General features: G+C 48.6%; 8 protein-coding genes and 2 long non-coding RNA genes across 13 annotated transcripts; 2 read left to right on the forward strand and 8 right to left on the reverse strand.

Annotated features, from left to right (window-relative positions):
* Positions 1-30,194: 30,194 nt before the first annotated feature.
* Hoxb1 (homeobox B1) lies at positions 30,195-31,507 on the reverse strand. The gene is made up of 2 exons (XM_021178094.2): positions 30,943-31,507; positions 30,195-30,523 (listed from the first exon to the last, which is right to left on the reverse strand). The coding sequence occupies exons 1-2, from the start codon at positions 31,505-31,507 to the stop codon at positions 30,195-30,197; spliced, it is 894 nt and encodes a 297-aa protein (XP_021033753.1).
* Positions 31,508-43,502: 11,995 nt separating this feature from the next.
* Positions 43,503-45,674, reverse strand: Hoxb2 (homeobox B2). The gene is made up of 2 exons (XM_021177301.2): positions 45,290-45,674; positions 43,503-44,536 (listed from the first exon to the last, which is right to left on the reverse strand). Exons 1-2 carry the CDS (start codon positions 45,672-45,674, stop codon positions 43,857-43,859), a joined length of 1,065 nt encoding a protein of 354 aa, XP_021032960.1. The 3' UTR covers positions 43,503-43,856.
* A 1,697-nt stretch (positions 45,675-47,371) lies between these two features.
* On the forward strand, positions 47,372-51,838 carry LOC115032331 (uncharacterized). Its single transcript, XR_015044969.1, has 4 exons — positions 47,372-47,463; positions 49,075-49,162; positions 50,569-50,641; positions 50,770-51,838. It is a non-coding gene; the product is annotated as an uncharacterized LOC115032331 (long non-coding RNA).
* On the reverse strand, positions 51,069-104,541 carry Hoxb3 (homeobox B3). The gene is made up of 5 exons (XM_029483438.2): positions 104,452-104,541; positions 74,069-74,252; positions 56,356-56,443; positions 52,771-53,367; positions 51,069-51,928 (listed from the first exon to the last, which is right to left on the reverse strand). The coding sequence occupies exons 4-5, from the start codon at positions 53,216-53,218 to the stop codon at positions 51,069-51,071; spliced, it is 1,308 nt and encodes a 435-aa protein (XP_029339298.1). The 5' UTR covers positions 53,219-53,367; positions 56,356-56,443; positions 74,069-74,252; positions 104,452-104,541.
* Hoxb4 (homeobox B4) lies at positions 77,117-78,865 on the reverse strand. The gene is made up of 2 exons (XM_021175663.3): positions 78,241-78,865; positions 77,117-77,427 (listed from the first exon to the last, which is right to left on the reverse strand). The coding sequence occupies exons 1-2, from the start codon at positions 78,692-78,694 to the stop codon at positions 77,129-77,131; spliced, it is 753 nt and encodes a 250-aa protein (XP_021031322.1). The 5' UTR covers positions 78,695-78,865; the 3' UTR covers positions 77,117-77,128.
* On the forward strand, positions 90,525-106,340 carry LOC110304354 (uncharacterized). Of its 2 annotated transcripts, XR_003838004.1 has the most exons (4): positions 90,525-90,747; positions 100,540-100,639; positions 103,911-104,089; positions 106,182-106,340. It is a non-coding gene; the product is annotated as an uncharacterized LOC110304354 (long non-coding RNA). The 2 variants fall into 2 exon arrangements; XR_002379069.3 differs by lacking the exon at positions 100,540-100,639.
* Hoxb5 (homeobox B5) lies at positions 91,623-93,863 on the reverse strand. The gene is made up of 2 exons (XM_021175662.3): positions 93,302-93,863; positions 91,623-92,603 (listed from the first exon to the last, which is right to left on the reverse strand). Exons 1-2 carry the CDS (start codon positions 93,861-93,863, stop codon positions 92,356-92,358), a joined length of 810 nt encoding a protein of 269 aa, XP_021031321.1. The 3' UTR covers positions 91,623-92,355.
* Hoxb6 (homeobox B6) lies at positions 95,925-104,628 on the reverse strand. The gene is made up of 3 exons (XM_029483439.2): positions 104,452-104,628; positions 97,877-98,369; positions 95,925-96,816 (listed from the first exon to the last, which is right to left on the reverse strand). The coding sequence occupies exons 1-3, from the start codon at positions 104,626-104,628 to the stop codon at positions 96,557-96,559; spliced, it is 930 nt and encodes a 309-aa protein (XP_029339299.1). The 3' UTR covers positions 95,925-96,556.
* Positions 106,341-107,281: 941 nt separating the features above from the next.
* Hoxb7 (homeobox B7) lies at positions 107,282-110,793 on the reverse strand. 2 transcript variants are annotated; one of them, XM_029484180.1, is made up of 4 exons: positions 110,294-110,793; positions 109,510-109,541; positions 108,891-108,948; positions 107,282-108,070 (listed from the first exon to the last, which is right to left on the reverse strand). In XM_029484180.1, exons 1-4 carry the CDS (start codon positions 110,691-110,693, stop codon positions 107,811-107,813), a joined length of 750 nt encoding a protein of 249 aa, XP_029340040.1. In that variant the 5' UTR covers positions 110,694-110,793; the 3' UTR covers positions 107,282-107,810. The 2 variants fall into 2 exon arrangements, with proteins under 2 accessions (XP_029340040.1, XP_021032978.1); XM_021177319.2 differs by lacking the exons at positions 108,891-108,948; positions 109,510-109,541.
* Positions 110,794-112,345: 1,552 nt separating this feature from the next.
* Hoxb8 (homeobox B8) lies at positions 112,346-115,016 on the reverse strand. 2 transcript variants are annotated; one of them, XM_029484181.2, is made up of 2 exons: positions 114,022-115,016; positions 112,346-113,246 (listed from the first exon to the last, which is right to left on the reverse strand). In XM_029484181.2, the coding sequence occupies exons 1-2, from the start codon at positions 114,443-114,445 to the stop codon at positions 112,942-112,944; spliced, it is 729 nt and encodes a 242-aa protein (XP_029340041.1). In that variant the 5' UTR covers positions 114,446-115,016; the 3' UTR covers positions 112,346-112,941. The 2 variants fall into 2 exon arrangements, with proteins under 2 accessions (XP_029340041.1, XP_021031358.1); XM_021175699.3 differs by having other exon boundaries at positions 112,346-113,249.
* Between the last annotated feature and the right edge of the window lie 4,461 nt (positions 115,017-119,477).

Below are 119,477 nucleotides of genomic sequence, written 5' to 3' on the forward strand. Positions count from 1 at the left end.
AGATAAGTTATTTTGGTCACCAACTTCCAAAACTCTGTAAACAGAGAAAGAGCAGAAAGTCTAGCTGGCCAAATACCTGGAATTCAAGGCCAACTTGGCCTCTTCTGTCAACCCTCAAGCAGCCCGTTGCCCCTCCCAGTCCTGCTGCCCCAGCCCCTCACAGTCCCTCTGCCCCTGCTCCACCCAGCTTGGTTGCCCCTGGCAACTGAAATGGGGGCGGGCAGCTCCAAGAAAGGTCGGGAGAAAGGTATGTGAAGCCTGTAAGTGGTTCTCCCCAGCTCCTCAGAAAGCTGCTTATCGGGGACTGAAACACTGGCCCAAGCTTGCCATGACAGCAGGAGCTGCCTGAGAAGAGAGGCTGAGATAAATGAAGTATCCTTCATCCCCATCAGCGCGGGCCAGACAGAAACCAGGTGCAAGGCAGCGAGCCTTCATCTTCTGTAAACAATCTTCCACCGCCCACTGCAGCAGCTTGAGGTTGAGATGGGGATTAGAGGAACAGCTTCTGCAGGCCTGGGGCCTCTCAGCTGGACAGAGAGTTAAAGGGCACTCGAGAGATAGCTTGCTGCTGGGAGGGATGCTTGAGGAAACACAGCCATTTGTCAACAGGGGGTTCGCTTGACCTGGCAGGAGAGAATCTGATATCTAAACAGTTGCCTGTGTCTCTGAAGCACTCTGAAAGTTCTCCGGCTAAATATTTGATCCCACATCAGATAACAGCCCAAGGCTCTTCCCACTGGCTTGAGAAACCTGGCCCTAGAGAGGACTGGATTTGGCTAAAAACAGACAGGGCTTGGGGTAGATGTATCCTTGCCCAGTTAGGGGCAAACACAGGGCCTCTGCTGTAAATTCATGAAGAGAAATGGAGTCTAACTCCCTCTCAGAGGAGATCCTCCCCTCCTGATTCTGCACCTGCTCTCGACCCACGACCCTTTTCTCTAACAGAAGTTTCTCTTGCAAGAACTGAAAAGAAAATAACCATGACCTCTGTGCTCAGATGGAAGAGAGATGCCAATTTCATCAACCTGAAGTTACAAAACAAAGCTAAGTGCTTGAATCCCCTCAGGGAGGTGGGGGCAGATGGGCCTGGCATCAGGAAAGAGCTTTTCTGTTTACAAATCTTAGCTTTCCAGCAATGTTGACCACGGTGTCTCTAGTTCCAAGTTCTTCCGGGGATTAGAGAATGAACATACATTTCAAAATAGTATTGCCTCCGAGAGATGGATAAATGTCCTTCCCATTAAGTTGGAAGACAGCAGACACTAAGAGGAGCTCTTGGGCCCCAGGTTCAAACCTCAGCTCTGATATTCACTAAGGGTATGGTAGAATGTATGAGTTCCCCTCTCCTTATCTTCAGGGAAAGGACAATAGGGCCAAGGTGCAGAGTGGTTCTAAGTAGTAAATGCTCAGATGTGTGAAGATGGCGCTTGTTAGAATCCTTGACATAGTAAACACTCAGTGAGCAAGAGACACGAGAGTAATGAGTTACCAGGACTGGCGAGATGGCTCCGTGGTTGCAGGTTCAAGTCACAGCACCCATATGGTGACTCAAAACCATCTGTAACTCTAGTTCCCAGGGATCCAGTGTCCTTTTCTGACCTCCAGGTGCACTGCATGCACATGCACAGGTATATTTAGGCAAAACAGTTGTACATATAAAATAAAAATAGTTCTTAATGAGAAAGAGAGTAATCAGATCTTGACCATTAAGATAAAGCTCAGTGGGCTAGAGAGATAACTGAGTGGTTAAGAGCTCTTATTGCTCCTGCAGAGGAACTGGGTTCAATTCCCAGCATCCATGTCGTGGTTCAAAATCAACTTCAACTCCTGTTATAGGGGATCTGATGCTCTGTTTAGACTTCCACTGGCACCAAGCACCACGCATGGTGCACAGAAATGCATGTGGGCAAAATATGCACATTTAAAATAAAATAAAATAAATGTATAAATAAATAAATAGGTAGGTAGATAGATAGAAGGACTTTGGAATTTTGGGCTAGAAAACCCATTGGGTATTAAGAGCTCTGTGGGATGTTGTGTGGGAGCTTGGAAGATAATGTTGAGAACAATGCAAACAATGAAGGCCTGGCTTGTGAAGAGGGAAGGGTAAAGACTCTTATAGATAGATAGATAGATAGATAGATAGATAGATAGATAGACAGACAGATAAGGGTTTGGGGTATGTTCAGTTGGTAAAGTACTTACTTGACTGGTTCAATTCCCAATACCAAACCTTGAACACAGGCTTTATGTAAGAAACTTTGAAAGCTGACTAAATCACTCAGCAGACAAAGGTGCCCACTGCCAAGCCTGACCATCTGAGTTTGATCCCTGGAACCCACGGGATGGAAGTTGAGTACCAACCTCCCTATCTATGGGTGCATATGTACTGGCTGGGTTTGTGTGTCAACCTGACACAAGCTAGAGTTGTCACAGAGAAAGGAGCCTCCCTTGAGAGGACTGTTTCCATGAGTTGCAGCTGTAAGGCATTTTCTCAATTAGTGATCAAAAAGGGGGAGGGCCCATTGTGGGTGGTGCCATCCCTGGGCTGGTAGTCTTTGGGTCTATTAGAAAGCAAGCTGAGTAAGCCAGGGGGAAAAAAATCCAGTAAGCAGCATGTAAAAATCCAGTAAGCTCCATGGCCTCTGCATCAGCTTCTGCTTCCAGGTTCCTGCCCTGTGTGAGTTCAGGTCCTGACTTCCTTTGGTGATGAACAGCAATGTGGATGTGCAAGCTGAATAAACCCTCTCCTTCCCAACTTGCTTCTTGGTCATGATGTTTTGTGCAGGGATACAAACCCTGGCAAGACAAATTGGTACTAAGACAAATTGTACTATGACAGCCTGACCATGTTTTTGTGAAGACTATGGAAGGACCTTGGAACTTTGGGCTATAAAAGCCATTGGGTGTTAAGAGCTCTTACACCATTGGGTGTTGTGTAGGAGCTTGGAAGATAATGTTGAGGACAGTCCAAAAGATGGAGGCCTGGCTTGTGAAATTTCAGAGAGAAGATTAAAGACTCTTATCAGGGCCAATGCTATTTTGACTGTGAGGATTCTGTGGTTTTGATTAGCTGAGGCTGAAGAATCAGCTGTGATTAACAAGATACCAGAACAACTAAAGCAAAACCTTTGTGTTACTGAGACTATTGATGCTGGTTAGCTGGAGCTAAGAAATTACCAGTGATAAGGAAGAGACCAGCATCACCAAGGTGAAACCATCTGGGAAGTGTTTCCTGAGAGCACAGAGTAGCTTTGTTCCAGAGGCAGCCACAGTCATGCTGGCAGCCAGACTTGGTAATATATGAGTCACCCAGGTGGTACTGGTTTTGAAACATGAAGAGGTAGCTGCTGATGCTTGGCACTGTGAGAGGCCAGGAGAGGCCATTGGTGAAGGTGCAGCCTCGGTGGCAGTTGAAGGCCCAGCACTGAAGGGGTCATGCAGAGAAGTTGAGGCTTAGCACCTTGCTAAGAGCCTGTGAGAGGCTATTTGTGAAAGTGCAGTCCAGTTGCAGCAGAACACAGCAGTGTTTTGGAGATGCCAGTGCCATGAGATGACCACCAAGAGCAGCAGCAGCAGTGGAGTACAGGCAGCTGGAGCATAGAACAAGCTGTGTGCTACAAAGGGCAGAGCTGGAGAAGTGACCCAAGCCCTTTGGAGGAATCCATAAGATCGTGAGTAGATTCCAGACATTGGGTAGTTAGAGATTAATTTGCTTTTGATTGTGACTGTGCCCTGATACTTTTCCCTCTTGAAGTAAGAAAGTATTCTAGTGGAGTTAAGAGACTTTATATATATATACATACTTTGAATTTCAAAAGAGATTAGATATTTTAAAGAGATTGAAATTTTACTATGTAAGAATTTGTAAAGACTGTGGGTCTTTTAAAGTTATTTAGAGCTTGGGGATGAATAAGAAAGGGTTGGGAATTAATAGTGATGTGTTTGTGTGTCAAGTTGACAAGGGTCAGTTGTACTGGCTGGTTTTGTGTATCAACTTGACGCAAACTGGAGTTATTACAGAGAAAGGAACCTCCCTTAAGGAAATGCCTCCATGAGATCCAGCTGTAAGGCATTTTCTCAGTCAAGGGGGGAGGGCCCAACCCATTGTGGGTGGTACCATCCCTGGGCTGGTAGTCCTAGGTTCTATAAGAAAGCAAGCTGAGCAAGCCAGGGGAAACAATCCAGTAAGCAGCATCCCTCCATGGCTTCTGCATCAGCTCCTGCCTCCAGGTGCCTGCCCTGTGTGAGTTCCGGTCCTGTCTTCCTTTGGTGATGAACAGCAATGTGGAAGTGCAAGCTGAATAAACCCTCTCCTCTCCAACTTGCTTCTTGGTCGAGATGTTTTGGGCAGGAATACAAACCCTGACTAAGACAGCATATAAGCACACGAAATAATTAAAATATAATCAAATTCTATTATTTAAAAAAAAAAACTTTTAAAGAGTTAGCATTTCAGCTCAGGACATACGTTGAATTTTTAAACCCTTTTATGTTAGAAATTTTCAAATTAAGAGCTAGAGAGATGGCTCAGTAGTTAAGACCACCACTTCTCTTGCAGAGGACCCAGGTTCAGTTTCCAGCATTCACACGGTGACTGAAAACTGTCTGTCACTCCAGTTAAAGGGAGTCTTCTAACCGTCAAGAGTTCCTGCACCCATGTGGTACATATACACACACTCGGGCACGCACACATACACATATACACACACTTGGGGACGCACACATACACATATACACACACTCGGGCACGCACACATACACATATACACACACTCAGGCACACACACATACACACACAACTTTTTTTTTAATTTCACTATGTTTTTAAAAAAAATACTTTAAATTAATGCATGAATAAAAGAATAAATGAAAGCATTCAAAGCAAACTGTATGTCATCCTTAACCACTTCCGGGGGGCAGAGGGTCGAACCTGTTTTAAGATACTTATTTTGACCACAAGTGTCAGGATTTTCCTTTAGGAGAAAAAAATTGGGGGATTTAAGTCTGGAAATGAGGGGGTTGGAGAGATGACTCAGCTGTTAGGAGTGCGTCTGAGGTCATTTCTCACCTACGTAGGATGGCTCACAGGCACCTGTAACCCCTGCTCCCGTGGATCCAACTCTTTTGTCCTCCGTGGTCACCTGTGTATGCATTGCATACATTCACATAGACACATGCATATGCATATACACATACATACATAAAAAGAACGTTAAAAATAAGCCCAACTGGGTGGTACACACTTTTAATCCCAGCACTCAGAAGGCAAAGGTGGGCAGATCTCCATGAGTTCAAGACCAGCCTGGTCTATATTGCTAGTCCAGACCAGCCAGAGCTATACAGTGAGCCCCTGGCTACTATGCCTGTCCACTTTTTAGACTTTCAGTTTCTTCATCTCTAGAAAGAGTATGATCATAATAAGACTAATTACACACAGACCACAGGCTCTAGAGGAAGTGAGATGTCAGCGTTAGGCATTCAAAGGGAAGGACTGTGTATACACCAGTGCAGGTCCCATCTCTCCACATGTGTGTGCTCAATACTAAGCAATGCAAAAACCAACTTTTTTTCTTTCCAGTCTTAGGCTGGTCACTTTGCCAATGCAGTCAGTGAAGGCGACTAGGCCAGAGAGTGATTTACCCTGTAAGTGAGCAAGCCCTGGACCCTCAATCTTCACACCCTGTTGGACCAAGAAAAGTCCCCCCTTATCACACACATCCTTGTTCAATGTCAAGGTCCAGAAAATGTCATACCATGTCGAGGGTCTCCAGGCCTGTATCTCCATTAAGGATCAGAGTGAGAGTTACAGAGCCGGTAGGCAAGCCCTCAAAATTGCATTTTGAGAAAGAATCTGTTGTGAACACAATGCAAGTCACCCTTCAAAAAGCATTTGGAGGTATTAGACACAGACTCCAACGCTGAGCGAGGGGAGCACAGGGCAACGTGTGCCCCGCAGGTTGACCTCTACGCCGTTGTGGGCTGCAGCAGGAGAGGTGCTATTTCTTCCTTGTCTCTCATCCCTTGGAGAAAAGAGTATTTCAGAATTGCATCCTTACCCCAACCTCTGCCTCCTGGCGGCCCATGAAAACAATATTTTCTTGCTCAGCAGGGTAAAACTTCCCATTTCCGTCTGTCCTTTCCCCATGTCTTAGCTTCGTGCAAAGGTCCCTGCTACAGATGGATTTCTCCAGGCAGTGATTCGCTCTCCCCTGGGCCCTGGCTGTTTTGTATCCCTGGAGCACATCAGGGCGGGAGCACAAATGAAAGGACCGAGGCCCTGTCCGCTGCTTTAGGGCTCAGGTCAGGTGATCCGATTTTTTAATGAACATGGAGGCTAGGGACTTGAAAACGAGGTCAAGGTTCACAAGAGGGTTGGCACAATATGCATCAAGATTATTAAATCCTCACTGTGAACACATCAGTGTCCCTTAATATCCCTTCTTCTCAGGGGCTCAGGGCTGCTCTCGGCAGTCAGGGATCCAGATCCCCAGGATACCTTTGACTTCCTGCTGTCGGAGGAATACAAAGGACAGCTGACAGTTATGTCCTAAGAATTGGGTTTCCACTCTGACACTTCAGATTCCTTGGCTTTTTCTTTTGCCCAGAAGTAATCAAAGGCCCGGTTTCCAAAGTGCTTGCAGGAGGGAGCAGCCTGTAGCTGTGTAGATGGAAGTTCCATTCAGAGATAATGCCTGGCCTGCCTCTCGTGCTTGAGGAAGCCCCTCATTCCCTTTGAGAACACGTTAAGTGTTGGGGATCTTTTTTTTTTTTTTTAAAGATTTATTTATTTATTATATGTAAGTACACTGTAGCTGTCTTCAGACACTCCAGAAGAGGGAGCCAGATCTCGTTACGGATGGTTGTGAGCCACCATGTGGTTGCTGGGATTTGAACTCTGGACCTTCTGAAGAGCAGTCAGGTGCTCTTACCCACTGAGCCATCTCACCAGCCCCAAGTGTTGGGGATCTTGACTTGACTTTCTGTTGCCAGTCAGAGAGCTTTCTCAGAGTAGCAGTTCTAAGCGTTATCGGAAGGAATGTGGTTTCTTGTAGACCCTAGTCCTTGTGTCTTGTACTCTCTGATTGTTTCCTCTTAGCTGCTTCTAGGAGTAAGTGCTAGCCACTCCTCTACAAGGAAGTGAGTGATGATGGTGGATGGAGGATGAGGTGAAGAGAAAACTCCAAAGAACTCACTCTTAGAAAAGTGGAGGTGTAGCTCAGTGGTAGAGGGCTTGCACAAGGCTCTGGGTTTGATTTCCCAGCATTGGAAAAAACAAACAAGAAAGAGAGACAGAGACAGAGAGAGACAGAGAGAGAGGGAGGGAGGGAGGGAGGGAGGGAGGGAGGGAGGAAGGAAGGAAGGAAGGAAGGAAGGAAGGAAGGAAAGGAAGGAAGGAAGGAAGGAAGGAAGGAAGGAAGGAAGGAAGAAAGAAAGAAAGAAAGAAAGAAAGAAAGAAAGAAAGAAAGAAAGAAAGAAAGAAGACAAAACAAAATACCCACCTATTTAGCCAACAAACAGAATCTTAAAATCATCTCTGGATTACCTGGTCTAAGTTCCCCCAATACAAAATAAATAAATAAATAAATAATAAAATTTTCTGAGTTAATTAACTTTTTTCTTTCAAGTTTTTTTTTTCAGTTTGGTTTGGGTTTTTTAGGGGACATATTTTGGGAGGTGGGGGTTGTTTTTTTGTTTAGGGGGAGTTGGCTTATTTTAGAGACAGGGTTTCCTTGCTGTCCTGGAACTCACTCTGTAGACCAGGCTGCTCTCAAACTCACAGAGATCTGCCTGTCTCTGCCTTCTGAGTGCTGGGATTAAAAGTGTGTGGCACCCAGCTGGGCTTATTTCTATTACCTTATTATTATGTGTGTGCCTCTCCACCACTGAGCTTGGGGTTTTTTGTTTGGTTGGTTGGGTTTTTTTTTTTTTTGGTTTGGTTTTTTGTTTTGTTTTGATTTTGGTTTTAATGTACAGATGGTTGTGAACCTTCATGTGGTTGTTGGAAGTTGAATTTAGGATGCACAAGAAGAGGGGGTCAGATCTCATTACGGGTGGTTGTGAGCCACCATGTGGTTGCTGGGATTTGAACTTAGGACCTTCAGAAGAGCAGTCAGTGCTCTTAACCGCTGAGCCATCTCACAGTCCCTCTCCATCACAGAGTTTACAGACCTGAGCTACTATTGCCCTGAGCACCTGCCATGCTTAACTGACAAACATAGAACCTCATTCTGGCTCACTACACTGGAGGTTTCAGTTCAGGTTTGTGACAGAAGTACTCAGCAGAATGCAATCCCACAATTCCTTTCAAAGTAGCCGGAGAACCTCCATTAGGCCCCACCCCCTACATTCCACTTGCTTCTAGTAACACCCTTTGGGGCCAGCTCTTAACACATAGATCATGGAGGAACCATGACTCTGCCCAAAAATCTTCCTGTTATATTGCTGGCATCATCTGCTTATGCCTTAGCTCCTCAAGTAATAAGGAACTCATCATAAGCCCAATTCAATTTAGGACAGCTTTTAACTGTTGAGGAATAGTTAACTATTAACTTCCTAGTTTCTCTCATAGAAGCCAGACAGAATGAATGGAAACCCTTTGGAGAACCATGTGACCTTCCTTCAGATCTTTGAAAACACATCTGCTGTCCACTCTAAATATGTTTCCTAGCCGGGCGTGGTGGCACATGTCCTTTAATCCCAGCACTCGGGAGGCAGAGGCAGGCGGATTTCTAAGTTCAAGGCCAGCCTGATCTACAGAGTGAGTTCCAGGACAACCAGGGCTACACAGAGAAACCCTGTCTCAAAAAAAACAAAAAACAAACAGAATATATATATATATGTTTCCTTCAGGCAACACACCTCTGGCTACCTTGACGTTAGCCTATACTGAGAAAGAGCAACTAGACATGAAAGTCCCTGAATTAGATTCCTAACTTCAGCAGTTACTGGCTGAGTGACCTTGGGAAAGCCATTTCAGCTCTCCGAATTTACTTCCTCCCTCCATAGTGTGCAGATCATACAAATACACATATGTTTGTGTGTGTGTGAGTGCGTGCATGTGTGTGTGCGTACCTATAGATTTTCTGTTTTTCTATTTGTTTGTTGTTTGTTTCTTACAATCGACTTTCAAGTATGCCAGGCTGCCATGGAACTTGCTGTGTAGCCAAAGAAACCTTGAACTCCAGAACTCCCCACCTTACCTCCAGAGTGCTGGGATTACAAGCATGTAACCCCACACTCAGCTAACCTCACCTGCTTCCTTTATTTATTTATTTATTTATTTATTTATTTATTTCTCTGGCTCAGCAATTTATGTATCCCAGACTGGCCTCTGACGCTACATAACTGAGGGATGACCTTGAACTTCTGATCTTCCTGAGTACTGGTGTCACAGATATGAATTATTATATCTGGTTTTATGAGGTACCAGGGCAACAGTTCCCAACCTATGTTGATCCTTCTGAGGGTCACATATCAGATATCCTACGTGTCAAATCTTTACATTACAATTCATAGCAGGAACAAAATTATAGTTATGAAGTAGCAATGAAATGATTTTGTGGCGGGGGTCACCACAGCATGAGGAACTGTATTAAAGGGTCTTAGTATTAAGAAGAAACCACGGGGGCTGGAGAGATGGCTCAGCTTTTAAGAGCACTGACTGCTCTTCTGAAGGTCCTGAGTTCAAATCCCAGCAACCACATGGTGGCTCACAACCATCCGTAACAAGATCTGACACCCTCTTCTGGAGTGTCTGAAGACAACTACAGTGTACTTACATATAATAAATAAAAAAACCTTTAGAGAGGAAGGAAGGGAAGGGAAGGGAAGGGAAGGGAAGGGAAGGGAAGGGAAGGGAAGGGAAGGGAAGGGAAGGGAAGGGAAGGGAAGGGAAGGGAAGGGAAGGGGAAGGGAAGGGGAAGGGAAGGGGAAGGGAAGGGGAAGGGGAAGGGGAAGGGGCAGGGGAAGGGGAAGGGAAGGGAAGGGGAAGGGAAGGGGAAGGGAAGGGGAAGGGGAAGGGGCAGGGGAAGGGGAAGGGGAAGGGAAGGGGAAGGGAGGAAGAAAGAAAGAAAGAAAGAAAGAAAGAAAGAAAGAAAGAAAGAAAGAAAGAAAGAAAGAAAAAGGAAAAGGAAAAGGAAAAGGAAAAGGAAAAGGAAAAGGAAAAGGAAAAGGAAAAGGAAAAAAGGAAAAGGAAAAAAGGAAAGGAAGGAAGAAACCACTTTACAGGGAATCCTGCCAGTGCTCTCATGCATGCATGGCAACCAGTTCACCTGAAGTACATCCTTAGTCCTTTGTTCTATTCTTGAATTATTGAATGAAATAATATATATCTGCTGTATTTGGAGATTATGAAACCATAATATGTATGTACATACATACGTATGTATGCTTTGCGATGGTCATAATTCTCTTCTGTCTTAACTGATTTCCTATAGATCTTTGCTATTAAGGATGTGCAGCTACATATAACACTTGATAGTTCAGTAGGCATCTATAAGGTGAGTACCATACCAAGCACTAGAATCATAAGGACTAACAAGATGGTCTGACCTACGGTAATCAGAGCACTTTGGAAGGTAGCTATGCTCACCCCTAGACCCCCCAATACTCAACGCTCTGTGGAATAAAAGCCACAGCTACATGTATGTGAACCTAAACTTTAGAAGTATGGCGCAAGTTCTCCTAACTCAGAACCCAGGGAAACAACTGGCCTGGGTCTCAGAGGATGCACAAAAGTTATGCAAATGGATGTAGGGGGTTCTTCTGATGATACCAGCTACTTGTTGAAATCCTACCACACACTAACTCTTTATTTCCTTGTGTCAGGGTCATATGTATGTATCCCAGGCTGGCTTTGAATTCACTATGTAGCAGAAGATGGTCTTGAACTTCTGATCTTCCAATCTTTCCCTGCAGAGTTCTAGGACTGCAGGTGTGTGCTTCTATGTAAAACTGAGGCTGGAGAGGTAACTTAATGGTTAAGAGCACTTGCTGCTCCTGCAGAGGACTTAGGCTTAGTTCCCAGCACCCACGTGGTATTTTACAGCCACGGGATCCAAAGTGCTCTTCTGGTCTCCTCAGACACCAAGCACAGACATGATACATAGACATACATTCAGGCAAAACACTCATACATATAAAATAATTTGTTTAAACATCAATGGAAAAGTGTTTTTTTTTTTTTAATGAAACATGAGATACTTTATTTTGAAAAGCTTGATGGAAAAATAAAGATGAAAATTGCCACATAAAGCCGAACTGGCAAAAACAACAGCTGGATTTGGGCAGTTGTATTTGTTGTGATGCTTTGAATGTTTCCACAATATTTAAAAAGTTCCATAATAAAATTTGCAAATCATTACATGATTGCATGTACCCAAGTTGGACCTGAGTATAAACCATCACCTGCTTTGGAAAAAGAAAAAAGATACTAACGAGTTAATTCTCCACATAAAGATACTGCTAGTCAACTCTGGGCTCTGGATACAGTTGCAAAAAAGTGAACAAAATACCGAAAAGGAAATATAAGCTGTGTTAGCAATGGAAATATAGATACAGAATGGCCTTGTTTCAGAGCTTTATGAAAAAATAAATGAAAAAATATACCTACATAAAAAACTTAAAGCAGCAAACACAGAAGTGGATGCTCACAGTCAGCTATTGGATGGATCACAGGGCCCCCAATGGAGGAGCTAGAGAAAGTACCCAAGGAGCTAAAGGGAACTGCAACCCCATAGGTGGAACATTATTATGAACTAACCAGTACCCCAGAGCTCTTGACTCTAGCTGCATTTGTATCAAAAGATGGCCTAGTCGGCCATCACTGGAAAGAGAGGCCCATAGGACTTGCCAACTTTATATGCCCCAGTACAGGGGAATGCCAGGGCCAAGGGGTGGGGGTGGGTGGGTGGGGGACTGGGGGGGGGGAGTGTATTGGGGACTTTTTGGATAGCATTGGAAATGTAATTGAGGAAAATACCTAATTAAAAAAAAAAAAAACTTAAAGCAAATCCAAGGGATGGTGGCACAAGTCTTTGATCCTAGCACTCAGGGAAGCAGAGGCAGGGGGATCTCTACAGAGAAAATTCTAGGACAGCCAAGGCTACACAGGAAAACTCTGTCTTGAAAAAATATATACTTAACGCAAAAGCCTTTATAGAGTTCAACTGGTAGAGTGCTTACCTGGGACGCACAAAGGCCTAGAAACACACACACAACTGTAATCGTAGCACTCTGGAGGGAAAGGTCGGAAGATCAGAAGTTCAAGACTATGCTGTGCTACATAGTGAGTTCGAGGCCAGCCTGGGACACACATGACTCTGACACAAGGAAATAAAAAGGGTGTGTTAAGTATTCAACAAGTAGCTGGTAGGATTAGAAGAATATGGAAAAAATCATAGAGATTCCTGGATTATATTCCGGCTGTTCCCAGAGGCTAATGCTCAGGGTTCTGTGTGACCCTCGTAGCCATGGTATGTGATGGGAAGCTGAGGGGTGTGGATATTTCACCTGGAGGGGCAGAGACTGGAGTGGGGGAAGCCATCATGACCACTTTGTGATAGCTGAGCAGCGCTGGGAGCAAAGGCTAAATGTTTCAGGAAAATAAATTTAGCTTTAAGTAAGGAAGAACAGTCAGAGTGGCTTGAGGAGAAAAGTGAGTGTGTCAGGAAGGCCTGGGACTCCTGTCTCTGGTGATGGGTGGGTTATAGTCAGAGGCTGGACAACCACTGCATGAAAACACTATCTAAGTCATGAACAGGAGACTGGGCCAGATGATCTTTTTTATGGTCCTTCAGCATGCTCTAAAACGCTGTTAAAATATGTGGACACAATGCTATAGATTAACGTTAGTGAGACAAATGTCTCCCTTAATATACTTAGCACTGTTATTTAAATCTCAGAGATCTTTATTTTATATGAAGAAGGTGAGAAAACCAAAAATTGAATAGATTTGCTGCGTCTGTCAGCTATTAATATCGCTCTATCTTTACCGAGTGTTGGGTCGGCTTGATCTTTATTCTCCTACTCATTCATTTATCTTTTCAATAACTTCATAAATATTTACAGGATATATATTTTCCTAGGTATTAAAGATACAAAAATAAATAGATGGATAAAATACATGATAAAGAGCGATGGGATGCGTGCCAGCGTGGGAAGAAAGAGGCCTGCGTTGGCTCTGGGGATAGTGGGGAAGGCTTCTCAAGGAAGGAACATCTGAACTGCAACTCAGAGGGTAAAATAAAAGTTTTTCTAGATATGGACTGGCTAGAAAATCATTCAGGCAAGAGAAACAGCTTATTAAAGGTCAAAGGTGGAATGCTAGGTTTCAGAGGGGCAAGTATCCAGCACGAGTGGATCCAATGGATTACAAGGAAACTCAAAAAGCCAGAGACCATAGGGGAAGAGAAAGAAAGGAGCTGAAGACAGAGAGAGAAGGAGTTGGAGGAAGAGGAAGACAGAGGTTAACACAGACTTCTCTTCACATTTTCAGAACCTGTCTAAAATCTAGCATCTTCATTGTTAAGCTCCTGACCTCCTTCCTGAAAGCTCTCAGTATTTACAGATTTTTGACCTTCCAAATACTCTGACATCTTAAGATAACTTGCAGACACACTGCTCTCTCTTTCTGATTTCAGTTTTCAGAATTTTTTTGAAGGTTAGGGTGGAAGTTGCAAACAGGGTCTCTCTACACAGCCCAGCTGTCCTGAAAGTCACTCTGTAGATCAAGCTGGCCTCGAACTCACAAGGATCTGCCTGCCTCTGCCTCACAAGTGCTGGGATTAAAGGCTTGTGCCACCATGACCAGCCAGTTTTCAGATTTCTTAACCACTTTAAATCCATCCAACCTGCCCCGTTTACCTTTAAAAGGCTTGGCTGTTCCATTATGAGATTTCTCAAAAGTGTATTAGCCATGGTGTTTACGTGAGTGAAGTCCTCAAGGGTCCCCAGGGTAGTTACTGCCTGTGGTCTCTGGTTCTCAGTTCCAGAGGAAGGAGGAGCTGGTGACTAATGGGTGCAGTTTGGGTAGTTCCCTGTTTTGATTGACAGATTAAGTCATAGGATCATTCTTCTAGTGTGCACATTACTTCCCATAAGGCATCTGATTTTAACATGCATGCCCAGTTACACATAGGCACAAAATAGGAAATGGGAGCTGGAGTGATGGTTCGGCAGCCAGAAGCACGGTCGGCTCTTCCAGAGGACCTGGGTTCACTTCCCAGCACATGGTAGCTCAAAACTCTCTGTAGTGAGGACACAGATGACACCCAAAACCCGTCAGGCTGGATCTACTTTTCTGGTCTCATTCCTAGATGTAAAGAGTATCTGACTGAACAAAATGTAGATGTAAGAATTGTCAAAGGGAAGGGAAAGTTACCCCACCATTAAGAGAGGAGTGCCTGTGTAGCCCAGGGCAGGTAGGGTCTGATGTTGCTAGGTGCATTGTTCAGAGAGAGAAGCGTACACAGGTTAACAAAGCTAGGCAGCCAAGTAGACTCTTAGAAGCGGGGAGGGTCCATAGAGTCCCGGGTACAACAGTATGCCCTCTGCTTGCCTGCCTCTCTTGGCTTCTTCCCTCCACTTAGCTGGCCTGTTTCTTTAGCCTACAGACAGGGCTGGAGACAGGAGAGTAGAGCTTGAGAGCAGAGGAGACTTAGAAAGTTTTAACTTGGCCTTATGGAAAATCACTCTAAAGCCCTCCCCACCCCTTTAGCATTCTTGGTGCTGTTTAATGATTTTTCCCCCCTGATTCTTTGCACAAATTGATATTCTCTTTGGTCAAGGGGCCAAGTGACTATTAGCAAAGTAAGTGAACTTTGGAAGATTTGGAGTCCCTTGGCTTGTGAAACTTATCAAGACCTATTATTCCAGCCTGTCTCCAGGCAGGCTCCAATGTATAGGGGGGGGGGGGGGGAAGAAGTTTGGTAAGACGCCTGGCTCTTGCCTTCCTATAAACTATCTAATCTGTTTGACACCTCTTACCAGAGCCAGCAAAAGCCCTGATAGAGGCTCAGCTGAAGGCTGGAATCTCTAGCTATGTTGAAAATGTCATCTGCTCTTTCTCAAATACATCTCTCTCATTCAGGTGTGTTCACCGTGTGATAGTCTTTCGGCACACACCAAGTCTCTGTACCGTCTGTTTCTAAAATGATAAGGAAAGAGCTTGTCACGTTACTCATTCAGAGGGATACGGAGGGGCCCGTTGCCGTGAACCAGGTAGACTTAAAACCAGGGCTTACCCTTGCTTTCTCCCTTTTGAGTGTGTGTTCAGCTCATCTAGAGAGCAGAAGGTAACCACAAAGAAAATGAATAGGCTTTCTCTGAGGAACCTACCCAGGCCTTCCCTGTGGTCATCTCCTTATCTACAGACAGCAAAATTCTTTACATCTGATCAAGGAATGGCTTCTTTCTGTCTTTTTTTAAAATGTTTCGGCATATTCTGGATTTACTGCCTGGCTGCTGGGCTCTGCTGAGAAGCCCTTATCAAGAGCCCCTTCAGAGCTTTCCAGACGGATTGCAAGGCTGGCATATTTTTAAATAAACAGCAAGCTGGGCCCAGAATGTGGCTTCTTGGGGGCTAAAGCAACATTTGCATAAAGTAGTCGGAGAACAGATGCCAGGCCGAAGTGATCTACTGCTCTTATCTAGCTCTGAGCCTCTCCCTCTCCCCTTTGGATCTCCCCCAGACACCCCCACATGTTAATTTTGCTGTCAGGACCACTCTTCTTGGCCCAGGAACCTGTGCTAAGTTATCAGATGGGAAGCTGCCGTGGTCTCTGGGTTTCTGCCTTCCGTCTGCCTTTCGCTTGGCTCTGCAGATCACAGGTGGAAGCTAAAGATTGGGGGTTTTGATCTGCTTATGCCCCAAAGTCTTCAAAGCTCAGACTTGGATGTCTACCATAACATGGATCTCCAGCAATGGGAGGAAGGGGTAAAGAGATACAAGAAGGTTGAGCCCTTTGAAATCCGGTGAGAATGGGCAACTGGTCAATGCTCTGGGCTCTAGTCTAGGAATGAAAACCTGTTTCGTGCCTGCCTCTACCTGGGAGATCACATCATCCCTTGCCCATAGAGAGAAACTGGAAAGAGAAGTTGGGACCATACATGCTCAATAAAGAATAAAGAGGGCAGTTTGTGTGAATTTTAAGTAGTCAAAAAAAAAATTGAAGCAGACTGCTTCCTTGCATCCTGAGGTCCTAATTTTGATCCCTCATACCACATTTAGCCAGGTGTGGTAGTATCTGCAATCCTAGCACTAGGTAGAAGCAGGAAGGTCAGGAATTCAAGATAATCCTTGGCCACATAGAGAGTTCAAGGCCAGCCTAGACCACATGAGATCCTGCCTCAAAAAAGAAGAAAAAAAATACAAGCAAAAAATTATTCTGATAATTTTAGAAGGCTTCACACCCTAAGCCACAGACATACTTTAAATCTTCTCAGCATTTTCTCTGGCTCACTGACATATACAATATGAGAGCTTCAGCTTCTAGATCGGTCATGTTCAAAGTGCCTAGAACCCTTCCTAACTCGGACAAGACCATTCCAATAACAAGATCTCTACAGCAAACCTCCCCTGACCATCATACCCAAACTGTGACGGAACAATGGTTTCACAAAATCTATGACTCAACAAATATGTGACTTGGATCCAATCTGAAGAAATTCTCAGCCTCTACATGTAACCTAGAAAAGGCTAGTCCCTGGGTGAAGCTGCAGCTCTTGGCTATTTGGGAAGTCTACTTAAAAAGGAAAAAGAAGAGGCAGTGAGTGACCTGAGACCCTGAGACACATGATGGTCTGATCGCTGGTGGGTGTAGCCCAGACTAGGATGAGGTGGGAAGAGAAACGGCCATCCTGAATGCATTGTGTATTCCATGTGAATTTATGTAAGCACTTGAGGACCAGAGGCAGACAGAGAAAATGATATGTTGCTTTTCAGATATGTGATCTTGGGCGCGTTACTTATTTTCTCTGTGCCTCGGGCTTTTCGTGTGTAGTTTGAGAATAATGAGCACACTAACCTCCCAGACATGTGGCGAGGAATAAGAGCTAACAGCAAAGCGCTCCATAAATGTCAATGACATCAACAATGATAACAAAAATAATAACAGCCACCACCAAAGAGGGAGGTCAGGGCGAAGTGTCAGGGGAGAAACAGAATTACCTGACCATCAGTGATAAAGGAGAGTGGAACTGAAGGGCTGCCCCAGCTGGGTCACCTGCGCTGCTATCCCCACCCCCACCCCCAGATAACAAGGAAGATTCTTCTCCGCCCTCAGCATAGTTCCTCGGCACCTGCCCACCTCTTCTTTCTCACGGTTTACACAGACTGCTCAGCAAATGTTTTGTTCCCTGTAAAAACCTACAGCTGGCCTGGCAGCTCCCATCCTGAGCTTGGAGATTTGTATGGATTAGGGACGGTATCAGTCACTGATGTAGCCCTAGAGGTCAAGTGGATGGACATGATTTGCAGGAGAACTCCTCCCATTTCTCATCACCAGCCTGCCTCTTAGCCCTTCCCTGCCTAGGCTATCCTGCCTCTGCCAAGAGAAATACAATGCCCAGATCAAAGGATACACACACACACACACACACACACATATATACATGCATATACACATACACACACACATATATATACACATATATACATGCATATACACATACACACATATACAAACACATATACACATGCATATACACATACACATATATATACATACACATACACACACACATATATATATACAAACACATGCACGCATATATACATACATATACACACATAAATATATGCATATATACATACATACACATAACACACATATACATATATATATTCACATATCTTCCCACTTTAAAGATTTATTTTATGTATAGGAGTACACTGTCTTCGTGTACACCAGAAGAGGGCATCAGATATCATTACAGATGGTTGTGAGCCACCATGCAGTTGCTGGGATTTGAACTCAGGGCCTCTGGAAGAGCAGTCAGAGCTCTTAACCACTGAGCCATCTCCCCAGCCCCCCCCCCCACTCTACTTTCAAATGTGTTTATCACACTTCACATTTTATGTCCAATTCTAAACACTTCACTGAGTGGAAAATATTAACTAAGGAAGAGAGGGCAAGAAGGAGAAGTACCTGGAAGTTAGGTCTCAGGATGAATAAATGAAGGTAGAAGAAAAGTGTTTTACTATTAAGACAGAAAGCTCTGGAAGCTGGCCTGGGGGCACATACCTTTAGTTCCAGCACTCAGGAGACTGAGGCAGGTGGATCTTTGTGAGTTCCAGGCCAGCCTGTTCTATGTAGTAAGTTACACAGGACAGTACAGATTACATAAAGAGACCCTGACTCAGAGAGAGAGAGAGAGAGAGAGAGAGAGAGAGAGAGAGAGGGAGAGGAAGAAAGGAAGGAAGGAAGGAAAAGAAAAGAAAAGAAAAGAAAGGACAAAAGAAAAAGAATGAATGAATGAATGAAGAGAAAGAAAAAGAAAAACTTTAGGGTAGGGATAGACAAGTGATCCAATGATTAAGAGCACTGGCTACTCATCAAAAGGACACAGGTTCGACTTTCTGCACCCACATAGCAGCTCCTAACTGGCTTCAGTCCTAGGGTATCCAGTGCTCTCCTCTGACCCCTGTGGGCATTAAGCATGCATATGGTGCACAGATACACATATAGGCAAAAATACTCATATATGTATAAAATGATAAATTAAATTTTTTTAAATGTAAAGAAAGCTCTAGGGACCTACAGGGAAAATGTCTTTAAATATTAGAGGAATGGCTTGTGGGGAAAGAGGTACAAATTACTTCATCAACTCCAGAAGGCCTTAAATATCTATACAGAACTATTCATATTCTCTCTCTCTCTCTCTCTCTCTCTCTCTCTCTCTCTCTCTCTCTCTCTCTCTCTCTCTCTTTCGTGTGTGTGTGTGTGTGTGCGCGCGCGCGTGTGTGCCTGTGTGCGAGCGCGTGCACGTGTGCCTCTTTCCCTTCTCTCCAGATGATCATCATCAAGATACTTTTTGCCAAAGGCAAAAGCCAGGTGTTATGACATCCCTCTCATAATACTAGCAGTCAAGAGGTGGATACAGGTTAAGGTCTTCTCAACTAGACAGCAAGTTTGAAACAAGTTCAAAAACACAGAAACATAAGATCTTGTTGGGGCATGAAAGGAGATATCCCAAAGGCAGTGACGATCTGGGGTCAGTATCTTTTCTTCTAGGGCAGAAATTTTTCTCCATGCCTGCCAAAGTGCATTAAAACATAACAAAACATGCTAAGAGAAAAACTCATAGCTCTGAGTGCCTCCAAAAAGAAACTGGAGAGAGCATACACTAGCAGCTTAACAGCACACCTGAAAGCTCTAGAACAAAAAGAAGCAAATACACCCAAGCTAGGCCAGCAGGAAATAATCAAACTCAGGGCTGAAATCAACAAAGCAGAAACAAAAAGAACTATACAAAGAATCAACAAAACCAGTAGCTGGTTCTTTGAGAAAATCTTTTCTTTCTCTCTTTTTTCCTCTCTTTCTCCCTTCCTTCTTTCTTTCTTTTGTTCTGTCTGACTGTCTGTCTGTCTGTCTTTTTTTTTTAATCAAATATAGTCTAGCAGGAGTCAAACTGAAAAAGGAAACTTCAGTTGAAAAAATATCTCCATCAGATTGTCTAGTAAGCAAAAGATACTGAGTATTTTCTTGGCTGATGATTTACTATTGCAAGTGCCATCCCTGAACAGCTGGAATAAGAAATCAGTCTGACCCTCTACTGGTGTGTCTAAAGACAGCTACAGTGTACTTACATATAAATAATAAATAAATCTTTTTTAAAAAGAAGAAGAAGGAGGAGGAGGAGGAGGGAGAGGAAGAGGAGGAGGAAGAAGAGGAGGAAGAGGAGGAGGAGAAGGAGGAGGAGAAGGAGAAGAAGGAGGAGAAGGAGAAGAAGGAGAAGAAGAAGAAGAAGAAGAAGAAGAAGAAGAAGAAGAAGAAGAAGAAGAAGAAGAAGAAGAAGAAGAAGAAGAAGAAGAAGAAGAAGAAGAAGAAGAAGAAGAAGAAGAAGAAGAACTCAGTCTGCACAAGATAGTAAGTAATTCTATTCCTTCATGACCTTTTCTTCAGGGCCTGACTCCAAGTTCATGTTTGATTTCCTGTCCTGACTAAATAATATACTGTAAGATATAAGATGAAATAAACTCTTTTCTCTCCAAAAGAAAAAAAAAAAAAAAAAAAAAACAACAACAACAACCACCACCAAACCTTTTCTGTCATTGGAAGCAGATTTTGAAGGAATTCACCACTCTTCTGTTTACATTTTCTTAAAAAACAGACTCCTCTATGAAGCTTGGAAATGGGAGGGGTATGTGGAACAAATGCCTATAAAATTGTATTTATGTGCCTCTAGAAATGTGTGTGTGTGTGCGTGTGTGTGTGTGTGTGTGTGCGTGTGTGTGTTTAGGGAAATATCCTTTCTTAACAGGCATACTTATTATAGAAAAACCTGACATTCAGACCCTTGGGGACCTGTGAGCTTTTCTGACCCCTGGCTCCACTCCCAACATGCTAAGAGATCGGATCTCAGAGAGGATTCCATACTTCATCAAACCACTCAACAGTCTGGGATGAAATGGGAAAAGGAAAGAGACTATAAAGGAACTGAGTCTAGATTCTTGATGAGTGTCAGAAGATCACCTGAGTCCAAAATCCTGCCTCAGCTGACAGAAAAGTTCCTTAGGACTTCCCTGTGACCTGTGATGAGAATCTGAGTTATTTCTCAGTGACGAGGTAAACATTTACTCTTGTCACCAAAAATAATACTGAGAATTGAGTCTAAAGACCCTGGGGAGGGAATTAAAGAGAGAGAACCAAGTACTCTCTTGTTTCTAGGAGAGGATTTTCGTACACCCAGTGCAAAGGACACACTCAGCCAGAGGCTTGTCCTGAGGACCCTGCTTTGGTCCAGAGATGTGCATTTAAGAGGGCTCGAGGAAGAGAAGAATTAATAAGAGGTACAGAAAGATTTGCTCTGATTTTTTTTTCCTGGTCTCCCGTCACCAAAATAAATAATTTAAAAAAAACAAACAAACAAACAAAAAAAAACCTAAAAAGTATTTCTTGATTAAAATGGAGCTTTTATAAAGGAGAAATTTCATAAAGAACTCAAAGATTGAGTTTAGAAGATTTATTTAATGCATAGTCAACTCCCACGGACCTCAGCTTTGGAGGTAGGGTCTCACTGTGCAGCTCTGGCTGTCCTAGATCTTACTATATAGACCAGGCTGGCCTGGAACTTGTGATCTGCCTTCTTCCACCCCCTGAGTCGCTGGGATTCCAGGTAGGTGCTACTCCTTGTGTTTGTGGTGCTGGGGATTAAATCCAAAGCCTTATGCATACCAGATAAGCTCTCTGCTAACTGGGTTGTACGCCCCCCCCCAATTCCACACTAGAAACTCTTAAAGCTTTTTTACAGGTTTATTTTAATTGTATGTGTCTAGGTGTTTTTTCCTCTATATGTTTCTACCACAGGACTGCCTGCAGAGTCCGATGACCATGTTGGATTCCTTGGAACTGGAGTTAGAGGTTTGTGAGCTGCCACTTGGGTGCTGAAAACTGAGTTCAAGTCCTCTGCAAGGACAGTAGTAGTACTACTCAAGCAGGAGGAGTCCTTTAAGTATTACCGAACAGTGGGCCCAAAACGCTCCAGTCAAAATCAAGGGAGTGGCAGCTGGCTAGAGCTTTCCTGTGCTGGCAGAAATGTGCAGACAAATGTTCCTTTCTCTTCATTTTTGCTTCCCCCCAAGTATTGAGTCACACAGAAATTTTCTTTTTAAAATTTTATCTATTATTTCTATGTGCACCGGTCTTTTGTCTGCATGTGTGTCCCTGTGGAGGTGTCAGATCCCCGGCAACTTTTTTTTTTTTTTTTTTTTTTTTTTTTTGGTTTTTGGGTTTTTTTGTTGTTGTTGTTGTTTTTCAAGACAGGGTTTCTCTGTGTAGCCCTGGCTGTCCTGGAACTCACTTTGTAGACCAGGCTGGCCTCGAACTCAGAAATCTGCCTGCATCTGCCTCCTGAGTGCTGGGATTTAAGGTGTGTGCCACCACGCCTGGCACCCTGCAACAGTTTTGAGCTGCCATGTGGGTCCTGGGAATCGAACCCTTGTCCTCTAGAAGAGCACCCAGCGCTCTAAACCGCTCTCCAAACCCCAAGGGAAAGTATCTTAATTCTACTTTTTTTTTCACTTCCCCTTTGAGAATATTACAAAAATAGATTAGAATAAAGGATTTTTTTTTTTTAAGGAAAGGCTCACTACTATGCCTAGAACTATTGTTTCCATTTATACTTGTCTGAAGTTTCATTTTAGATCACACAGAATACTCTCCAAAGGGTGGGAGAGAACAGACAACAGGCATGATACTGGTCTTCTAACCTGCTTTCTTTGATGTTGTGGAAGGCATATCTGCAAAGCCGTATACAAGGTCGGTTTGTTATCAGATAGGTAACCACTGGCTGGTGAGGAAGGTTGACCTGCCAGTGCCAAAGTGTCAAGGTGTGGATTTCAATGGGTTTTCAATTAGTTTTGAAGTGTTCCCTCAGTAGGTGGGATCCTACAGACACAAATCCCTTTCAAAGTCACTTCGGCTTTTCTCCACTTCCAAAGGATCCAAATCCCTGAATTTAAATGTTCTGAATAGAGACCCTGTGTTAGATCCTGGCTTTTACTGCCCCACCCACCCCACCCCCATCACCCCCATGGCCTTCTAGTTTCCTCTGACTCTTTCTAGTCACCCTTGGAAACCTGGGGAGGATCTCTGCTGCCTGCCACACCACACGCCAGTGTGGAGATCAAAATATTGGTTATGACAAAGACTGATATAAATAAGAGCCCCCAAGAAATGGCGGAGGGGAGAAGGAGCCAGCAAAGGCTATGAACGAGATCCTTGCCCTCTGTCAGTCCATGTTTCCAAGAACATAGACCCAAATCACATTGCCTTTTCAGGTTCCTCATCTCAAAAACCAAGCTGGCAGAAGCATCAGGCTGGTTTCAAAATGGGAAGCCGGAGAACTCTTGACAAAATTATTCAACCCGTCCCTGAGTTCTCAAACCTTGCTCCATTCTCCTTAGGGAACCTTCGACCTGGAGCAGGGATAAGTAGCCTTTGTTCTTGGTGGTTTTCCTTCCCCACCCCCCCACCCCCGACTTCAGCTTCTAAAGCCCAGTTCTGTGGCATCTTTGTGTGTAAATCCACGGCAGGAGGAAGCGAAAAGAAGCCAGCAGATCCCAGAAGTTCCCAACCATGGAAACCGGCCTCTCTCACCAGACCTGGAGCCGGCTCTCTTTTTCCTTGAAATCCATTATGCATTGAGTTTAATGCTTCTAGGAAACGTCCCCTGCCTGTTACCCAACAAATGATTCTCTTTAATGGCACTGGAACGGAAAAGGAAACCCTGCATATTTTTTTAGAGAAGAATGAAAGCGTTAAGTCTTGGGGATGTTGGGATATGGAAAAGAAGTGGAGGGCGTGTCTGGGTCAGGTGCATCTATCTTGGGTCTCCCTGCTGGGCAGCCTTTCTATCTGTTTTTTTGTTTTTTGTTTGTTTGTTTGTTTTGTTTTGTTTTTGTTTTTTTTATCATTGAAAACTTCCTGTGGATCCTCAGAACCTTTCCATTTCCAAAGTCGGATCTCTTCTTGAGTTGACGCTTGCTAAACCCAAGGAAATCCTAAACAAACAATAAGATAGGAATAGAAGAGCTCTCAAGTGCAGGTCCATGTCTGACCCTACTCTCATCAGCTTTCCCATTGCAACGTTGACGCTGGCAGTGCTATTAGACCAGCCAAACATCTGAAGCAAACATTATTTCGAGAACCATTAGGGATGTCTATCTGCTAGAGGGAAAGATTTTGCTTTTGTATTTGTTTATTCCACAGCCATTTGCTGAGTGTATGTCACAGGTATTGTTCTGAGGACCAGAATTGGAACAATGAGTAAAACAGACAAAAATATCCACTGCTCTGGCACATGCCCCGCAATCCCAGCACCCAGGTGGCTGAGGCAGAAGGTTGTGAGCCGGTAGCTAGCCTGAATGGCAGAGCAAGACCTCAGAGAAACCAAGGGCTGGAAGTGCATGCAGCTCAGTCGGTAGAGTTTGCCTGGCATGTATGTGAGTGTCAGAGCCTGTGTACAATCCCTCATACCAAATCCACATGGAAATGTTTGCCTTTTTAGGATTCTAGAATATAAATTCTAGAATATTAAGAGATAAGAAACAAGCTTTCATGTGTGCTTCAAGACACAGGTCATTTCTTCCCGTGTATTAATGGTTTTTGTGTATTTGGAAGAGTCTGGGCTGTCACAGTTTACTAAGTTTCTCTACTAGATGGCATGGTTTATAATAGTAATAACAAAAGACACAGCCCTTTGCAGTCCCAGATGGGCTCCTCAACCCAGCCAAGGAGCTCCATCTTAGCCCAGGTCCATGTGCCCTTTCCTCCCAAAGAGTGCATCCTTTGCTCCAAGAAACCCAAGCTGCTGGTCCAGCGAGAGAGACCAGGGCATGACCCCAAGACCACAGCCCTTCCTGCCCCCTACCTGCCCCTCCTGCCCTCTGACTTCAGCAATCCCCTGGACAGACAGTTCTCCGGAGCTGGGGAGTTGGGGGCTGCAAGCCATTTCAGAGCTGAACTCTCTATGAACCAGGAAGGAAAGGGGGTGGGGGCAACCTAAAAAAAACCAGCAAGGGCTAGCTGGAGAGGCCAGTCTTCTGAGCAGCTCTCCTGGTTGAGTAAATACTGAGCTGCCTCATCTCCAAGGTGGGGGTTGAAATGGAGCTGTCAAGCCAGAGTAAACTGAAGGGAGCTGTCTGGCCTCTCAGGAGCAGAGGGCACTTGAAAGCATGCGCTGGGCTGCCTCCCTTCTCAACTCCCCTCCAGGCAGAAAAGGCTGCAGGGCAGGACATTGAACAATCCAGACCCAGGCAAGCCATCATGAGTGCTTAAAGGAGGAAATACAGAAAATTATTTTAATTAGCTCTACCTAAGCTAATAGAATTGATTCAACAGGATGCCTTCCTATCCAAATTATCCCTCTCTTTACACCCCCACCCACAAGGTCCCCGTCTTTCTTACATCCATCTCTTCTAGCCTGGGAGAAAAAAAATAATTGGTTAAGGGGCAAAGGAGTAAATTCCACTTAAATTAAATACTAGAAAAGTAGGCCCAGAGAAATTTGGTGACTTTTCCAAGGTTACAGATGAGGTCCTCTGTAATGTAAACACAGGTCTCCTCTGAAATTCCTTCTTTTTAGATCTGATCCATTTCTTTTTCAACCAAGACAAGGACAGCAAATGAAGACCTGAGGGTCAGCCTTTAAGCCAAAGTCTGTAGCTGTTTGACCCTTTCCGGGTTTCTAGGAATTAAAGATTCTCCCTCTCCTGTTGTGTTCCAGACATATCAGTTAGATAACCATTTCCTTGGAGCCAGAATTAAGTCACCAGGGGGAAAGTTAATCCAACTGCCGGGAGCCCCAGACGCATGAACTACAGGGGAATGTGCTCCCAGGGCTATACGATGAAGCTGCTGTCCTCTCAAGAGCATCTCTGCTTCCGATGTTACATCTACTATAGAGCAGTATTCTGTGGGACTCCTCTGTATCCTTTCATTCATAATTATTTTATACCCTAGCAACAAGTCTTGTAGCTTGAGTGCCAAATGTGTAAGGGATGAAAGCTAAAGGATGTCTGCTTCTATTATGCCACGACTATAAATAACTCGGTAGGAGACTAATAGAAAAAGTATTTCTGAGGCCACATAAAATAAGAAATCTTTCTGCACACTTAACTATGTGCCAGACAGCATCCTCTCTCTCTCTCTCTCTCTCTCTCTCTCTCTCTCTCTCTCTCTCTCTCTCTCACACACACACACACACACACACACATACACACACACATACATTATATCTGAAGGTCTAGGGAAACCAACTGGCATGAGCTCACTCAGCCAGGAGAATGGGGACCACACTGAAAACTAGGTTGTAGTTCAGGATGTTTGCCCCTCTCCACCACTCTAATCAAGAATTTAAAGCATCCGTCTTCAAAACAAAACACAGGATTGTTAAAGACTTTCTGTCCATCTTCTCCTAATGCAGGTGTGGGGGGGGGGTGAGCTGATGTACCTCCTTGATAGGTAGTCAGGATGAAACAAGGAAAAGGAAGAAAAGAAGGAGGAGAAATCTCAGCCAGATGACCTCAGGTGCTCTCAACCACTAATAAGGGAACCTCTTCTACCTGTGGTTAGCCCTGCACACCTGCCAGGGATCAAATAAGACTCAATGTGGGTGGTGACATGTTCAGGATACTCCCTGCAGTACCAGGTCCATGGAAAGGGAAGCAAGCATACCCCTTTATATAATATTAGCGGTTCTAACACATTTATGAAACATTTTACATGTGTTAATTTAATCGCGTCATCAGTCCTATGAGGCTAGAGCTGACCTTATCCCCAGTTTGTAGACAATGAGACTGGATACAAGAAATAGGTCCATTGCCCAAAACCACATGCTAGCAAGAAACAGGGTTTAGACATCCCAATCAGTAACCTGGATATTTTCCCAACGCTGCAGGGTCGTCCTCTCTAGACCATTCTGACCTTCATCATCTTTAAACTTCTCTATCAGCTCCCTCTGCTCTGTCGTGACTGTGGCCACACACCCAAGGAGCATGCACAGCAGAGAAGTCCTGGGGTTCCAAGTTAAAAAAGAGGTGGAGGGTTTTCAAAAATCTTTCTCTTTTACCCAAGAGATCAAAGGACCTCACATGGAGAGAGCAAATGTTGAGGGAAAGGGCAAAATAAAAAGAGGAAAAGTTCACACTTGGGCTGAGAACAGATGGCGCTGAGTAGGGTGGGATCCCCCCCTTCACTGCCCACAAGCCTGGTAGCCAGAGATCAGAGGGTTAGGCTCCTCAGAAGCAGTAACAAACTTTCAGGCAGCCCTAAGAATTCTCCCTCCCATGAGTACCCAAGATGATACAGAGAGGGGTTCATTTGGAAAACTGGGTATTTTCTTTTTTTCATTCTGGTAAGCGAAGTTGTGGGAGTAGATGGATGGCTTTCCATGTGTACACACAGGGTGGCGAGTGGGGGAGGTGCCTGAGAGGTGTGGAGGAGTCTATGACTGAAGCATTTGGGTATCTATTTTAGAGAGTTGGACAATACAGACTGCTGATTTGAGTCAAATGGAACAAGATGCGGTTTTTTAGCTTGCCTGTTTACCAGACTCTCTCTTGACATTTGTGAGAGAGGACTAAAGCATGATGTTTTTGTTTTCTCCAAATAAACACCTTGCTCTAAACTCAATCCAGGGCCTTGGGTTGGAAGTGGGATTCAAGTAGGAGAATGCAATGGAGTCTGGATCTTTGTATCTAAGGAGATGGAAGGCTCTTGACCCACTGGGGATTATTTTGAGTCTGTCTCTTGTTAATGAAGAATTGATCTTACACACACACACACACACACACACACCTCTTCCCTGGAGGAATCTGATGGTTCCTTCTGCTATGACCAAGAATCAAAGGTTCCAGCTTCCGCTTTTACCCAGGTCCTTCTATCACACTTCTCCCAGGGCCTGTCATCCCAAGTCTGAGACCCAGCTCCACCATCCTCTGCGGCCTTGCCCTAACCACTGTCCCGCCCTCTTTCTGCTCACTTTTCCATAGGGGCTAACAGTTGGAGGTTCCATAAGTCCCCAAGCCAGAGGCTCTGACTAGTTGGTATTAAATGGCTTCAACCAGGGGAAATTTGTTTCAGAGATGCTTGCTCTGTCCTCTCCTGTCAAGGTGACCCCTTTGGGGAAGCCAAGCTTGATGGCAATTTCAATTAAATGAAGAAAAGCAGTGAATAGATTTTCCCCCCTTTTAAGACAGGGCAAGAAAGCAACCTCTGGGAAAGCTGGCCTTCCTCTTGAATGCATCTTTCTCTTTCTCTCCAGCTGAGCTGTGCAATTATTGCTAATGTTGCCTCTTGCCTAATGGCACCAATTTCACAAGGAAACAAACGCTTAGCAATGCTTACAAGAGTCCCAGTCCTTTTCGATGCCTGGCTTCCTTTCACAGGTCACGAAGTAAATGAAGGGGGGGGGGAGTAGGGTCAGATAAGACCTGTCTTCCTCATCGCTGCACCCCAGGGGTATGGTCCTGGCCCTGGCGCTTAGGGGAATCTCTGAGTCACCAGAATCAATAGACCAGGCCTGGAGCCTGAAGCCTCCTTGTCATTTTGATGGTACTCTGGGGTCTGGAGAGCGAGCAGTTTGCCACCTCTGAAGAGCTTCCAGAGGCTGGGCCCCCTGCCTCTGTGGACTAAAGGTTTGCTAGTGGTACTGGTGGGGAGACAATAGTTGCCCCCTGGGTGCTCCACAGGCTTGTTTGGAAAGCCCAGAGGAGCTTAGAGGTAAAAAGGTCAGCCCAGGATCCTGGTGTACCTCAGTTAACTCTGTCCACCCCCAGGACCCACTGTCCACCAAATCACCGGCACCTCCCCCATCCACCTCCAGGCACCTCCTTACCCACATCTCCCACACATCTCTTCAAAGGCCACTTCCTCTCAATGCTCCCAGCACCTTCAGCCCCAGCCAAATCACCTGCTGATATCCCTGGATGGAAGGGCTGGAGTTGAGGCTTAATTTGTGTGCTAGTGAGGAATTTACCAACAACCCATCTTCTGACTCTCTGATTAAGAATGGGGGCACCTTCCTGACACCCCACAGCCCTAAACCTGATATCTTTACAGTTTCCAGGGCAATGAGGGAGATAGAGGAAAAGGAAACAGAGGCCCCTCTGCCAACCTCCCCCCCCCCCCCGTAATCCCCTTCACAGACATCAAACAGATATCTGTTTTCCTCTCTTCCCATCCCTTTCTCAGAACTTTCTGATTCCCCCATCTCCTATCATGTGTTTCTGGGTTCTCTGGAAAGACCAGGGGACTACTGGGAATTTGGGGATCCTCTTCTGCCTTAGCTGGGACCCGAACAACACTCATTATCTCAGCCTTTCCAACCCAGTCAATGGCCTGGTAGAGTTCATAGCTCCTCCTCCACCCCAAGATGGGAGCAGCAAAAGCAGAAAGAGAGGGGGGAAAACAGACTTTATTGCAATGAGGTAGTTGCAGATACAAAGAGAACCTGGCTTGCTTGGAGCTTGGTTTTCTAGAAACTCAAGTGGCCTCTCTGCTGTCTCCAGGGTTCAGAGAAATGTCTGAAGCGACTGGAAACTCTGTCGCCATTCCTGGGCCTCCCCAGACTGCCCCAGGGGTAGGGTGGTTTTATGGAAAGGAGAATGGGCTGGGGGGAGGGGGTGGCGGGGGGGGGGAGCTTTTCCGGAGGTAATAAATAGGGAGCTGGGAGGGGGTACTCGCCCCTTTTTGGTTGAGGCTTTCTTGAGGCAGTCCTTGCAATGATGCTCTGGAAATCTCCGTAGTGCCAAGTTCCAAAACACTTTGGTGATTTTGTGATGCCAGTGGGGAGGGGAGGGTCTCGTAAGCCAGCCTCTGAGGGCTGCATTAGTGCAAAAGATGTGCCAGGAAAGGGGTTGTGGGATTACTTGGGACTAAGGTTGGTTTTTTTGTTTGTTTGTTTTTGTGGGTTTTTTTTTTTGTTTTTTTTGTTTTTTTAATGTCACAAGGCAGTCGGTGCTATTGTAAGGTCTGCTATTGTAAGGTCTGCAGTGAGTTGACTGGATTAAGATTAAGGGTTGGTGGAGATTGGGCTCACACTCAAACGCATCCTCCACCAAAAAAATCCCGAGGACTCTCAGCCTAGACATCCCAGGCCTAGAAAGAAGAGTTGGGCTAAGAATGCGAAGGAAGAACTCTCTAAGCTCAAAGGCACTGAACTGAGTTGGAAGGGAAAGGAGAAGCCCGAAAGGATGGGCTAACTCTAGATCAGAGCCAAAAGGCCTTCCTTTGACCTCTGATGAGTTGAGTGTTCCCCAGGTCCCAAGACCTGTAGGATCCCCAGCCATCAATCATCCCTCCCTAGATCTGAGAGAGAAAAAAATACATTTCCCAACTCCTGCCCAGTTTCCTGGGCAGCTCTAAACTGGTGCCTCGGCCTTGAGGAGGGTCACCAAGGCTGTGAAGTTTGGGAAAGTCTACGAGAGGGCTGGTCCAGCGTTGGAAGCCCAGTTACTTAGGAAGTTCAATTCAAGAAGTGATGGAACTGGGCGAGGCTTCTGGGGAGGTGCACGCAGACTGGTCAGAGGCATCTCCAGCCGCTTCCTTCGGGCAACCTGGGGGGCCTGCAGGCACCCTGCCCCCCTCTCGCTCACGTTTCTTCTGCTTCATACGCCGGTTCTGGAACCAGATCTTCACCTGCGTTTCATTGAGCTCCAGGGTGGCGGCGATCTCCACCCTCCGGGCACGGCTCAGGTATTTGTTGAAATGAAATTCCTTCTCCAGCTCCGTCAGCTGGCGCGTGGTGAAGTTTGTGCGGAGACCGCCGGGAGCGCCCAGTCCCAGCTCGGACACCTTCGCTAGGGGCGGGGCAGGGAGAAAAGCCACGTCAGTTCTCTCACCTCTTTCTCCCTCCCCTCCACTCCTCCTAGTTCAGGCTGGGCCTTCATTCATCATCTACCCAATGCAGATCCTATGTGGCATCACACACACCCTCCATTAGTAATTATGAAATCTAGAACCAGCCTTCCGCCCATACTCACCTTCAGACAAGAAACGTGAAATACTGGTTCCAAACTGGGCGCACAAACAAGACTGCGGAGACCTCCTTCGGGAGGAGATAGCCCCGAACTTATCCCGTGGGAAAATATCTGCTGACTTGAACCCGGAAAGTACTTACCTGCCAGTAAAAGCAGCTGAAGGAATGAATGAAGCCCTGGCTCAGGCCCCTCTGTGTATGCCCGAGCCAAGGAGAGGAAGTGGCTCCTCTGAGCCCTACCTGTCTTAGGTGGGTTTCTCTTGACCTTCATCCAGTCGAAGGTCCGGGGAGTGAGAGTGTTGGGTTCTGACGAGCAAGGCGATTCCTTGTCCTCAGAGAGGAGGTCGTAGGCTGATGCAAAGTTTGCGGTCTGCTCAGTTCCGTAAGGGGGCTGCGGCGGAGGATATGGCCCTGAGCCGACTCCACCCGCTCCATAGCTGTCGGGCAACCCCCCTAGCTGGGCTCCGTAGCTCGACGGATGAAAATAGCTTCCATCTCCTTCCGACTGACCCACAGAATAATACTGAGAAGGCCCATAGCTGGGGTTGCAGGCGGCTGGGGCGTACCCTGAGGGAGCGGGGCTGGGAAAGGACACCCCCAGGGATGACGGCGGCTGCTGGACAGGATACCCCGAGTTTTGTTGGAGCGCTGAGCTGGGCAGCCCTCCACCATAGCGGCTCTCCCCTGCGTAGCTGTCAACGGCCGGAGCTGAGCAGGGGGGAAAAGAGGTTGGGGCGCTGTAGGCGCTGGGTCCCCGGTTACAAAGTGGGTACTCTAAAAAGGAACTCATCCTATTATAGTCCATGTAGAGGCCGAAGGAGGGTCGGGCCGTTTGGGGGAGACACCCTCTTGCCCTACAACCTTTCGGCAGTATGTCACAGAGCTGAAGCTTGAGCCCATGGCCCGGGCCAGCTTGGCCCGGCCAGCGATCCCCTAGGAAAGGGCTAGGGAGTGGGGGTGGGGGGGCACATGTGATCTCTCCCAAGCCAATGGGCTAAGCGGGCCAGAGTTTGGCAGTCCCTGCGCCCATCCATCACCCCCCAATCATTAGCATGACAAAGACACTTCAATCACTCTGAGCCCATCCATCTGAGAGCGACATGGAAGCGTCAAAAACATCTTTCTTCAAAGACTTTTTGGAAAGAAGGGACCAGAGGGAGAGGGGGGGAGAGAAGTTGGAAGAATATTCAAGACTTTTACTCCCCTCCCAACCCCCAAGCCCTTCAATAGGTTCTTGGATTATTAGATTTGGCCAAATTCAACCCAGCTGCCCCTCACTCTCTTCTCCCCTCAAAGAAGCCTACCCCCACCCCAAGGCTGTAGGGCTAGAGACTGGAGAGCCAGATTCCTTACTTGTCCCAGAACCCCCATTCCATGTTTCTTTCTCCCAGTTTGTCTTGGGATGGTGTTCTAGGACAGCCTGGTTAGGTCTGTTATCTTGGGACAGAAGGATGACTAGGAAGGGAGAGGGAGACTGTAAAAACACCTCAGGGTGTGAGCCAGGGTCTAAAATCCAGAAGAATTCATGACAAATCAAGAGGAGGGAAAACGATGGCATTTCAAGGGAACAGGAGAGGGGAAATGGAAAGGTGGAGGGAAGATGAGGGACGCCTCTCTCCATCTCTCTGCATAAATGCTCTCTCCTCATTCACGTGGCCATTTCTCTCCCTCAGCCTCTCTTTATATTCCCTCTGTCTCAATTCATCTCTGTGTTCGTCCATCTCTCTCCATATTTATATTCGCTCCCTACCTATCCATCAACTCATCTCTCTAGATGTATTTATCCTTTCTCTAGCCATCCGTAGCTGTAGCTGGCACACTCACTCAGACTTAAATAACTCCCTATATCTCTCCAGAGAGCAGCAATGACGAGAGCCAGGTGATATTTACAGATGGGTGAGAAGGAAGTGAATTTTTATTCTCTTTTCAAAAGTGTTCAAAACTAGTAAAGACCCTCTGCACTTCTCTGGTCTCCTCCTCCCTGATACCCCTCCATTATCTTTAGTTTCCCTAAAAGTTTTTTTTTTTAATTCCAAGCCTCAAATACATAAATCCAAGACTAGTTAAGTCTCAAAGACTATCCAAAATTTCCATGCATGTTCTAGAATAGATAAAGGGAGTTTAGTTTGCTCAGAGAATGGGAGAATTGGTGTAGAGCTTCTAAACTAAGGCTTAGAAATGGACCTTTCTTTCTTTCTTTCTTTCTTTCTTTCTTTCTTTCTTTCTTTCTTTCTTCCTTCCTTCCTTTCTTCCTTCCTTTCTTCCTTTCTTCCTTTCTTCCTTTCTTCCTTTCTTTCTCTTGGGTTAAGATCAAGGGAGGGAAAACAGGAAGAGCCTTGCTCACTCTCTGAAATGCAGCAGGCAGTTTGGAATTAGAAGAGATGCTCTTGGGTAGAGCTCATTGATGTCTCCTCCTCCAGACTCTGAAGACAAGAATCCAACACCCACTCTCATTTGTAACTTGTCAGGGTGTCTGCCTGGCCACAGGCCTGGGGCCTGAGCTAGGGCAAGTCCAGGAGGGCAAGAGTTCAGGGAGGGATCTCGGTAAACAGTGGCACTCTGCGGAGGAAGCCAAAGCAGGTGGGACGGGTCTGGGGTAACCCTTGAAACTTCTCAGGTTTCCTTACCCTAAAAAAAAAAAAAAAAAAAAAAAAAAAGCCAGGCTTGCATGCATTCCACTCCCTTCAAGAGCCCAAAGTTGTCTCTATCTCCTTGTCTCTTCACCTTGCTGGCTCCCCTCCCCCTTCTCCCCACCCACATCCTTGTCTGGCTCTCTAGTTGCTCCTCCTCTTTCCATGCTGCATCATCAGAGGCTCTGCCTTCCTTTTCTCCAGCAGCAGCTGTGAGCCTTGCTTAGCCCTCCGGTAGAAAGATCTCAAAGCACCACTCTGCTACACCATCCTCTTCCTTCTTCACACCTCTGTTTTAGATCCAGGCACCTAGAAAATTCTTCCTCAAGAGATGCAAAAGGAGGGTAGGGAGAAAGTAGAGAATGTTCAATTGCCAAAGGGATGGATGCGTGCAGACAAAGGGAAAGAGACTGGAGACTGGAAAGGGTGGCCTGCAGAGGACTGAAGTTTGAAAACTGATTGTGAGATGGGAGGAGACAGGTTGCACTTTCTCCCAAACATTTCCTCTAGTTTTAAAATGTTCTCCACCGAGGATGGACCCTTGAGTCTAGGGACTAGTCATTGTCTCCTCAACCTGAGCTAGGCCTACGTGTGACACTGTCCTGTTTCATCCCTACCTTTCTCTCATCCCAGAGAGAACGTCCTCAGCCAGTCCCTTAACCTAATGTAGGAGCCAATTTGGGATGTAAAGGAAGAAGTCAACTCCAAAGGTGTTTAATAAACTGCCATGTGTCTGTCTGTGTAGGCGTTGTAGAGACACATTTTCCTCCTAATAGCTGAACTCAGTGTCACCTACAGTCAGTTATTAATGACAGGAGGAAAAAAGAAAAGGCTGGGCCAAAGGTTCTTCATGTCACAGTCAATGTCTGTGTTTGTTCGATGCCTAGGCTGAGGCTCAGGCTAGACCTCAGTTCTCTAGATGTGTTTGACACGCTGTCTAGTTCAGCCTTGGTGTTCTTCTTTCTGGTTAACAAGTACATTCAGACTTTTCAAATTAACCAAGCATGGTGGTGCAGGCCTTTACTCCCAGCACTTGGAGACAGAGGCACTTGATCTCTGTGAGTTCAAAGCCAGCCTGCCCTACACAGTAAGTTCTTAGCCATCCAAGGCCATATACACAAAGAGCTTGTCTCAAACAAAGAAACAGAAAACAAAGCCTCAACTTTCCAAAATTCCTGCTGGTTTTTGAAGTTCCCACAGAAAAGACTGGAAACCTAGCAGCTCAATCTCCCTAGTTCCCAAGTCTCCTTCATAGCTTCACTGGCTGGAGTAAGTACTGTGGGATATAAAATTAAATTTCCTTCCTTCCTTCCTTCCTTCCTTCCTTCCTTCCTTCCTTCCTGTGGAATACAGAATTTTCTTTCTTTCTTCCTTTCTTTCTTTCTTTCTTTCTTTCTTTCTTTTTCTCTCTCTCTCTCTTTCTGTCTGTCTGTCTGTCTCTGTCTGTTTCTCTGTCTCTGTCTCTCTCTCCTTTCTTCCTTCCTTCCTTCCTTCTTTCCTTCCTGTGAAATACAGAATTTTTTTTCTTTCTCTCTCCTTCTTTCCTTCCTTCCCTCCTTCCTTCCTTCCTTCCTTCCTTCCTTCCTTCCTTCCTTCCTTCCTTCCTTCCATCTGTTTTTGTTTGTTTGTTTGGGTTGAAGGGTGTTCCTAGGGTTTTGTTTTGGGTTTTGTTTTTTAGGGTTTTTGATTGGCTGGGTGTTTTTCAAGACAAGGATTCTCTGTGTAGCCCTAGCTATCCTAGAACTCACTCTATAGACCAGGCTGGCCTCGAATTAAAATATCCTCCACATTTACCTCCTGAAGGCTGGGACTAAATTTTTCTAACTGGTCTACTGAAATTCCTCTGATGATCTGAGTGGATCTAAAATCCAAAATGAAACAAAGTTGCTTTCCTACTGTATCTGATGTGCTTAGACATATAGAATATAGGTAGGTGTAGATCTAAGATTATCCTTTTTTGCTGTTGTTGTTTTTCAGACAGGCTCTTCTGTAGCCCAGGATGACCTTGCACTTCCTATGTAGCTGAGGATGGTCTTGAACTCCTGATCTTCCAGTCTCTACCTCCCCAGGGCTGGCCTTACAGGTGAATCCTCATAACAGCTGGCCTAGAATTCTTTAAGGGCTCTGGTCCTAGTGCTAAGAATATAGACAGGGGAGCCAGTATAACCTGAAGAATATGTTTAAAGTATTGATCTCAGACTCTGGTCCTTTTTGCTGAAGAAGTTTCTTACACTGGGAAGCAAAATCAATATAACAATCCTATCACGAGACCTCAAGCAGATCTGTGTGCTTACCCCAGCCCAAACCCTGGGAGGCAAAACTCAACATCCAAGGCTGGTGCTTCAGAATAAGAAGAATATGTGGGGTTGTCATTTTTTCCCACTGGAGAAAATGGCATCTTGCTGCTGCTGCTGCTGCTGCTGCTGATGATGATGATGATGATGATGATGATGATGCAAGTGAAGGGATGCAGTATGGACCCACTATCACTTCTCAGCATGTAAGCTAATTCGAATTGTCATGAGTCTGGTTGAGACTTCAAGTGGGTATTACAGTGCTATACTGAGATGAGTCCTAGACTTTGCAACTGGAATACTTAGGTTCAAGTCCTTGCTTGGACATTTTTTAATATTAGGACTCTGGCCAAGCTCCTTGACTTCTCTAAGTCTCAGCCTCAAAGAAGAAGAATGGGTTTAATATGGCTTTCTCCACTGCAGTGTTAGTAGGATTAAAGCAAACAAGAAAATATCAACCATAGAGAATTCCGTAGATGTATGATAATAACATTACATGCACACTCTGAAATAGTGTGATTCAGTCTTCTGCTTTTTAATATGACTAGCATATTAAAATATGGAAATAGGAGATAGGAGAACAGTGTACGTCCTTTTATGTAACATATCACCATATATTACATAATATGCATTGTATCATATGCAAATTTCATTGAAAATGGAGAGGGTTGGTCCTATTTAGGCAGACGGTTTTCTTCTAAGCTAAAGCAATTTTCGATTTGTATTATTTTAAGTTTTGTTTTAAAAATTAAAACCTAACATTTATCAAGGAACTCGAATGAAAAATATTGCAGCAGAAAGGTTTGAGTTTCTGTATTAGAAAAGTATTTTTTTAATTTACATGAGGGTTCTGCCTCTATGTTTGTCTGTGTGAGGATGTCAGATACCCTGGAACTGGAATTACAGTCAATTGTGAGCTGCCATGTGGGTGATTGGGTATTGAACCCAGGCCCTTTGGAAGAGCAGCCAGTGCTCTTAACCCCTGAACCATATTTCCAGTCTCAGAAAATAAATACTTAATTTTCCAAATATTTAATGGAAGTTTTCTAGGGAGGGTGTTGTTCCTTTCTTAATGGTATTTGGCTTAGAATTAACAGGTGGCGCACGCCTTTGATCCCAGCACTGGGGAGGCAGAGGCAGGCGGATTTCTGAGTTCAAGGCCAGCCTGGTCTACAGAGTGAGTTCCAGGACAGCCAGAGCTACACAGAGAAACCCTGTCTTGAAGAAGAAAAAAAAACAAGGTGGAGTTAGAGAGTGTAGTAGGATCCAGGCTGAACTTGTATCTGGAGTGAATGACCAGCTGGACCCACGATCAAATAGCAATTGAGACAGTTCTGAAAGAAAAGCTTAACTTGTGGTGAAGAATTAAAATAATTTTCTAGGGCTGGTGAGATGGCTCAGTGGGTAAGAGCACCTGATTGCTCTTCTGAAGGTCCAGAGTTCAAATCCCAGCAACCACATGGTGGCTCACAACCATCTGTAACGAGATATGACTCCCTCTTCTGGAGTGTCTGAGGACAGCTACAGTGTACTTACATATAATAAATAAATCTTTTAAAAAAAAATAATAATTTTCTATTTGATTAGGCTTATTCGCAGCTGAAAATGTAGCATGGCTGTAGGGCACTTGTTAGGAATGCATAAGACACCAGATCCAAATCACAATACTGTGAACATTGGTATTAATAGTAAAAGAAAATGGTAACGGAAAGACGGATCATTTGGTTCAGAGCACTGACTGTTCTTCCAGAGAACCTGAATTCAATTCCCAGCACCTGTGTACTGGCTCACAACCATCTGTAACTTAGTTCCAGGGTATCCAAGGCCCTCTTCTGGTCTCTGAAGGGCACTAGGAACACACATGGTGCACAAAATAGATGCACGCAAAAACATACATGCAAATAAAATAAGAAAATAAAATAAAATAATGGCCAGGCATTGTTGGAGCATGCCTTTAATCTTAGCACTTGAAAGGCAGAGGCAGGCAGATCTCTGTGAGGTCAAGGCCAGCCTGGTCTACATAGTGGGTTTTAGGACAGTCAGGGCTGCATGGTGAGACCTTATCTAAAAGTAAATAGAGTTTTAGTTGATTTGGTGTGGGAGCGTAGTGTCCCTGAGTAAGCCTGGCTGTCTTGCAACAGGCTAGCCTCAAGCTCAGCGATCTGCCTGCCTCTGCCTCCCAAGTGGTAGAACCAGGGTCATGAGCTATAACACCCGGCCAAATGTAACATTTTTGACCAAAATATATACTTTGGAAAGATTATCAAAACTTGATTAAGGGACTTACTGGCTAGATAGTTCAGTGAGTAAAAGTATGTGCTGCTGAGCTTGACCATCCAAGTTCAATATCTGAGGCTAACACATTGTCTTTTGGCCTCCATGTTTGCTCTATGCACATGTACACACTTAAAATAATAAATAGATGATAGAAAGAAAGAAAGAAAGAAAGAAAGAAAGAAAGAAAGAAAGAAAGATGTTTCTAAGGATGTATATTTTTATTTTATGTATATGAGTACACTGTAGAGGGCATCGGATCCCATTACAGGTGGTTGTGAGCCATGATGTGGTTGCTGGGAATTAAACTCAGGACCTCTGGAAGAGCAGTCAATGCTCTTAACCACTGAACCATCTCTCCAGCCCATAAATATGTTTTTTAAATGATCAAAGATGGAGAAATGGCTTGGCAGTTAAGAGCACTTCTTCTTGCAAAGGGATAGGGTCGGTTCCCAGTACCCACATGACAGCTCCCAACCATCTGTAACTCCAGTTTCAGGGGATCCAGAACCACCTCTTCTGACCCTTGCAGGCTCCTGCACAAACAGGTACACACTAAAGACAAATATTCTTTAAAAACTGACTAAGGGCTGGTGAAATAGCTCAGTGGGTAAAGTACCGTCCCCTGAAAGCCTGAGGACCCAAGTTCAATTCCCAGAATCCATCTAAAGGGAACAGGAAAGAACCAATCCAACAAAGTTCTCTCTGACCTCCCCACACAAGGTAAGATCTTACTATCTGACTACCTACCTACACACACACTTATATTATAATAATAATAATAATAAATCTTTAAAACTGAATGACTGTCCAAATTGGTTTCTCTATGGTAGTGACAGGAGCTGTAGTTTGCAATAGAACTGATTACTTCCCTATTCAATCTATGCTCTGAGGAAAGACTATTGAAATCTCCATCTCACCACCACAGCACGGAAAGCTGGGTGTGTCCAGTGGGAGGCCAATGGGGGATCTGGACTGTAGTGGCCACAAGAGACAGAAAGGATAAAGTAGGGGCCCTATAGGCCACCCTCAGCAAATAAAAAACATGCATTTGATTGATAGCACATTTCAGGAAGCTATGCAGTAGGGTCCATGATACTTCTCAGAGGTCTGGAAGAATGGTGGACATCAGGATTCAGCAGGGCTGTTTAGGACTCTCATAATTTGTACCTGTGTTCTCATACCCAGAAACCTGATAAAAGTCTATTACACCATATGTCAAAGAAGAATTTCAGTGGTTCTTTTTAAATAAAATGGTCTAGACTTTTTGTTTTGTTTTGTTTTTGTTTGTTTGTTTGTTTGTTTTGAGACAGGGTTTCTCTGTATAGCCCTGGCTGTCCTGGAACTCACTTTGTAGATCAGGCTGGCCTCGAATTCAGAAATCCACCTGCCTCTGCCTCCCAAATGCTGGGATTAAAGGCGTGTGTCACCACCACCCGGCTTGGTTTAGACTTTTTAAATAATAGTAAACATAGTCAAGTATTGAGAGAGATGGCAAAGGATGGAAGCCACAGATACCCTTGGTAGGGCATTTCTGAAGACTTACATTAAATGAATATGTAACTCCTGGCACGTAACACTGTATCTAATGACATGCTTATTGAAAAGATGTAAATAAATTATCGTGAGCACACTTGGAGGTGTAAAGCTATACATTACCTATTGTCAAAATGGTCCTACCAAAAATGTGAGGTAGGCTACTGTCAAGCACCAAGGGTCACTTTAAAACGTGTAACCGCAGCCATAATAAATTTCCCAACAGCACCTGGGAAGACAAATACATATACTATTACCATAAACTAATGTAGACTACATTAGAAACATTTAGCTCTTCCATTGATTTCACAGAGAGAAACTGAGGTCCAGAAAGGGGAAGGGACTTGCCCAGGCTTAAGTTAACTTTTTTTTTTTTAATGACTCTAGGTTATCGTGATTGCAAGCAATTCCTCAGTTTAATAGTCTCTGGCTTTCACTGTAGTATTAATGAGCTATTCTTCTTGCAAGGAGTCACTAAAGAGCATAGCAGACTGACCAGCAGTTCTTCTGCTTGCCCGCTCCAGCCACAGCCAATTTATAACCTGTCTGGGCCACAGGCTACACACAGTTGGTTCTGACCCAAGAGGAATCCTGTTTCAGTCAGGATGGAATATGCCTGCCACCACTGGAGGGGTCAACTGCCACCACTGGAGGGGTCAACTGCCACCACTGGAGGGGTCAACTGCCCTACCTAGGTATCACTCTTGCTCTCCCCGTTTCTTACATTCAACTGCAAAACCTCAGGATAAAGTAGACAGGATGGCCCTGGAGATGGGAAGAGGAAACAGAGCTAAATGGGGAGAATTCCATACTGACAGGGATCCCCTGATTTTGAAATTGAGAGGGGGAAAACAAAGATGGGTGTCTCTTTCTTCTGGAAAAGTATTGCCTCTTATATTCTCCCAGGGTATCACCAAAGATTGGGGCGTCTGTGTATTCGAGAAAGGACAGAGACAGAAAGGTTGTGTGTTTCTTGGAAACAGAATTTCAACTCTGCTCTAATAATCACCAAAGAGGAAAGATGGATGCCCTGATTTCTTGGATTGGAAGTGACTTGCCCCTACCATATAGGAAATACATGAAGCTAAGCAGGTAGAGTGAACTTTGGCTGCACCCCTTCATTTTAGTAGGAGAAAGCATGTCTGGTATAACCTCAAGCAGGAGCAAAGATTCTATGTCCTCTGAACATACTGAGGTTGGGATAATTAGAAGGTAGTAGCTAAATAAAATGGATCAAAGGTCTCTCTCTCTCTCTCTCTCTCTCTCTCCTGTTTTCTATCTTTCTGTTTTGTTTTGTTTTGTCTTTGGTTTGCTGATTTTACTGTTATGTGCATGGATGTTTGCCTGAATGTATGTCTGTGTACCTGTGTACCACATGTGTGCCTGTTGCCTGTGGAGTTTAGAAATGGAGGATCAGGGCCTTTGGAACTGGAGATACAGTTGTGAGCTGCTGTGTGGGTGCTAGAACTGAACCCAGGTCCTCTGCGGGAGCAGCAGCTCTTACTTGCTGAGTCAACTAGCTTTCCAACCCCCACATCCCCTTTTGAGGTTTATTTTTTTGTTTTATTTTTTTTTTACCTGTTTTGTTTCTATCTTTGTTTTCTGAGATAGACTCTCATTCTGTAGTCCATATTGACCTTGAAGTCCATGTATGTAAGTCTGTGTAAATCAGACTTGCCTCAAACTCACTGCAGTCCCCCAGCCTCAGCCTACTGAGGCCTGGGTTTACAGGTATGAGCTACCATGCCCAACTTTTTCTATTTTAAGACAGCCTAGACTATGTAGTCCTCTTACCTAGGACTATAGGATTATAGGTGTGTACCACCAAGCCCAGCTCTCAAACATTCTTAAGTGTGGGGGAGAACAGAAAGCAAGATAGCAATGTAATCTAGCAGTCCTTCTCAAGCTTTAATGTACCTATAAATCATTTAGAAATCTGCTAAATTGCAGGTTCAGATTCTGTAGGTCTGGAGTGGGGCCTAAGATTCTGCATTTCTAACTAGCTCAGGCAATGCTGGTACTGCTGAGCCATGGAGCAACCCAGCATCTACAGAAATGACACCACAGGGATCCCTGGGTATTACAGACCAGCATCCCTGGATGGAGCTCTTCTGCAGCTCCTGCCTTTTGGCATTGATAAAGGATGTTTAAAAAAAAAAAAAAAGCTGGAAGGTGGGTAATTAGTGAGATCTTTCTGGCATTCTTGATCTTTGTAGCAACCTGGTATAGCTGCAAGAACATTTTTAATTAGACTAAATTATCTAGTTTGGCTATCCATAGAAAATCAAAGCCCCAGCTGATAAGTCTCTTTCATTTTGCTAGCATAAAGATGGCCTATGTGCTGTGATTTTTAAGATGTTAAACACTGCCTGTGGACATATTTTATGGAGAAATAAACACACAGTCCAATGAGATGTATAGTGTGGTTTTAATATATTATATATTCACTTATTTATGAGGAAAATAAACACACAAGCCAATAAGCTGTGTATTATTACTTTAATATATTGAATTTATTTCATACCTATATATTTTATGAGAGAAAATAAACTAATAAGATACACGATATTATTATAATAACACATCTAATTGTTCTATATTAATTTATTTATGAAAGAAATAAGTGCAATTTAACATGACATAAGATTATTTAATGCATGAGGTGAATTCTATATTAAGACAGTTTAAGGGATTAAATGCCAGCTGAGTAAAACGTGTATACTTCCCACACTGAGGGACCCGCGGAATGCAGTGGGTTTGCCTAGAGCTCCAAGTCACCACCTACCTTGGCTTCTGCTGGTTAGAGGGGAAAGTCTGGGAGGCCTAGGAAATAAACTGCCTTTAAAAAAAAAAAAAAGGCAACATCTGCCGGGGAGGTAGGTATCTGTTTCTGAGCCTGAGAAATATTAAATAAACCTGAGGAGGATGGATGGCTTTCCAGGGTCCCTTAAATCTCCTGGTTCTGGAGAACAAACCAAGAGGCAGATGGGGAAGAGAATCCCTGCCTCCCCTTTCCTGAGTTTGCAGAGCTGGGAGGGGGACTATGGGGGGCAAGAAGACAGGAGAAATGTTGGGATGGAAAATGAAGCTGTTGTTCAAGACAGGTGGGCTTGCATTTGGAAAATGACCTAGAGCGGTTTCAAAGCCCTGAGCAAAAAGCCACACTGGGTAAAGTGGTCCCAGGACCCAAAGTTCGCTTCCCCTCCCCAGCACAGGGACTCTCCTCTCCTTGCTCTCTCTCTCTCTCTCAAATAAAATAAAAACCCACAATTGGCGGGAAGCTCCCAGACTGTCTTTTCTTCGTTGTGAAAGATCTGGCCTCAAGAAAGTGGGAGTGGGTGCGAGCCGGGAGCGGGACCCGAGCATCCCGCAGCCGCTGTCATGGCGGCCGCAGTTGCTTCTTCTGCGCTCCAAACCCAGCGCCATTTTGAGCATCGTCCCTATTTCCCGCGCTCTCTGCGGCTCGCCGCGCTCCTTCTGTGAGCCAAAAGCCTCCTGCCACGCCCGGGCCTCCCTTCTTCCCTACAAAATTCCTAAGCCCCATTCTAGTCTTCAAGGACCTGGAGCCCCAAGCAGCATGGGGCACACAGCGCAGGCCTCGGCCTAAACTTGCAGACTCAAAGCCCGCAGGCTAGCAAGTCCGAGGATTTCTCCTTCAATTCCTTTTACCCTCTGCGCAGCCTCCAGGGCTCAAAGCTGGCCTCTGAGACATTTTCTTGTACCCGCTTCTGTCCCCCCCAGAACGCTGTTTTTCCACCCACCCCACATTTATTTCCAAGCAGGGACCCAGGGAACATCTTAGCAGGACTGGAAATGGTCCGTTTGCAGATGAACCAAGCTTCCATAAACTCTTCCTGGTGTCTTGGACAAGAAATAGTCACCAAGCAGGGCCCCTTTTGTACCACCCGGACTTTGCCAGCCTTCTCTTGGGTCTCCTGAGCCAGAGATAAATCAACTTCAAGCGGAGAGTGGGAAAGCAAAGACTGGCCGTAGGGACTTGGCAAAAAGAGCTGAATCCCAACACAAACACTCGTTTTCATATTATAAAGACATTTATTTACGCTATGAAAATAATGTACAATAAATACTTTCCCCCTTTCCTATTATTAAACAATTTTAATAAATAATCTACAATCTAAAACTTAAAAAAGAGGAAAATAGGTCCCTCTAGTTCTTTGTAAGAAAACCCGCTCCCACTAGAGTTTAATTATTCCTGAGATTTCGTTGGAAGGAGTTTTACCAAGTGGATTTTTTTTTGTGTGTGGTTTTAAAAAGCGAAAAGGAGTGAATGAAACGCTAATTCGTTACTATCTGGATTTTAACAAAACGCATAAATGTAACCAGGAGTGGAGAAGGCCCGATTCTCCCGCCCCCAACAGCCAAGGAGGACCAGACGGAAAGGACCAAAGATGGGAAACAGTTAGGGAAACTGCAAGTCGATGGCACAGAGCGTGCTGGTGAAGAAGTCCAGCTCTTCCTCGGAAAAGGGCACGGGGCTGTCGAGAGAACCCTGCAGGCTGGGCGAAAGGCCTCCGGACATCTGGAGACAGGAGTCTGCAGCAAAGAGGTTGAGGTCGGGTAGAAAAGGCGAATCCTGCCGCTCGGGGCAGGCGTCTTCGGGTAGGGGCTCGCTCTGCAGGCCTCCGGCTCTGAGCATTGTGCAACCGGGGCTCGATGCACCCACACTCTCCAGGGTGGTGGCAGGCAGCGCCGACGGCGGTGCGCCCCGGGGTCCCTGCGCGGCCTCAGCAGGGTGGAAGCAGGCTTCCCGCAGCCGGTGAGACGCGACGTCGCCCGGGCTGACCGTGGGTTCCTCGGCTGGCTCTCCCGCGTCGTCCTGGGCGCTCGGCCCGCCTGGTTCTCCCTCGGGCGGCTCTCGATGCTGCGTCTGCCGCTTGTGTTTCATGCGTCGGTTCTGGAACCAGACTTTGACCTGCCTTTCGGTGAGGTCCAGCAAGGCAGCGATCTCGACGCGACGCGGCCGGCACAGGTACTTATTGAAGTGGAACTCCTTCTCCAGCTCCAGCAGTTGCGTGTTGGTGTAGGCCGTGCGCAGTCTGCGGGAGCCGCTGCCGCCGCTCTCTGGCAATCCGGGGCCATCTGCGGGGGAAGCACCCCTATGTTATCAGAGAGGTCTCAACGCAGCCTCCGTTTAGCTGAGATCGGGAGCACCCCTTCGGCTAAAAAGACTCTCAGCAGTCCTACTCGGGCTCCCACCCCACCCCCACAGCGCTTCCTTCTGTGTCTTTGGGGGTCTTTTTAGTGCTCTTCCACGTAGGCAGACCCGGCCCGGGTCAAGTCGGTGCCTTCAGAGCCGCCCACGGGCCACGGAGGGGGCGGGGAGCAATTTCTCTTAGCTCCCAGGACCTCAGAGTCTCTCTCCCCCCAAGTCCTCCCAATGGACCCCTCAATTCAGAACTTTCCAACTCAACCTGGAGAGAGAGGGATCACAGATTGTTCTTCACCCCTTTCCTTCCTAGCTTTTGAATTCCCTCTTCTCCCTAGGTTTAGGAGAGCTAGAGGCATCGCATCTTTTCCAGGCTCCAGATTCAATCCCAGACACGCTTCATTCCTCTACACAGAAACAGGGGAAACGCTTCAATCGAATCATTTTTTTCTAAGCACATTTAAGGAAAAAAAAAAAAAAAAGCATCCTCCCCACCCTCAATCAGCTTCCAAAATTTTCTGGGGGTGGGGGTGCTAACAGTGGCTAGGCCTGAACCCCAGCGGGATACTCTGCTTCCCTCGCCCCAGATCCGTCGACCTAGGGAACCCCACCAGGAGCCCCATCACCTCACATTCTCCCCTTCTCTTCCAACTGCCCCTCACCCCGCCCCTAATATGCTTACCCACCTGATGGTGATCCGACCCCGGAGGCCCGGACCGAGGAGGCGGATGGAGATGGGGATGCGGTGGATTGGCTGGGTTTCTTGGTGGATTTCTTCTCTTTCATCCAGGGGAACTCGGGGGCTGGGGGGGCGACGGGGAGTGGCGGCGGTGACCGCAGAGCAGGCCCATCTCCGGCTTGCTTTTGGCTCCCTGGTCTCTGAAGGGTGGAGGCGCCGAGCTGGAGGCTGGGGAAGGTTTGCTCCAGAGGAGGAGGAGGAGGAATTAATGTCGACTCCTTGATTGATGAAGTTTGAAATGTCTCCAAGACAGCGGGGAAGGAAGTCAGACACTCGGCGAGCGATGGCTGGCTGTTTATAAACCCAATCTCCCTCTCAAATTCAAAATTCATGGCTTTCAATGGTGGGGGAGGGGGCCTGCTGGGGGGGGCGTCAGGAGGGAGGATCAGAGGGACCCCCTCTCCCGCCCCCCCCAGGTTTATGCAATGGAGCGATTTCGCGGGGGGGAGGGGGATTTCGCTCTCTCTCTTTTTTAAATTTAGGCCTTTATAATTGTATATTGCTGATAAATACAAGCGTATGGGGACTCTCTCTATTAAACCCAGGACTCCGCCGAAATTGCAGGGAATTCATGGTCACGGGACCGGTCTCCGCCAATCGCTAGTCTAGGCCTGGTGGAAAACACAGGCATTATTTGCTTTAATTGATTCAAAAACTCCAGAGGGCCACGACCTGGATACCATGAGGCTTCCTCCTCTACCTCTATTCCTTCATCAGTACCCCCACACTCTCCCTAATGGCTCTCTTTTCCCAGAAAAGCCAAAAGAACCTTTTCCTTCCCTTCAGGGACTGTGTGGTGGCGGCAAACAACCACATTTAAGGGAGAAATGGATTGAGTTAATATGCTTTCTTTATGTGGCCTTCAGTAGCCTCTTACCCTACCACCACCTCAGCCCCCAAAAGAAAAAAAAAAAAGCTCATTTGGGGGGAAGTGGGAGTAGAAAGAGGCTTCCATACCTAGGGGGAAATCAGAAAGGAGATGGATGAAGGACAGCACTAACCAACAGCAGCAGCAGCCCGCCCACCCTCAGAAAGCAGTAGTTCACACTTAAGAAATGCACAGAGCTGGCAGCAGGGACATAGATTCCAGGAGCACTTTGGGACATGGTCCTACCTCCCTAGCTATGTGCCCTGAATTCTAGTCTCTGCTCAGAATTTACAAGCAGTTTCTTATGTCCACTTGCCTTCCTGTTGGGGTCATCTGTACTCACACTGTGACACCCCAACCCTGGCAATAGGAGGGTCTAAGAAGGTCTAAAGTGACAGATGTATTCACAGGGCCCCAGGTGTATCTGTGTCTCTATCCAGGGCACCAAAGTAGCCATCCACTTAACTTTCAAAGCTAAAGTCAATGCACAGTCTCCCTCTGGACAAAGGGATTTCCCCCTCTGTATTTGCTTTTGGGCTACTTTTTAAATCCCTAGTAAGAAAAAATTTCCTAAAGATGGTAGGGGAGAGGGGGAGAAGGGACTGGGGGTAATGACCACCACTGAGATTATATTCTGCTTTGGGCCTCCAGAGAGAAAAAAAAAATGTAATGTATCCTATGGTGAGGCGCCTATGATGGACTCAACTTTAGAATATTGTGATTTACTAGAAGAAGGAGGCAAAAAAACAAAACAAAACAAAAGCAAAAACAAACAAAAAAACCTCAGAGCCACAAGCAAATCGGTGGGAAACTAGGCCTCAAAGCTGAAAATGAAAAGTCAGCTGGGGGAAGATTTTTAAATAAGTGGGTCAGAGGGACCAAGAGGAGATGAGGCGATCAATCTTAGCCCCCTGACAGCTCCCTCCGATTGCATCAAAGAATTTGGCTCTTTGGGAAAGCAGAGGGAACAACCTAAATTGCATATCCCTTAAAAAGGCCTGAGGGAGGGGGTAGCCAAAGAGAAAGGTGATTCTGGGAGATCTAGGAAACAGATGGGAAATGGGGACAGAGGGAAGGCGCTAACTTGGGTGGAAAGTTTGCTCCGGAGAACTCCCACGGCTCTGGCCTCCCCTCCCCCTCCTCGCTCTCTGTCGCCTAGCCTAGAGGAGAAGGCTGCTTAGCAGAGAAATGGCAACTCAGCGGAGAGCTGGAACTAGAAACTTTCTGTCAGTGTAACGTCCGCGTGGGTGGTGGTGAGTATTTAAAGAAAGAAAGAAAAGAAAAAGGCAGAGAAGTTTGCCGGGAAGCGTGAGGTGGGGAAGGGGGGAGGGGGGACCTGGAGGTGGTGGACAGAAAGAGGCAGGCTCTTGGGAAACTGCTCTTAACTAGGCCAGCGGCCAGAGAGGGTGTTGTGTACCTTAGCTAAAACAAAACAAAACAATGTATGCATATATTTTCCTGGATGGTGGTTAGCAGAGGAGAATCCAAATAGTAGCTGTCTGGAAGGGAGTCCTGTACAGTGAGGCCTGGGAGAGGGCCTTCTCCCCGGCAGCATGGGCACTTCTAGAAGTTTTGTAACAGGCGCTCCAGCTGGCTGCAACATCCAAGGATCTCCTAAGACAACCAGAGCCCAGACTGTCCTGTAGGAAATACAGCTCTCTAACCCTTGATGACAGATTTTATGGCCAGATTAGTGAACAGTAGAAAACTTGGGTGTTGAAAGGGGGACCCGAGAAACCTGTCCAACCCTCCCTCCCTTCCAGAGACATCCCTCCTGCCTTGTCTGCTACCTTACAGCGCAGATTTTTATCCATGTTTTTAAACAGCTTTAGACCTAGAATCTGGAAAACAGAAGGGTAGGTCCTATTTTTGTTTAGAGCCCTAGCTCCAAGCCACAATATATCAATATAGCTAGCTAAATTCTCTCTTATCTGGTTCCTCTTCAGCTAGATAAATAAGCAATCCACCCTTCTCCTCACAGTCAAACATGACCCTTCTCATAGTTATATCATTCAGAAATGTTATTCAGGGAAGAGGAAGAGGAAAAGGAAAGACAGACCCTTGAGCATTATTTGATCCCAATCAAACGTTGCACGCTCCTCTGCCTTTAATTTATAGCCTGGCCCAATGCTAAATTGCTTGCTGCCCAGATGAGCCAAGTCCAGTTAAAAAATTCTACTTGGTGGGGAGGGGGCGTATTATTCAGGTTGTTTTTTTATTGTTATTTATTGTTGCATAAAGACTGTAATTACTAACCTTGGGCTGCCAGGATACAACATAAAAATGAAAATCAGCCCTCGCTTTAAGGCTGAGGGCCTGAACGATTCTTATCCCCCTACCCCCACCCCATATCACCACTACCACCAAATATATGCTCCTAATTAAGCAATGTGGGTTCATCGCTTACAATTAGAATTATGTAACTCTTCAGCAGGCAGCCATCGCTTCTCTTTCAACGAATTAGCTCCATATTTCAGCCTCCCCTGTCTCCTCGCTCTTATCGGATACCGCTATGCGGTGGTGACATTTCATCTTTGACAGACCCTCTCCATCCTCGCTCCAATGTGATAAAACTTTTATGGAACCAGGACTAAGAAATGAAGTTTTCCCAAGCATCGTGGAAACAGAGCCTCACGTTAGCCTGGGGACCATTTTATTTAAGCTTGGTTTCTACAGCTTCCTCTCGCTCCCTTCTCTTCCTTGGCAGGAGAAATCTAACCAGCCCTCCTCTTCCTCTGCCCTGGGCTTCATTTAATGATCAGATTTCCCTTTAGTTTTAAGGCTTGACCTGAGAAGTCTAGGCCTCGGTTTGTTATTTCCCCCTCACTCCCCGGATTAATCATTTTCCTTTGTTTTCATTTTAGACCCAATGATGGTTGGGCTTCGGGTCACGTGACAGCCTCATTGTAGCTCCGGAAGAGAACATGAAGTTTAGGTTGCCTGGAAGAAGCAGTAATAAGCTAGGTTTGGGGTTGCCTGGATGTAAACAGAGGGGGTGCCTGGAGGTGCTGGTCAAAGGGACAAAAGAGGCCAGTGACTAAGAAAAACAGACAGGCAAAGAACAGACTTAACCCAAGATTCCCTCCATCCCCCCCCCCCCAAGCTTGTTACTTAAACCTTAGCTGAAGAACTTGGCAGAATGGTCCAGACTGGTACAAATGTCAAAAACTGAGTTGGAAGCAGGAAACACCAGGAAGGGGAGACAGCGACCTGAGCAGTGGGCAAAGAGCCTGGGGAGTGTCACCAATGCCCTCCTGCTAGGGGACATTTGGCCACTAGAGCCTTTTTCTGCAACCTGAACTGGACCACCATAACAAGATAAAATTAATAACAGAAAGTTTATTCAAGAATTGTTTTGACAGACAACTCTTTTAACTAAGGGGAAAAAAATAACTACGGAAGAACAAAGAAAGTTCCAAGAGAGAATTAAGTTCTTATCTCTACAAATTCAGGACTCTACAGTGACATTTAGGAGCTGAGTTCATGCCTTTTAGAACTAATTACAATTCCTCATATGTACGAGTTTAACATAAATCTACAGCTCTTGTCTAGAATACAATAAAAACTAAAATAGCTGGTTTTACATGACAGGAAACACAACAACCTTTATAACAAGTAAATACTAAAAAAGTACATTTTTCCTTTTTTTTGTCCCTCATATAAATACATAATGTAGGGGGATAAATAATACAAAAAAGAAAATATTTTAACAGGCTATAACCAATAAATATATATGAAAATGTTCACTAGAACACACGCTTTTTGAGCGAAGCTGGACTTTCTGCAGGCCCAGACATCTCTCACAGTTGTTTTTTTTTTTTTTTTTAATATCCATTAAAATGTAAACTCCAAGTGCAACAAGACTGTCCTGTCAGGAACTGGAGCAAGGTCCACAGGTCCAGCTGTAGCACCTGCCAGGACAGACAGTTTGTTCAAATATACCCTGTTTTCACGTTAAGTCAAGAGAAGAACAGAAGTAAAAAGAAAGTGGATGGAGTGGGATGGGGTGGGAGCTGAGAGACTGGAGAATGGGCAAGCCTCCAGTCCTGACAACTTGCCTGCCTTAGCCTCTTAACTTTTCTTTAAAAGAAAAAAAATATATATTTATTTATATTATAGGCAGCTCTGACTTTCAGGATATCTTACCATCCCTGAGCCCTCTGAAAATTGTAATCAATAGGGGTGGGGTGTAGATATGAATGTCCTTAGAGCAGAAAACCAACCGTAGGGCCATAGTAAATGATAGATATAGTAAGAAGCCTAACAGATGGGGGAGGGGGGAGTTGAAGCTTCAGGGAAGTAGGAGAGAAACATACTTTGTGCCCTTCGATTTAAATGTGTTTTCTTATTTTTCATAGGGAGACTGAAAGGGAGAACAACAACAACAAAAAAAATCAAGATTTCGGGGGAAATTACCCACAGAGATGCAAGGTAAGTTGATTGCTTGCTGATAGCCAAGCCATTAAGTGTTGAATGTGCTTCTCTGCCCTGCTTGCCTGTCTTGGCTCCCTCTACCCGACTCCACGTCACCTCTCCAATCTGAAATTCCCACTTGGTAGTGCTGGAACCCTGGGAACCCTGGGATTGATGTGGTCCCGTCTCCAACCTGCTGTGGATTCCTTTCCAAGGGTTGTTGGCAGACAGATGGAACCAGGCATGGAGGACTTAAAAGACAGCCCCTGGGGGCGGGGAGGGGGCCTGGGAGCTGGGAAGGCACCCCAGGCCTGTTCTGTTTCTGGAAACCTGGCGACAACCCCATCCCACACCTCTTTCAGGACTCTAAACCGCGCCCATCCCCCAAGTCCGCCATCTCCCTGGCCCTTAACCTCACCCCTCCCTCCCCAGCCCGCCCCTCCCATCACAGGTGTGTCAGTTTGGGCGCTTCTTGGATTCTACCCTGAGGCGGTGCGTGGTGAGAGGAGAGGTCTGTGTACGTGGGGTGAGGGTCACAGGGTCCGTGATGCTGGTTGGGGGCCATAGGGGCCGCCCCGTTGTAGTCCAGGTTCCCCGAGGGGTGGTGGGAAAGGTGATTGAGGCCGTAGAGGGAGGGGCCGGCAGGGGGCGGCAGCGGATCCGCGTAGCCACCCCCGCCCACATACACCGGGCTGCCCTGCATGGTGGGCGTCCCGTAGGCGCCCCCGTTAGCTTGGAGGACGTGGGGCTCATACTCCGACGCCGGGGTCGGGGGGTACTTCTGTGGAGCGCCGCAACCCTTGAGAGGGGGCTGGTAGTTGGAAGGCAGCGCGTAGGCATTCTGGTGGCCTTTGCCGAAGGCTGGTGGGGACGGGCTGTCGTAGCTGGGGGTCATGGAGTGTAAGGCGTTCATGAAGCCGGCCGTGGACTGCATGGGCTGCGGGGGGCTTCCGGCCGGAGAGGGACCCCCAGAGGACGAGGCCAGCCCCTTGGCCTTCTGGTCTTTCTTGTACTTCATGCGACGGTTCTGGAACCAGATCTTGATCTGGCGCTCGCTGAGGTTCAGCAGATTGGCCATCTCGACCCGGCGCGGCCGGCACAAATAACGGTTGAAGTGGAACTCCTTCTCCAGCTCCACCAGCTGCGCGCTTGTGTACGCCGTGCGCGCCCGCTTGGACGCCGCCGACCCCGGGGGGCTCTTGTCCCCTCCCCCGCCGCCGCTGCCGCCCCCGCCGCTGCTGCCGCCGCCGCCACCACCGCCGCCGCCGCCACCACCGCCGCCACCGCCACCACCACAACCTTCTGCTGGACCCGAGGGGGGAGGGGTGGGAAGGGGAGAAAATGAAATAAAAGATAATTACTGAACACGCCGAAATTGAATGCATCGTTTCTTAATAAATCCAGGCCTGGACTCGGAGGCCCCGCTGCCCTCCCCTTCGCGTCCCCGCCTCCTCTACAACCTCCCCCCCTTCCTACCTCCCGTCGCATTAGCGGACACTCTATAATAGTGGCATTTATTAAGAGACCTGTTCTCCTTTCACGGCCCCGGCTTATGAAAATTTGATCATGTCACACAGACAGAGCTGCGTGGCCATTTATTTAGGGCTAGGTGTTTGCGTGTGCGCGCACCCCTCCCCATATATCCAAATCCAAGTCTGAGGTGATTCCTCCCTTCTGTCCGCCCTCTTTACAAGACAAGTGACTGGGAACACCTTGGGGGGTGGGGGGAGACTGGACACTGGTGGGCAGGGCCTGGAAGTGTGGCACGTAGAGGCTCGGGTGGCTGCAGGCCGGGACCCCAGGCTGCCTGAGCGATGGTGATTAATACCCACAGTAATCATACTTAATAATAATCTATCCTTGATGACTCTGTGCCTCCAGGCGGTGCGGCCTTGGGAAGGGCTGTAAGGCCAACTGTCCCACCTCCTGGAAACTCTTGGAAGCCCAGGCCGAGGATGGTTGGAGGGACTGGGTGTTGGTCAGGTCAGAGGTCATCAGGTAGTGAAAGGTAGATAAAAAGCACTAGGCAGCCATCTAATATTGTCTCCAGGCCTCCTTGTGGGCGCCTTGGGGTCGGATGCTATAATAACAGTGACATTCCTGGGTTGGACAAAAGCTGACGGACTAGGAAGGCAGAGAGCTGGTACCTGTGCCGGGGGAGCTGTTTTTCAGCTTGGACGTTTGCCTCGACTCTTTCATCCAGGGGAATATCTGTTTGGTGAGGGTGGAGTTGGAGCCGGCACCGCACTTGGGGGGGCCGCTTTTGCTGGGCCCGCCCCCGTTATTGCTGTTGCTAGTGGTACTGGTAGGTGCGGCGCTGGGTGGGGGTGAGCCCGGAGGTGCGGGCAGGGGCTCTGGGGCCAGGCCTGGCCTCATGCAGCTGCCGTTGAGCTCCTTGCTCTTGGCATGTGGGGCGGCGTTGCCCAGGGACTGCAGAGAACACGCTGAGCGCTGGTAGTCACCCTCCAGGTGCGTGGCAGCCTGAAAGGGGGGCTGGGGAGGCCCGTCGTAGCCGAAACCATTGCTGCCAGGGTACGAGGAGTAGCCTCCGAAGAGCGCAGCTGCGGTGTTGTCGTAGTAGGTGGCTTTCTGCATCGCTGGGCGAGGCCCGGGCAGTGGGTGGCAACTTGCAAGGGCCTGATACCCTCACGACCGGACATTGGCACCCCTGGGGGTCACGTGACACGCCGGACCCCCCTCCCCTTTCTGCCCCCCTCCTCCCGGGTCTGTTCCAAGCGGCTGACCTGCGGGGCGAGAGAAGAGACAGAGGGGAGAAGAGGACTGGGCCTCGAATCCATCTTAGGAACTAAAAAGGGAACTGACATCAATAGTTTTTTTTTTTTTTTTCTCCCCTCGCCAGTATCTCTGCAGCAGACGCTGAGACCAAGTATCTAACCTGACTTGGATGCTTCTCTCTTCAACTTTAATTTTAACGGGAAAAAGAAAACATCCATTTTCATTTCCTTTTTTTTTTTTTTAAACAAAATCAAGACTGTACTCCTTCGAGGAACGCTTAGGAATAGAACACCACTGCTTCATGGACCATTGCCTCTCTCTGGCGCCCTGCACTAACCACCCCCTGGCCTCTTCTACAATTTTTCCTTAACCTCCCCACCCCTGCAACTCCCCAACCCTGGGATGGGGCAATCCCAGGGAGAGGGCACTATTAGACTCTAAAGTAAAAGCATCCCAGAGGTCCTCCTTCCCATAGGGAGGCCTCTCTGCTTCCTGTCTTTCTTCCTTCCATATCTTTTCACCTAAGCAGCCTAGCCTGTCTAGCCTGGAAGGAACACTTGCAGATCTTGGACCCAAGCTGGAATGAAAAGCAAGTTCATCTGGGACTCTTCCCTCCAAGATCATAGCAGCCTAAGGTAGAAAATTCCTGAAGATTTTTAACCCCAGAGGCAGTGGAGCCAAGTTTCATCCATCTATGTCCCATCTGAAGGTACCATCACCTCCAGTCTTGGCTCAGGCAGGCCTGGGACCTAGCAGCCAGAGGCCCCTGTGGAGCGTCCAAATGGACCATGATTGTTTAGATTTCCCAGGCAAGACCGGTTGGTGCTATGACCATTTGGCTTGGGTCTTCCCCACCCCCAATCCATAACAATCTGTTTTCTTTTATTTCTCAGGGAAAAAGAAAAAGGAAAAACTGTGCAGCTGCTGGAATCTCTTTTCTACTGAGATGGGGGAAATTATTCAGGATGATAAAGACTCACAAAACAGTTTGAACACTATTCTTCTCTGGATTCAAAGGAGAGGCTGTTTACTGAGGTTCCCAACAGCAAATAATAATAATAATAATAAATAAAATAAAATAAAATTATGGTCACTATTCTAACACAGTCTTCTTAAAGTGCACCCAAAAAATAAAGCTGGACCGTGTCAGGAGGTTTTGTATTTGTTCCGAGATTTCTGACCATATCTCCTCTTTCTCTGTCTTCTCCAGTCCTCTTATGGGTACTTCCCTAAAGCCTCCAGTCTGATCCTCTCTGTGTCATGTGCTTTGGGCAAAACTTAAACTATCATTCAGCCCAGCTGGTCAACTCCAAAGAAAACGTGGTAAAAATAAAATGAAAAAAACTTCAGGTGGGGTGAACCCCTCCCACACGCAAAGGCTGCCCTTATGACACAGATCCCGGTACTTAAAAGGGAGATGATGTAGCCCTGAGTTCCAATTGGTTTCTGGGAAATTTTTGTTTCTGGAAATACACACGGGTGTGCAAAAGCAGCAGGTCCTTCCAGGGAGGACTGGAGTTCAATTGACCAGGCTGACCCAATCCCTTTATTATTATTACCATTAGCCTCTGATGATTTAACCAAAATTAGCTTCGGAGCAGCCCTGGCTGAAAGGGAGAATTAATTAACCGACATCAGTTGAGTTTGTTATTAATAGATAGAGAAGAGAATGAAATAAAAACCTTGGAGGGGGTTAGCTGGCTGATCCCTGGCTTTATTTAGTCTAAATGATTGTTACAGCAATAATGATGATAGTGATAACAACAACAACAACAACAACAACAAATAAAAGCCCAGCATTTGACTAGACGCCTGGGGCTGAAATTTCTGTCGTTTCCCCAGCAATAAGCCCGAAACGAAACCATCGCAGGACAGAGGCCAGGCGAGTGTGGGAAGCGAAGGAGCCAGAGACGTGATAGGAAAGAATGGAGACTCCTCTGGCGGTGAGACAAGGCCAGGAAGGTTTGTGGATTCGGAGAGCCTCCAGCTACCGCTGCTGGCGGGCTGTCTGGCCGCTGCGGCGGCGGTGGCCGGCCGGCGAGGAGTTACCGACCTCCTGCTCAGGCTCAAGGAGGCGAGGAGAAACTGTTCGGGACGCCAAACTGGTTAGCGGCGGCAGGTTCCAAGCTCACCGGACCAGGCCCGGGCCCAGCTCCACGGCAGCAAGTTTGGCGCAGGAGGTAACCGAATTAAAAGGCGCCTTAGCAACTCTGCTCCGGGACTTTGCCTAACAGGGCTCCAGGCTGGAGGGCGCAGAGGACTGGCTCAATGGGACAGTAAGGAACCCGAAGGTGCCCTGAGGATCTGAAATCTGGGATCCAGAAGAGGGGGTGGGGAGCAGCTCTACCCAGCCAAACAAGTCTATTTCCCTTGCCTCCATGTTGGAAAAATTCAGGCTCCATACGGCTTCTCCTCGGAAGGGTGGAATGGAGACAGTGGCTCTGGGCTTCCCCTCGGGGTCTCGCTAGAGAAGGGAGGCAAGCCCCCCTCCAGAACCCCACCTTTCTAGGCACACTCCTGGGAGAGCCGAAAAGGGTAACAATAGCTGGAGAAACCCCAGGAGAGAGGATAGGCCGTCTTCCAAGACTTTAAAAAAATAACGAAAGGAAGAAAAAATAAATAAAAGGATAAGAAAGGGAAAGAGGAAGATTTGGCTCTTCTTAGCAAACGGGGGAGAGGGCATTCAGCCCTGGATCTGGCTGCTAGCAGAGAAGAGAGGGGAAAAGGAGAAAAGCGGAAAGGGAGAGAGAGAGGGAGGGAGGGAGGGAGGGGGGAGAGAGAGAGAGGGAGAGAGGGAGAGAGAGAGAGAGAGAGAGAGAGAGAGAGAGAGAGAGAGAGAGAGAGAGAGAGAGAGAGAGAGAGTCAGTCGCTGCGTGGAAGGAAGCTTAAAGCTTGTGAACTCTTCTTGAACCGAGATTGGAGTCATATGGGCCATAAATCATTGAGACATACTCTCCGCCATTCACAAACTGATAGCCTATTTCAGTCCAGCTTACCTTAGCCACCGACGAGGGGAGAACAGGCAGACATAATATATATTCACATCGAGCCCCAGCGCGAGCGGCAGGCGAGAAATCTCCCCTCCTTGAAGGCAAAGGAAAAAAAGACCACTGTTTAAAGCTGCGTCGCCCCCCCCCCCCCAAAGCCACCCCGGCTAGGGAGCCCGAGGGGCAGACCGGCCAGAGGAGCCGCGCGGCGTCCGCTTCAATTCACTCGGCTTTAGAGCGGGGGGTACGCAGGAGGGAGGGGTAGGGGAGCGGGGGGAGAAAATAGCAGACCGAAAGGTGCTGGGCGGCTTGGCTCGCCGAGAATCCGGCTCCGAGCTCCAGCTCGGCCAAGCCGCCACAGTGTGGTTGCCCTATAAGACTGGTACGCCCTACTCTCCGTAACAATGGCCTCTGCTTTTGCACAGGGAAAAAACCACACACACACACACACACACACACACACACACACACGCTCGCCCCCCCCCACCTCTCCCCTTTAACCAGCATAGATGCCTGATAAGGAGGGAAGGTGATTGTGGTGATGAGAGATGGGGGGGGGGTTGCCTCCCCCCCCCAAATAAAGTGTGAAGCAAAGAAAGTAGAAGGTGTTCTTGTCTTGTTTTGTTTTTTTTAAAACAGGAAATTTTTTTACATTGAGATGGGGAAGAAGAAAACAGCAAAATGCAAAGAAAGCTGGTGGAGTTTACATAGTGCCCCCACCTTTTCAGGACACCCCCCCCTGTATTGGACCATTATGCTAATTCGAGAAATGGCCTCTGGAGACCTAGCCAGAAGCTGGCTTGACTGGGCCAGGGGTGCTGGGTGTCTCTCCTGCTCACTCATAGGAGGCCCATGGAGACTCCTCTTTTTTTTTTTTTTTTTTTTTTTTTTTTTTTTAAGTAGACACTCCTGGTGGTTGAGTCCCTGATCTCAGTCCCTGATTCTTCTCTCCTCCTCATCCCCTATCCCCTAGTCTCTAATGGGGGAGGGGGGACAAAGCCAGACTTTCTCTCTCTCTCTCTCTCTCTCTCTCTCTCTCTCTCTCTCTCTCTCACACACACACACACACACACACACACACACACACCCCTTTTGAGAACAGACAACTAGCGGTGAGCGATGATTAAAAACCCAGAACATCTTGCAGGGGGAGTGGGGTTGGAGAGAGGGTGACAGAAGGAAGGATCCCGGTTTAACTGGAGCTCCAGACAGCCCGGTCAGAAGGGCTCTAGGAACTTCAATGGGTCGTTTCTGTTAAGATTCTCACCTCAGGAAGGGCAGAAGGGGCTAAGGGGTGAAAAGGACATTTGTACTCCCAGAGAAGATGAGAACTCCAGACTGGCTTCATTTTGAATGTACTGGCCGACGGGATGGAGGATGAACATCACTACTCAGAACCAATCTGTCTCTCCACCATCACCACCACCACCACCACCACCACCACCACCACCGTGCTCTGCTCGGCAAGACTCAAGTGAAGGAGCTACAAAAGCTGAAAGTTTTCTTAGAGTGTGTTTGAACAGGGCAGGCAAAAGCAAGTAGGAGGCCTGTAGGAGGAAGACAGGAGCCAAGAATGTAGGTGTCTGCAAATTTGGGCCAGGGGGTGGGGAAAGAGCCATTGGCAGTAGAGGCAAGAAGACAAAAAGAGCCCAGGCCATTTCTTCAGGGTGGAGTGCCTGCAGGCTGCCTAACTGCTGACTTAGAGGGATGACACAGAAGGCAGCCCGTGTCTCTTTTTCTACACTGGTTCTCTTAACTTCCTAAAGACAGATCCCGCCAGGAGCCTGTGCTTTTCTGATTAGGGCACTTGTTCTTTGCCTTCTCCCATCTGGATACACCAGGACAGGCATGGGACAGGAAACAAAGGTGAGAGAGCACCAGCTATTGTCTCCCTTCCAGAGAGGATGGCATGGTCTCCCATGAGCAATAGCTCTCTTACCTCCCTCCCCCCCCAAGGCTCTTCTTTAGGGGTGGTAAAGGGTCAACCCTTGACTTAGGGCCCCACTGTCTCTAAGCCCAACAAATCAGGCCAAATGGGCTGGAGCAACTGCTTTCTCTGGGGCCCTGTTTTACAGAAGGAACCTGTGGTCTTCCTATACCCTTCAGCAACAGGAGTCACATGCAGAGCCCTAGATGGGATACCTGGGATCCTACTGCCTCCCCAGAGCTGGTGGCTTGAGGAAGGTGGGAGTTGAGAGGGTAAGTAGAGAAAGCAAGCCGGAGTCAATTTGCTGTGTTTATTAGTAGTATCAAGAAAAATATTAATGAAGTATTGGGGATCAAGCCAATAGCCTCCTGAGTACTTGTCCAGCAACTGTGATATGAGATCTACAGGGTTAGATGCCAAAGAATCTGAGGTCTGGTGGGTCAGCAGCTCAGTCCAGGGAAACTTCCAGAGACTTCAGGAAATTTAAATCACAGACCATCTCCTCTACTTCCCACAAATAAAGAGATTTTTTTAAAAAAAATGTACTTCAGACTCTTCAACTCCTTAAAAGCTATCACCACTGGCTAGAGATGGTTATTGTGGAATTGAGAAAAAACCTGGTCACCTTTGGGACTGCACAGCTCTGCCTAAAGGGATAACAAAAGAGCCTACGTGTCACCTAGCCAATGCTGCCGGCAACAACAGTGGCCTGGATTGCACTGGGGTGGTGGGAAAGAGTATGGAGGAAGAAAAAAAAAAAAAAAACCTTCTCTTTCCAAGCCTTCTTCACCCCTGGTGGTCCCAGAAAGAGGGACATCCAGGGATGGGAGCAAAAGGGAAATCTAGGAGCCAGGGAAAAATTTTTAGAGGAGATGCACCTGTGAATGTGGTAGAAGTTGAATCCAAGATACTTGTTTGGTTTCTTTATCTTTCCCCTGTCCCTGGGGCCACAGGGAGCTGCCCGCCATGAAGCTGGGAGGTGACAGAGGGACAGAGGCATATATGGGTGCTGAGAGGGTTTGTTCTGTTCAGAAAGGTGGTAGGTAGTGGCTTAAGAGTCTTTGTAAAATGAAGAGAACAAAGGCTGGATGCTGGAGCTGGAGTGAGGAGCTTGGGGCAGAGGACATCCTGAAGGATCTGAAGATAGCCTCTGTGGACTAACAGGAGACAGGGGGATAGACTAGAGGCCATGATTTAGGGGTAGTTTGAGCCGAGCAAATGGGAAACAGCTTTCTCTGGGATTCAGAGAACTTGGTAACTTTGTGGGAAGGTGGAAGGGCAAGAAGAGGGAAAGTGCAGAGAATGAGACAAACAGCCAGTGTGTGCTGATAGAGGCAAAAACTGATCCGTGTAAAAAGAAAAAAAAAAATGGGAGAGAGCGTCCCTTTTCACAAGCATCCTTTCTGTCTTTGTAGAGACAGGGTAGTAGCTCTGCCCTCTCTTCCACAACTGCTGCTGGGTACTCAGCATCGGCAGAGTAGGAGTTTTGTAAGCAATCTTTGAGTGGCGCGGACCCGATGACTGCCCACCCTTGTGAATCTCAGTACGATCATCCTTACCCACCCCCGCATCCCCCAAAGACATTCCACAAAGAACAAAAAATTATCTCAATAAGGGCAAACAGTGCTGGCTTCTTTAAAACCAACTTCTGCCCTCAGTCTTCTGGTGACCAGGGATCCCATTCCGATCTCAGGCAAGCAGAAAACTCCTCTGGCACTGCTGGAGCTGCGGCTACAATTTAGCAATTTGCTTCTTGCTTGCCCCATGCTCTTTTCTAGCTTGGCGGTCCAGTCCAACTTTGTGAATACTTTAAAGTTGAAGCTCATCTTCATCTCCTCTTAAATATTAGTGAAGATTTTAAAGCTTTAGGTTTGTAAACGGAGGAAGGTGTTGTAAATGAAGATGGCTTTGTAGAGTAGACATGGGTTTCCCTTGTCCCTGGCTCTCTCTCAGAATGCTCGAGTGGGAAGGAACAAAGAAACATGGGAAAGAGATCTGAGCGCTTTCCCCAAGGCCAGTGTAGACGCAGCTGATGATAACTCGGAGGGGAGGGGGTGGGAGAAAGCCTGACCCAATGAGCAAAGAAAAGAAAATCCAGGCTCTATCCCACCCTGCCTCAGACTAGGAGTGAGTAAGGAAGAAAGAACATCACATGGATCTATAAAGCCTCCTGGGTGCCAGTGGAAGACCCCTTAAACTAATACTAAGGGGACCACAGTTAGCTGCAGGCAGGCTCTTTGGTCAAGAAAGATCCCATTCTAAATCAGGGACATCTAGTTTAGCCCTGGAAAACCCCACCCCTATCAGTGTGGAGACAAAGGTAGCCAGGATGGAGAGGCAGAGGGGAATGGGGTGGGAGAGACTGTAAGTCCTGGGCAGCTGGAGGAGTAAGCCAGGGGAAGGAGGGAGATAGTGGCAAAGACTGGCTGGCTGAAGGGAAGGGCACAGTCCACTTTGAGTGGCCTGCAGGCAGGGTCTCTCTTGACTGATTGGACGTCTCTCTCCCAATGACCTTTGTTTAGTAGACAATAACTCACTGGATTAATAGCCAATCAGTGGAAGGCCTCCAAATATAAAACTCCAAAGTCAGAATGGGATAGGACCAGAGTCTGGGTCTGGCAGTCTTTTCCCCCCCCCCCCCCCAATAACTTTCTCTCTCAAAATAGGTTTGGAGGATTGGATTGTCTGACCAGAGCCTGGGATTTCTAAAAATGAAGTTACTTCGCTGTCTCCACTTCCTGCCTCAGAATCCCCAAGCCATATTTTTCCTGGGCATCCAAAAACTCCCAGAAACCCATCACCCTCCTTCTATCCCTGATCCCAAAAGAAATTGCCCTTCACATAGCTGTGCATCTGGGAAGCCATTGCCTTCTAGTTTCATGTCTCTGTAGTTGGAAGAAGAAAAAGGAAATAGAGTGAAACAAAGTAGGGACCTTCCATTTTGCTGGCCTCAGTTCTAGTTACCCTGGAAGGACAGACAGTATGGTGCTATGGCACGCTGTGTATGCCCTGCCCTCTCCCAGATAAAGAAGGTCTAACCGTCCAGGGTCAAGGTTGAGTCTGTGGGAAAGCTGCACCTGCTTCCACCGATTCTAAACTGTGATCCCACAATCCAGGTCTTGACCTAAGGTAAGAGGAACCTCAGATGCTTGCTTCTGGACAACTCCAGCCCTGGCTTAGCATCTTAACAGAGAAAGAGGCTTGTCTGGTGAAGCTAAGGCCCTGTGCCAATCCTGGCTCACCCCATCTAGCTAGGCCTCTATTGTCATTGCTCTTGACCTGGGCTCCATTCTGTTGAGAACAGGGATTCCTTCAAAACACATAGTCCAGAGGACTTAATTTCTAGAGGTACAAGCAGAGACAAACTCTGAATTTTGCAAACATATCATGCAATAACTTCTACAGTCAGATAGCCACAGAACTACCAGACACACAGGAAGTTACCCCCCAAGCAGTATCCCACAGACAAAGAGATGCTGAGGGGCACCCAAGAGCAGAATGGGGGAGAACTTGAAGTGTCTAGTCCAACTCTGCCATTGTAGCAGAGAGGGAAACTGAGGGCCACAGTGGAAAATAAATTGACATTAGGCTATGCCTGCTACAGGCTTGAGCCTTTAGTCATGGCAGCTTGGCTGTGTGACTCGAAGTTGAGCATTCTTTGGGCCTCAGTGAGCCCCTCTTTAAAGCCAAGCTGTTTGTATGAAGGTGAAGGAGCCGACTAAATAAATGATCTCCAAGGTTCCCTTTCAGGCTGAATATTAGTAATTATCTATATCCTAATGTAAATGTGAGTAACAGCAAACAATAATAAACTGAGTTCAGAAGATAAGTGCACCAGTGCCATTGTTATCAGATGCAAAATACTTCCTCTTGGGAATTACATGTTTCCTTGGCTACCACTGAGCACATATCCTGGTCTGGATCCTCTCTGGCCCCACAGAAACAGTGGGCCTCACTGCTCCTCTTCTGAGTGGAGGATGGGTTGTTTTCTACACTTTTTACAAAATCAAAAGTGCTATTTTTGGATGGATGCAGCAATCTGAGTAGTAAATAATTAATTTGTATAATTAGAAGAGGAAGGCTTCAACCTGGCAATTTTTAACCAGGCATCAATAAGCCCATTGTACCAGCCTGGCCTTCTCACCCCAATCCCCCCCACCTCTGCCCACACACCTACCAGTTTCCAAAGTTGCCCTCTCCGACCCCTCAGTTGACAACCAGCATTTCCAGGATAGCCAATGTGTGTGTGTGTGTGTGTGTGTGTGTGTGTGTGTGTGTGTAGGGGTGGGGGGGGTATCCTCAGAGCCAGAGTCTGCTCTCATCCCAACCAAGTTCCTTTCTCTGCAGTGTCCCCCAGAGGTCCATCTGCAAGCAGCTGTCCCTCAAAGTATTTCCTACACACCCACCCCAGGCTGCACTGAGCGCCAGGTTGAGCTCTAGGCTCTTGAGAAACACGCAATCCACCTTCTCAGCTCAAGATGCCCCAACAATGCAGTGGGTTTGCATTTCAAGAAACTCCCATTAATATCAATTTACTTCACTGAAACCTCGGGTTCTTCATCAAGTTGATGATTTATGATAAAATCAATTAAATTAAGGCCACTTAGGGCCCAGCCGCTTCCTCTCAGATTTCATTGGTTCGGGCCCAAGTGTCTGGTGGAAAAATGCAAGTTTAGCTGGAGGCGAGGAAAGATAATTCTGTGGCTGAGAAAATTTAATGCAAAACAATTCGCAGGCAAAGCCGGTGTCTGGACAGAAACACACGAGCCACTAGTTGGCCTGCGGAAATAACTATCTAGGGGTCCAAATGTTTTCTTGCCACCTTCAACATTCTGCACGTTTCCCTTATTTGTGGTCAACTGTGTGTTTATTTCACACTACCTCTCAACAGAGACTGGGAGAATTTGAGCAGCAATGGTAGGACCCAGCCCTTCCAAGACCAGACTTCAATCTCCCCCATTTTCCTTGCCATACCACATCTTCTGCACCGGCCACTTCACTCTATTCTTAGCATCCCACTACAAAGTTACAGATCCAAAGTGAAGATCAGCCACCGTGGGCGTGGGCAGGCAGTAAATACTGAGAGGGAACGAGGAGCTGTGGCCAGAGGCCTGGACAAGCTGGCTTTGCTGCCTGTGACTTTTTAGAAGAAAGAAAGGCCAGGCAGGAGAAACAGTACCTCACGGACAGCATAAAGAGACAGTGAATAGTACCCAAAGCTACCCTGTTCCAAAGTACCAGGACCAGAGGACCCCCCAGTCCCACTCCTGGCTCTTTATATGCACTCACGAATTGATTCTATGTAACTGCAACGCCAATCAGAGCACATGCATACACGCCCAGTGTTTAGGCTCACTCCCACAATACACAAACAATCTCCACACGTGCGTGCCTGCACACTCCTTCTGTCTCACAAAAGCACCACACCCTTCGCCTGTGAAGAGGTGATTCCTGGGGTCTAAGAAGAGAAAATAAATCCCAACGCAGCAGCCTAACATCGCCACCCACTCCAAGGAAGGCAGGCTTCTCCCCGCCTCTACTCTGTTTGGTTTTTGGTTTCCAGAGCGGGCAGATAGTAAACACAGCTTCTCTGAAAGCCATAAATCAAGCCCTCTCCTACCTTCTCAGCTTAACACCCAGCCTCCGCGTAACCTCTTGTCATTTCAGCTTCAAATAACTCCTAGGTGCTAAAGGGCTGACCCACAGTGGCAGCTGGATTGTGCGAGCCAGGCCCAGCCTCAGGTTTCCCTCACCCCCACAGCTCCCATCTCCCCCAGAAAGTCTCCATCCTTCCTGAACCCCAGAGCTCCCCAAACCCTGATCGGATCTTGTCTACCCACAGGTACAGCTCCACATTCTTCCACACTCGCCCTACAACCCAGGGCCCCGAACCCCAATCTCAGTCCCACACCCCCTCCTCTAAGTTGTTATAATCTTTGTCTAGCATTCAGATGACAACGTGGGGAGTGAGGGTATCCGCGACCCTCTCTCCACATCCACCGGGTCGCGGGGCGCTGGACTGAGCACCGCACACTTACCTGTGCGGTCTCAGACTAGGGTGCGAGCCGCGGCGGACTGCCTTGTGCGGGGAACGCGTGAGAGCTGATGGCCGGTCCTGGGACCCTCGGCCCGGGCTGGGGATGAGCCTGGGCCGGCCACATCCTGGTCCCTTGGCCCCGGGAGCACCCCCGCAGTGATGGCGGTTGGGGGGGGGGGTGAGGGAGAAAGAGGCCGGCCTGCGCCTCGCCCCCGCCCCCGGCTTTGTTCAGCCTGCGGAGCCGGGCGCACAGCTCCTGCCCAGGGATGCTCCGAGTAGGGCGAGCCCGCGGTCCCACCAAGGCCGGCGCCGGGCTACGGGAAACCCAGGTTGGTGCGGGACCCGGTCTGAGAGGTGACCGAGTCGCCGGGCGAAAGAAGTGGCGACTGGCAGGGCCACGGAGAAGCGCGGGGGCCTCGGGGGCGCCATGGCGGAAGGCGGGCGCACCAGCGGCTCTTCAATGTCACCAGCGAAATGGGTTCCATATGTCCAGGCCCGAAGGAGAAGGGAGGGAATAGGAGACGGTCCAGGGCAGGGCAGGAGGGGGTGGGGGTACTGTGAAGGAGGGAGAGCTTGGGTAACAGAGGTAATGGGAAGAACTGGAGGGCCCAAAAGTGCTTTCTTTCTTTTTCTCCTCCTTCCCCAACTTCCCCTGCAGACCCTTTAAAGTTGCTTAGGTTCCCTTTTATTCTTTTCTTTCCTGAAAGATGAAAGGGGGAGGGGATCTGAAAGGGAAGCATCCGTTTGTTAAACTGAAGGGTTAAGGCAAGAAGTGTGGAGGTGAAAGTTCTTGTAAAACTAACTCCTCCTCCGTTTCGAAAGAGAGTTCAAAGGAGGGGCTGAGGAAGGAGGATTCTCCCCTCTAGGTTTCAGAGTCTTGTTCCAATCTCCCTGCGGTGATGGCGTTTGTTTTGGGAAAGAGCCCTGATTACTGTCCCAGTGCAAGAGGAGACTAGCATGCCCGGGACATCTTTTATTGGCCTTCCCCTGGCTTACCAAATTGTCCCCGGGATCCTTCACACCTGACTAGGGCCTTCCAGGAGCTTACTCCATAGGCAGTAGTTTCTAAGAAGGTCTCAGTTCCGGTCACTTCCTGTACAGAAAGCTTCACATAGTGGGAGTGGAGAATGGCTCATGGAGTCTGAAGAAGTTGGCCCTCTGATGGGTATAGGCTCTCCCTACCCCTCCACCACCTCTGTTGTCTCCATCCCTTTCTCACAGGCCCTTTGTTGCCTTACACCCTTCCTCTCTTAGCTCCTCAAGGGAATCTGAGTGGCAGGCTCCTCAGGCAGGACTTCTGAGGGTCTCCAGGGATCACTTCTGGGCTGGGTGAGCTCCTTAAGGCTGCCTCTCCTTCTCCTTTGGAGCCCTTTCCTCTGTGGGGGAATCTACACCCTGTCTCTGAGAGGGTCTTTTTCTGGGGAGAAGGGGAACAAAATGAGCAGGCTCCTTTTCTACTTCTGTCATTTAACTGTGTCCTGTGTCGTGTGTCCTTCCAGAACAAACTCTCTTTCCCTAAGACTGGCCTTTGTTTCCTCTCCTCTCGCCCTAAGACCCTGCCTGTCCTTGAGCTCAGCCTTGACTTTCCACCCCAAAGGGAGCCTGCTGTTCTTCCCCTCTCCCTCCCTCCCTCCCTCCCTCCCTGCCTCCTTCCCTCCCTCCTTATTCTCTCACTTATTTTTCCATCCAACTCATCTGGTCATCAAAGCATTAGCAGCCCAGCATCCTGGCATCTTAAGGGTACAGTGATAGATACTATAGTTGGGGGGGGGGGAGGAACCAGATCAGCAACTTTCCTAGAGTCCCATCCACCAAATATGTTACTCCATCCCTAGATCCAAGGGTGGGGGTTAAAGATATAAGAGGCAGGGGGCTTCAAGGCCTCAAGGATAACTGAAACAAATGCATGCATGCGTGTGTGTGTGTGTGTGTGTGTATGAAAAATATGTTTATGTACATATATACATACACACATATATTATATATATGTATAATATATATATTCCAGTCTTCACAAACTTGCTGATTTGGGGAAAGGCCTACTAGATACCTAGATGGATGCACCAGGCCTCAAACAAGGGGATTCAAGAAGGGCTGATGACTGAATGATAATAGTGACAAGAGATGATGGTCTCCTTGCTTTGTCTCCTGGGGAAGTCTGTATGAGAGTTGTGGGAGAGGGAAGAAGGGGAGGTGTATCCACACCACCTCATTTCCCCAGGGCCAGAAGAGACAAAGGCAAGTCCTAAGGGAGAAGGAAATACCAGGGGGTGGGCAGATCTCCTAGGGAAAGGTGACAAGGGAAAAAGTAAGAGGCCGATAGAAATGAAGAATCTGGAAATGGATGTAGTGGCCCCCGAGTCCAACTGCCAGCAACCTCCAGTTAGCTATGCCCCAGCTCCCCAGGCTAGATCCTTCAGGCTCCACACTCTCCTTCGTTATCCTCTGAAACAGGCTGAATTCAGAAGCTAGCACAAGTCTACCTCCCTCCTCCTTACTCTTGCTCCTCTTTAAAGAGCAAGAGATGGATCTTGGCCTCATGCTTAGAGATCCCAAGATTTTGGCCTAAATTCTGGGGCACCCAGTGAAAAAGAACATCAGCTTCTTCACCTTTACACATGAAAACACTCACCAGGTGAGAAGTAAAACAGCTCACCTCTCACACTGGGGTTCCCTGACACTGATGGAGACCAGACTAAAAGGCACACTTCTCCGAACCAGTCTCCCTCCCCGCAGTTGTCCCTGAATCCAGACCCTTCCCAGTTCCTTTTTTATGCAGATCAGACCAGACAGTGGGTGCCCCTTTCTGTCTCTTCAGATCTCTTTCAACCCAGAATCCCATTGAGAGGCTTCTATGATGGCCCTCAAATCCCCTGTTAACCAGGAAAGGCTAGAGCTCAGCTGTGACTTGGAGCAGAGTGTAGCATAAACTCCTGGATGCTGCCTGGGCTGGGGCCTGTGTTGCCACTCCAGGGGCTGATGCCATGGGTAATTTAACACCTGTACAGAATCACTCTAATTCTTCTGCTCAAAGGTTTACACTAAGCAGGCAAAGTTAAATATCACAGATATTAGTGACTATAAAGTCAACTAGCCTGACTCCAGCCAGGAGAGGAGCAGCCCACAGTGTGGACTTGGCAAGGCTCTGGTTCTCTGCCTCTCATCCATCACAAGTTTGGGGCACAGGACAGGAGGTCCCCAAGAAGCCACATCTGACTTTGCTTTTGGCCAGCAACCTCTTCTCTACATGAAGAACCAGGGGGAAGTTACCAGATCTCCCACTCTTGATCTGCACCCCAACTGCTCAGTCTTTGGCTGAAGATAAGGCAAAGAAACATATCCAACATTCTGGAACACTCTTCAACTTTCCAGGGCCACTTGGCTCCTAAAACATTTCTTTTCTAGAATGATTTAAGAGCGCTTCTCCCACTTTAGCCCCCAAACACACACACACACACACACACACACACACACACACACACAGGAGAAAGAAAGTGAAAAAAAGAGAGACAGAGTGAGAGAGGAAGAGAGACAGAGAGACAGACAGGGAGAGACAGACAGGGAGAGACAGAGACTGACTCTCACTGCCCAAGAAACTTTCTTTGTTTCAATAGGTCGAAGGAAGGCTCCTGGGGTGTGAATTCATTTCCTTGTTTTGTAGCCTAGAGAGTGGGGAGCCAGGGGTTCCAGCTTCTCTCCCTGCCCTTCACCCTTTTTCCAGCCTCCATTGTCTCCCCCAAGTTAGGTAGCTCCTTCTCCACCCTCGATACCCACGATACCCACCAAACCTTTAAGTACAGCTTTACTGCTCTGCTAGATTTCCCCCTGTCCCCTTATCAGTTGCATAACATTTCTGTTGGGTCTCCACTGAATACAAAAATCAGTGCCTTAAAGTCCTGTAATTTCTTCCAATGCTCCCACCTTTTTTTTCCACACACACCCCACCTTTTGCCTTCAGAATTGGGTTTGTTCACCCAGGGGAGGAGGTGGAAATGCCAAACTCCTAGGAGGAACTGCCGCAGAACACAGCATTACTTGCCGCTGGAATGTTGGCTCTATGGAGCTTGCAAATATCATTTTTCTATTAGGTCATGATCTTTGACTGGGTTTATATGCCAACGAGGCATTTCTGGTTTCCCAAAGTTATACAAATCTCATCTTAATTGATAATCACAGATGCTGTAATTTAGGACCTCCAGCTATAGAGCTTTCATATTAACTGCTGATGTATTACTGTAAATTGTCTGAAATAACCCAACTCCTGGGAGCAGAGCAGAGAGGGAGGCAGTGCCTCCCAAAGCGCCTCTCTCTCCTCGGCCACAGAACCAGCCCAGCTTCTACATCATTTTCTGTGAGAAATGATTTATCGAAGACATGGCCATAAACAACACAACTCACTCACAAACACATGCGGACGCTCGCGTGCACATGCACACACACACACACAATGGTTGGCATGCCGGCTGAGAAGCTGACACCCATATTGCTATAAATCAAGAAAAAGGTTGGAGGAGAGAGAGAGAGAGAGAGAGAGAGAGAGAGAGAGAGAGAGAGAAATATTCCTAAAATCTCTATGCAATGCCTCAATGGGTATGAACACAGAGCACCCTGTGAAGAGAAATGGCAGGAAATGAAGATGGCTATTTGTCACATTTTACGACAATAACATTAATAACAAACAATAAATTTACATGGACATATAAGGCGCGGTAGGTAGTGAGAAATCCCTTCTACTTACAGTACCCCAGCCCGCGGTGTGGTTCCAGCTGTGGGGATCTTTTACTGATGCCTCCCTTTCTTTCTCTCTCTCTCTCTCTCTCTTTCTCTCTCTCCCTCTCTTTTTTTTTCTCAGGGTACAGGCTTGTTTTTCAAAGGACAGTTGAATTGGACGTCAGAAACAGGGAGACCGAGCCTGCGATTTTCCTGACGAATACATATCTATTCTGCAACCTCGGCATTAATTATTTAATGAATCACGTGACCAGGAGGGGGAAGGGGGTCTTTCGATTTCAGGCTCAAAGGACCACTATGACCTTCCCCTTCAGGAGGAGAAATTTTCCTGTAAAATAGGTCCCCCCCCCATGCACCAATGGAATAGTAGCAAGGTCTCTCTCCCACAGGCACATCTATACGTACTCTGCTTATAGCTCCCTACCCCCACAGGCGCATACTTACCCACAGCCCACCTCTCCTCTCTCCCTTCGCCTCCTGCTTCTGCCTAGTTCCTAGAGGTGCAGAAACGTCTGCAGGGGCGACAGGGTGGGGGTGGGGTGGGCATTGAGTCCTTCTGCAAGCCCCTGGTTTTCTCTCTTCCTATTTGTATGCTTTAGAATTGAAATGCCAGTTCCAACTCCAGTCTGTCCCACACTACAGGGTATTTATTTTAGCAGGACCCCACTCCCTTCGAACTCATCAACAGTGTATCTAAGGGAAGCAGACAGGGAAAGGAAGACTCCATGCAAGTCCTTGCTACCTTGTACATATCAAGAGTGGGACTTCTTCCTGCTTTAATTCACTTTCTCATCTTTTGTGTTGTGCCTTTGAAAGGTCAGGAGCAAACATAGTGAAGGGATGGCTGGATCTCCCAGGATTGAGAATAATCAGGAGGGGGACTTTCCCCCTTAGCATTGTTACTCTCCTAAGGAGCCAAATGCTGCTGCTGATTTGATAATAAGCTCCAGAGACAAAGACCTAGGGACCAAGGATTCCATACAAAAGAAGAGGATACCGGGACTCTACCTATGCCCATCCCATCCCAGTCTTTGAAAACCACCAATGACAGTACCTGAAGTGGTGAAACAAGAGCTGACAAGAACAGATAGGGAAGCCTTGAAGCCTGCCTGGCAGCCTGCGGTCTATATTTCCAGGTGTTAGTGTCCTAGGCTTCCAATCAGCAGACAATGGAGACTGATCAATGAGGAAAAGATGGGGGTGATCCGTGTCAAAAGTGTTAAACATTAGGATAGGAGAAATCCATGCCCAAGGCGGGGAGGTGGACTGAGGGGGAGGGGGTATACGGACTCTTTCCTTTCAAGAATAAACATAGCTAAACAAACCCCAAACTCCACAAGTTATAAGTATGAATCTGAGTCCATAGCTGGGGCTGGGGGGTGGGGGGGGATACAAAGGGAAGTAAAAAGGCATTCCTAAGAAGCCTGGCGCTGCACATTCCCAGCCTTATCTACCTCAGCAGCTCTGGGGTAGCTGCGACCAGGCCGACAGGGCATCCGTGTAATGGAGAAGAATAAAGCCAATAGAGTAAGGGAGCCAGGGAATGAGGATGAAGGGCCTCCTCTGGTTTGTTTAGAAGGGTCTGAACCAAAAGCGACTCAATGAAGGTTAAGGACTTCTTCTTGTACCACACCCCAAAGAAACAGCCTCCCTAGTGTGCCTCGGAGGTTTCGAGGCAGCAGGACCCCTGCGGAAAGTGCTGGAAGCCTGCCCCTGCCCCATGGGGAGGGGGCGCCGGCGGGGCCCAGACTCTGTAGGGGGGGTGGTCAGCTTTGATTGTCCAGATCCAGAACACAGACTAGTATTGAATTCAGCCTGATGCGGATGAAGGCCTGCTCCCGGCTCCTGCGAGGCCACAGTCTACAAGGTCCCTAGCTACAAATCCATTAAAAGGAAAATTGTCCTTCAAAAACGAACAAGGTGGGGGTAAATGGAGGGAGAGGGGGGAGGGGCAGGGAGAGGAGAGAAGAGGAGAGAGAGAGAGAGAGAGAGAGAGAGAGAGAGAGAGAGAGAGATCACGAAGAAATGGCAATCTTTAAAACTGAAGATAGAAATCCTTAAAACGATGAAATTATTTTTTTAAGGACAAGAAAAAGGAGAGCCCTGCTACAGAAAGGAGAGGCCAGGCAGGTTCTGCTAAAGTATGCACACTCTTCGGATCCTGGGAAATGTCCATGTTCAAATAAACAAGCGCCTGAGCGCGAACTGAGCGCTTTCTTGCTGCCGATAAAGCGAACGTTTAGACTGAGGAAAGCGAGATTGATTTACGAATCTGAACGCGCCAGTTTTATGGCCGATCACAAATCCGTCAGCGCTCAACTCACGCTGGGAAACTTCCCAACTCAGTTTTCCAATCAAAACCGCCCCGTAGTCTCACCGCTTTCCAGGGAGACCCACCAGGCGCTGAAGCTGCCTCCAGGACCCTAGTGCGACTAAGCAGCCTCCGGCTCAGGCTGGCAGGCAAGCAACAGAAGAGAGCGAGTGCAAAGGGCCCAGGGAACTGGGGGAGAGGTCAAAAGATTGGAAGACCTCACTCGGGGGTGGCCACGAGAGATGTGGAAGGAGATCCCAGGCAGCCGCCAGCTCCAAAATGGTTCAGGTCTGGAAATGAGAAAAAGGGGGGATCTTTCGCTGCGGTGAGACGAGGCGAACGAACACATTTGGGGGACCCCAGATTTTCCCTTCTATTGTCACCCTTCTTCCTTTTGGTGAACCCCTGATTCTCAGAGATTTTTAAACTGCACAAAACAGCTTATAAAAGTTCTACGTGACTAGGTCTTTGTCACTTGGACCTAGAGAGCGTCCCCGTGATGGACAATCGGCCCGTTCGTTGAGTATCTTTACGGGCAGTAGGTGGCCATTATCAACAATATCAAAGGGTCCCAGTTTGCCTCTCAGCCCACCCCTTTCCTTCCTGAACCCACCCACCCACCCCAGTCCCTCCATTTATGCCACCCGGGGACAAAGAAAAAGCCAATGGCTCCTGTTATTTCTTGTCTGAGACAAGACTACCCAAATTACAGAAAAGATGTATACAGTGTGAGCAAGGAAGGCCTCACACGCGCTCCAGCAAAGCACTGTCTCTTCCTTTCTTAATTTAAGGAGAGCAGGTTCCTCTTCCCAACTAGGAAAAAAAAAAAAAAAAAAAGCAAAAAGCTTCTCCTGGTCACCTCTCCTTCCTTCCCTCTCCTTCCCTGTGTGCTGCTACTGAGATTTAATGCAGAAAATAGAACGCCGGTCACAGAAAAGGGGTCTTCACTCCAGCTTCCCCCCTTTAGCAAGTCTTCCACTTATCTCTTGACTTGAAAAGTTTCTACCAACTTTGGTTAGCACGGAAAACTGGGGCGTGGACGCGCGGAGCTACGTGCCAGAGGTCCTCCTTTCATCTCTCTTGCTCTACTGGTTATTGAGGTACCCAAGGACTTAGAAAAGGAAGATTGGGGTACGGGAGGTAAAGGTGTTTATAAAAACAGCTTCCTAAACAAAGGAACTTCAGAAAAGAGAGAGAGAGAGAATATGAAGAAATATCTCCAAGATAGTGTCCATGGTGGAAAGCCTTTCTCTCCAGCTCAGGAATTTATTCCTCTGATCTGTGACTGGTGACTGTCTGACCTCTCAGTATTGTATTCTTTAGTTCTCCTTCCCTCTGCTCGCTTTAAAGGAGGCAGAGAGAGAGAGAGAGAGAGAGAGAGAGAGAGAGAGAGAGAGAGAGAGAGAGAGAGAGAGAAGCAAAACACTCTCCAAATGGAGTTGGGATAGGGATGGGGGGCTTTATATAGACAGATCAGCACCAGTACTCCCTACCCACAGGACTTCTGGGCTAACTTAAAAAGGCAAAACAAAAACAAACAAAACTCCACCTTTCTTCCCAATCCACGACAATAGAAAAAATGATCCATAAATTCTGAGCTAGCAAAGCATTTGGGGACCACAGGGGGAATAAAGAAGCTAGGAACCCTGAAGAGGTGTGACTTTCCCTCTGGGGCAGGAAGCAAGAGCTAGCACAATGTCCAGTCTCAGAGAGGTCAAGGGGCTTCCGAGGTCATTTTGTGGTTCTAATACCAAGCTAATCGCCTAGAAAACGTGGCCTCTCCATGAACTCTTCCTCCTGCCATCCTCCCGCCTCCAAACGCTCTCTCAGTGAGGCCTGGGGGAAAAGGGGACAGCACATTCGGGTCTAATGCAGAGTCTACCAATTCCCCAGCCTGAGAAGTAAGGCCCCCAGAGGAAGAACAGAGCCCCCAACCCAGAAGCAAAAAGAAAAGAAACTGAACACGGGAGACTCCAGGAGGCCTGGAGTGTGAGGTGGATGGGATTGGGTGGGGGGCAGAACAAAAGAGAATTTCTGCTGCTTCCATGCACCTGGTCCTGAGCAGTTTCTTTTTCAAGGAGCAAAGATTTATCTAGAATCCCAAACTAGACACAAGAAGAAAACCCAACCAAATCCACTCCTATCAGTTCCAAGGCTAGGGGACTCCGTTCAAGAACTGGATTCCATTTTTTTTTTAAAGGAGACTTCAGTGACAACATCTCACTGGTAAATAGTGTAGACAATCAGAGTCCCAGGACACAGGCACACACACACGCACACACACACACACACACACACACACACACACACACACAGAGAGAGAGAGAGAGAGAGAGAGAGAGAGAGAGAGAGAGAGAGCGCTCTCCCTGGGCCTGTCTGCATTTTTCAAAACCAGAGAAACACTTCTGAACAGCCTTACAAACAGCCTCTCTGGTGTTTTTCAGGAACCCTGACACCTCCATCCTGACCAGTTCAAACACTCTCCAGGTGTCCAGGCCTCTCTCTTCTCTGTCTCTCCTTTTCTCCCCAAACATCAGTCATCATAAAAGGCAGCAAACCTGCTCAAGCATCCTCCATAAAATAAAACCCACAAAGATAGTTGCAAAAGAAAGAGGAGGTGAGAGGTTTTCTTTTTCTTTTACTTGTGAAAAGAGCCCATAAAATGATTTAAAAAAATAAAAAGTGAAAAAGCCAGCCCAAGCCAGGGCTTTGTTACCTCTGAGCCTCTTGCTCGCTCTCGCCTGAGCTCCTCTGGTCCCATTCATGACGAAAGGAAGGCTTCTTCCAAAACTGAGAGAAAAAAGTTTTCAACTTTATGGCTCCAAAATTTTTCCCCCTTGCCGATCCGGGGAGAGACGGCTAACACTTTTTTCCCCCAACAGCCGGTCTGCGGAGATTTGCTGTTGAATAATGACAAAGGAGAGAGGATACGTATTTAAAGAAAAGAAGTGATTAATGGTTTTCTGTATAATTCTCACATTTTTCTTAGCTCTTGTCTACACAGAATGGCTGTGAACTTTAAGCTCTATAGAAATCTTCGGTCCGTCCTCAGCCTCCTCCTCCTCTTCTTCTTCTCCTTCTTTTTAAAGATTCTATTCATACCTTCCAAGAAGCAGCTTTGACTTGATTCTTTAGAGACATCCCTGGGGGGAGGCCTTATGGTTTTTAAGAACTATTTTTCCCTCAACTAAGGGTTGTCTTATCTCCTTAGCTAGAACATTACACCACACCCAAGACAAAGCTAACCCTCTCATCCTCCTCCAGGGCTACAGGCAACTCTTTCTTTCTCCCATCCTTCTTTCCTTTCTCTTAAAAACTGGTCTTCTGGTTTCATTCTAAGGGGCATTTCTACTGTGCTGGGGATACTGGCCCGATGGGCTCCCAGGCCTACTCAGATTCCTGCTAACCTTACAGGCTAACCAGAGAGACGTAAAATAAACAACAATCAAACATGTGCAAGAGGTTGGCTCTTTATTTTCTGGAAAGAAATGGAACAACAACAACAACAAAAAAAAAACCGAAATGACTTTTGACTGTGGAGCTTCCTGGAGGCAACATGGCTGCATCCTGGGCCATGACAGGCTCACAGAAGCCAGGTTTAGAACTTCAGGCCTTAGAACTTCTTGGCTGTGATACACAAAAGTGACCCAGACCTGGTCTAGGTCTCTGAGGATCACCTGCACTCCCCCCCCATTCCGTTCTAGGGGGTTATTGGGACCTCAGAGACAGACAGCTATTTGGTCCCCAGCCTTACTTTCGATACTTTCTATGAGAAAGAAAATGAAAATTAATACAGGAGCAGGGCTTCACAAAAGAGCCCATTTGTCTTCTTGATTATCTATTTGCTTGTCAGAGTTTGAGCTATGGCACCGGCTAGTTCCTTTGTAATATAAAAATACTCAGAAACCCTGCAAACACCCAGAAACATCTGTGCAAAAAATTAGACTCATTAAAGCCTTAAACACCTCAAAGGAAAGTGATACCTTCTTATTGCGGGGAGGAAAGAGGCTGGCCTCGTGGAGTCCTTTCTCGAACTTTAATAACCAAAGAGCCGTCTGTCTAGAAGGAGACAGCTTAACTGCATTTTATTTGCTTATGACAAATAAATCCCCATATGAAAGACTTTGCCCTACTTAATCCTCTGTTGTCCTACAATGAAACACACACACACACACCCCTTGGGGACTGGAATCAGCCCTCCCAATCCTTGTGATTCATTTTTGGACTGGATGGGGGAAATTTTTTTAAGTCTAAAACAAAACACATCCACCCCAAAGGGAAAACAAACCAGCGTCCACACCTTAGAAGCTTCTGAAAAAGAAAGTCCTGATGGAGTTTTAAAAGGAGAGAGAGAGAGAGAGAGAGAGAGAGAGAGAGAGAGAGAGAGAGAGAGGACTTAATTGTGAGGCCATACCCTCTAGGATGCTTGGCACACACACTGGGGGGGGGCACTTGCTCACACCCTTAACTTCAACATTGCAACAAAACCACGATGTAATGGTCACAAGAAACCAAACATTTATTTCTGTTGTCACTCTGTACAGGACACAAATTTTCACACCAACAAAAGGTTCTAGGCTCAGGCAGCCCCAGAGGTAGGAAGGGGCCTGGTTTTGGAATGTCAGAAAGAGAACAGGAGAGAGGACACACATGACATAAAATAATAATAATAATAATAATATTAATAATAATAATAATAAACGATGCAACAATGGTAACAACGGGAGAGGGTTCTGCAAGGTTGTCCTTCCAGAGTAGGAGGGCCACAGTATTTTATTTCCTAATTTCACATTCATTTGTAACCTAAGAGAAGGTCTTGACTCTACTACTGTGAACTACCCAGAAGACATTCCCAGCTCCCAGAACTCAACTGCCCCTCGCCTTGCCAGGCCTGGCTGGACCTTCTAGCAGAAGGCCCAATTGCTATCTTTCTTTTTTCATTTTCATTTATTTCTTGGGCTCGGATTTGGGAACCCACGTTGTGCAGACCACCCTTCAATTCCCTCCTGTTCCCCCTTCTAAGTCTATGGTGGAAGGGAGTGAGCAGTCTTCCCATCCCACCCTCCACACCCTAAAGTGGGTACAGACAGGGAGGAAAGTTATGTGTGTGTGTGTTTGTTACCGTGGCCAAAACACTGTGCTATCTGGCAGTCTGAGGGTGCATTCGCTGGGTGTCAGGAGTAGGGGACAAAGAAAGAAAATCCAGGCTGTGATCCAGCAGCGACAGCAGCAGAGGCGGCGGCAGCGGCCGAGCCTGGCCTCATTTGTTAGCCAAGTGTCGAGGTAATGGTCGCCACCGAAGCTCGCTCGCTCGTCTTCTCCTCGGCAGAGTAAACAAGACAGATGGGCCCGGGCCTGGCGTGATTAAAGATGAAGCCTGGATCTATCTTCACCAAAGCTGAAAACCAGGCGCAGCAGACTCCTCCATTTCTCTTCTGTCTTTTCCTTTCTTCCTCCTTTTCTTGCTTCCTTCCTTCTTTTTCTTCTCTCTCTCTCTCTCTCTCTCTCTCTCTCTCTTTCTTTTTTTTTTTTTTAGGAAGAAAGCAAGAGACTCGAATCTTGTTTCCGAAGGACTTTACCCGGTTCCCTATTGTTCTTTCTATAAATAAGGCTTCCCTACCCCCCTTCTCTGTGTTTATTCCTTATAGATAAAGTGAGGGTAGGGTAGATAAATTTTTCTGGGCTCAAGCCCGGGGACCCTCCCATACCCCGCACCCCCTTCGGTGCTCGCTGTTCCCCCCCGCCCCCCATGTTCGAACTCCTGCTTGGGGGGGCACTAGAGCGCAGGGGGGCCTCCGTTGGGCCGGCCAGGGGGGCCTCCGGCTGCGCCCGCGGTGCCACCCGAGCGGATCTTGGTGTTGGGCAACTTGTGGTCTTTTTTCCACTTCATGCGCCGATTCTGGAACCAGATCTTGATCTGGCGCTCGGACAGGCAGAGCGCGTGGGCAATCTCCACCCTCCGGCGGCGCGTCAGGTAGCGATTGTAGTGAAACTCCTTCTCCAGTTCCAGGACCTGCTGGCGAGTGTAGGCGGTCCGAGAGCGCTTGGGCTCCCCGCCGGCGTAATTGGGGTTTACTGGACACACACAGAGAGAGAGGGGGAGAAAGAGAAAGTTTTATTGCCCCCGAAAGGGAGGAGGGAAACCCTTTCTTCCTTCCAGCTAACACCGAGCCTCCTGCTTCCACTACCTCATCTTGGAGGGAGGGGGTCGAAAAAGGAAGACCCGTGAAAGAGAAACAAAAAATCCTCAAACTTTTGGAGGGCTGTACCGTTGTCCTTGTTGCCTGGGGGAGGGGCACTGTGAGGAATCTTGGAAAGATTTTCATCTCACTCTTTGGCTTGAGGACCCCGGGTGGGAGAATGGCGTGGGGTAGTGGGAGGGGTGTTGCCCTAGAACTTTCCCCGGCTTAGTTCCCACCCTCACTGCTCAGATTCCAAGCAGCGCCTTCCCCTTAGTAAAAACTTTTGCCCACTTCTCCAGCCAAGGTACCAGATTGGAAGAAAGGGGGGGGGGGAAGAAATCCAGGAAGTTGATTCAACTCTGTGCTTAAATAGGGATTACCTCCTCCTCCTCCTCCTCCTTCTCCTCCCCTCCTCCCACACCCCTCCCCAACTTCCAACTTTACTGGGACTGCGAATCCCTGGCGAAAAAGTCGCTGGGAGAATGAAGAAGAGGATGACTTCAAAGGCGCAGGGCCCACTAGGCCATAAAAATTTATGGGCGATGTAATTATGTGGCTCTGAAAACAGGAGACCGTAAATCTCTGGCAATGGCGAGTTTATAGCGGGGACAATTGGCTTCCCCTCGCTCCCTCCCCCACATGCCTCGGAGGTCCCTTCACTGTAAAGCGCCGGGGGTGGGAGGGGAAGGGGTGCCCACGCACTCACCCGTGCTCACGTGAACTTTGCGCATCCAGGGGTAGACGACGGGCTCTTTGCACGCGGAGTGGGACGGGCTGGGATGCAGGGGGTTCTGGGCGCAGGGAGGCGGCGGGGGGCTGCTGCTGACCGCCTCGCTGCGCTGCCCGGGCTCCGGGAGGAGGGCCCCGGCTGTTGGCTGCACGGGAGCCCGAGGGGACAGCCCGGGCGGTGGCGGGGGCGGCGGGGGCGGCGGAGGTGGCGGGGGCCCGGGGTCTCGGCAGGCCGCGTAGCGCTGCACAGTGCACGGAGCCCGGCGCCCAAAGGCCGCCTCCGGCTGGAAGCCGCTCTCTCGCCTCTGGCCGCCGGCGTAGTACCCGGGCGAGTGGTCGCTGGGTAGGTAATCGCTCTGTGAATACTCCTCGCACGGAGGGAACTTGGGGTCGACATAGTTTGAGTTGATCAAAAAGGAACTCATAGCCATTAATTTCTGGGAATTGCCCACAAAATATACTAAAATTTATTCCGACCCCTGACTCGTTTTCCTGTTTCCGAAAGCCCTCCTACTTACTGTCAAGTGAACAAAGTTAGAGGCCCACGTGATCCTCCGAGCCAATGGCCACTCGGCCTGCGATTCCCGGATAAGGAAATCTGCTCACCCGGACCCTACTCCAGCCAAAGAGGTTTATTTCCCCTTCTCTACCCCTCCCCACCCACCCAACACCAGGATTTACATAGGGCTCCCGCGGGGCGACCCCCTCCTCGCCTGGCTTTCTCCACAACAGAGAGGGGTGATGAACTAAGAAAGAGTGAGCAGGTTAATTGGAGGGCCTGTTTGGGGGTGAGGGGGCTGGGCAGAGCACAATCCCTGCATCCCTCAGAAGTTGGGGCTCCGGGTGTAGCCCCCACCCCTGCCCTACCTAACCTCCACCAACCGTTCTCTGACTCCCATAGGGCCCCATCTCCTCCCCAGGATAAGAGGGAGCTCACGTACTAGATGTCTGTGTGGGGTTTTAAGTGGTTGGCCGACCAGGGAGCGCCTTCTTGAAATGGGTACCCACTAGGTCATAGGGGCGCTGAGCTTGGGGCTTCTCAGTGCAGCCAGATGGGGAGGGGTAGGAGGTGAGTGAGGAGGCGTCGGGAGCTAGAAGGCGGGTGCGCAGAGGGACTTGTCAGAGATGAATGGAACCGCGAGCGGATCGATAGGAAATTCACGCACTAATTCGGGGAGACTTCGCCTTCCAAATCGCATTTAGCTGCACTATGAGCATCGCTGTGTCCGTCAGTCTGTCCTCCTCACCACTCCCTCCCTTTAACCCACAAGGCCCAAGGTCAGAGGAACGGCTCGACTCCCTCCACTAAAGACAGAAGATACAATGAAACCAAACCAAACCCGCAAGTTTCTAAAACCAATTGAATAGTAATTTGCTAATTCCAGATTCATCGAAGCAATGCTAACCAAGAGTTCTAATTGCCGCTAAAGCCGCCGCCTCTTGTCAGTGTGGCAGAAAGAAATTTCACAACCTTGAATACTAAGTAAAGGAGCCCTAGCTGTGACGCCCCCACCAACATCACACGCACAAGAACACCCATGGCAACCTTATATTTTCAGGGCATCTTGTCTTGAATTCAACGAAACAGCAATCTCCGCATCTGTTTAAAAAGCAAATTTCCTTTGCCTTTGCACACTGCAGCATTCAGCAATCTTTTTTTCCTCCTCATAATTTCCAATAAAGCCCCCTGGACCCAGAATAAAAATAGGTAGGTTGGGGCTTAAGGATAAATTCTAAAACACCAGTAATATTAATCTCTTGAGTGAACAAGGACCCAAGCTTCCAGGGGTGGGCATGGGGGCACCTCAGGTAGATGAGATTTCTCCCTCATCGGTTGAGGGAGGAAAAGAAAAGGAGTCTTCTTGAAGGCAGTCACTGGATTGTCCTCATTTAGACAATAATCTATTTTTCTTCTGGGAAAGAATATGAGCGGAGTGTTTATGTCAACTACATATTCCCCTAGATACGAATTTGTGACCACAAAATTCCTTACACAAATTCGGATCTACAGGGTATATACAGAAGACAGACAGGTCTTCTTGGCCCAGGAAATTTCCAGTTCTCTTACTTTCCGTGCGTTCTTCTTTTGGGTGTGATCTGAATGTTTTCATTTTTATTTCGTTTTGTTTTAATTTTGAGCTCTGGGAGCAGAAAAAGTCACTGTGGGTCCGTTCTTGGGATTACAAGGGGTTTCAACTTTCTATTCAAAAAAATAAAATAAGATTTTTTTTTAAAAAGGCAGCTGTTGTGCAAAGGGACTCGAACCTCGTGGCTGCCGCGCGACTTTCGGTGGCGCATGAATTATTAGATGTAAACATTAGCTAAGCACAAAAGAAGGAAGGGTCATCCTGAGGCTGCCTCGAAGTCAGAATCAGGCCTTTCTGGGTGCCCTCGGCCCCTCCCCTCCCCCCATGACTTTTTTTTTAAAGAAAAAAATACAAAACCCCAAATAGGCTCCTCCCTTGCCCCCACAGCCTTTAGTTTGTGATCAAACGCATATATAGATATTTTCCAAAGCAAAGGGAGGAGGGAGAGGTGTCTGGGTGTGAAGGGGGTGTAATAAAAGTCCTTTAGGAAAAAAGTGAATGCTAAAAAGAGAAACAGCTGTGAGGAAAAATGCTGGGAGACCAAACAGATGCCCCCCCCCTATATTTAATGACGGGCAATTCCGTTTACAACCTGAGAAGAAGATCAAAGGCAGTTCATTTCCGAATGAAGGGCAATGAGGAACCATAAAAGTTGCAGCTAGATGATGTGCAGGCCCCTCCCAACCTCACATATCCCCCATACCTCCTGGAGGCTGGAATAAGGGGACACCCCCCTAGAGGTGTGAGGGGGACCCCACTACCCACACCTTACTCCAGGCAAGGATCCTCTGTCTAGAGGCTCACTAACTGGGCCCATCCACCTGCTTGGGTTGCTGGCAGTGGGGCCAAAATGGGATTCTGGGGTTTCTGAGTGAACTTCCTGAAGCTCCCACTAACTGTTGATTTTTCTAAACTGAAAAAATGAGAAATTGAGCTGGAAGGATCTGGAGTTTAGACTGGCAGAGCTGTGACCAGGTGAGGGCAAGTGTGTCTGGCAGAGTCTTCCTCACCATCACCATTGCTATAGCACCCTAGGCTTGGGGGATACTTCTGCCCTTACTGAGTAAATTATAACACTGTCAATTTCATGAACATACACAAACAAGCCAAACCCACGCATGCACACACCAGGAACCCTTGCAAATGGGCAGGAGAGCTCCCACCTGCAGGCAACTGGGTCCAGAGACCTCAGTCTTTGTTGTTGTTGTTGTGGTTGTTGTTGTTGTTGTTGCTGTTGTTATTGTTAAACCTCATAGATCTAGGCATGACAATGTTGTCCTCTGGGTTTGTTTTCTAACCCCAATGCCCTCCTATAGGCCAGATTCATACTTAACTGGAGAGAAAGTCAGAGAAAATACATTGTAGTTTTGATCTTCATCAAAGATGGGGTTCAATTTAGTCACCCATAGACAAAGTGTGCTGCTTTAACCCTAGCACCAAGCAAGAACAGTCTTCTCAAAAGGTATTTAGAAGTACCACGACCCACTTCAATGTCCAAGGCCCCTCCCCTATCCCATATCTCCTGCCCTGCTCTTGAATACTGGCCTAACTCTGTTTCAGAGAGCAACTAGTCTACATTTTGCCGATCTATACTTTAACAAGGGATGTGGCCCAGGTTTCCTGAGCTCCAAGGGAGAGGAATAGGGATAGAGAGATGCAAAGCTGGGTATGGTTGAACCTAGGGCCCGCGCACTGAGATGTTCGCTTTTAGGAGAGCCACCACCTGCCCTCCCACCAAGGCGCAGCAGCAACCCCCATCCACACTCCCTCCCTGTGTAGACGCCAGGGGCGGAAGACAGGATTTATCTGCAAGCCCAGGACAGGTTTCATTGCAGCTACAAGCAGCCTCACCTCTCTATGCCTAGAATACCAACAACAATAACAATAACAATGAAAACACGCAGAGCCAGGGGCTTGGGCACGCTCTCTAACCCTATCTCTAGTGCTCCGGGTCCTTTAGAGGCCACTTGGCCGCCTTCTCCTGGCAGCCACAGGTTGCTAGTGTGACCCCTCGCTACCCAGCCCACCCCTTCTCCGCCATCACAGGCCTACCCCCAGCACAGAAAAATCATCTACCTTTTATGGGCGAGTTGGAAGGGAAACAGAGAGGAACAGGAACCCGAGGGCCAACCGGAGGTCAGTCTCTAGCGGGTCCGGGCACCCCAAGCGCGCTGAGCATAGCAAGGGCCTGAGCCAGCAAGAGTACTCACCCAGCCGCTCCCCGCCTGCATCAAGCCGACCGGCCGTGGCCCGCTGAGCAACAGCGGAGCTCGCTCCTGTCCACTATTGTGTATCCGGAAAACCGAACCGCGGCTGCGGGCAGAGGAACCACAGGCCCCCTCGGAGGCCGGAAAAGGACTTTTTTTTTTTTTTTTGATGTGTTTTTGTTTTTGAAGAGCAAGTTTTCGTATTAATCTCATACTTTGGCAGTCTTTGTTAAACAGCAGGCGCGTCACGAGGTTCTCGAACATTTTAATAATTTTTAGACGCCGTGACCTGCGGTTCACCCCTCTCCGGGCCTCCCCCACGAGCAGGCAGTTAGTATAATATGCTCACGCAGTTCGCTCGGTCATATTGAATTTTGCGCAGGTCATTACTTGGGAGAAAAACGACAGAGCAGGATTTGATTCAGCTTACCCTCTCCAGTTCTACTTTTCTCTGTTCCCCCACCCACCCCCGCCCCCCAAAAGTCTCCATTCCAATGCGATTCAGGCTGACCCACCCTTGCTTTGATTTTTCCATCATTCCAATATTTTTGCCAGCTCCGGTGCCCAGCACTGAGAGCAAGACCGTGTGACCCCGTGGAGGGAATCCTTCGGAGGCCCGAACCAACTATGCTGGCACTGGCATCTGAAGGGCAGAGAGAGTGTCACTGGGCATCTAAACCCTAGAAAGCAGGCCTCAGTCAACGGTTTCCTTCTCTGGCACGTCTGGGATGTCACCCTAAATGCTTGCACTCTGCAGGGCTTGAGTCAACTGAGACTTCTTCGTCCACTCTGTCGCCCCAAATGTCAGATACAGGGACACTTTTAAAACTTGGAGGCCCCAGAGTTCCAGACTTTCCCACCTCTCTGGATGGAGCAATTAATCCACAGCAGAGCCCATTCGGGAAATCGAGAGCCCTGGGAGATAGGCTGGATTGCACTGCTGGAAGCTGAGGCTGGAAGCTTGAGGACCTGGCTTTCAGAGGCTGTAGTTGTCCCTAAAAACAAAATACTCCCTCATCCGTGGTTCTCACTCATTCAGCCACACTGTCCCCCCCTCCCCCAAGACCAAGGTTTTAAAATCTGGTGGAATGTCAATGTCTATAATAGCTTTCCCTTTCTCTGGCCCCCAGCAGACTGGTTGAGTTAAGCCAGATGACTCTTCTTCCAGGCTGTTTAGGAACCAAGTACTGGCAGAGTGGCTGGTAGTGGTACCCTCTAGTACGGATGGGTTGGGAAAGGATTCTCAAAGCATCCAGTTTGGTCTGGGGTGGCAGAAGTCACTCTTCCCTTCCCAAAACCATTTTTAGCTTGGGACTTTGGACCACTCCAAGTCTATTACAGATCTTTTACTTTGTCAATAGCTTCTCCTAAGATGAAGGCAAGTGAGACTTAGGAGGAGATCAAACAAAATAGATTCCCCCCTTGCCCTTGTAGCCTCTACTCCTCAGGACCCAAGACTTCCTCTCTGGACTCCACACACACACCCCCAGGGAATTTCACTTGAGAACTAAATAAAAATAAGATCCCAAACACCTTTTTAGTTGGGGTGGGAGAACCTTGGGGTTAAATTGACTTGAAATTTGCTATTAACCTTTTTTTTTTTCCTCATTGGCTTTATTTCAAAAGTCATCTTTACAAAAGCTCTCAGGTTTTCTCCACTGTAGAAGGACAAACACCCACAGTACAACTCCTATAGCGAATGTTTAGAAGAGACTGTGATGGCATCTTATAATGCAATAGTCATTTAAAGACCAAAATAGGCATATGCTTTGTTATTACCACGGTCTCCGGGAAGCATTTTACTTATGAAGTAAGTAATGTATAGACTGAGGGTTCATTTCAGGTCGCCTGCTTCAACTCCATTTACAAAAGATCTCCAAGAGATCATTAGGTATTTTTCCATCACACATCCCTCTTCCAAAGAGGGAGAGAGGGAATCCAGATGAACATCCAAACGGAGGCTTGGGAGAGAATGAGAGAGCAAACGACTTTTCAATGCCCCAGTTCTTAAGCACGACATTTAAAAGAAAGGATGGAGAATTTTAAAAGAAAAGAAAATCTCTAGCACTGACCCAAAGTCTTGAACTCAGCTTCCTGCAGCTAATCTAGGAATTAGGGGTCTGGGAAAACAGGAGACATCTTTCAGGTGGGTGAGGAGCCTGCAGTTTGTCCCCTTTAGGGCGAGCAGGGTGGAACTGATGTGAGAATCAAGCCTTCACCTTGGAAGCCTTCTTTTGGTCCTGCCAAACGTCCTGCAAGGACGTGTGGGTAATTGGATTTTTTAAATGTGTGCGGCTGGGTAGGTTTTAATTAAATTTTATATGGTGACTCAAAGGTTATCTTTGGGAGAGAAAATCGCGTGGAGGACTCGCCACGCCCCGTCTTTTGTGCAGCTCTCCACCAAGCAGCCTCACAGTTTTGGCGGAATAGTCTCTTCCTTCCTCAGTTTCCCCTCTCTCAAATATCTGCCTTCCCCCTATCTCATTTCTGCTGCCTCCACCCCTTCCACCCCACTCTTGCCTTCCTTACCTCCAGCAGCCCAGGCTCTCTCTTCTCTCTTCACACATACAGCCCCCTCCCCTCCCCCTCTTCCACCCCGCCCCCGCCGCTAGACGCCTGGGCCGCCGGGATCACGCATGCACGTAAACTTTTGACCCTCCAACTTTGCGACCTCTCCGGCAACAACACAGGCCTCACAGCCCTGGGTCTGTGAATACTGCGGAAATCAAAGAGCAAATCACCTTTTTTGTCCCTCCCCTTTGGCCACCTTGCGCACCCCACCCCAAGAAAGAGCTTTTAGGTTTTTCAATAACTCCTGGGGGTGGGGTGAAGCACGGACCCCACTTCCTGCATTTTCATACGTCTCTTTGGTTGAGATGCCAGCCAAGGCTTTTGACCGCCCACCCTCCTTCATTCCTGTCTGAAAGAGTGAGGCGGTGATTCCTGAGAGAGGGGCCTATGGGACCCGCAGAGTGGCAGAGTGGGTTGGCCAGAAGAAGAGTGAATTCAAAGGTGAAGAATGGAAAGAGCCTGAGGCAGGGTTTCCTTGGGATCAGAGGAGTCTACTGTGCCCTTAGGGGTGAAAGGAGAGCTATGTCCTAACAATGCAGACCCAGCGGGGCCCGGGGCCACCTTGAGCGGTCGCTCTCTAGCGACTCTAAGACCCCAGCCTGGCTGTGAACTTGGTCTAAGGCGGACTCTACTGGCAGATCCGGGAAGTTACAGCCTCTGCCTGCCCACCAGCGCAGCAGCCCTGCAGTGGACCAGCGCGCTTTCGGTTTCCCATCTGCCCAAATACCACCTCTCAGGTTCCCATCTGTTGCAGGGAAAGGTTTCATTTCTCCTTCCGTAAGGTCCTTTTGGAGTTGTTAAGCAAGAAGGAGAGAGAAAAGAGAAGAAAGAGAGAGAAGGGAGGAATAGAGAGAAAGAGAAAAATAGGTGTGTAAAAGCGACTCCAAATCCCCCAAGAAGCGACTCCCCACACAGTCATTTTCTCATCATTGGCCTGCTAAGTGCTTGGTGCAATGCTAACTGCCCCCCTTTTCACTTAGGGATGTTTGGGGGATATCTGGAGGTTATGTAAGGCAGCCTCAGGCCTAGAAATTATCCCTTGCTGAATGATTCATCCTACCCCACCGGGATCTGAAGCCAATGGGTTGCTGCTGCAACCCTAGACGCTGAGTCCCAAGGTCTCAGGGCAACCTGCAGCCACGTGCACTCGGCCCCCAGTCCTTTAAGAAAGGAAGACAAGAAGAGCCAGGCCTAGGAGCCTTTGACATGGGCATGACGGTGCAAGGTGCTTTCCTTTGTATCCATCCTCCTTTCTCAAAGGAAAAGAGGAGAAACAGGAAGGCAGGAAGTTAAGGTAGAAAGGAAAGGAAGGAGAGGAAGAGAAAGTAAAATTTAAGAGGCGCTATGTACTGGCCAACAGGTCCCCAAATTTCCCGGATTTTGATCCTATCCAGGACTTTAAACCACCACCACTTCCACTTGGAATTCCTAAATCAATGAATTCTCAATGAATTCGTTAAAAGAAAGGAGGAAAGATCACCTAAACCTGTAGGCATACCCCGGCGTGACCTTCAAGTGGCTGACGGGTAGTGAGGCCGGCAGCGGGTAATGTATGCGGCAGAGGCCTGGAGCCCCCACATAGGCCGGCTCGCACCCCTCCACCCCCGTCTGCTGACCTCTGCGTGATCCCGGACTCTATGAATTATTGATGAGATATGAGCGTTGATTTCCCCTTTCAGGATGCAAACTCCATTATATTGTTAAAATGGCGATTTAATCGTTGAGAATAGCTTTGGTGTGGGTTTTTTCCCCCAACTCATTTGCGCCTCCTTCCTTTTCATTTAACTCTCTTAATTAAATCCTTTAACAGATTTTAATCACTTTTTAGAGAGAAGAGTAGAAGTAAAAGGAAAGGCCACAGCACGGACAACAAATGGGACAGTAAAAGGACCACTTAAAACAATCCTGAAAACCATCAGAAGGCTACTACCTTTTGGGAAGCTGAAATGAAGGTGTGGACGGCTGTTAACATCACTTAAAAAAAAAAGTGGCTTTGGGAACCTCCACCAGAGACAGCATCAGCAAGCTAGAAAGACAGACCTGGATGAGGAAGACACATTAGAAGCCTAATCTACCCCCTAGAAGATTTTTTGAGAGAGTCCAATTGCAGCAACCAAGTCAGGCTTACCCCTTGCTGATGTCCAAGGACTTTGAGCTTGGGAGGGTCACAGGATTCTCCTGGGCAGCAACTCTTCCTATCTGGGCCTCGGGGACACTTAGGGAGAAATGGCCATTCTCCATAAAGGGCCCCCATTGCTCCCCTCCCCCTTCCCAAACAGCTCAGTTTCCATGTGGTGTCTAGGTTAATTAATATGGATGTGTAACTGCGCTGCAGCAATCGATAGCCCTGCTGTGGGCAGATCCCAGCCCCAAAATCCAATTACTCTAAAAACCTCCAAAAAATGAATAAAGTGACTAGGAGTGCCAACTCCTAAAAATGGGGGAGGGGAGATTCTTATTAGCCTTGTCCTCTCAGGTTGGCCTGGTAGATTCCAGGCTGGGGTGCTCCTATTCAATGAGAACAGCCCCAGAAAGGGACTAAATTCGGGAATATATCTGTTCCTTTTGCGTCAAGTCTCTTTCCTTTGCTTCAGATGTTTGGCTTCTCTCCCAGCATCCAGATCCCAGAGATAAAAGAATCAAGCAGGGGAAAGACAAACTGGCTTTTAGATCCCTGAGTGTACCCCCTCGTCCCCCAGTGAAGAAGGTCTCGCAGCCAGGGAAGGGTTAAGTGTCCCCGCTGCAGTTATGGAGAGGAAGCTGATGAAATATGGGCCCTTGGAACTCCAGGCTAGGCCAGCTTTCCTGTTTACACTTCTTCATACTTCCTCCCACCCCAGTGGCCACAGAGAAACAAAACAAAACAAGCAATCAAATAAAACAAAACAAAATCAAATTGTCCTCGCAGTAGAGGCCAGGCTGGGCTCTGCCCCTAGGGCAGATGATTTGCCTAGAGGGTGCTGGCTCGGTTGGTGGCTCAGAGAAGTTGAGGCCTAGACAGGTGGAGAGAGAAAACAGTAAAGAGAGAGAAGAGAACTGGGGGGCACGAAGGCAGCATTTTCAGAGAGGACTTGCATGGAGAGAGGGCAAGGGCGGAAGAGAGGAAGAATGAAAAGGGGGGAAGGAGAAGGAAGAAAAGAGGAGGAAGGGAGGAAGGCAGAGGTAACACAAGTCTGGGGCAAGGAGAGTTCGCTACACCCCTCTGTACACCTCATCCACTTGCCCTGGCTACAGGTCAAAGAGCAGATGCTCCAGAAAAACCAAGCTGCAGAAGAGAAAACCCACTAGGGCTTGTTCTCCAAGATCTGCTTAGAGACCTTCCAAGCAGGCACCCGTGGTCAGAACTGTTCTTTGCCATTCTGAAAAATCTATTCAAACATGCTTCATACATGTCTCAAGGCCATTGTCCTTGAACATTCTATCAGAGTTTGTTAAACTGACATGCAAAGTGTAGGAGGGGGGGTGCATTTTTTCAGAGACAAGCCTGGTTATCTGGGGCTCAGGACCCTGAAAAGGATCTGGAAAGCAAGATAGACTGAGGCCAGGAGCCAGGAAAAAGGATTCCCGTGGAACCCCCAGGTTAGACTCTGCTACTGCTGCACACCTCCTCTGCACTTCTTTGAACTGCTTTGAAGCCCTCAGAAGCCAAACCTCCAAAGCGTATTCATATTTTAAGTGTTGCTGGCATCCTTTGATCCTTTGGGAGTGGAAAAGAGTGTCCTTTACAAGGGGTGTAAATGTCCATCGTTCTTTGAGAGATGCATCTTTAAGCCAGGGTGAGGCTCCCAAGCCCTTGGTCTCTTTCTTCTGATCCTAAAGCCCATTGAGGCTCTCCAGTAATTTTGGATGTGGGCAAGGAATAGTGGGCTCAAAAACAAAAACAAAAAACCAACCCCCCAAAAAAACAGAGATAGAGCAAGGGGTGGGGTAGAACAAGAAGGGCTAGGGCATCACTATCCCCTTAATGGGAAACAGGGAGACCCTGTGGCCCTTCTTTGTCAGAGATCACAAGCCCCTCAAAATGCTAAGTCCTGTTTTAGGAATTATCCTCCGGAGTTGGTGAACCTAGAGACAGTGAGCTTTCAGGAAGCAGGACCTGAGTCATTGGCCCCAGAGATCTCAATGAAAAGCATGGAGGAGACACATCCATTTGATCCATAAGAGGATTCTAGCTGTTAGAAGAAAACTGACTTTTCCTTAGAAAACAAGTTTTCCATGGTGGGGGCCAAATTTGGAAATCCTTCTGGTTTACAGTGGTACACAACAAAGAGAGCATTCAGAGTCCCGGAGAGGGCAGAAGGGGAGAGAAAGACTAGCACCTGAGTCTCTTTGGGGATCTATGTTCCTGGGCAGGCTGTATTTGTGGCAGGCTATAGTTAGACACACCTCAATCTTCCAGACCTGGAGAGAAGCTCTCATCTTTCACACCCCTGGTTGGGAATTAGGTTTGGAACTGAAGGCTATGAACCGCCTACCCCCCCAATCCGCTCCTCATTTTGACTCAAGCTCCTTCTTAAGAGACCACCAAAAGAAATCAATTTGAGACCAACAGGCTGAAGTTGGGTGTAAAAAGCACCGAGCTCCCGGAATTCTGGATAACCCTGGGGAGACCATAGAGAGTGCAGGGGCAGATGTTAAAAACCCAGAGAACATTTCAGGGCAAGGTAGCCCACAGCAGCCACCTTCCCTATCCTTTTATCTAAATGTATCCAGGTAAAAACGGCCTGTGGGGGGGGGGGTGTCCCTAACACACCCCAAACAAATCCCATAAAGTTTCTTTCCTTGGGACTAGAGGAGATCTCTCTGAAGACACCCCCCACACCAACCTTTATCGCAGCAGTCCACATCCCTCTTTCTTGTCCCCTAATTTCCAAAGACATTGAAGGAACATGAACCCCACAAGACCCCCTTTCTCCACAGAGTCCGGTGCTCTTGCACATAAACACCAGACACCGCCCATCACCACCGAAACCTTAAAGAACTAAGCCCTCACTTCAGGCAACCCACTTCTCAGAACCAGATATATATTTTTTAATGTTAAATTTCCCCTGTATCATTCTACAGCCCTACTGGAAACAAAATTCTCTTCTCCCGTCCCAAGCCCCAAAACTGCAAGGAGAGAAATCGAAAGCTGAAAGCGACTTACTGTGGAGTTCTGGGCCTGGGCTGTAGGCACTGCCTTCCTGGGCTTTCCCGGCTGCTCTAAGCTAGACGAGCGCTCACCTACCTCTGCCCCCTTCCCCACCACAGTGAGCAGTTAAAGTGTCACTTAACATTCTGGAGAATGTGAAATATACCGCGCGGTGTCAACTCCCCAAAACCATAAAACTAACTTTATGGACCTCACGTGACTTTCTCGAGCCAGTGAGGGGTATCTGTCTGACTTCTCGGCGATTTTTACGATCTAACTTCGAGATAAAACCCCTATCCATTTGACATCTAAATGTCATAGCGACTTTTGGGGTAGTTTGCTTTCGGCAAAGGGGGACAAAGTCATGGGGTGAGAGGGAAGGAGGGCCCAAAACAGCCTCCAAGACCCTCACCATCTCTTCACCTGCTCCCCCTCCCCCCACACACAGGTCCTGTAAGAAGTTGGGCCCAGCTGGAAGGGATTGACCGGTAAGTGTCCAGACTTGACTCTTATGCTCAGGGTGGAAGCTCAACTGGATGGAGGAAAACTGGGCCCTGGTTTTGGACCAGGCTGGAGAGGGAGCCAGGGGTCTTTCAGAAGAAACCCTAACCAAGAGGGGAAGGTCAGTCGGGACCTCTGGAGAGGAGAATCCCTTGAAAAGTATAGAGAAGGCCAAGTGTGACCAAAAAAAAAAAAAAAAAAAAAAAAAAAAACCTTTGAAGCTGAACTGATTTTCTTCCCCTTAGTGGGTGGCAGAGCTGAACTTTTGAGCTTTTAGAACAGGAGACAGGGCATCTGGGCAGGCCTTTACCAGACTCAAAGGACCAGAGGCCTTCTTGCTCAGAACTTAGGCCCAAATTACTCTTCCTGGAGTATTTTCCAAAGGCTTTCCAACCCAGCTGGTTGAGTATCAGGATGGGGTCCAGCTAAAGGCCACATAAAGTTCCTGGGCCTCTCAGTCCCCTCATCAAGCCTCAGTGGGCCAAGCCAGGGAGTGAGGTGGCTTTGAGGAATTTCTGGTGGGCTTCCCTATGCCCTAGATTTATTGAAGATGGTCTTAGACCAGGTTGTGCCGGATGGTGAAAGAGTCAGACCCTCTGAGAAAAGACAAGTAGTGGGCACTGGAGTGGGGGAAACATTTATTCAACTTCAAGGAAAGCTACAGACATACCAAAAGCTAATCACTGAGAGAGGCCTGGCAAAGAGAGATTTCACACATAGCACAGCAGCCACTCACTACAAATGGTCTTGGAAGCGAAATGGGTGAGAGAGGAAGTGATTGACCTGACCCAGACTATCCCCATATGTACAGCATTGGGCCTTCTAGCCAGACCCACATATTCACAGAGAAAAATCACAAGACATTTTACACTGAGGATTATTTCTGATTCCATACACTTCTAGACTAGGCCTTGTGGGGCCTACCAGGCAGCAGGAGTTCAGCTCTTTCTCTTTTCCTCTCCTCTTCTCAATGTCCACACTTGGACCCTTCCCTAGCTCCCTTCCCACCCCAAGGAACAAGCTACCTGAGCCTAGGGAGTGGGGGCGGGGGGTGGGGGCTGAAGAAGGATGAGGTGGGAGAAAAGAGACACAGACATGGGCTCCATTTCCCAGGCCAGCTCAGCTGGGCCCAGCACTACCCAACCTCAACTGCTGCCCCTTACGGAAGTTTCCAGCAGAAACTCAAAATACAGCCATCATCCTTTTATAAATAAGTTAGAACACAGACAGGGAGGGGAAGTCACATTAAACATGCGAATTTCTTTTTCTTTTCTTTTTCCTGGGGAAAGGAGCGCAACCACAGACACGAGGACATTCAGAAACACTGACAACTTGGGGGGGCGAGCCAAGAGAAGTGGGGAGCACCGAGGGGGAAATAATTATTATTATTAACAATAATAACAAGATAACCAGTCCAGGAGAGAGGGAGCCATGGGAAGACCCAAGACCAAACGAAAAATTGTAACACAGGACTGGGGTGTGACAGGCTCGTGGGAACTGGTCCCCAGCGGGCAGCGGCAGTGCAGGGAAGATTGGAAGGATCGAGCTGGGGGTGGTGCGGGCTCTCGGGCCGCCCAGGGCTCCTCCGGGTGGGCTCAAGGTTGGAAGGCGCTGCCGGCTGTAGCCAGACTCATACTTTTCAGTTTGTTGTCTTTCTTCCACTTCATGCGACGGTTCTGGAACCAGATTTTGATCTGACGCTCGGACAGGCAAAGCGCGTGGGCGATCTCGATACGTCGCCGCCGGGTCAGGTAGCGATTGAAGTGGAATTCCTTTTCCAGCTCCAGGGTCTGGTAGCGAGTATAGGCGGTCCGGGCCCTTTTTCCGTCTGGCCCAGTCATATCTAGAGCAGTTAGAGGAGAGCCCGGAGGCAACGTTATTCCGGTTAAAGGAGGGGGCACTGAGTGGGAGGGGGCGGGGAGCAGGACCCAGGCGTCCCCAGCACCCAGCTCACCGCAGCTCCCATCCTCCTCACCCCAGATGCCCGCATCCAGCCTCTATTTCTTCATAACCCCCTTCTCCAACAACCCCCACTTCTGATGGTAGTGAATGCTCCCGGCTTTGTCTCTGGCTCCTTCCCAGTGCCTCACCCTAGGCTGGGTTCAGGCGGCAGCTCGCCCGGGAGCGAAGAGAGCCACTGCACTTTTGCCCTAGAAAGCTCCGTTTATAGCCCATTCCCCCTTTGCTAGCAGCAGTCTCAAAATTTCGAGAATAATTAGGACCCTTCCTCACAATACACAAATCCCATCTTTCATCCTAAAGCCGGTGACTGGCTAGGTAAACAAAACCTAAGCTGAACGTGGCAACAAACTGGCTTTTTTTTTTTTTTTTTTTTTTTAATGCCTACGCCCAGAAAACGACACTGTTTGGCTCTGTCTATGGAGCTGTGGGGACCCTTTCGGACACTTTTCCCTCTTGATGGCAAAAAAGAAAAGAAAAGAAAAAAGGGATCTATATTTGAGGCAAAGCCAAGCTTTGCTCGCCCCCACCCCCAACACAGGGCAGGAATGCGGAGAGGACAAAAAAGAGATGGAGAATTACCGTGGCTGATGTGAAGCTTCCTCATCCAGGGGAATATCTGTGGAGTCTGCCCCTCGGGCGCGGCTGTAGAGGTGGCCATGGGCTCTGGCTGTGCCCGAGCCAGGCTGGGGCTGCTTAGCTGGCTCGCCGCTTCCTCGGGCTCAGAGGACGCGCTGGCCTCGTCTATTTCGGTGAAATTGGCGCTGGAGCTGGCTGGGGTCGCCTGGTCAGAAGGGGACGAAGCAGAGGGCTTGGCGCCGTGGCTGTCGCCGTTAGTGCAGGGCAGGGACTCGGGCGAGGACAGGGAACAGCTGGACGTCGCCTGCCTGAAGCGGGGCTCCTGGGCGGACGCGGGGAAGGCGCGCGAGCTCTCGCCCACCGCCCCAAAGTGGCTGGAGGAGGCCGAGGAGCGGTTGACGCTGAGATCCATCCCATTGTAATTGTAGCCGTAAGAGCCGGTGTGCATGGCAGCGGGATCCCTGTAAGAGCCGCTCAGAGAGCTGCCACTGCCATAATTTAGCAACTGATAGTCCGGGCCATTTGGATAACGCCCCGAGAAGGAGTTTACAAAGTACGAGCTCATTTGGGTGATTTTGGAGGGCTTGATTTGTGGATCGTGGTCGTTATAACCCTGTGCTTCACGATTTATGATGTATTAATGAATTATAGCGATGCACTGTACTTCGTTTTGCTATGTATGCGGCCAAATATGGGGGGGGTTAGAAGGGGGATGGGGGGGCGTTAGGGAATCACGTGCTTTTGTTGACCAGTCGTAAATTCTCACTGATGACCTCAAGAGGTAATTCATGCTCTATGGTTACAAATAATGACGATCGGAGAATCGTTAGGGCCGATTCAATGCGAGCCTCCGAGAGGGGGGGAGAAAGTGAGAAGGGGGAAAAACAGGGAGAAGGTTGACGTTGGCCTCTGAGCAGAGCGCGCCACCTCCCGGCGATTGACGGGAGCGCGGGCCGAAGGCCGCCATGGCGGCTTCGGCAACCTCTTTGCTGGCTCTGTGCAACCGCCAAGCCAAGAAAGAAACCCGGCCCGCAGCTCACTCACAGGGTTGAACCTTTAGGAAGATGGATTTGAGTCTTTTTGCCTACTTTGTTAGGGTGCGCCTATCCCCTCTATTTGTGGCCTCTCTGACATTATCATCACCATTATTATTTTAACTCTGGATAATATAATCAAAGATGTAGTTGCTTGATCTTCCCTCCTTAGGCTTTGCCAGTCCCCAACTTGGGTAAGGAAATGGGGGGAAGGGTTATAAGTTGTGTGTGAAAAACAATTATAAGAATTTTGTTAGCTCAGCCAGGCCTGCTTCTTGGCTAGGCTTCAGCGGCGGGTCCACAACATGAGAGAGAGCCGCAGGACTAGGCTGGAGAGAGGCTGGAAAAGGCAGGGAAGCTCTTCGTTCTCCTGGGCCCCTGGGAAGTTTGGATTTTTCCTTCTGACCTCTCATCCTTAGCCTAGGCCTAGGAACCGAGGTAAACAGGGACCCTAGAAGAGAAAGACGGTCGGTTGGCCAAAGACTAGAGCGACAACCATCTGGGCGGTTAAGGTTTGAGTGGTTAACTCTTCTGCCGGAGTTTGGGGTTTAAACAGATCTCCTTTAACAAGCTCGCCAGATGCCAGCTATCTCATTCAGAGACCAAATCCAAAGCCTTGTGTTGCTGGTGGCCAATAATTGGAGAATTTGCTCATCGGCCTTGCCGCCTTCCCTGGGAAGGGGTTCGGAAGACCGGCGGCCCCTTGCTGAGCTCGCTGGGCGGCCAGAGATCTCCGCAGCTGGGCCCCTTCTGCCAGACGGCTATTTTCTTTAAAAATAAAAAAGGAGGGGGGAGAGGGAGAAGGAAGAAAAGAAAACGGGGCCTGAAGCTTGCTGCTCGGGTGTGGGTGGCAGTAAAGAGAAAATGAGCCATTTTGGGGTTGAGAAGGTGAGACTAAAGGCGTCATCACCTGGATCCCTGCCCTCGGGTCTCCGAAGAGCAAGATAAAGTCGGGCCCTTGCAGCCTTCTGCTGCCGGCTTCCCATTCTCTTCCTGGCCACCTAGCTCCTACTTAATATGAGAAGAGGCACCCTGGAGCCTGTAGACGAGCTGTGGAGAGATACCCAGTGGCCTCATTTTTCAGTCTCCGGAGCAATAGGCCGGGGATCCGAGGGCCAAGGCCGGCAGAGACAGCCATGTGGGCGGGCCAAAGGCCAGGGCCCTTGGCTCGAAGAGGACAGAAAAAAACACTGCAGAGCGCCTAGACCCGCCCAGCTCCGTCTCCCCAGAGCTCTGGGCAAGGAGGCCTCAAGTGGCATCCCTCCAGAGTCTCAAAACCTAGGCAAGCTTAGAGAACAAGAGGGAAAAGGGCTTTCTCCATCTCGCATCTGAATGGGAGAGGCAATTGTGAATTTAGCATCAGAGAGGCACAACCAACGCTGGGGCCTGGGAGGACCGATCCCTGGCCTCTGCTTTTGGCTCCTTGCTTTTATCTCAACTGTAACTTCCGAATTGAGGCTAGAGGCTGGGAAGGCCCTGGGGCGGACCATGGCTCTTGCCTTTGCTATTCAGGCTCAGGGATGACAGGGTGGCTGGGGGCTTTTCGGGGGGGGGGGTGACAGGGAAAGATTGGATGTGACTGAGCTGCGAGTTTTCACATCTTTATTATTATCATCATCATCATAATCATTATTAATAATATTAATATTATTACCGAAGTATTTCACGTCCGGAGCTAAGACAAGACTACAAACACAACACATAGAAAATTAATAAAATAGAACTTTGTTTTCTTCTGAGGCTCCTCTTCTTCCTTCTAGGTAGTATGTGCTCCTTCCAGTGGCTTTGGGGAGGGGGTAGGAGAGACAAGTCTAGGGTCAGGGAGTCTTTCAGGTCCCTGCTGAGGGGACAGCGAATCTACCATTGAACCGTGCACGGGGGGACATGGACGAAATGAGACTCGACAAGGACATGAGCATTCTGCTCTGCTTCCAGGAGACATCAAGTGAGTCCGATTCTCAGTTCTCACCAGAGAGCCTGATGAGGCCAAGGTGGGTTCTTCGGGGGAGGGAGGAGGCGCTGAGGGTGCTGGGTGGGCATCCGCCAAGCGCCCACGAAGAGCTCTGCAGAAGGGGGCATCCAGGCAAGCACTGGGCCCTGCCCGTCGTGCTCTGGACAGCAAGTCCCCAGACTACCCCGACCGCAGAGCCTTCTGGGGCTTTCGGGTGCCCTAGGTTCCCCCACAGACCTCTCCCTTCGCGTCCCCCCTCCCTTTGCAGCACCTTCACTCGGCTGGCTTTTCCTCCTCCTCCTCCGCACTGAGCTGAGACGCACTGAGCAGTTTGCTCTCCTTTTTCCACTTCATGCGCCGGTTCTGAAACCAGATCTTGATCTGCCGCTCGGTCAGGCACAGGGCGTGCGCGATCTCTATGCGCCGCCGGCGGGTCAGGTAGCGATTATAGTGAAATTCCTTCTCCAGCTCCAGGGTCTGGTAGCGTGTGTAGGTCTGGCGGCCTCGCCGACCGCTGGGCCCAAAAGAGGAACCTGTTACGCAGAGAGGAGAAACTGAGGCCTGGGGTCATCACACCAAGCCCATAGCCCCTCCCCCACTCGGCCCTCAAACGTAAAGCAAGCCTGTCGGGAGTAGTCTTTCCCCCTCCCATTCCCTGGTCCCCGTTTCCTACTCCTCCAGCGCCCCCTCCAGATTCCCTCCTGGACTCCGAGGCCTGTGCTTTCTTTCTGCCTAGACTTTCGGTGGGGGGAGGGGAGGGGCACTTGGACTCCCACCTGAGCTTGGGGGAGGGACTGGCCAGGTGTGCCTCCTACGAGCTGTATCTTTTCTTTCCCTTCCTTTCCATCCATCCAGCCCTCCCTACCCTACTCGATGATAGATTCTGGCCCTTAATCCCTAATGACGTGGATCGATTCATAGTCCGCATTAACAGCCCCTCACTTTCGTGTCCTGCTAATGGACATCAATTGGGACTTGAAGCCGACAAATAATCCAACCTGAGACCCAGGCGCCAGTTTGTTCTTCTCACTCCCTCCGCCTGTCCTCTCTTCTTCCTTCCTCAGACTATACCACCCTATGGTAGTGTCTCACTGCTCCCTGGTCCCCCTTCCCCAGTTCTCCTCCCCCAACCCCAGGGAAACACAATCCAGGACCCAAGTAAACTCGCCCTAGCCGCCGGCGTCAAGCCACCCCTCCTCTTTCATGACGCACTCTTGTTTTTAATGGAGTGGTCTTTGGGTGCGGGGCACCCCCCACCCCTCAGATCCGGACAAGAGCTAGGGAGAACATAAAGGAATACAGGACCAGAGACTGAGTCCTCTAACCTCTTCCGGATCAACAATCCTAGCCTGACTTAAGTAGGGAGAGCCCACTTACTCCCCCTGCCTTACTGTGCAGCTGGGACTTTGCAAACTTTGCAACTTCTGTGGGCAAGAGGACTGATCTGGAGGCGGGGGGCCCAATCTTGCCCTATCTGCTGAGATGCCCACCTAGTTCCCAGTGGGAGAATTGGGGTTGGGGGATGCTGACACTCGCTAGTTCAGTCTTTCTGCTTGCCCCCCCCCCCCCGGGACAGCGGGAAGTCTCACTCACTGTTGCACGAATTCATGCGCTGCATCCACGGGTAGACGGGCGTGGAGCACTTCTGCTCTTCGGTCTCTCCGAACACGCTCTTGTCCTGTGCGCAGTCGGACTTGCGCGGCTCGGGGTGGAACGGGGGCGGCTCGTCGGCGCCGGAGAGAGCGCAGGCCGCGTCCTTTTCCCGGTAGAAGGCAGGCGCCGGCCCATAATCACAGGGCGCCGCCCGACCATAGCCGCCGCCGGCTGGTGGGTAATAGGAGGACGCTGCAAAGCCCTTGTCCTGGCCGGGTCCCGGCCCGTAAGGCGCGGGGTAGTGCCGCAGCGGGTCCGCATAGCCAGACGAGTAGAGCGGCAGCTGGCCCAGGAAGGACTCCTGCCCGCTGGCCAGAGTGACGGGGAAGGTGGAGTTCACGAAATAGGAACTCATCGGGAGGGGAGGCGCGCGCGGCCGCTGCTGCTCCGCCGGGTTTATGATTTGTTGTGTTTTATAGTCCGAGCGCCGCGCCTATTAGTAGTATAGCCGAGATTGGGTTTTAGCTGAGGGGGGATGGCGAGGTGCCAGTGAGGGCCAGAAGGAAATACAACCATCTGATCCAACACTGACCAATGGCAGAGGCAGGAATTGTCAAATAGCACCCAGGAGGAGCACAGCCTGCACGAGGGACCCGCGCACAAACCTATCAACCTTTTCCCCCTCCTCTCTCTCTCTCTCTCTCTCTCTCTCTCTCTCTCTCTCTCTCTCTCTCTCTCTCTCTCTCTCTCCACAACGAGCCCTGATCCACCTACGTATGATCTGCGAAAGAGGCGTCTGTGCTTTTGAAGGAGGAGGAAGCAGTTAGATGAAGATCATCCCATTCCCCAGTGATGAAATAAATACAACCCCCCCCACCCCACGCAGGAATAGGGAAAAGTTAATTGTGTTTTCAGAAAAGTTAACCCCTGCGTTGCATGGGCCCGTTCCCTCAAGGGAGGGCTGGGTAAATATCCTCGAATCTCGTTGAGAGAGAATAAAGGGGGAAGGTCTGTTTCTAGGGTTTTGTACTGGTGTGGTGGTGGGGGGTGGAAAGAGAACGGACTTGTCCGCTTATTTGCTTCATTTTAGAAACAAGGAAAGAAGAAACACCCTCCTTTGAAGGTTTGGAAAATCGTTTATTGTTTATCAGGCCTGTTTCCCCCTTTTAAGTTTAGGTTTATTGTATCCCGACTTCAACCCAATTCTCCAGCTTAGAGGAGGGCAAGTCAGTTCCTTCTGCCTAGAAGACCCAAAAGACAGAAATGTCAGGGGTGTGTGAGCCCAGTTTCTCCCTCTGGCTGCTCCCCGAAGCTATTTGCTTCTGGTAAGCCTTATGCTCCTTATGCCCAGCACAGCTCAGCCGTCCTGGCTGCAGTCTTGACTGAGACTGGGCCCTGGAGAAAGAAACTAGTCCGTCCTTAAACTTGGTGATGAAGGGGAAACCCCAGCCTAGGTAACTTCACTTGTTTTCATCTCTATTCTTCCTGCAACCCTTGCTTGGTCTCTCCTCATCTATCCTTATCTCTCAGGCCAAATGATGTAGCAAGAATCCCTGGCTACAGATTTTTAGAACCAAAGATGTTCCCCGTAATCTAGATACTGGGGGGGGGGGTTGTCTTAGAAATATTGAGTCTTCAGCCCTCTTATTGGAGACCGAGAGTCTCCTCTTTTTTCCTACTCTCTTTATAAACTGGTGGTTCCCTTTGAAATTCCCATCCCAAGACTTGGTTTAGATTTTATTTTATAAGGAGAGAAGGCTGCTAGGTCCTCCTAGGGACTTAGTAACCATCTTCCAACCATCAAACTGGTATGCCTGCTCTAGTTCTAGACACCCACAACCCTCCTGTCTCTCAGCCACTCTACAGACCACCTCCCACATCTCATGTTTATATCACCTTCTTAGCTGCTGTAAGGACTTGGGAGTGGAAGAGAATAGCTATGCTCTCTTCCTCTCTCATCCAAAGAAAATAAGGACAGATCCCAACCTGGGGGACACAAGGTATTTCTGACATTCTAAAATGCACACCCAGGGTAAACAGTGTATCCAACCTGAAGACAGGGAGGATTGGGTGTAAGATGGTGCCTGGGGTCAGGCCAGGCTGACCTACCTCTGCCTTGTTCTTTGGGTTCCTTTTTGTGAGCCAGCTCTGCCCACGGTTAATAGGAAAGGGCTGAGGATGGCTGATCAAGAGGGAGGATTTATTTGGCTGCAATGTGGCCTCTGAAGTTCTTTGAACTCATAGAAACTGCTAGGCTGTCCCTTTGTAGCAAAATGACCATTCCCGGGTGTTCCTCTTAGCCTCAATCTAGTGGTGGAGGTGGTGGTGGTGAGGGCATAAAAAGAAGCTCAAACCTCCTAGTGGTGAAGAAAGCATTGCTCTCTAGTCTAGAAATGCTGGACCCATGCTGAGAGAGGAATAGGAGCTATTTCATCAAGGCAACAAGGCAAGGGGAGGACCCTCCCCCTTTCTTGCCACTGAGGCTGGGCCTTGGGCCTCAGCTTTTCTTCCTGGTCACAATGTCCTCATCATAGGAAATACAGTATAGTTGTCCATGTAAAGTATGGCCCAAGTAAGAGGAGGCTTTCTCCTGTGATAGAGGCAGGAAAATAATTGCTTTATCCTTTAGAGCAGCAACCCCTGAATTAACCTCACCTCCGCAGGTTGCTTGTCTGAAGATGGAGCCACAACGGCCAGGGCCAGGGCGCCTGGAGTCGGGCATGAAAGGAAATAGCGCCTCATCGCTCTTATCTAAGCCCAGAGGTATTTATGAGCGTTTATTCATCTGATCCGTTTGTTTGGGAAAAGGAGCAGGCAGGCAGAGCTGAGCCAGAGACTGCCTGGTTTCTGGAGCCAGATCTCTAAGGATCTGCCTGTGGTTCTGTCCACCTCAGTTTGTCTGTCTTCACTGGGAAATACGTAGACACACAGCAGGCACCAGCCAGTTCTCCATTAGGGTTGCCGCCCCCGCCCCCTCACTCACAGAAGGAGGGATGTAAATATATACCAAGTCTTGAGTACACATCATTGGGACTGTCCTGATACCCCACAGGCAGGATTTATAATTGTGATTTTTCTGTGCTTTGAGTCTGCAGTCCCGTGGGTAAGCGTGCACATTCCAGCTCCCAGAGAAATGTTGCTTAAGTCATTTTCAGCTCAGGAGAGAAAATCTCCGGAAGGTAATCTTAGGAATGCCATTTGCCTGTATGAGGAGGTGGTGAGACAACATCTAAGCTTCCTATTTCTCTGAGATAACCCCACCCCCGCCAGATCCTTGGGTAGTGGGTACCTTCTCCTGTCCATCCTCAACTTTACTTAGGATGGGGGAAATGAAAGATCTCTCAAACCCAATCCCCCCCCCCCATTCTGATCGTCTGAAATGTTCCCCAGTAGTGCAATGTGATGGCGCCTACAGATTGGAAAAAGACTCTTTACGTGGACACTCTGCCCTAAAATCGACTAGTCCAAATCGCGAGGTACAAAGACCTCATTTCCATTATGCAAATGATCGGCATCCTCTCTGATCTTCTAGGAGGAGCGGGCAGTCCTTCTTTCCCTCCTCTGCTTAACCATTACCCTAAGAGCTCCGAAGTGGTTCAAGCCCTGTACTAACCTGACTTCCCCCTCCCTATGTTTCCTTCTGGTTGCCAAAAGAAAAAAAAATTAGGAGGGCCCCCAGACCTTCCTGCCAGATCCCTTGGGGCCTCCTGCAGAGCGAGCAACTCACTAAGCTGGGTCTGGCCTTCTAGCCGCCAGAAAGTCACTCTTAACGCAGGGAAGAAAAAAAAAAAAAAAAAAGCTTAAAGATTTGCTCTAGAGACCTCTAAGGCTCCTGGAAGCAGCAATGGTGTGTGCCCCCAGCACTACACAGCCCCTAGGCCCTCAGCTCCCAGCCAGACCTTAGTAACACCTTGCCCAGCCTGGCACCGCAGGCAATTTCCTGGAGCAGCGCCCCCCTCCCAAGAACGGGGGGGCCACAGCACCTTGAAAGGGGCGGCCAGAGCTTCCTCCAGCAGCTTGAAAGACCGAGCTAATCAGTAACCGGTGAGACAGGGGCCAAGACTCCAAAGCCGCAGCGCGGAGGCGCGCACCCCGCCCTCGCCACCCCCTTTTGGGAAAGCGGTTCCGTTAACCGGGTGTGAGGGGTCCGGCAGGACAGGAAATTACAGTGGTTTTGGTTTTTTAATGATTTCTCCTCACTCATGATGTTCTACCAAAGCATTTTTTTTTTTTTTGCGTCGATTTCGCTTGAAACGGTCGAGAATGGGGGAGGGGGCCAACACTCACTTGCAGACACCAACAGTTTCCAGAAAATTCAGTTCAACTCCTTCACCACGGACTCGCCAGCTTAGGAATTGGCAAAACCCACAAACCAACGGGAAGAATACAGACTGGGTTTGTCTTTTGACAACCGAGTGGAACTGCCTGGTCGGCGCCTCCCTTAACGGGACCCCCTCCCTCCCTTGGCAGAGAAGAAAACTAAATAAACCTTGAACAGATTTGGCCTCACATCTCTCCAGCGGTCCCCAGTCGTGTCTCGTGTCTTAGGTGGTGAGGAAGGTCGTAGGTCTGAACCCTCAGCCCTTTGGCTCAGTACCCCCTGTCCGTGGGTTACAGTGTTACTCCTCTAGACTCCCTTTCCCACTACCAGCCTTCAGGTTTGTGGCTGGGATGAGTGTGGAAGGGTCTGCAGGAGACGGACCGAGATTGAAGATAATGTGACAAGAGACTCATTCCGCTTTCTAATCTGCACTCGGGGACTAAGATGCAGTAGAGGATATCAGCGTGGGCCGGTATCCCACCGAACCGCGCGACAGGGGCTCAAAGCAAACCCGCAGGGCTCGGGGAATGTCGAGTGATTTGCTGTGCCAAAGCCGCCTGTCCCCGAACGGACGGTAGATGGCAGCAAATTGCATAATTTGGGTCAGAGAAAACTGTCTAAGGGACGATTTATAACCCACCAAGACTACAAGGGGAAAAGACCTTTAGTTTGAGAGGGTTGGGAGGCTATTTTCCCGCCGCAAATAGGATCCGAGCGTCCTAGATGTTGGCGATTAATTTCGCTTGCTAAGAAATCAAGGTCTCTCAGTGAGGCCCTTTCAGGCCTGTGTCTAGAGCTTTCTTATCTGGGCCCCCAGACAACCCCAGTCTTGTGCCACAAGTGGCTACCTTTCCCTCTCCTAATAGCTCAGGAGACCAATGTACCCATACACTCTCCCAAGACACTAAAATCAGACAACCTGAGACCTGAGCCTGAACCGTCTATCTGCACAGGCTCTTAAGAAACAAGACGACAATCCTTATTCATGCAAACCAAAGGAAACCACAACGCCTCCTGTCCTTCATTCATACCCACAGTCACTTATCTCTCTGTCACTGATAGCTTCTCTGGGGACCTTTCGTCCCATTTCTTAGTCCTCACCAGTCAGCCTGAAGCCTATCAGCCACTTTAGGAATCTGTCTCATACCCAGGAGATCTTTCCCCCTCCCCCACCCCCCAGGAAGCCAGGGAACAAAAATTGGGCGGCGAAAGACAGGACTTAGCTTTGAACTCAGACTCCAGGAGGCTTTCCCAGATCATACCATTACATTTTGTATCCCAGCCCACCCACTCCCATCCTCCCAGACACACACACCAAATGGATTTGTGTGTACAAGCCTGAAACAACATGCTAAAAGTCTCTTCCCAACCGCGTTTAAATCCAGGAAAAGTTTGAAATGTGCCCATAGCAGATATACAATTTTCTCCACCAAAATCCACACATCCTATACCAATAAAACACAAGTAACAAGATCAAAGCACACAGAGACCAACAGACTTTAACCTACCGCATTAAAACCACAAAACTCTCTCCCTGCAGGCTCCCTCCGGCTGGCGGGAGTGGCAAGAGACCGGTGGCAAAAGAGCTGGGAGGTCTTCGGCTAGCTTCCCTTGCTTTGGGTTCCTTCACCCACAACCCTTTATTTTCAGAAATGTCTCCGAAGGAAGATAGCGAACATTTCTCTGTGAGTTGTTCTTTTTATATCACTCTAGACGCCTCTTCGCCCTAGGCTGGCCTCTGCGGAGATTCCAGGCCCCACAGAGACCAGGACTTCCCTCAGCGCCACCGCCCCTCGTGCCAATGCAGCCGGGAAATCGCCATTACCCACATTGGGCAAGAGAACCGCACGGGGGCAATCGGAGAGGCCAGGAAAAGGGAGAGATGGAGGGAGGTGAGCACAAATCCACAAGGGCCAGAGCGACTGGCCAGAGTGGCTGTAGCCCAGACATCCCCCCCCCCTCGCTTTTGCAGACCCCTCGCTGGAGATCTCTCCCAGCTAAAAAAGCAACATAAAACCGGCCTCATAGGCCCCTTTCCATCCCTCCTCCCCATCTTCCCTGCAGCCGCTCCCCCTCCAGGAAGCAGCCACCCCTGTCTCTACTACAGAATTTCCTGGGAAGCCTCTCCCAGCAGCGCCCAGAGGTGGGGTTCAACCCGGTCTTGAAATGGGGGGAGGAGGAGGGAGAAAAACCCAAGCCCCACCCCCTGCAAGAAAAGGATGCAAAAGAATAAGAATTGTAGAATCTTCCTTACCTTTGCAGAACTTGGGGGGGTTTGCCCTCCTCCGGATTCAAAAGGATGTGGAGGGAGGGAAAAAGGAGCGTTCGGTATCTTCTTCAGCTTCCAGATAATATTGTCCCAACCTGAGAGCCGTCGTTTCCCCTTCTCAGACTTGAGAGAGAGGTTGTTTCGCTTTTCTGACATTTGCATAGAAAATGGAGTAAGTTCTGGCTTTGAAAAATGATATCAGGCTGCAGTCCTGGGCAGATTGTCCATTTAGCCTTCATGATGACTAAAAATCCCAGATCAGCAAGTAAATTAACTTAAGAATCAAAATTATTTTAGGTTCTCTCTTTTGTGTAATTCCCACCCCTCCTTCCCTCTCTCAGCCTTCTCTCCTCTCCCCCCTCTCCTTCTCTCTCTCTCTCTCTCTCTCTCTCTCTCTCTCTCTCTCTGATATTGAAGTATAAAAATATCAAGAGGCTGGAGCCCTGAAGGACGGCAGTGCTCCGACCTAGGTGTGGTGTCCAAAAGAATGCTGCATTATAACCACCAGGGAAATGATAAAAAGTTCATGTTCACGATCGCCCGGCCACATGACCGGCGCCGGCCAATCGCTGGATTCAACCACTCATAAACTTCTATCACAAAGTTGTAAATTTTCATAAAACAACAAGGAATTTATTGCATTTCTTCATGGCTGCTCCACCAGCAACCCTTTTCTCCGTCGCCATCTTCTTTTCTTCCCCTTCTCTTTTTAGGGAAACCCCAATCTGAGACAGGCTGAGATTTGGGGTGCAAGAATTCAGGGTGGAGAAGCCATAATGGTTCAGCTAGAACCGGGGTTTTCTCTGGAACCTCCACATTTTTTTCTCAAGAGCTCTGTCTGTCTTTTATAGTAAAAATCCCCACCCCACCCCCAGTCTTCCACAAGGGAATGTTCTGAGGTAACAGGGAGGTGAGGCCAAAGCAGCAGCCTGTGTTAGGAGCTGCTATCTGCTTTGTGACAAAAAGAAAGCTCCTGTACCCCATCTCCTCCTCTGAATACCCCCACATTCCTAGCCCTAGAGACTGTGGGGTTCCCCCACCTATGAGGTTTGCAGCATTGCAGGTGTGGTGTGGGGGTGGTGGGTTTCAGTCCACAGGGTCTAGTTTTTGCCTCGGGAGGGAAGGTGTCCTGGATGGGGGCCAAGCTTGATAGTCTAACAAGCAGATTCTCCACCTCAGCACCTCAGAAACTGGGGGAGGGAGAAGACAGATCACTCCCGCCCAAAGGCCTGCTTTTGGAACCAGGTTCCCCTGGGCTCGCCAGGGGTTGCAGCGGTCAGTTCTGGAGGAAGCCGCAGGTTTTAAGGGCTTTTTCTCACAAGCTGCGGGTTTTAAGGGCTGTCTCTTAGAAATTCAAATTAAGCAGATTTTTCCGGAAACCAATCACCTTTTTCAAGCCCTTTTAGTTTAAGATAACCTTCTTTAAACAATTGAGGGTTTGTAAACGAATAAATATTAAAAACCAGCACCCCACGTCTAGGTGTAAGACACTATCGTTTAGGTTTTTCAGCGATGAAGGATTTACGAAATCCTTGATTTTATTTTAACAATAACTCACTCCATTTTCCTAGGCTTTCTTTAAAAAAACAAAAACTACATTTTAGGTTGAGTTTCTGGTAACCAAACGCAGAAAACGAAATAATCCCCTTTTTAAAAAAAAATCTTTTTTCTCTCTCCCTCCCCCTCCTGTGTGTGTGTGTGTGTGTGCCCCTCAGAAGGTTCCAGGTTGGCCGTACTCAGGAGCAGGCCGAGCGGCCCAGAGGAAGCCCTGGCAGCCGGTGCTGCCAGGCTCACTGCGGACTGCACCCCAGCCCGGTAAACTCGCTGTCGCTCGCGGGGACTGAATTTCCTTCAATTTTAAAATTTCATGTGGATCGCCCATGCCAATTTAGAATGAAATAGATTTAAATACATAAAATAAAAATAAATTGAAATAAAATCAAGGCATCTGATGAAAAATGTTTGCCAACTGAGTGGGAAAATTGTGAGCAACCTGGCAAGTAGGTTGTCCTGGGGAGGCTAGGAGGCCTCTACTTGCTGGCCTGGCCTCTTCCCAAACCACCTCAGACATAGAAAGGATGGGTGTTCACCCTTCACTTCCCTTCCTTTTGTTTTTTGAAGGCCTACTGTTTTGGATTTTATCACTGTACTTGTGGCTGGTCACTAGGCTCAGATTTCATAGTCTCAGTTAAAGGCCTGGATAGGAGAAGGTGTTTGTAAAACTGGAAGCTTTTAAATTGGGGAGGGGAGGGAGTTGTGTTTTGGGCCTGTGTGACGGAACATATGGTCTCATGGATGTATTTACTTAGGGGCAAATGTGACTCTCTGTTTATTATCCAATGTGTGAGTGTACATTGGTGTGTATGAATGTGTCTGTGAGTGACTGTGAACATGTGTTTACTTGTGAGTGTGTGTGAATGTGTGTGTGTGTGTGTGTTCTGGGCATGGAGCCGGGGACTGTGTGAAAGCCTGGATGTATATGAATGTCTGTATGACTATATGAATGTCTGTGTTTATTTGTGACTGTAACCATGTATGCACTTGTGTGCTGTCAGCTTGTAAATATGGGAATTGTGTGTTTTGGTGAAAGTATAAAGAAAGTGTGTGTGTGTGTGTGTGTGTGTGTGTGTGTGTGTGTGTGTGTGTGTCTCATGTTGGGGTTCATTTACTGGCAGTCTCTATAGCAGGGACATCTGAAAAATAAAAGTAAACCCAGCACAGACAGAAAAAGACCAGTAGAGGGGCTCTGGGACACTCGCCCACTACAAGCCCTTATACCCTCCCAGCCAGAGGGAGACAGAAAACACAGCATCTGTTGATATTTAATCCTGTTTTATTTTCCATCCTTCAGATATACAGAAAGAGGTTCGTGGATAGGACCTAGAAACAGCAGCCAAAATGCACCAGACGCAGAAGCTAGTAGATCCTCAGGGCTCCATACAGCCCTTCTAGTACTGCTACTGGGAAGTATGGGGTAGGTAAGGAACTAATCTGTTCATCTGGAACCACAGTTCACAAAGACAGCTTCAAAGAGGGCTTACAAAACAGCAAGATTTTACAAAGACCTTACTAGCAACATAGAAAAGGGGAGGCACATTCCAGAAAGTCACGGAGCAGGTAGAGAATGTCCTTCCCATACTGTACAAAAACAGACAACACACTTTCCCGTAGGTAGTATTTTTTTTTTACAGTGTTAAGAAACCCAAATTTCACCCTTCTCTTTCCTTATTATTTTTAGACCTCTTCATTTAAATAGTTTGCCCCTTTATTTGAGTTTCGGGCTTCAGTTCCCACAATTGGGTTCTCCCTCTCTTCTCTTTCCTCCTCTTGGCTTTCTCTGTCCCTCACTCTTCCTCCTCCTCCTCCTCCTCGGCTTCTGCCTTGTCCTGGCCAGTGGTTCCCGGGCCTGAGGTTTTGTTCTCCTTTTTCCACTTCATGCGCCGGTTCTGAAACCAGATCTTGATCTGTCTTTCGGTGAGACAGAGCGCGTGCGCGATCTCGATGCGCCTCCGCCGAGTCAGGTAGCGATTGTAGTGAAATTCTTTCTCCAGCTCCAGGGTTTGGTAGCGTGTATAGGTCTGGCGGCCTCGCTTTCGGTCAGGCCCTACACACAGGATGAAAGAGAGAGAGAGAGAGAGAGAGAGAGAGAGAGAGAGAGAGAGAGAGAGAGAGAGAGAGAGAGAGAGAGAGAGTCTGTGTGAAAAACACCAACAGAATTCTGAGCCCCTTCCTAGGTGGTTGCCTTGGTGGAACTAAATTAATCCCCTTTCACTACCAGGTGCAGAAAACATTTGTTTTCTTTTCTTCGTGTGTGTGTGTGTGTGTGTGTGTGTGTGTGTCCATAAGAGTTGTTCTGTTTTTCAAGCTGGGTCATGCTATGGAGCCTCTGGCTGGTTTCAAACTAGCAGCCTTCCTCCTAATTCAGCCTCCCCAAGTACCAAGCGCTGGGTTCCCAGGCCAGCCCCAGCACACCAGGTAGTCCTGTCTCCCGTGAAGGGTGGTTTTGCTCTGCCAAGAGCTTCTGAAAACCAGGTAGTTCTCAGCTGCTGGCTCCCTGAGACTCTATTCCAAAGGGGCTAACACAGAAAGAGAGCAAATTCTGTCATCAGTCACTCACTCTCTAAGGTCAGGGGCTCCAAGTCTACCCTTTCCCCATTCAGGTGGCCTTTGAGGTACAGGGCTCTGGAAACCATATTAGTGTCCCTAGAGTGGGGCTCCAGGCCTAGTCTGAGAAGAACAGAAATAAAAGGAGCCATAGGCCCAGTCCTCACCCAAACTTGTTGTGAAATGGGGAAGAGGCAAGGACTTTATTTCCTTGGACCTTGGCATTAGTAGTCTGACAGAACTTGGCTCTGATGATTCCTTCCCAGTAAGTATCAAGCAAGGTCTGACTCCCCGCCTGCCTTCCTGCACATGAAACCTACTTGTCTGAAGCAATATTTGGGCCTCCAGGACTGCAAGGAAGGAAAGAATGACCAGGGCCTACGAGAGAGAGCAAGGTGAAGATCCCTATGGTGGGGCAGAAGGGTATCTGAGCACTTCCAGCATAGACGCAGAACCCCAAGGAGACTGGGGAGATGCTGGTATCCGCCCTCTTGGGAAGGAGACAGGAGAGGGGAGAGAGGCTAAGGACCTTAATTTCAAGTCAGCTATAAGCCAAGGTGAAATATTTACGAGGTGGGGGGGGAGGGAGGGGACTTTGATAAACCAACTGGAAGGTCAGTTCAATCACAGAGTAGGTAACAGGAACTGTAAAGAACAATAGTCAAGAAATGGTTTCCTCGTGGCCCCCAAGCCCATGAGTATAGGAGTCTCTGGCCGGGTTGGGTCTTCTGAGCCTTGGAGTTGGCTCCCAAGCCCACCTGCCTTGGGGAAATGTAAAAGGTGTGCGAGGAGGAAGCTTTGAAGGAGACCTGAAGAAGGAAACCTATGGTCCCTAAAGCATCTTGCACTCCCTAAATCTTGATTTGTTTCTGAAGAGTCTTAGCCCTCCCCAAGAGGAGAGTCATCCTTCTGGAGTGATACCACCAAACTTGGCTGTACCTCAGGGGCCCACGGAGCTCTTGGAAAGACACCTGAAAAAAAAAACAAAAACAACAACTATGCTCTCCTGGGGAGCTGATGGGCTTTCTAAGTCCATCAGGAGGTGGGGGTCAGTAGACTCATCGCTCTGGGTCTCAGACTAACTCCTTCACCACTCTCTGGCTCTGTGTCCCTGTCTGGGTCCTCATCTCTTCTGTTTCCTCCCCCCCCCCCATCCCACCAGGCCTCTAGAGCCCACCTCTAATTGTCCTGATGGGAATAATGGGGGAGCGGGGTTGGCTAGAAAGGAAGGGGGAGGGGAGAATTGCTTAGCGCCATGGCCCCCTCCTCCATATCTTACCCAAGCTAGGGCTGGGGGGGGGCACACCCAGAACTAAGCTCTCAGGCAGGGAAGGGGGAGAGAAAAGAGAGAGACCCTAATGGCTATTCTCTGCAAACCCCAGCCTTTCTAGGCAAGACAAACGGCCTCGTCTCCAGCCCGTGCCGGCGCTGCTGATAAATATTTAAAGCTAAAAGGCCCGGAGGAAGGGTTGGGGGCGGGCTGGGGGCTTTGAGCTCTGTGGCGTCGGCAAAAAGAGATCCGCTAGGGCCTGAGAACACTGAGCAAAACTGGGAGTGGGGGTGGCGCCTGTGGTCCCAGCTCAGAATTAAACGGCGTGGAAATGGCCGATCTGCATCCGGGAATAACCTGGACATAGAGAAGGGTGCCCTGGCCGGAAGGGAGCCCTTCTGGGGACCGTGGCCCGGACATTGCGGCTCGGGACCGCTCAGAGCGCGGCGTTACCTGAGCTTCGCATCCAGGGGTAGATCCGGAAGTTACTCTCGGCCGCCAAGTCCGAGTCCCTCTGCTCCTTGGCGCCAGCCGCCTTGGCGGGGTCGCCCGGACACACCCCGGAGAGGTTCTGCTCAAAGGGCGCGCAGTGCATGTTGAAGGAACTCGGTTCGAGCCCGTAGCCGGTTGCATAGACGCCAGCCGCGCTCTGGCCCGCCATGGCCCCCCCGCCGGAGTACAGACCCTGCACCGAGGCGGAGAAGGGAGCGCCCGGACCTGCTCCATAGCCGGGGCGCTGGGGGTTGGAAGCAAAGGCGCAAGAAGTTTGTTCGGGGAAGGCTCCTGGAGCGAAAACCGAACTTGCGGCTGGATATTTAGAAAATAAAGCATTCGCATAATACAATGAACTCATAATTTGGCCGGATGATTTGTAGTCGGGGACGTTTTAGTGTCGGTTTTACGAGATTCCTTGATATATTACAGAATTAGAGTCCAGATTTACACCAAAAGGACCCCCTTTTTCCTCTTCTGACCACGTGACCCCGGCCCACGTGATATCCCCTCGGCCAATGGTATGACGGCCTCCCGGAGGCTCCCAGTAATGTGGAAAAAATTGTGTGGCGTTGGATTTATAAAATATGATCAATAATGAATGGGAAGGCCGAGCTCTGCGGATTGGGGCTGGGGGCTTAAGGGCCGCTGTCGACCCCCGCGGGCTGGAGGCAGCTTGCAGGCGAGATTTGGGGAAGAAGGAATTGAGTGGAAGAGAAAATAAATAACCTCTGAGCGAACCGTGTTGTCATCCCCCACCCATTTCCCCCAGCCGGTTACAGAGCGAGAGAGATGCAGGGATTGAATGTTCGCAACTTGGTGGGTGGGTGCTGGCCGAATATTTATTAATTTGGGCTAATTCATCCGAGCTGCTGCTCTTCTCCCAAGAGGAGGGACGAGGTTGTCTTAGTGCCCCAGTTGTAGTAACTAGATGTGATCAAGGCGTCCCTAAGGCAGAGATCAAACCCAATAGGCGTTGGACGCTGAGATTTCTGATGACAATAAAAAGATATACTAAATTTAAAAAGAATGGAGTGGGGGCTGGGAGAAGAAGGAAGAGAGGAAGGAGGCTTGGGTCTGGCTCACTGCTTTCCCGGTTCCGGAAGGCGGATGCCTCACTCACTGGAGCGTGGCTGCCAGGAAGGCAGAAGCAACTAAGGAAGGAAGGCTGCGGCAAGCCGCGGCCTAGAAACTGGGAGAAAGTGACGACGTCCCAGAGAGGGGAGGTAGGGAAGAACCTCTTCCCTCTGCTCCTGTTTCCCCAACCTGAGTCCGAGAAAAAAAATGGAAATAGAAACTCAGAAGCCTTGCGCTGCATCTTTCTCACCCCCCCCCCGTACCCACCCCCCAACACACACACACACACACACACACACACACACACACACACACACACACGGAAACAAAGAGAAAAGCGGCAGGGGACACTAGCCACCAGCCTGGGTACATCTCTTCCCAAGAGCGGCCTGGGCGCTGGAGTCTCCCTGGTCCCTCAGCCTCAGAGTGAAAGGGGAGGGGGTTTCTCTTGGCTCCCCTCCCTCGATCCTCTCTCCTCCAATCACGTTCAGCCGCCTCCCTCACCCCCTGCGCCCCTGGGCCCAGGGACTCGCACCACCTGCTTCCAGCCCCCGCCCCCTCCTCACAGCGACCTAGCCTAGGCCAGCCCAGGAGCCTGCTGACCAGCTCCCCCCCACCCACCAGCCCTGCAAGGCGCCTAGGAGCGAATGAGGAGCGGCGGCCCGGGCCAGTCTCGGGTTCTCGCTTGTAAACTTTATTGTAACTCTTCCGCCCTTTTCAGGCGCAGACAACAGAACAAAGTATAGAGGAACAACAAAATATATAATTAGCCCTCCCTCCCCCCCATAAAGCAATTCACAGATACAGGATACATTCTCTTCACAGTAAACCTAAGAACACTTTTAACAATGCTCACAGCGCGCATGCTAACTAAAGTAATCTCTTTTGAGAAACACTTAAGACAAAATTGTCAAACCAAAGGGGGTGGGGGGTGGGGGGACAGGAGGAAAAGAGAGAAGCAAGAGAGAAAGCCAGCTAGGGAGGGCAGCGGGGAGAGGGGGTTACGAGGAAAGATGGGGACGCGGTGAGAGAAAGAGAGCGAGAGAAAGAGAGAAAGTGAGAGGGAGACAGAAAGAATTACGGCGTGAATAGGCAGTTTCATGTTGTTGGGAAAACTTAGCAGAAATCGGTACCTCGGTCATTACAAAGAAGCACGCTCAAAGGAAACAGACCATTGCACAAGGAGGCTTTTTTACATGGGGCGGGGGCGAGGGGGTTCTGCCAGGCCGCAGTCGATCACCCTCGCAGGACGAGGGAGTCCTTGCTTAAAATCCTTTTCTTTTTTTTTTTCCCCCCGGACCCCCAAGAGAAGGGAAGGAGATCCACGGTAGCTCACACACAGAAGCTATTACGAGATACTACCACTAGCGGGGACTGGCGCGGCGGGGGACGCTGCGGTGGGAGGCCCAGCTCCTGGCTCCGCTCGCGGGGCCGGAGCTCTCGGAGGCGGGGGGCGGGCGGCGGCGGCGTGGTCGCGGGAGGGACCGGCGGACGTGCGGGCTAGTCCGGGCCCGAGCAGTCCCAGCTGGAGCCTACTTCTTGTCACCCTTCTGCGCATCGCCCTGCTCGGCGGTCTCTGGCGCCCGCTCCAGCTTCTCTTTCTCCAGCTCCTCCTGCTCGCATTTACTGCTGGGGAACTTGTCTTTGTTGTTCTCCTTTTTCCACTTCATTCTCCGATTCTGGAACCAGATTTTGACCTGTCTCTCTGTCAGTCCCAGCGCGTGCGATACCTCGATCCTCCGCTTGCGAGTCAGATAGGGATTAAATAGGAACTCCTTCTCCAGCTCCAGGGTCTGGTAGCGACTGTAGGTCTGGCGGCCTCGCCTGCGTCCGGCGGCTGCTGGGAATGGGGGAAAGGGCGAGACAGAGGGGAGGGTGGGGGAGGGGGCAGAGACAGAGAAGGTTGGAAGATTCGTGAACCAGCCTAGGAGACCAGGATAATAAGGGCAGGGGACCCTTATGCGGGGGCGGGAGGGGGAGCGCGGAGGACGCGGTCAGCGGGGGGGGGGCGAGGGGGGACTAGACAGCCCTGAATCTGCAGGGGCCATAAAGGAGGAGCCCCTTCTCTGGTAACTAGAACCAGAATAGGGGGTGCAGATACATTAAAAGTGCCATAAAGTTTAAGAGGGTGGATGTGGAGGGGGGAGTAAGACTAAAAAGCCAGAGTGGGGACCTCGAACCCACCTTGAAAAGCCCCCAGAGCCTCTGCCCCAGAAGAAAAGTTTCTTCAGGGTAATTAAACTATAAAGCAATTGAGAAGTGCAAACGTTGAGCGCCCCCACACCCACCAGTCTTTCTCCACAGCCCCCATAAAACAGTAAAAGGGGAAAGGAGGAGAAGAAGAAAAGTTAAGGAGGGTGAGGGGTTTATGGATTCAGGAAATTCGCTTAGAGACCCCCCCCCCTTCAAAGGAAGCAAAAAGAAAAGGGGAAAAAGAAGAAAAGAAAGTGGGAAGGAAGGGAGAGGAGGTAGGTGTTTGGAACGGAGCCCACAAGTCCTCTAGGAGCAGAAGATGCTCCCGGACTGCCCACCAACCCTCCCCCCCCAACCGGCCTGGGCCCCCCCCCTGGCCCCTTCCCACCCTGTCAGGTCCAGGTCCGACGGGAGCTCACCTTGAGGGCGCATCCAGGGAAAGAGCTGTGTGGGCGACGGACTCTGCTCAGACCCCTCGGCCTCCTCGCCCAGGCCGCTGGCTGCCGCGAGCTTGCAGTCTGCGTACTGCACCAGGTCTGGATCCTGCGCACCGAACAGGCTCTGGCGCTGCAGAGGGTCGTAGCCGTAGAAGTTGCCGGGGTCGCCGTGGCACGCCACGGCGCACGGGTTCTGCTGGTAGGGAGCTGTGGACAGCGACGATGGCCCGTGGTAGAACTCCTGGATTTGCGAAGGGTGCTGGAAGCTGCCGCCGCTGCTGGGACCGTACACCACGGTGGGTCGGCCGCCCAGGTCCTGGGCGAAGCCGCAGTCATAATAATTGGGGCGCAGGGACTCCCCGGTTTTGTATTTGGAGAACAGTGAGTTGACGAAATAAGAGCTCATTTTATTGAATTTTGAGGCGGCGGCGGCGGCGGCGCAGGCTGTAGTTGGGGGCTGTTGGGGAGGGGGTGGGGAGGGGGAAAAGGGAGGGAGAGAGAGAGAGAGAAAAAAAAACGCGGATTCGCCGGCTCCTAGTCACCCTCGCCAGGAAAGGAGAGGAAAAGGGAGGAGGGGAAAAAAAGAAGGAAGAAAGGAAAAGAAAGAAAAGACGAAGAAGATCTCGAAGCCGTCACACTTTTTGTGATTTCCAGGAATAGAAGAGCGAAGCCTGCAAAAGTCTAAGCCTGCATGGCAGCCGCGGCTCGCTCGCCCTCCCCCCACCCCCCACCCCCCAAACAAAAATATACCGCCACTTAAAGAGGTCCTCGCTTTACATTTCGAAGAAGGGATGCCAGTTCATAAACAGTTTTCGGTGATTTACTTCCCTCCAAATGAGTTGTTTCATATTTTGCCCCGTCTTTTCACCATCATTTGCATCCATTAGAGACCCCGCATCCTATTGGCTTCTGGGTACTCCTCCCGGACAGAACGCAGAGCGAGGGTGAGAGCGAGAGAGAGCGAGTGCGAGAGAGAGCTAGAGCGAGAGAGCGCCAGGGAGTGAGGAGAGGGCAGAAAAAAAGGAGGGGAAGAGAAAAAAACACCCAGGGAGAGAGAGGGGGAGAGGCGGGGAGAGGGAGGGGGGAGAGAGAGAGAACGAATACGGATTAAATCTGTTTAACTACCTACATTAATGAGATATCTCTTGCCTCACAACAAATCAAATACCTTCGCAGACCACCCCCAAAGACTGATGTGGGGGAGTCACGGAAAAACACCATACACACACACATCCACAACGCTGAGCCTGGCGTAGGCACGCTGTTAATTTCGCGATTTTAACGAGGCAATTGGAGTCTTTCTAAATGTCAGGGTCGCTTCGGAAAAATGTAAAAGAACACGGTTTAATTGCACCGAGTTTTAAAAGGTCCTATAAATGTAATTGGTATTTTAATACAAGTTATCAAATCATACAGCTTCCTCTCCTAAACATATTTTCAAACAAACGAGGTAGTCATATTTAAAGCTTTAATGATCAATTTCCTTATTATTGATAAAGGTTTAACTATCGTGTGGAGGGAATTGGCTGGGTAACCAGCCCCCAAAAAACGGCTGTAAACTCTTTAACAAACTATAAAACGCAATAAAGCCGGAGTCTGTTGTTGTTTATGCTGCAGCGCATAAAAGCTGTTAGCATTTTACGAGTTCTTTCCTCTACAGCTATAAAACTGCAGCTTCGATCGCCCCCGCCGCCCGACTGAAGCACGGTGGGGGTGACTTAGCTGAAATGAGACCGATTATGGGTTGCTGTGGATTTTTTTCCCCCTTTCGGCGCAAATGGTGACTTTCCCCAAGATTTTCTCCCCCTTCTCCCTTGAAGACACACCTGACCCCACAGGCTCTTATGAGACCCCAAACCACCCCCCCCCGAGATCTGTCCTCACCTAGGTCACGCACATAACTTTCCCTCATTAAGCAAACACGCGAGATTTTCTGTGGAAAGGGAGTCTGGGAGGGCCTGAGAGAGGAAGAAGAAACTTTCTGGTTAATGGGCAGTGCTAAGGTGGAACAAAGTTCTGCAGGCGGCTGCCAATTCTGCAGTTTACAAGAGCTTTGCCTGCTGGTGGTTGGGGAGAGCTGCTAGAGAAAGGGGGGGATCTTCTGGAGGTGCTTTGGCCACTTTAGAGGGAAGGGTCCAGTGGTATCAAAGGATGATATCTCATGTGGCTGTAAACCTGTGCCCCAGGCCTTGGCATTCAGTAACCAAGCCCCACTGACACTCAGCTTTCTGGGGCCAACCACCCATTCCTTCTACACACAAGCCTTCCAGGTATAGATAGTGACCTCTTCATCCACACAGCAAAAGAGGTAAGGGTAGTGGAGACTGAGGCTGAGCACCAAGGCCTTGGTTACTGCTATCTTATGCCCTCCCATGCCCTACACAAAGGTGTGGGTTTAAAAGGCACCTGTTATTGGTATATGTCCCCATAGCCATTTGACCACCTGCACTAACCTTGGTGGAAAAAACCAAGGCCACCGAGGTCTCCATTTCCCCTCTTCTCTTGTTGGGGTGCCTTTAGTTGAACCTCCAGCACCTGAAGATCTGAGGCCTCAAACCTAGAAATGACCGGCTGCCCCACTCCAAGCCCAGGCCCTCCTCTGTGTACCTGGCACATGGCTGGTGGGGGGGGGGCGGGTGTCAAACCTTAGGGTGGCAGGCAGAACCAATGGTCTCCTGAGGGAGACTGGAAAGACAGAGAGAAGGAGAAAGAAACGTCCTAGAACAAAGGCAGAGTCAATTTTACAAATAAATTAAATCTATTGCCCGAACGTTCTCTGAGGTGCTTCTGTTTTTGAGGGGTTCCATGAGCCAGAATCTTTGTAAAAATGAAACCACGTTTCCAGAGAAGCTGCACTACGGGTTTCACTCGGCCTTCTAAAGTACAGTGAATATAGAAAGGAGAGAAAAAAGGAGGGGGCCAGAGGGAGGGAAACTGAAGCAGGCTGTGGGGTTTTGTTTTTCCACACGGATGAGAGGTCGGTGAGGCAACCTAAAGCAGCGTCAAGTTGTTGCTGAAGCGAACATTTTTATCAAGTGCGGGGCATTTTATGGTCATGATTTGAGGACTCACTGGTGGGGTAGAAATTCAATGGCTTGTTCTAAATCATCCCTACACCGTGCCAGAAATTTCTGATGGAAGGAAAATGTTTCTATTATAAGAAAAAAAAAAAAAAAACAAGAAAGAGCTCGGAGATCATTTATAAACACCCAACGGAGGGCAGATTTATTGGAGAAACTCAAGTTGAGAAGACACTCCGCTGGCCTCTTTACACCTGGTCCTTCGGAAAGAGAAGAAGCCACACAGGGTTCTGGGGTCATTTTTGGAGGCTCAGGTTGGAGGCAGGTTCAGGCTGGACTGAGAGGAAAGGGAAGATTGGGAACCAGCCCAAGGGGTTGTAGGCAGTCAGAGGGACAACCTCAGGAACGGAAAAGTGCCTGGGTCCAGGCTTCCAGCTGCTCCGTCTCAGAAGGACTGGCTTCCCCGAGGTTTGCCATGGTAAGGAAGCCAAGGGCATAGCCTGGGCGCGCCTGAGGAAGCCGCAGCTCTCACCTGGGAGTCCGGAAGCGTGGAAAAGCGAGAGACTGCTCCCCGTCGCCATGTCTGCCTCTACTGCTGTTAGGAAAAATGCGCAGGGTTTTGACGAAGGAGATTCTGAAGTCTTCCCGCATCCTGCATCCCACATTCCACATCCCGCATCCTGCATCCCCCATCCCTAGGGAGAGTCTGTCCGAGCCTTGGTGACCAAGCACTCGGCCAGCCTAGACCTGCACACATGTAAAGGCTCTGGAGTCGGCGCCCTGGGGCAGCGGCCCCTCTGACTTGGAGCACCACCGAATCTTCATCAAAGCCAGGTCCCCATTTCTCCCAAATTTGGAAATCTCCCAGATTAGCACGTCCGGATTCTCTCTTCAGCAGGTGTGGGCAGCCCGCCTGGGGTAGCTTCCTTTTCAAAAGACCTGCAGGCTCACCCTTCTCACCTGACCCACTGTCCTGCACTTTATTCCTCCCTCGCCCCCACTGCAGGAAAATCTCAGTTTTTCAAATCAATTTTCACCTCCTTGATTTGTGCCCATTATTTCTATATTTTTATTATTAACATTATCTCCGGTTCCCACGCATTTCTCGCCCCATCAAACACAGCAACTAGCAAACAGCTTTCTTACTGTGAGAAATTCAGAAAATGAACCATTTGAAGAGAGAAAGGCACTCCGTTATAATTGAAATATATACAATAGGGGAAAGAGCCATAACAAACCTATTTTTTTTCCTATTATGTGCAAATTTCTCATGACTTTTGGTAGCTCTCAGTTTCTAGACGCAGGGCCGAACAAGGTGCTGTGTAGAACCGCTGGGGCTGCAGCCGCAGCACTGGGAAATTTCATATGGAGCAAGGATGCCATCTAGCGGCCACTGTGCAAAAGACGTCCTTATATCTGCTCAGCCAGGTTCTCTGGGAACTAGCAGAGGAGGCAACAAACGATTAAACTTTCATTATTACTAGAAATAGGGGAGAGAAATGAAAGCAGATAAGAAAAAGGCTTCGGAATCAGAAAACAGTTAGTGGAATAGTTCAGATAAATTAAAAGGAAAAAAAGCTGTATATCCACTCAGTCCCTAATTTATATTGCAGACCCTAAGCTTTAGTCAGTAAAAGAAGAAATCAGCACGTTTTAAGCCTTACACGAATATTTCACACGCTGAAGGGTAACAATTGGGCTTTTTGTGAGGGATGAGAAGGGCCTAGGGGATGAAACGGAACTGAAGAAGGATCAAGAGGCTACTCTCCCTTATGTCCGGCCTTGCTGGACTGTGTGTGTGTCCCTGCGTCCGTGTCCGTGTGTGTGTGTGTCCGCGTGTGCAAAGGTTTCTTATTTATGAATGGTGGTTCCAGAGGGGGTGTAAAGAACAAAGACAGAATTTCGATTACTGAAACTTTAGGGACAACAAACCGTTCTTCCTCCCAGCTGCTAGCCTCTTTAGTTTTTACCCTCGGGGAACCTCACCCCATTGCCCGATTCCCAAGTTCCAGACCTTGGGGTGGGTGCCTCAGACGTGGGTGCAAAAGAGTTGAGGGTGAGGATGGGGGCCAACCCAGCCATTCTGCCACCAGATCCAGAGCCCAGGCTCATCTGAGGCTCATCTCCGGAAAGTTTCCCCTCACTGTTTGCTTTGCTGCTGTTTAGTTTCTTAACCTTCAGAAATTTATACCCTATAAACTTTTATAGCGGTCATATTCTTTTATTGCTGCGCACACGGCATTGAATTCCTCTTCCAGCTTCTCTCTCTCTCTCTCTCTCTCTCTCTCTCTCTCTCTCTCTCTCTCTCTCTCTCTCTCTCTCTCTTTTATGACAATTGATTTCCTCATCTCCGGCTTCTCAGCCTCTGCACCTTCGCCTTTGTCTTGTAAGAAGCCACTCCAGGCTGGGGACCCAGAC

This window comes from Mus caroli, unplaced genomic scaffold (assembly GCF_978045245.1).
Source record: "Mus caroli unplaced genomic scaffold, Mus_caroli_1 scaffold_13, whole genome shotgun sequence".
Classification (NCBI taxonomy): Eukaryota; Metazoa; Chordata; class Mammalia; order Rodentia; family Muridae; genus Mus; species Mus caroli.

What these genes read in the sequence shown, in the direction of transcription:
- Hoxb1 (XM_021178094.2), bottom strand. Translation starts at nt 31,507, where the DNA reads ATGGACTATAATAGGATGAGTTCCTTTTTAGAGTACCCACTTTGTAAC. An exon ending in GAGAAACCCACCTAAGACAG is followed by an intron (nt 30,524 to 30,942) that starts GTAGGGCTCAGA and finishes CCCCGCCCCTAG; the next exon opens with CGAAGGTGTCCGAGCTGGGA.
- Hoxb2 (XM_021177301.2), bottom strand. Translation starts at nt 45,674, where the DNA reads ATGAATTTTGAATTTGAGAGGGAGATTGGGTTTATAAACAGCCAGCCA. An exon ending in CGGGGTCGGATCACCATCAG is followed by an intron (nt 44,537 to 45,289) that starts GTGGGTAAGCAT and finishes CTTCCCCCGCAG; the next exon opens with ATGGCCCCGGATTGCCAGAG.
- Hoxb3 (XM_029483438.2), bottom strand. Translation starts at nt 53,218, where the DNA reads ATGCAGAAAGCCACCTACTACGACAACACCGCAGCTGCGCTCTTCGGA. An exon ending in AAACAGCTCCCCCGGCACAG is followed by an intron (nt 51,929 to 52,770) that starts GTACCAGCTCTC and finishes CCTCGGGTCCAG; the next exon opens with CAGAAGGTTGTGGTGGTGGC.
- Hoxb4 (XM_021175663.3), bottom strand. Translation starts at nt 78,694, where the DNA reads ATGGCTATGAGTTCCTTTTTGATCAACTCAAACTATGTCGACCCCAAG. An exon ending in CAAAGTTCACGTGAGCACGG is followed by an intron (nt 77,428 to 78,240) that starts GTGAGTGCGTGG and finishes GTGTGTGTCCAG; the next exon opens with TAAACCCCAATTACGCCGGC.
- Hoxb5 (XM_021175662.3), bottom strand. Translation starts at nt 93,863, where the DNA reads ATGAGCTCGTACTTTGTAAACTCCTTCTCGGGGCGTTATCCAAATGGC. An exon ending in GAAGCTTCACATCAGCCACG is followed by an intron (nt 92,604 to 93,301) that starts GTAATTCTCCAT and finishes TAACTGCTCTAG; the next exon opens with ATATGACTGGGCCAGACGGA.
- Hoxb6 (XM_029483439.2), bottom strand. Translation starts at nt 104,628, where the DNA reads ATGCAAATGTCAGAAAAGCGAAACAACCTCTCTCTCAAGTCTGAGAAG. An exon ending in CCCCCCCAAGTTCTGCAAAG is followed by an intron (nt 98,370 to 104,451) that starts GTAAGGAAGATT and finishes TACTACTAATAG; the next exon opens with GCGCGGCGCTCGGACTATAA. An exon ending in GCGCATGAATTCGTGCAACA is followed by an intron (nt 96,817 to 97,876) that starts GTGAGTGAGACT and finishes TCTGCGTAACAG; the next exon opens with GTTCCTCTTTTGGGCCCAGC.
- Hoxb7 (XM_029484180.1), bottom strand. Translation starts at nt 110,693, where the DNA reads ATGAGTTCATTGTATTATGCGAATGCTTTATTTTCTAAATATCCAGCC. An exon ending in GAGCTCCGTGGGCCCCTGAG is followed by an intron (nt 108,949 to 109,509) that starts GTACAGCCAAGT and finishes TCTCTCTCGTAG; the next exon opens with GCCCTGGTCATTCTTTCCTT. An exon ending in CCAAATATTGCTTCAGACAA is followed by an intron (nt 108,071 to 108,890) that starts GTAGGTTTCATG and finishes TCCTGTGTGTAG; the next exon opens with GGCCTGACCGAAAGCGAGGC.
- Hoxb8 (XM_021175699.3), bottom strand. Translation starts at nt 114,445, where the DNA reads ATGAGCTCTTATTTCGTCAACTCACTGTTCTCCAAATACAAAACCGGG. An exon ending in TCCCTGGATGCGCCCTCAAG is followed by an intron (nt 113,250 to 114,021) that starts GTGAGCTCCCGT and finishes CCCCATTCCCAG; the next exon opens with CAGCCGCCGGACGCAGGCGA.